General features: G+C 28.7%; 1 protein-coding gene and 2 long non-coding RNA genes across 3 annotated transcripts; 2 read left to right on the forward strand and 1 right to left on the reverse strand.

The window, feature by feature from the left end:
* Positions 1 to 4,800: 4,800 nt before the first annotated feature.
* LOC139907662 (uncharacterized) lies at positions 4,801 to 7,023 on the forward strand. Its single transcript, XR_011784390.1, has 2 exons — positions 4,801 to 4,908; positions 5,903 to 7,023. It is a non-coding gene; the product is annotated as an uncharacterized lncRNA (long non-coding RNA).
* Positions 7,024 to 19,549: 12,526 nt separating this feature from the next.
* On the forward strand, positions 19,550 to 88,657 carry LOC121113573 (uncharacterized). Its single transcript, XM_040707378.2, has 4 exons — positions 19,550 to 19,823; positions 54,030 to 54,108; positions 85,014 to 85,243; positions 87,112 to 88,657. Exons 3-4 carry the CDS (start codon positions 85,048 to 85,050, stop codon positions 88,296 to 88,298), a joined length of 1,383 nt encoding a protein of 460 aa, XP_040563312.1. The 5' UTR covers positions 19,550 to 19,823; positions 54,030 to 54,108; positions 85,014 to 85,047; the 3' UTR covers positions 88,299 to 88,657.
* A 19,626-nt stretch (positions 88,658 to 108,283) lies between these two features.
* LOC139907663 (uncharacterized) lies at positions 108,284 to 109,468 on the reverse strand. Its single transcript, XR_011784391.1, has 3 exons — positions 109,200 to 109,468; positions 109,009 to 109,148; positions 108,284 to 108,945 (listed from the first exon to the last, which is right to left on the reverse strand). It is a non-coding gene; the product is annotated as an uncharacterized lncRNA (long non-coding RNA).
* Between the last annotated feature and the right edge of the window lie 34,711 nt (positions 109,469 to 144,179).

Here is a 144,179-nt window from a genome sequence, read left to right on the forward strand (position 1 = left end):
GTAAGTGATGTGTACTCGCATTTATCAAGTTTCCCATGTTTATAGTTTAATTAAATTGTATCTACTCAGTTGAAAAGAAAAAAAAATACCTCAAACCCTTATCTAATCATTTGTTATGTTTTATACTTTAATAGAGATATTTTTTTGCAAAAAGTATAACATAGGTATGTTATTTATTGTTGATCTGTCTTTTCTCTTTCATGGTATTCTTTTATAAAAATCATATTTTATGTATTTGACAAAAAAAATTATGAATTTTTTTACAAACATATCTTAACAAACTCCATATTCTTTTTATTATTGAATGAACAACATCTAACCAAGACAAATAAATTGTCTACATGATATAAAGAAAAAAAATAAGGAAAGAGTTATGTCACATACTTGCATGAATAATTCAATAGGAATAGAAGACATTTTATTGGGTAGAAATCAATAAAATATTTAATCAAATAATGATAACTGTTGTGTAATCTTTAAATCTACAAATAAGTCACGTAGACATACAAAATAAGTCATATGACGATTTCAATCTAAATTTGTGTTTATTTCCAATTTTCTATAATTATTATTATAATGCTTAATTTTTACAAATTAAGCTAATCTATATATTCAAAAGAAACATTTGACCATTTATTATTTTACATGTTTCTCAAACATTTTTATGTTGAAACAATGAGATACATTTTTGAACCAATATTTGGATAATATTTAATTATGGAGGACACTCTCTTACCAATCTTTTAAAAACCTATCTTTGATGAATTCTTTGTATTTTTGCTATTTACAGTGGATATTTCACAGAGATAAAAAATAGTTTTTGTGATATTATTACAGATCTGCTTTTCTTTTGTTAAAATAATGAGATAATTTGTAGTTTGAATATAAAGTTTTGTATCTGTAGACGTCGTAACGGACTTACTTTTACAATTAAATACATTGCTTTATTGTTGAGAATGTAAATCAAGAAAGAAAATAATAGCATTGTAGCTGTGTTTGATACCTTAATTACATAAAATCTACTGAAATTGTAAATTTGATTTACTATCTATGTATAGCTATTAGGATACATTGATCTCAACTTTATATTTTCCAACATTTTCGTATCATAAAAAGATAAGCCAATTATTAACGAAATATACCAAATTTGTAATTATTCACAAGGTTTTGATTAGTTTCAATAAAAAGTGACGAAGCTCAGTGAACAATGTGCTTGGAAGAAATTATTCCCTTAAAATAAAGGTGTGAAGGTTGAATTCATGGTTACTCCTAGAGAAAGAAATATACATTCAGCATATGAACTTCAAAGATAATTCATAGGTCAGATGGAGTAATTGTAATACTATCATGTTTACTTATAACTAATTGTTACAATTTCATCCTACAAGATGAAGAAAAATTTATGAATAAATTAGTATTATTAATATTGTACTGTACATATTTTAGAACATCTCAGATGTACTATAATGTTCCCAACGCTATACAATACAATTTCTAAGGACATATATCGTTTTAAAAGTATTTTGTTTTTTGTTTTTGTCTCTTCAGCCGTTGGACTAATCTTGTCTTGAAAACCCCTTAAATACCTAGAAGACGTTGGACTATAAGATCTGCATTTAAATGTATCTACGTTTATTCACTTTTCACCTCTTGAGTGAGGTTGGCAAAAATTTTTACACAATTAGTTTCGGACGTATAATTGCTGTGATATTTTTTATTTATTATATTAATATCATTCTAGGTGGAATAGTAGTGATACACATTGATTATGAATGAGATTACTACTGACGGACCTCTTGACAACAACTTGACTTTAATTAAGACTTAAATGTCTTATGCAATGGCTTTATCAATAAATGCGAAGAATATTAACGATGCCGTTAATATAATTTATCTATGCTCAATGTTGAAGTGGGAAACATTTTTTATTTTTTAACTGAAGAAGATAACGATCGTGTATTTAATGATGTAAACATGTACCCTCTTGAAGTATACAATACCACTCTTCATTGAAATAGTCGGTTTTCAGGCACGCCATGTCTATGCCTACGATGTTTCAATTTTGGTCATTCCAGGATTAACTGCCCTGGCGACAGCTTCAAATTTTTGAATATAGATCTGTTCTGATGTAAAAATCTGTTCTTCTTCGAGAAAGAGAAAAATCGAGATATAATCAAGAAAATGAATCAACCGCCAATAAGCATATGGCTACACCATCAAATAACAATGCTAACGATCATTTTCAAAGTGTTCCTATGTCTTTAGAAACACACTAATAGGTTAGCAGTAACTGTATATGTGATATTTATGAAGAAGCTGATGCCTAAGTACCTTACGTTTCAGATGTTCCCAATGAATCGCCTGAAAAAGCAGTTCAAGTTTATAATCAAGAAAATGTGACTCACGATGAGCATGAAGGGGAATTGTTATATCAAGGTGAAGGAAAAACTTATTCCATGTAATAAGGGAATAAGTCCTAAAGCAAGAATTTGGTTTATACACTTGTAGAGGAATTCAGTACGAGTTTTCCTGAGGAGCTAGAAAATAATAAGCAAATGGAAGTTGTATTATTGAAAAACAAACTAAAAGACAAGATTGAAAGTCATATTTAATCAATAAACCTAATGACCATATTTCTTAAGAAAATATTATTCTGTGTAGATCAAGATCTGAATCAATTACAAAAAGACTTGCATCATAATCTCAATGGGCGACAGAAGGTAATATGTAACCCCAAAAGTTATTAAAGAGACCATGATCTCCTTTTTATCCTTAAACTGCAATTCCTTTCAGAGTTTGGGGAGAACATATGAATTGATTAGATTATTGTTTTTATAGACACTCCTGACAAAGTTACATTATATGACACGAGGTCAGTTTAGAGAGTCACTTTTACTAAACAAGAATGCTACTCTTCATTTTGTGCATTTGATAAGTTCCTCTTGCATCACAGAGATGTTTCACTATTGAAAAAAAAATTACAACCTAAAATCTAATACCGTTGTCGAGATAGAAATCTGATGAAGGTATACTCGATATAGGGCATCAAACTTTCTGTTTGATTTAATTGGGGTGTATGGGCCAAATTTTTTACGATCCTGTTTTCTTTCACGAAAAACTTTGAGCCGTTTTATCACATGTACTAATCACAATGATTGGAGGTTTTAATATAAAAATTTAATGTGGTCGAGATTCTGTTTAGGTTACAAGGAATAATCGTCTTCGAGATACTGCATTCCTTTCTTTTATTTTAAAGATACAAGGGCTCTATGACTCTGATGACTCAGTATAATATTATAGTCATACTTTTTTTTCGAGGGATATATTTTCTAGATCTGTGTCTTCGAGAATATATCTTTTTATATTTAAAGGTTATGAAACGGACACATTAAAGTCGTAAAAAGTAATATACACTAAAATATCTAAAAATCTTGCTTTATTTATTCAAATGAGCCCCAATTCTAAGGAAGCAATCACTAAAGGTTTTGGGAAGTTTAATTCTTTATTTTTGAAAGAGAATGACATGAATGATGGAAAAATTGAAAATATAATATTAAATATTAAAAATGGAAGTGACGTTTTCTCCAAATTGCAAAAAATGTTTAACGAAATAAAAGGCGCTTGTCGACAATAAGGCGTAAGCCTGCTGGGAGTAGAAGCAGACAAACGAATGCAATAGAAAATTTAAATAAAAATTAATATGTGAAAAAGTAAAAAAATATATGCTGCCCAACTTTATTGAGAAGCAGACCATTTTCATAGAGCTAAATTAAAAAATAATGAGCATGGATGATTTATCGAAATCACGATTATAATGTTTGCCCTTCGAAAAAAAACTAAAACATATCCAATAACTTGTCGATCATGCTTAAAACTGTTATTGAATCAAATGATCCTGAATTAATTTGCAAGGAGATGTGGTCTTTTGACTCCAATATGTATAATTGTATCGACTGGAAAATACATCAAAATGTGTAAGATGCATTTTCAGAAATGCTTCTTTCCGTGAAGACCTCAGATGCAGGTCTGATAAAGAGCTTTAACTATCAAATGAGGTTAACGACAGGGTTGTGTGAAACTTTCCATAGAATAAATCATATATTCCCATAATAAAAATGCAAAATTTAATAAAAGTCCCGGTCCTTCGGGGTTTCCACTGAATTTTATAACAAAATATTTCTCCTATCTTGCTCCTATTTGAATCTTCTTTCATCAAAAGGTTCTCAATAATGGTTTTTTCCCCGTCTCCGCTTCCGAGGGATACATAGACTTGCCTCTGAAACAAACAAAAGGATACTACATATCTTCAAATTTAAGATATTTTACATGGATCACAATATAGTTTTGTAAAAAATAAGACGATTGACATTATCCCTTTTACACTAAAGTCTCTTGTCGAGTCTTATAGTAGTAACTTCACAGTTATGATAGTAGATTTTACGAGGCATTTAATACTTTGAGTATGTCATAAAAACTCTGTAGCAAAAAGGACTTGAAGATTTTATCATTAGTATAATTTTCATTAAAAGCCTCATTTTAAATTTAAGTCAAACTTGTTACTCTTGGTATCCTGGATAGGGAAGGCAGTTGTGAAATGAATGGGAAAGAGATTCGTAAGAAAATTAAGAGAACAACTTCATATTTCTCTTCTTTCAATTTAAAAGTATGGGATGGTATCAGCGCATAGGATATTTATATTATTACTAAAGTTACGTTAACACATTTTAAAAATAGTATTCTAAAGAAATATAATTTTTAGAAAATTGTCAATTGAGAATAGTTAAAAAAAATATAGACCACCAAAAAGTGAGTTTCGTGTATCAATGGAAATATCTTAATTCCTTTCAGATAAAAAATTTATGGGAGTACAACAAATTTTGGAAAGTTCATTTGATTGGATTTTGAAAGGTAATACAAGTGGAATTTCAGCTAAGCCCCTATTAAATAACTTTCAAGTATTTTCATTGTGTATACTCCAAGTGTATCAAAAACTTTTGTGATGGTCCAAATGAAATAGTGAGAATATTTGAGGTGTCTTTTTAATGGGAGATGCCAACTAGAAGTTACATTCACAAAAATGTTGTATGTAGCCTAAACTCAGATATTGATGTAGATGTTAACTTGATAGATTGTTTCATTAATAACAGGGCTTTTATTTATTCGGTTATTTTTGGAGCAAATAGTTCAGTAAAGAGTCCATTTGTCCTTTTACACAGCAATTATATTATACAACTACTTTTTACTTTAGAAAATTTATTTATACACCCACTTTAACACATTTCAATGCATATTTGTAACGACACATCGATAAAAAACATACCCCAGAATGCCTTAAGGAAATTACAAATATGTAGGTTTTTTATGTCGAGCGAAAGATATTTTAAATAAAATATACAATCTTTTACTCTCGAGGTTACTGTCAAGTATTTCAATCAGAAACGGGGAATTTCATTCCTGTGTCAATGTATAAAAGAAACAACCGCAATGTTTTTCTAAAACTTATGGGAATGTTATTAAATTGATTAGAAGTTTATTCAATCAACAACTATTATAAAAATCAATATATTATTTATAAATTACGTACAATAAAATAAACCAACTATGATGGAAATTTATATATTTTATCGTTACGCGAATGTTTTATTGAAAATTTAGAATATTTTTTTCATTTCACTTTCTCACTAGATACTTATTTTAAATATTCCTGAATGTGCTACATTTTATAATTGTCTTTTTAATTTTCGTTTGTCTACAGGGTAGTGCAGCAAAACGTGGGCTGTTAATTAATGTTTATTTTATCATTACCGTTAAAATTTTTATTGATTTTTTTAGTATTCTGTTTACACCGTTCTTTTTACATAAATAAATTGTTCTAATAATTTTTTCATTTCATTATCATGAGCGAGCAACAAGCAAAAAGGCAGCTCATCTCAGATCTTCTAGATGCTGGAGTTGATGTGATGAAGGTTATAGACAATGTTAAATGTTCTAGGAGCCTGGTTTTTAAATTGGCAAAGATGAAAAAAAAAAAAAAAAAAAAAAAATGGAGAAGACCTCTCCCGGATGTCAGAAAGTGGAAGACATAATTTAAGAAAGTACGCGAAGTTCTTGTTAAGTTTGGAGAAGAATATAAAGGGGGATCCTACTAAGTCGATGAATCCACCTCATTAACAACCTCTCTGTCGTTCCTAGGATCATCAGGAGCGATATAAAGCACAACTTGGGATGATTTTCTTTCATAAGGATTCCGCGCCACATTCTGACAGACGGTACAAAACCCAGGAGACTCGAAAGTTGCAAGAAAAATCCTCACATGGATAAAGGCAAATGGATCAATCGGGAAAAGTTTCTCAGAAAAGAAGATTTTCACAGTTGATGAAGTCAACAATCGCCGGAACGACTGCTGGCTTGCAGAAACAAACAAAGAGGTTCAAGGGGTATGTCAGACCAAATATCCGTCCCACACAATGGTCCTCGGTGTTGTGGGCTCTGATGGAAAGAAGATCCCTCTGTTCTTTTTCAAGGTTGGACAGAAAATCGGCCAGGAGGCTTACTATAATGTGTTTAGGTACACCATCTTGCCATGGCTGAAGACCAACTACCCGGAGGGTAACTACGCACGGAGTCAGGACAGTGACCTCTCTCACATGTCCGCCAAGTGCCAAAAGTTCTGAGCAGGTAATATGGCTTGATGTTGGTCCAAAGAGATATGGCCCCCTTTATCACCAGATTTCATCCCACTGGACTTTTCTATAAGGGGCACTTGGAGAGGGAAACTAACAGGACCTTACACCCAAATGTGGACAAATTGAAGTTCTCCATAGTGGCGACATGGGACAACATGTCAGAGGAGTTTATAATCAACTCCTGCATAACCTTCATGCGACGTGTAAAGGCTGTGATTGGTCATGAAGGTGGTCATATTGAGAGTAAAAAGTTTTGCAAAAACCTTGTCTACATGTTTTGTAAACATTATTTTTTTTCTTATTATTGAAAATATAAAATTATTGATGTATTTCTAAATCCATCTCTCGAGTCCATGTTTTACTGTTCTACCCTGTATATATTTTAACAAATTATTTGTCTAGTATCTAATTTTTCATGATTAACAGATTGTAAATATTTGAATGTATGCCAATAAAAAATTAGGTTTGATTAGAAAAATGAAGAGATTAATTAATTAAATTGATTTTTTATATCAAGCCATCTTTTTTTAAAATTCAAAAGTATTTATTCTTGAAGGAAATTATATCACTTTAATTATATTAAAAGTAAGAGATGTGTAGAAATTAAAGACTTACTTTTAATACCTCTTACTGTTAATATTTTTACATTTTTATAAGTAGAAAATTTTCAAGTCCGAATATTAACCTACTAAATCTTTTGAATTTAGAAATGAAATGTGATCCAAAGTGAAGAATCGATCGAGTTTGTGTAATATTATAATAGATTATTGATTAAGATTAGGTAGTGTAATATGTTCGTCATTCTTAAAAATTCTTGTATAATTTACAATAAAATTGGTCTTATTTTTGGAAAATCCATGACATAATTAAATATCGATCATATTTGTCTATTAGTGGTTAAATTAAAGAATTAAAAAATGAAACTTATTTTCACAATGTTTCCTAATAAAAAAAAATTATTGATTCAATTTTTTCCTTAACCCTATATGAAAAATCTAACCAAATATACTATATATTATCTTCCAGATTTGTATAAGCATGCTCTTCATTTGAAAAAAATATAAATAGTAAAAACATTCTACACCTCTTAAAGGGAGCGGGGATCCGATTGTCGCCTACTTTAAACTTTGATAACTTGAAGACTACATTATTAAATAAAAAACCAGTTACTAAATAGGAAAGCTATTCTCGTCAGCTGACAATACGTAGTTCAGTTAGCATCATGCCGTCATCATATGAGGAGATAAAGAGCAATAAGTGGAACAAGGAGCTTTAGCGGTCCGCCGTAGTCATGGTATTGGTTAATAATGGAGGTGAAATCTCCAATTCAACGATTGCTTCAACCTTAGGAGTGAATTTTCGGACTGTTCAGCGTATCTGTAAGAAGCTAGAGGACACCTGGGATGTTGATGCTACCATAAAGAGGGCACCCAAGGAGAAGGGCGCCGACAGGAAGGTCAGGAACACCGACTTAGTCGACAAAGTGAAGAAGATGGTTGAAGATGACCCTACCAGGTCCGTGAAGGCCATGGCGAGCGATCTGGGCTGCCCTGGGTGTGGCAACAGGACTCAGCACCCTGCCATGTGTCCAAAATCTCCATGCAGTGGTTAACAGAGAACTGTTATCACGTCGTAACCAAGGATTTGTGGCCTCCTAACTCTCCCAACCTTAACCCTTTGGACTATTTTGTCTGGGGCTATGTCGAGAGACATACCAACAGATATCCCCATAGCACAATGCCAGCCTGATGGACTCCATCAAGGAGGTATTCGGCAACATGGACAATGAGATGGTCAGAAGAGCTTGCGGCCGGTTCACAGGCCGTATTGAGACCGTTATTGATGCCAACGGTGATTATATCAAATGAATGGCTACTCTATACCTATATGCTCGTCATAGTTTTAATTTTCAATAAAAAGTTAAAAAATGTATATTTTGTGTTGTTTTTTGTAGAAAAATATTTTGGCGACAATTTGATCCCAGCTCCCTGTACTTTTGATATAGTTTCATTGATATAACTTCTTTCCTTCTAGAATAAATAATTTTAAATTTAAAAAAGATGTTGTGATACAAAAAATCATCAATTGATATAATATATCCCGTTTTGAATAGGAAGGAGTCATTTTTGGAGGACAATATAATTATATTATAGATTATGTGTAGTTCTATAAAGCTTATTGTTTCAAAAACTTTATTCAACTTCTTTGTACTTTATAAAAGTAACTAATTTCACCTCTAAAATACAAACAAAAACCTCACTAAAATTTACATTTACAATATTATTTATAAATACATTACAATTTGTTAGTAACAGTGCTGTACTACACTTTTAATTTGCAAGAACCATTCTCGAACTTTGAATTATTGAGGACTTATTGAAGTTCAAACTTCTTTTTGTAAGCCAACAAACAAATGGAAAATTAGACATAAGATATTGATTTTCACAAAAACAGCCCCATAATTTTTATTGATTTTTCAAAATCAATTAATATAAACATCAAAGAATATTAAAAGGTCGTCAAAAGTTTTCGGAAAGATACTGACGAAAAAAGCATGTTTTTACAACCGTGAATACATATAGGAATAAAATTTAAGATACACTCAAGTAAAGTGTAAACTTCTAAGTTTTTTTGACAACAATAAGAACTGTCACTGACCTAGGTGCCATGGATGACATGCATTTTTCTTTGATGACTCTATTGTGTATTTTTTCATACTCCAGTATGAGAAAGTAGCCCCTTTGACCATCAACATTGCCCATTTAATAATCTTATACGTATGATATGTTAGTAAAAGTAATGAAATATTCGTTATACTTTTTTATAACCAAATGATGGATAGAAAGACGAAATTACTTCTTCAATATATCAATAGTAAAAGTATCAAAAATAAAGAAAATTTATTAATCAGATAAATTATTAACGAGTAAAAAATAACATTGAAAAAATTCAAAAATCTAGTGGTATAATAATTTCTTGCAGTTTCTTGTTAATTTATGATTTTTTATCTTGTTTTGTTGGTTTATTTTTAACTAATCACTCATGTTTTGAACTTCAAAAAAAAAAAAGTTAAAGTTTGGAATTTTGTAAACTTCTTGTTATGCAAAAAGTTAATCAAGACATGAGGTCACCTTTTTTATGGTTATAAAATTTTTCAATTGATTACTTTGAAGTTGGATTAATTTTTTTTTAGTTTTTTTGGTTTCTCCAAACCTTGGCATAGAGTCTCCTAAAAAAACTTTGCCATATTGATAGAAATTGTTAAGATCTACAAGTTTTATTTTATGAATGGCTGTCCAAAAAAGACATACCTATACAATACATGTATTACAAAATATTACTTTTGAAAAGAAATACTCTTTATCGTTGAATCTTTTATAATTTAAGAATACTATTAATTTGACTCTTTAGGAAGACCTTCTACTTAAATTAGATAGAACACATTGCCCAAACCGTCAAAACTAAATACAAAAATCAATAAATAATACATCAATTTATGCATATTAAATACTACGACAAGGATTCTCAAACTTGCTAATTTTATCATCCATTGCAATAGAAAACGTTATATCTATACTAAATACAAAAATCAATAAATAATACATCAATTTATGCATATTAAATACTACGACAAGGATTCTTAAACTTGCTAATTTTATAATCCATTGCAATAGAAAACGTTATATCTATACTAAATACAATCACCAAAAGAACAGAACAAATAAAAGAATCTAAATGATGTGCTTCTTAATAGCGTCATCTTTTCCGACAAATTATGCACCTAGTTGGTTAGAAAAAACTCGAACTTTGCATAGTGTAGGTTATTGTAAATAAAAGAAGAAATTTTTTCTATATTCTAAGAGATAATTTGAAAATTCTTATTTTTCTTTCGTTGTGTTAAGACGTGTGTAACTCCCTGTTATAAATATTTAATTTTTATTTGGTGTTTATTACTCCAATACAGATTAGATCTTCTCATCTTATTTACTGTGAAGACTCATACTTTTACGTAAGCATTTTAATATTCTGGTGCGTGCCATCGTTAACGAGAAATTAGTGGAAATCCTCCTCAGATTCTAATAATTGTCGGGCTTCTCTCTCTCTCTCTATCTTCCCTTTACCCTGACTTCAAAGGTAAATTCTGTTTATCCCTCTTCACTGAAATCAATACTCTGCTCGTTGTCTTTTTCTTTGTATTATCTTATCCTGGCTCGTTCGTTATGGGCAAGCGCGGGAGGAAAAATAGTGTTGATAACAACACTGAGAATAATCTTCATGATGATCTGTCTTCTCTATCTCCAAATAAACGTGATTTCTTTCTGTCTCACATAAAACATATAATATGGGATGCTATCATGGAGAGCACTTCTCTAGTTATCAGGGATCTCTCTCAACTACGAGCTAAAATTGAAACACTCACTGACAAATTTTCTGCGTTCGAATCGTCTATTTCATCTTCAACTGAGAGACAAAATAAAATAGAAAATCAAATGATTAAACACTCTCCTGATCTCAATGATCTAAAAATTTGGTCTATGGACGAAATGAACGAGAGGGAGAATAATAGATGAAAAGTCATCATATGGTCTTTCTATCTAAGGATTCTGAGATTAAAAAACTTATGTTTGACAAATTTCAAATTCAGACAAATGATATTCAATTTGCTTTCAGAATCAAAAATAATAACTCTAATGTTACTAATCCACAAGTCATCGCCGGTTTTTATGATGAAAGTATTAAACATATTTTGTTGAAGCATAAGTCGAATGAGATTCGTGTTTTCCCCCTCCTCACAAAAGCTCAAAGAGAGTTGAACAACACCATAAAACAAGACTTTCTTTAAAAAACAAAGAGTCTCCTGGCCTTTTTCAATTAATGAGAAGGTTAAGAATTTTCCATATTGTCCCCCAAAAAAATTAACCATATTTTATATAAACATACGAAGTATTTTTAATAAATTAGAACTTTTAAGATGTATTAATGACGACTTCAAGCCTGCGATTATCGCTTAGTGGGTTCCAAGAAAAGAGGAGGTGGTGTGGCGGTCTTTTGCTCTGAAGATCTTAGCTGTTCTTCAGTTAGAGAGATCTCTGAAGTAAACTTCCAAATATGCCAAGTCCAATGTGATAATCATAGGACCCTTTCTATGTATCGCTCTCCTAGTACCAAGCACAATGAACACCAATTAATTTTTACTTATCTAAGATCAAATCGTTCTGACACAATAATCTGTGGGGACTTAAATCTTCTTAATATAAATAGGGTATCATGGATCCCCTCCTCGTCTACTAGTAGACTGTATATAGAAGTATTTCAAGATCTATTCCTGGAACAAAAAGTCAGTGAAGCTATTCACTCTCGAGGGAATATTTTGGATCTGGTGCTCCCCTCCTCCAACTCTACTGTTAACACTAAAGTGTTAATGATATTAATTTATCCAATCATTATCCAATCTTAATTTCAACCACTTATTAACTTATTTGTGTTTTTGTCTTTTATATTTTAATATTTGTATTATAGATGCATCACTTTTATTAAAAACGATAATGTTTATATTTTATAAAATAACTCGACCTTAATAGGCTTTGTTTATCGCCGCTGGTCGAAATAAATAAATACAATTTCTAAAATAAGGTAATTTAAAAAAATGGAAATTAAGTTCAAACACTCAAAGATAAATAAAAGAGTCTCGAATATATTTATCGAACGCTTATTCAGAGTAAAATCTGGCCTACCTATTGAGAACCAAAAAATTTAATGACTAAATCAAGTTGACGCCCTTGTTCTGTTAATGGTAAATAATGCTTAGTATAAATACATGTACCCATTTGTAGGAATGGTGCAAAAAATATGACAGTATTTGGAGGAAAATAAATAAGTAAAAAAATCATATTTGTCCAAATATTTTGCAGCAAATAAAAAAGAAAAATAATTGGAATTAACATTTATATGTCAAAAACTGCGTAAAAAACATTGCCAAAATAATAAATATATGCATTTATATATTTTGGATGATATTTCTTGCACTCTAAAAATATTTTAATATGGATATTCATACTTATTAATTTTATGTATTTTTTTAAAGAATGAAAATAATTTAATTTAATTTATGTGACACAAAAAAGAAAAAAAGTTTTACTAAAAGAGTCCATTTTGACCTTGTTTTTGGTGGTATGTTTATTTTTCTAAACCTTTTTTCTTTATAAGGAAAAACTATATTGAAATATACATTAATCACGTAACAGTTATAAGACAACATATATTCTAACATCTTTTTTTAAATTGTAAAATGAACACCTACTGCATATGAATGATATGTAATAAAGTTTAATAATATGTACTTTACACCGACTTTTGGGATCTGTTTAAAAACTATTGGTGCTTTATAAAGGGTCATGCACTACAATTGGAACAAACTTTGACCTCATCCTTGATATCCTTTACAAATGTATGTGGACAATTTTTGGTTTTATTTAATAGAAAAGTTAGTAATAGTATATTATTTTTTAAATATGACCTCCATTGGCCTCAATTCTTCCTCGCAATGCTTGGCAGGTTTTGATGATGTCTGCAGAGGGGAGCTTTGCAGCTACGAAATTAATGATCGCATTGAGGAACTTAACGTTGTCGTGTTAAAGGACAAAGGCGTGTCTCTTCATCTTCCGTTAGACATAAAAGTTCAATAGGTTCAGGTCTGGGGACACTTGATGGATTTCTTCAGCTCTGTATTGAAGTTAAAAGTTTTTGTTTTTTGCATAAGACATCTCCTGGACTTTCTTGGTAATCTTGCCGTAGGTCTTCAGCTTCTGAACAACCCTCCAAACTATGTTTTTGGTGGAGCTGGTGAGTTTTGCGATGGCTTTTGCTTTGTTTCCTGCTTGGAGCCATTCGATGATATATTCTTGTATCCGGCTCCCTTTCGACAAGTCAATCAAAGGAAAAACGAATGTTATTAGTTACCTAACCTCTTATATGAGCAGGATCTATTGAGATCTAGATGAAGGCAATGACTGGTTCATTCTTAGTACATAATTTTTTAATACAAAATGAACACATGGTCATATATCAAATGTCCGTTGTATTAATGCTTTGTTAGGGATATAGATACTATATAAATTTATAGAGTTTTACTTAAGAGCGTTCTTATCGCATGACATTATGTAAGCTATTGTTAGGGGGAATTTATGATATTTTATTATATTACCTTTCAAAAAAAATAATAATCTATAGTTATCTAATTTTAAGATAAATCCAATTTTTGAATGTTGTTAGTGAAAGGGATAAAATGTTAGCTCAAAACTAAACAAATTTTATGAAGTGATACTCTTTAGTTAAACTTTTTATATAATTTCCTAGCTTTTTAATTCAAGTTGCATTTGTAAATAATATATAAAATACTACAACTACTTTTATGACTTCAAAACATATAAAAAAACCAATTTTTTTTCAAACATTTATAATAAAGTTATTTGATATTATTAGTTATTTTTATAGCTAACACATAATGATATTGGTATTGATAAAAAATTTATAAACAGATAGTACAATTTGCAATTTTTTCGTCTAATAATGTCGTATTTAATTACAACATCAGTAATTCCAATTCAGTTCAAATTACTAAAATGCCTTCCATCAATATTGGTAATAGTTTTTTTTCTTGGCCTTTACGTGGCATTCATATATTTTCAGAATTTATACAAAAGTACAGAGAAACAAACAAAATAAAGCATACAAATGGAATAATAAACAGATAAATTATCCCTTATGTCATGATGACAACAATAAAAAAAATACTAGATATTATAAAGATTTTATAACATTTGTGAGCAGTTTTACAATGTTTAAAACCCCTCCAGTGACTGTCTCTATCCTTGTCCCTTGGTTAAAAAAAATATGATGTGCTATTGTATGGACAGCATTAACTTTTTGACTATTTGTCCAGCTAAAAAAGGTTCAAAAGTCATCACTCTGGAGCTTGAACCCTAAATAGTTGTCCAAACCGAAAGAACATTTCTATATAGTATATTTAAAAGAGGATATTCCCACAACATATGATTGGTAGTCTTCCTTAAGCAGCAAAAAGGGCATTCTCCACATTTGTCTTTATGCAATTTGATTCCAACTTTCAAGGTACCGGATAATTTACGATAAGTAAACCTGTTTTCTGCCAGAGTCAGAAGTTTACTACTAAAAGCTCCGATAAGCAATGATACTGAAATCGTAGCTAAGCTCAATCTAAATGGCACAATTGGTCTTTGGACTTTAATTTTCTCGGGAAATATAGAATTATGGTGTCATAATGCTACTTTGCCTACAAAAGATTTGTAGATAGCAGTGTCAGCAACAATACTCATATTACTGGTTCTAACTTCTATTGGATATAAGCATTCCTTCACCTGCATCTCCCATTCCAATGATAGCTCATAACACTTCATAATTTCTTTTGAGCCTTTGCAGAATCCGTCTATTCTTGAAGAGTAAGTGGAGAGTGGTTTTAAATTTTTGAACACTCAATTGCAGGGATTACTTTTATAATTTTGACTTTGTTTCATATGAAACCTCTTGAAATAAATGCTCAATAAATGATCATTATTCCAAAGTTAATCGTTGATGAGGTAGATTCAGGAGAAAACAACCCTGATGTAGACCTTGATATCAATTTGTAGGCTCTTTTTGAAGATGAAGAGTGGCATAACGTGACCCTCACTGCTGACAAAGGCAACAGACAAAAATTGTTGTGTATACTTGGTGTTCATGATCCTAGGAACGTTTATAAGAACTTTTTGTCAACCATCTATTGTATTGTGGGTAAAGTTTCAGGGTTTTACATAAAAAAAAATTATGAGAGAAGATTAAAACAGAACAATACAATATCTTTCATGAGAGGTTTCTCTTTTAGTTAATCAAAGCCTTGGTTCGAGTGCCCCTTTTCTCCCTGTTTGACGGGGTTAGAAGCTGTCCCTAGTAACATGTATCATTGGTAAGATGATGGACAGTTGAAGAGTACGCTAAGTCGATTTTGTCAGCGATTATATTAATCGATTGGCAGGGATTCTTCTAATATGTTTTTTTTTATTTCCTATACAAAGCAGGACTTCGGATGATTTTGGCTGGTTCCAGAAAATCATGGTCAGTGGTTCTTCACAATACTGCTTGACACGTTTTCTGAATTTCTGAACGAATCGAGTAGTGCATCCCACCAATTTATCCAAAAGTGTGTTATCTATTTTACCACTAAAATTGCTCATAAGTTTACAACGTTTTTGTGCCTGATTAAAAGACGACTTTAGTATTCGTACCAAACTTAATCTCTATTAGTGGTCTTTTTTTAAAAATCGGTTTGCAGGGGAATGGGATTAAGTCAGATAAAATTAGAATGTTTAAAAGAACTAAACTTCATAGTATTTAACTTTATCATTTATAGAAGAAAAACATAGTTTGATGAAACCATGAATAATTTTTAGCTGAAAAAAGGATCAAAATTTGTTAGGATATTTGGTGACCAGTGCATTCTTTCAGTGTATTAGTATGATTTCCTTTTTTACTTTTTTTTTAAATGCATCATCTGAGGTATTATGATAAAATACTCACTTTTTTTTCCGCATAACTTTTATTTGAAAGAACCAAAAAGAGGAAAAAATAAAAATAATTTCTATAATATTTAAGAAAAAGTAACTTTAAAAAAATAATATTTCCTTTGAAGGGAGAACAAAAAAATATATTTATAGGAAAATATACACTTTTATCAAAAACTAAGGGTTCCAAAGATTCTAAGAATGTAACAGAAGATTTAGCAAGATGACATAAGTAACACAAATTTAAGAGTAGAAATGTGATATTGGTATATGTTTTGTAACGCATATGTGTATTCATTATAAATGGTATTACTTTGATTAAATTCAAGTTAATAGCATTGATCATACCTACCTTCAAAGATCAAAGAAAATAATAAGAAGCCAAAGTTTGGCTTTCTACATTGATATAAATGCCCATGGAAGAGATCAAATTTCAAAGTAGTACCTATGAGTATTGAGTATATAAACAATGCACTTATTTTGAAGAAGATGAAAACATACAAATACCAAAAACTTAGAAATAAGATCAAATCGTGGTTTTTCGGGCAGCTCCTTAGGTAGATTCTAGTGTTAAGATATAAATATACTTTTATACGTTTATTTATCGATCATTAAAGCTCAACAGTTCTTATCTTAGTATAAAATGTAAAAAAAGGGTTCTAAACTTTGGGCCTCCCTTACCCAAATTGATATTTTCACGTATTGATTGGTTTGTCAAAGTGTTCCTATAAGTTCAAAGAAATATAAGAGGCAAGAACATAAGATATATATCAGTATATATGAGGATAAAATCAAACATTGAACATTTACATAATACTTTTCGAAGATATTTACAACCATGGAATTCCACCACCTTGTTTTAATTTCAACCCAGTATCTGATCCAGCAGGGACTTTTACTCTTTTCCCCCCATCCAAAGGTCAAAAGTTACTTGCTGGACAATATGGAATGCGGGCACATTGTTATCAACCTCTGACTTAGATCGTCATCTTGGGAATAAAATGAAATCCATTGTTTTTGAATGGCACTTCCGGCAGCCTTTTTTTTTGTTTCAATAGCTTCTACATTCATGTTACAGTTTTTGTTTCAATAACTTCTACATTCATGTTACAGTTTTTTGTTTCAATAGCTTCTACATTCATGTTACGGAAAAAGTGCCCCTTAGTTCGTCCAATCATACTAAATAAGTGTTCATCCTTTCACAAAGTGGAAGGATGAACACTGATAATTTCCGAAAAAGTCAGTGAATTCTCGAGAAAATCCCTTTTCAAGTCTTCCTCTCTCTCTCTCTGTATATCTTTCATATCCTCCCTCATCTTCTTCCTCCTCCCTTTTTTTTTTTTTTTTAAAATTGTTCTTTCTTCTTCTTCTAAGAGTACCGACTTGTAAGCCGACCAAAAAATAAAATGTCACCAAGGCAGCATTGAGTAGTGTGCTGGAACTACACCCAAGCACATAACAGGCAAACTAATATGTTAAAGATAGAAAAGGAGTTATATTACCTGGTTACAAATATACGAACGTTGAAATTAATTCCTATAAAAAACCATTCAAATCTTATAATTTATTTAAATATAACAGGAACATCAAAGGCTTTTGACCTTATGTATAAAATTTAACAAAAAGAGAGAATCAACTCAACGTGTAAAAAATATAAAGTAGTTATAACCTTATAACAAATTTGTTATTAATAAAAATCAAGAAACTTTTCCAATAAATCCCTTTAAAGAAAGTACACAACACTTCATTGATCTAAAATATTTCTAAATGAAATTGAAACGTATATTTTGTAATCACTACGTATACTGAATAACAATGAATGAATCAATTGATATTCATATAATATTATAGCATTGCATTAAGGTAATTCATATTACTGTTATTTAACACGTTTTAAACTTTGATTACTGAAGAAAAGAGTTTAAATAATTGCTTTTTTTTCTCTACATAAAATTATACTCAATCCCAACAAATGCTTTCTAAATATATTCGAAAAGATGAAGATAGATGTTTTGTAAAGAGTGTTCGTTCTCTTTATTACTCTTTTAATAGAGATAATTTGTTTATGTACATGCATATAAGACACTCAAAAAGATTTTTATATTTTGTAAGATTAAACAAGATTTTTTTTTAGAGCGTATCTTTTTTTTTTTTTTGCTTGCATCCCTGGATATATTTGCTTTCACCCATTTGTTTTTTAAAAGTGAAAGTCATCAACGTACATACATATATTGTACTTTCCATGTATAGTAGACTGTCCCGTTTTCGAGTTAACATCTCCCCGTGTACAAAGATTTGTTTTATTTGGGACAATATTTATAGAACTATGGAAAAGTTGGCGGTCTTACTGTCTATTTTTGGAATCGTATTTAATGTGAATGTAAAAAATGGGGGTATTGATTCAAATTGGTCCTTTTTGGAATCTCTTGTTTCGGCTTTAAAATGTTTATGGATGAAAATACGGGGTCTTTGTTAGCCCACACGGGTTTTTTTGTGTTTTTTTGAATTAGTAAAATGAAGTATGAATTTTATTTTCTTCAGTTGTTGTCATTAATATTTAACTCCTAAGTAGTAAACTTCCTTGCCTACTATATTCAATTATATTTTAAATCTGATTGAACATTCTTGTGTGCTCATAAAAGACAGAGAGTAACCATGAGGAATTGTTGCAGAGGTATAATCGTAAGTCCTTGTTTGTATTTCATAGTAGAAATGATGACTGACAACTAAGTGATGTAGATTTACAAATGTTGAGACTCGGTCCTACACCGATTTTTTACTGTCTCCCCCAATTCATTTTTTTATGCCAATCTGGATAAAAATATCGCATTTCAAATCGTGAACCTTAATTTTCATTGAGCGAAAAAAATGGGACCGGAACAAGATTTATTTTCTATACATCAATGCTACAATACCGGGGTTGACCAAAGTTGAGCATATTTAGTTAAATAGCAAGAGTTACAGACCAGTCTTTGATTTCCTGACCGAAACCTAGCACTAATATTGCTAATAGGAGAAAAAACAACTTTACTTATTTTGTAAATTCATATGAAATGTTATCATCAAATATAATATTAAAAAAATCCTTTGTTTCCACCTAAACATTCGAATCTCCCTCTTTCATAATACTTTTTCTTCTTTTCCCACAAATTACAAAGATGCTTTCATTCTCATTGTACTAATAATAATACTGATGTAAATTTGTGAAAGGCTCAAAAAGGAAGAAAGAAGCAAAAGAAGACGCGTTTCTTAACCATCGCCGAAATGATGAGGAAGAAAAGAACCGTCGTGGTAGTGGGCGCGTCTATGCACAATGTTTATCCTTAATATTTCGTTACGTCCCTTTTCTTACTGGTAGAATTTGTGTGTTCCTTGCCTTCAAAGGACCATTTTCTCTCTCTGTCTTTCAATATTTATACCTCTTTAAAAAAAATTGTATTTATCATCTATATACAACATATATATTAAGATTTAATAATATTCCTATTTATCAGTGATACAAGGATGCAGTAGGACAGCTTTTGAAGGAAATTGCATGAGAGTAGAAGAACATTGAAAGAAGGTAAGATATATTATTCAAAAAATTAATAAAATGTGTTGGGATTTAACGCAAAAAATATCTTCAAAAAATAAAGACAAGAGAAAAGGTATTATTTACCTTTTATATAATTTATAAATGCAGCTCAATAATTCATAGATATATTTTGGTCCGTGACAAGCTTTGTATTGTAATTTTTTGAAGGATTGAAGATACTTTATAATTTTAACTATAACCTAGAACTTTTAATTGAATTATGATTCTTAATTTAGTCTCAATATGGCCTTTTAAATAACATGTATCAAGTTATTTCATTTTAATTATGAGTTTGTACTCCTTCAAATGCAATTTGTACAGCTTTCAAGGGATTAATAAAAATAATTTGTGAAATATTAATACACGGTAATGGTTAGAAAAATACAAATGAAATCCATATTCATGATAGTTAACTTCGATGTTGACGTGCAAAAATTATACTATAATAGTATTAAGATAAATTAAATGTTTAGTTAGATAATTATTAATATATCAAGTTTGCTTTGTGTTGATAAGCCACATGTCTATGATCTACTTGTATATCATACTGAATTATCTTTATTTTTTAATTCTTGAATATAAAATATTCAAGTATAAAGTATTCACTAGAGCATGTGCTCATAACAGACGAAAATTAACAATGCGTGTTTGCTCGGGAATTATAAGTGTAAGTCCTAGTTGGACTTAAAGTAGAATTAAGAATCGATATTAGAGTCATTCCAGCCTTTATGCCCTTGCTATATAAAAGATTTGATTTGTATTTCTTTCTGCCCTTTCAAGCTCCTCTCCTACCAAACATTCCTCAAAACTTAAATTTTCGGTTTCTTGTGTTTTTATAATCCAACAGGTCATATTTTGTACACTCTAATTATTATACATAATATGTACTTTTAGGCTTTGTATGTAGTTTTTTATATAAAAGGGTGGCATGTTGTTTAAAAAAAAAGTTTATAAAAGATATTATTTCGGTTTATTTTCTGCAAAATTACATATGTACTATAATACAAAATAAAAAAAAGTATAAAAAACATACAATACTATCTGTTATACAATTAAATATATACTTAGTGTTTATGTGTGTGCATAAATAGGTATATAAATACCTATACTTGAATACAAGTATTTTGTGTTGAATACAAAGAATATACGTAAGTTCTATTCTTTTAATTTTCAAATTGATTAGACCCATATGCAATGTAATTTACATTATTAAGCAGGTTAATCAATAATGAGTGCGAATACAATATTTATTCATTTGACTGATTAATTGAAATAAAATACATTTTGTGTATAATTTCATTTAAATTACATCTTTTAAATACCTAAAAATGCAATGGAAGCTATTTTTTTAAATTTATTAATAAGATATACATGGTTAGGCAGTAAAATGTATAATCTGGAGGCTCTGTAGAAGGTGACGTGGTGTCTGGTGTATAAAGATAATCTAAGTCGCCCTTGACAGCGCTCCTGATGGTCCTAACAATCCCGAAGTAGTCGTTGGTGAGGCGATTCATCGATTTGGAGGGGTCCTTCTTGATCTTTTAATCCAATTTCAACAGGAACTCCCGATCACTCTTCAAATTATGCCTTCCACTTACTGCTTTCCTGGAGTTCTATTCTCTATCATGCTTCATTTTGGCCACCTGGTTCATCTGTTTGCTTTCGGACATACACAAATCTTTATTCATAAATCATACTTGATTGCCGATGGGGAATATTTAACATGTGTATCAAATATCCTAATATATATATATTTTAAATTACAACTCATCTAAAAATTTACTACCCATAGAAACTTTCCTTTACTAAAATATAGCTTTAACTTGGTAATTTTCAATCAAAGTAATATTATCAAGAAAATGTCTTAATGTTAGTTATAATTTATTGTTTGATATAAATATTATCAATTGTCATAACATAAAAATTAGGTTACGAATATAACTAAACTAGGTGGATATTACAAATTGTAAATAGCATGTAAGTAAATTAAATACTAACTATAATCATTTTTCCATGAGGCTGAAGATATTTATTCCTTAAATGGCGACATAAAACCATTTAGATAAAGACAAATCTGTCACGGCAATCTAAGTTTAAGGGAGAAATAGTCAAATTTGGTCAAAATACTTATACTTCCCAAGGAAGACATTGAATATCATATTATACAATGACGCAATGTAGATTGTAAGCCCCTTAAATAGAGATCATCCTATTGGGACTTGTTGTATATATTTATACAATTTATGTATAAATATATATAAATGTATATTATATTCTATAAAATTATGTAAGACAAAATACATATATTATACGAAAAATATATTCTCCACCCAAAAATCCTTCATTGAAACTCTTGTATTCAATCCTCATAAAGTCAACTCCTGCTTTAAGTAAACTTTTTCCTAGATAGAAGTCCCTTTGTGTTCTTAATGCCTATAATGCACAAATCACTACTGAATAGTCTTTATCACAAATATTAATTCAATTTATAAGTTTGAACTCGTGCTATACTGCAAATATGAACTATGATTCGTCTTAATCACTTCAAGCATCACTCCCAATTTCCTTTATACTCGTATGACTTAATATAATTAGAGAACATAAGACCCATCCTTCCATCGCGCAGTCAGTAGTGCTTAAATAGAATATTTAAGCATCGTTAAATCTGAGATACAAGTTTAACTTCTAATGGAAAGAATAATAAAGGATGAGGTCTAACAAAGAGATCAAATTTACCGTATTCCAAAAGTATGGGGCAGCAAAGTTAAGATTATTTGATTTTGCAAATAAAATGTGTGAAGGATATTTTAATGGAGTACAGTAGAAACGGCAAAGAATAATCAAAATAGTCTAAAGGATTAAGTATCATGCAGTATTATGCAAATACAAAGTCAAGTGGAGTCAATATATATCCTTTCATTATTGATTATATTGATCATACTAAAGACTCTCTGGGCATCACAATTAAAAATTGGAGTATTTTTGTATACAATGTTTTCACTTGTTGAAAGTTCCTTTAGTTTTGTGTATTCAGGGTTCTTTTGAAGCACTTCTTTTAGCTTGGTCTTGAAGGCCCCTTCCTTCAAATCTTGAGTCAGATTTTCTACAATGGTCAGGCTGGTAAGAAGAGGCCATCTTTCCTCAAGTGCAGTTATTGCCAAAGGTATTTGACGAAAATATTCCTATATAAATATGATTTGTTCTCGTATGGAATCATTATTAACTAATTCTTGAACTCCTATAATTAATACTAAATCTTCATGAAGGCTGTTTAAAAATTCTTTGAAGACATCAAAGTTAGGGTAGTAGTACCTCACTGCTTTTAATCAAGTTGTCTATCTTGTTATAATTGGTGATGGAAGAAGATGAATTTTGTATTGAAGCAGTAAATACTCGCTTTCTTCTTTCAGAATTCAAAAACATCTTCTTTACATTGGAAATAAGTCTGTTTGTTAGAGAACACTTTTGTTGGACCATATCTACAACCCAATATAATCCATGGACAACAGACGTATGCAAATCAATTCCGGGAAAGTTGTTCGAAGGTCTCCTACTTCTTTCAGACAATATCAATGATTTAAACAATAAGTCTACACGGGACAAAAATATTCTCCCAATAATTTATAAACTGAACTTATGACGATGTTCTTTACATTTTTTGTGTTTGCAATCTCAATATCATTCAAGTCAATAAGGTAAGGTCTCCCTCAGAAATGTCCGTCCAAAGAGCCAATCAAAATTGTTGTCATGGACCTCACTTGATGATATCTTGTCTCATCTACTGCAAAGAAAATATTATTTTCTTTCACATTTTCTTTTATTCTATTCAGAACTCCCTTGACTTATTTCCTCAACCAAGTTTTTAACAACCCATTGCCCAGGAGTGGTTTTTCCAGTATATTTTTCAATAACCTTAGATAAATGAGGACTTTACACGAACCAAAATAACTCTGCTTTGTCCAAATTCAATACATTATCGTATAATTCTTATTCGTCTCCTTTAACCCTGTGTTTCTTAAATTCTGTTAAGTTTTTGATGTGTTGGGAGGTTTTGGAGTGGCACATTACTTACCCTAAATAACAAGATGAGCACGATATACGCCAGAAACGGCAAGACATATTTTTATTCTCCAAATCATAATTCCACACATCAGTACCTCCGTTGTTAGATAACTATGAAAAAAGGCACGTTTTCATCGGCATGATACATCTGAGAGAGAAGTAAGAGGATGTTGCATTGTTGATGATTAATAAAATACTGAGGAGAAGTGGTTTATAAGATGCAAGGATACCCACGTTTTTTTATTTCTTTTTTCATATAATCTCTTTTGACCAATCAAATTCACTCTTTTACAACGATTCCAACAACCAAAAGGCAATACAAATATGCTTAATAGTATATTATACATATACATTACTTTTACTAATACAAAAATAATTAATTAAATTGAAGACTTGAAGTATATATGTTGAAGTAATCAAGGACAGCTGTAAGACTTATTACTTTTTGCCTAATTACTTACAGATGTGTCAAAATTTCACACAACATATTAACATAAGTTTACAATATTTAGAATATATTAAGAGATTATATACAATTTACTTGTTTTTCCATAAATTGAATTTGAATGATAGCTGTCAAATGTTAAACGGTTCCCGTAGGCATTGTTAAAACAGTTTATAAATACCGACTTTGATATATAAATTCATAAAATTAGATTTAATAATATTTTTAAGAAATTAAAAGCTGGATCTATCAAACTATTGAATAATTGAATAACCCCGGAAAACTGGTAAAAATGGTGAAGGGCTGGGACAGTTTCTAAAATCTTATACCAGACTCTTGGGGGGTAAAACTATAATTTCCCTCCTACAGCACACAACAAAGGACGAGCCACATGAATTCATGTTTGCTGTGGAGTGTAAACATAAATAAACTATCAAAAAATAATAAAAATTATGTGGATAGTTATATTTTAATTGGTTATTTATAATTATTATATCATATGTGATACAAATCAAAAAGACTTAATTAAAATTATTTCATATTTGATTATAGTTTTTTCTCGATATATTATAAGGAAGATTTTATGTACCGTAATAAAAATCAAATACTGGATTCAAAAAATAAAATTAATCAAACAATTATAGAGATAATTTTTATGCATATTGAAAAAAATACATAATGTTTTTTAATAATTTGTAATTCTTAGTTTTTCTGTATACGTACGTGTATTTATGTTATTTTATCAATAATAAGAGTCAAATATATTATTTTAAATGGTAACTATAAAAATACGAAATGATAAATCTCCGCTATTGGCTTATTAGAATATACTCTTATATCATATATGAGATCACCTTTTCTTAATGGCAGTTTTGTGCATTTTCATTTTTTTATGACATACGTAACTACAACATGACTCTATTAAATAAAATATTGTTTCTTTATATATAAATACGTTTTTCATGTAGCTTTAATAGTTTCAAATAGGGTATACAATTGTTCCTGAATCAAGGAGTAACAATTACAAGAGTAATTTATATTCAATAAATTTCTAAGTTAAGAAGTATATATACCAGGTATGAGACTGTTTAAACAAAAATTGAACGTTAATTGTGAAAAAATGGTTACAAATTTAATTTTTAAAGTATGCACCCTTGCTAGCCAAACATTTTCCCTATCTTTTAGGCAATTTATGGATGCCTTTCCAAAAAAAAAAAAGTTGTTAGTCTTTGGCTGCAAACCAACCATCGATCCATTTTTTGGCTTCAGCGTGATAATCAAACCGTAAATCATTGAGTACGTGGCCCATCGATGCAAACAAGTGATAATCGAAAGGAACCAGGTCAGGTGAGTAAGCTGCATGAGCAAGAGGTTCCAAGTTGTACGATTAAAAAAGCTGACAGGTACCTATAGATAGTGCATTGTGATCAAGGAAAATTATCTTGTGTTACCCGGCTTCATATTTTAGACGATTTTGGTATCGATCCCATTAACAGTTTGACCGGGTTGTAGAAGGTCATACCATATGACACCACGCTGTTCACAGAATACACACAACATTGCCTTCGTTTCTTTCATCTTCATCAAAATCACCACATTGGTCTTTTTCAAACCACCTGCAGCACTGTGCTCCTCTTAGAGCATGTCTAACGTAAGCTTCCACAAACATTTGATGGGCTTGAAAAGGGGTTTTCTTCAATTGGTTTGAAAAAATCAATGATGTCTGCACATCGTAGTTTGTAGGCACAAAATTAGACCATCTTACGAGCGAAAAAAGTGTGTTCTTGAATGAAACTATACAAACAATGGATTAAATATTGTTGACAAATGTCGAAATAAGCATTTACATTTTTGGACTGGTTATAATGTCTAACTGACAACACCTAGGGACCAATAGCCGAAAGTCTCATTTCATAGGTGCATACCTAGTATACATAATCCAGCGATGAAACTGACACGAAAAAATACAAAAAAGTTTTTATTTTTAAAGGTTTTTATTTTAATAAAAAAACAAGATGTCCTGCATTTACTCTACATAAATAATTTCCTTCAGCCTCAATAACATTCTCAATCCTGATTCTGGTGTTCTAAACAAGACTTCTGTTCATTTTGCTTATATCTTTATGGATAGAGTGCTCCAGAGATACTTTGGTGGCCTTGAAATTTAGGATACCCCTGACGAAATGGTTCATAGGATTAAGATCTGAATTATGAAGTGGTCATATTTCCTTCCAAAGTATGCCATTGGCTCCTTATTGATGCTTGAGGATCAGTTATACCTTGAAAGGGCTTTATCAGCCTCCGTAATACTATCATGGGTACATCTGTGAGTGCAGATACCATATTCTTGGATACTTAGTCTTTCTTGTTTATCAAAATCGTAATCGCGATAGATCTTCGTTCTTCTATATTGAATTGTATTTCCTCTAGCTTTTCAAATACCTAGCCAACCGTTATTATTTACTTGTTTTAACAAACAAAGTATTCAAGTCCATGACTGGATCCTGAGTGAATTAGTAAGCAAGTTTATTAACCATGAATTGAAAACCAAAGAACACATTTTAGTCAATGTATCTATCTTTAGAATTGTTGGGGAGTTCCAGGCGATGGTGGAATCTGCTGCAGACCATCTTTATTTATTTGGTGCACATGGAAGCCTACGCCTTTCTGATGGAGGTCTTCTGGGCATAGTTGCTGTTGTGGCGTCTCCTGCAGAAGTTAGACTACAAGTGCACCTTTATAGAACAATCCAAGAAGTTGAGGTCTGGACTCTGCAGTGGCCCGAATTCCCTTTCTCAGAAGTGCAATTTGGTCTAGAGCCACTTTTGGGTTTTCTTTGTGCCGTGGGCAGGTGCTCCTTCTTGTTGGAACACCAAGAGATAATTGTCAACCATAGAGTTGATCCATAGGGTCACTTTGGTGGTCAGAGTGCTGATGCACTAATCAACCTTCAGCTTGTCTCTTAAAGGTAACCACACGGGATTAATGGTTTTCCCGTTGGATGCAACCAGGCCTAACATAATCACTGAAGCAGATTTTTTCGTGTTGGAGACATATCAGTGATTCTCTGCTACATCCCTTAATGTCATCACTCAATCATTCTTCCTCTTGAAGACAAGGTGAAAAGTAAAGGTCTTGTCATCTGGGCAATGCTGTTCTATCAACAAAGGCCGTGGAATACGCCGCAGAGACTTTCCCCTGTCCTTTTTTTAGAACCTTGGATATTATTGATGGGAACTTTTTCATCTTACTGGCCATGTTAGCAATTGATTAATTCTATTTTTTTCTTGAAGGCAGACTTAAGACGCTTGAGGGACACGGAGTGTTTCCTAACTGCACCTGAAGAGTGTTTGAAGTCCTCCCTGACCGTCATCCGTATGGACACATTGTAAATCGTCTTCCTTGAGGCCCACTTTACTACCAAATGACCTTCTAGGACAATCCCGTGGGGAGGAGCGCTGCAATCACAATTCTTTTCTCGTACTGTGTGCTTATGGTGGCAATTACGGTAATGTTTTTCTTAGTAATCGACAGCTAATTATGTGCTGTACAACATTACTCATTGGAACATTGTAAAAAAAAATTATTAACTTCTCAAAATTTTCATATTAGAAATGAGTAAATAAATAGAGTTGGCGCCTATATGTACCTATAAAGCAAATTACCTACGCTTTTTTATAGCAGCTTTAAGATAGCAGCAATATTAAATAAATAAAAGCTCTTCACATCTCTTTAGCATCTGTTGAATGTTACTCACCAAAGTTTAAGTGATTTTGGACGCGCAGTTGTTATGTTACAGTCGTTTGAGTGAGTTGATATGAGTGTTTTTGCAAAAATGCACAAAATAAGGTCCTTCAGACAGATTCAAAAAAAGAAAAGAAGAAGGAAAAGTACAAAAAGACATAATACAAATTTGCTGGTTTGTACAGGAAATGTGCTCGATAGTAACAATTTAGAAATAACCACATTTTTAGTATTCCATACATTTGAACTGTATCATGAGTAATTCAAAAAGTCCTCAATGGTAAGAGTTAGGTTGAACGGTTGAATTTGAAACGATTCAGTACCTTTTTTCACTTTATCTTTTATGTTTGTTGCATAATATTGTTTATATCAAAACAGAAGTCGAGTCTATTTTTTCTAAGTCAAGTTCGAGGCATCATTATCCGTCCCCGGGGCCTTAAAAAGATACGAGTCCAGACTCCAGTACTCGTTTATACGTATTTTAATTCCTAAGGCAAGCATATAAAACTCAGTTAGGAACGGTAGACGTTCAAGACTGTTTGATCTCATGTGAGCCAAACCAGTAAGATACTAGAAAATAATCTGTGTTGGAATTATATTTATTTTATAACAGTGAGGTAGTTGGAATTAAATCAGAGGCCGAGGTGTGAGGAGACTGATTTTCAATATCTAATAAATTCTCAAATATGAGCCATCCCAAAATTATTATTCTTATTGATTATAATCGTCATTTATTGTAATCCAATATCAATGGTATAAATTAATAAAAAAATGTAACAAAAAGTATAATAAGTATTACAGACAACAAAAAACATTAAAATTAGTTGATAAAAATAGAAACTACATTAGATATAATAACAAATATAAGATGTGCATTGAACGTTGATTTATTTAAAAGATTCGATTTTCCCATAGATTAAAATAAATATTATTTCATATCTATGTATATATTATGTCGTGGGTGTTATTAAAAGAAAAGAAAAAGAAACACATTAATAACAATGCATTTTCCTTGACCCTTTGTCCTCAAACCTCCTCAATAAAGTTATTCTCAGTTGATTAAAAGTTTCGAAGCCTATAGGAATCCTCTTTCTTTACATCGGATAGCATACACTATGTTCAAAACACGTGTTATTAAAAGGTCAATTTTAAAATCCCCATTATGTTGAATTGAGATAGCGATGATTTAGTCCTGTATGGGCACATGTATTCCTCTTTAATTTTTTTCCCAAGGATTGTATACATTCTCAGGATCCTCAAAAAGTTGAAAAGAGGCACCCGCTCCTTTCTTTTCCTTCCTTACAAAGAGAACAACTATGTCTAGCTTCTTCTGGAGAAAATAAGAGGCTTGAAATCACCATCCTATAGCAAAACCATATTTTTTTGCGTTGGAAGAGGGTTCTACATGACGGTATATGGCTTATAGTCATTGACGTCCTGTTTGGAGCCCCTGTACCCTAAGTGTCTTCTCTCAACTATTAATTTTATTGGGATATATATATAAGAAATTATGTCAAATGAACTCTGAAAGTCGATGAGTAAAGTTACGTAGTCCTCTCTACTGTTTGGGATTTGGTCGATCGCATCCTGAATTGATCAGGGGATGCAGCCTTTGATCCACACTGATAAAAGAGGGTGGAATTTTATAATTCTATCGTTTAATATTCAAACCAGCATTTTGTATGACGTATTTAATAATGTAAAAGGCCTGTAGTTGCCTATTTTGCAGGAATTCTTCCCTTTTTCGGTATAAGAGTAACAATGCTTTTGCCCATAAAATTTAGATCATACCTTTTATTAAAAGCTTCCCCATATACTGCTTTTAGTATAGACACCAGTTCCTCACAGAATATTTTATACAATTAAAAAGGCAAACCAAAGGCGCAAGAGACTTAAAATTCTTTGTATAAGACCTGATGTAGTCAATTATTTGTTATTCTGTGATATCATCATCGATTCCTTCAAATTTTTCTCGAACATTTTCGGTAGTATTCAGATGTCCTAAGTTTTGAGTATTGCATTCCTAGACCGATGATTGTTACTTCTGACAAAAACTGCAAATTTTCTCAATGTTACACTCTTTGCATCTATATTTTTAAATGAAGTATCTATTTGCTTCCTTTTTTGTGTCATTCGGAACCAGAAATTAATTAACTCCTGAGCACAGAGAGTAATTAATTTAGAAATTTATTAACATTTAATTATTATTGATTAACTTATGTATTCTCCTCCTATATATAATTAATAAAAAGTTAAACATTACAAAAAGTAAGCAATTTTGTTATTTGTTTATGAAATTCCTTTATGGTATCGGAACTTGAATTGACTAAAAATTTGAATCGGCATATCCCTTATACCGAGTTTACAGGGTACCTACGTGTTGAAAAAAACAATAATAAATTATTAATATAACTAGTATTTACAGATCTACTACATCATAAAAACATTGACCCCTAGATAATTTTACCCCTCAAATTTCTGAGTATCTTCCTTTTTTGCAAACAAAACTGTCCCTTATAAAAAATTTAAGGATGAAAATTGTTTACAATAAAAATTCCTCAATTATCTGAACTAACACAAACAAAAAATCTTGCAGATGCATTTGTCAATTAATGTTAAATTCCTTTTTTTAGTAAAAAAAAGTATCAAAAGTACCAAAATATCTATTTTTACACCCAAACTGGTACAAAAATATTCGTATCATGACAACACCAGCTTGGTTTCAACATAAATAATCTCTTTTTAGGGAAAGGGAGCATTTGAATATAATTTTGTATTTCTACCCTACTATGAAACGATAAAAGAAAGAAAAATCGGATCCCTGTGGTATGAATAATTATCTTTATATTACATCAAAAGATTAAAATAATTTATTCATGTATATATACATACATACTTGACGACTTTTCTTAGAAATGTAAACATTTTATGTAGAAATTTTTTGAACCGTTAAGTAAATTAGTTAATTGTTATAATATATTCATTTCCATTTATTCATAATTAAGTCATTTAACTCTACAAATTTGAGCAAATGATTATATATTGCTAATAAGATATGTGATGCGTTAAAACAAGAACAATCTTGAACAACAAATCTTGGCTGTATGGGGCTTTAATGAACTTCTTAATATTCTAGGCAGTCCAGGTGAAGATGCAAAATTATAAATTCGTAATATAATTCTTATTTGAAGTTATATTTTGAATTTTTATGACAAATGTTTGAAGATCTTTGATTTTTTTAATGTTCATTTTCAAAAATACACTTTAGAAGGACTTATTGGAAAATATTACCTTGTATGTACGTAATATTTGCCAATAGTTGATGAAATATTAGTCAATATTTATAATATATATGAGGTCTGTAACATATCAATAAATTATTTTAAGAAATTTGTTATATGTGCTGCAAATTACACATAAACTACCAAACATTAATTTAGTATGGGGCAACGTAGCTCAATAGACAATGCACTTGGGAGAAACTATTCTTTTGAACTCCATTTGTTTATTTTAGATAGTTGTTTTACTCAAAAGTGGCCAAATTCATGTTTTTTGAAAAAATATTTTTGCACAGTATTTACGCATGGTTTCGCATTATATTTCGCCTCAAAGGATCTAAGAAAAAAAAAAAAGAATTTAAAACCTAGCTTGTAGATATATGCTTTCAAATTCAAAAAATATAGATTTATATTTTCTGAATTGAAGAAAACGTATTGTAAATACAAAAAATGACTAAAAGTTTTTACTTTCTTTCCAAGTGTAATAAATTCTTTATTTTTGATATTAATGACAGAATTGATCGCTTTTTTTAAGGCAAAGAATTAAATTTTAACTTTACATATGAAAAAAAGAGCACCTTAAAAAAGTTAGTAAAAAAGTTATTGAGATTAGTTGCTTGAAAGCATAATGTTACTATATAAAATGTTTCTCCAAGCAGATAAAAAACAACACATAATTGCAATCCAGACAGACAGTCTATTTTAAGTTTCTTAAAACAAATGCAGCGCAATGTATCCATAGAACCTATTCATACAAAAGTCATTACATAAACAGAATGGTCGGATTCTGTTCTGCTAATTTTGAAGTCAAATATGCAACAAGCTCTGGATGGCTAATTGTTGAAAATGCATATAAAATAATAGAAATTGTCGGTCCAAACGTTATTTCAACATATTTTTATTATTACCTAGGAGATAAACATTTCTAATTCATAAGCATCATCTATTAAAAATAATGAATTACTTTGTATTAGACCTAATTTATCAAGAAAAAGTTACCTAAAAATGGTCAAGCTAAGTCAAAATAGAACATATTTCTTATGTAGAAGAAATACTCATTTCAGGGAAAAACTTTTAAAAAATTGTTTATTATTCTAAAATTTATATTGTGTATAAAATTGTCAACTCTATATGGTTTAAACTTTATATATTTTTTGTTTTGTATCAAAAGGAACCTGTTTGGACTATGTTTATTTGACATTTGAAAAAAAGAAAAAAAGAAGAAAGAACCAGTCCAATATATATCTAAATATCAAATAGGAAATTTAACGAATTAAATATTAATGTTTTATAAACTTATTTTTGTCATTATTTTTAAAATAATTTTTTGTATATTTAATGCCTTTTTCTGATATATCATACTAACAATAAATGTAGTAACTACTTACTATTTGTTTCATCCTATATCAGTAATAGGACAGTGGCATTTTATACAAGTATATAAATTATTAACTAGGAGCAAAAACTACAATAAAGTATTTCAGCCATTCACAAATAAAAAATAATACATATAAAAAAGACAATACCGTTTCAACATATATTATTTGAAAAAAATTTGTACATATATAATAACAATGAAAAAACTTGCAGAAACAAATAACTTTTTCTCTTAATATCAAAATGCTAATCAGTTGAAAAAATGCTTTTCAAAACTTTATAAATAAGTAAAATGTTAAAATAAATTTTGTCAATATCAATGTTCTCTGAAAAGAAGGTTACATAAGTTATAATAAATATATTCATCCTGAGTACGTCATTGAAAACTATATATTTGAGCTTGAAATTGTAGCAAGTTATATTTTCGGGAACTAGGGAAGCTTTATAAAGTTAACGTTGCACAGATGTTGGATAATGGGTTGCCCTTTCTAATCGTCATCATAGTCTCCATTGAATTCAATAATGGACTTGATGTGCCGCTACAAGCTCCCACAGGTGGTAATATGTATTTGGGTCTCAAGGAGCTACAATGCTTATCAATGGAAGCCTTCAGTGCTTCAAAATTCGATGGTCTTGTCTGGAAGGCCCTGGCCTCCACATATAGACAAAGGAAAAGTCGAGTGGGTTGGCACCTGGCGAGTATAGTGACCACATTGGTATCGGCCAGAATTGAATGACTGATAATAATTTATGGTTTTCTTGACCTTGTAAATAGAGCAACAATCTCTATTTTGTTGTCCCATTGTGAGACTATTTTTCAATTCATTGTTACATTTTTTTTATTCGAGGGGTGTCAATACATACATCAATTTCTTTTATGTTTTTTTCTTATTTTCTCTTTATAAGTGTCCCGATTTCAACTATACAAGTTGTATATTGTCTTTGTTTTGTGATTTCAGTATAAGTTGTAACTTGTATTTGTAATAGGACATACATATTTCCATTTTGACGTATCCTTCCCCTTGTTTAATTATATTTTAAATACCAAATGTTAAGTGTTGTTATCATTTTCTTTTAATGTATCAAAATAACACCGTTATTATATATTTAGGAACAATATAACTATTAGCATTTAATCTTTATAATATTCCTGAAAATACTTATAAACGAGTAATATTCATTAATAAAGTCAAAAAATACATAATTATCATAAATATATCAACCATCTAATATTCAGTTATTGAATTATATTATTACAAGTGCTATAAGTTAATAATAAAACGTTTCATCTGATTTTTTAGTGTCAACTTGTACCATTTGTAATTAAAAGCATATAAAAACTTATAAAAATCATTAGTAAAAAATGGAAAGATGAATAATGATATTTCAATTTCACAAATATTTTTATAATATAATAAAAATATGAAACCATGTATTTCGATGATAATTCAACAAAATTAGAAATTTTGAAACAATTGTTAATTTTCTTTTTAGTTCAAATACCATATATCTTGAAAAATATAAAATAGAAAGCTTAGGTCATGTTCACTTTTCATAACAAAAGTAAAAAAAAAAAAATATATAAATCAGTTACTGGTTAAGCTATCTGATAGCTTTATAATATTGTATTATAATTGCATTAAATTTTTTGGATTACGATATATTGCTAATCAAATATTCATCAAAATGCTAGTTTTTCTATCTAAAATGATTCAGAACCCTCGGGGTTGGATAGAATTACATTTATTTGAAAAACTTTATTTCTAAGCTTTTCTACTGTCATAAATATTACATACTAAATTATAGTTGAATATGTTTCCTTGAATTTTTTTTATCGAATTACTTAAATGTATTTTTATTTATTAGAGTTTTCTAAATTTCCTGGGAGATTTTCTTGGAGCGGGATCCCGAAAAAAAGGGTTAAATATTATGTAATATACTGGTTATTTTTTGGTGGATTATATATCATTATTTGAAACTTAGTCTGGAAGCCATCATTGCTACTAAGGGGGGTTACATTAAGGATTAAGAGAGCTCAGGCACACATCTATTTAGTGTATTAATTTTGTTGGAATTCTATTGTTAATTTATAAATCATATCTTTTTGAATTTTAAAGTGTTCAGATATTAACGGACCACTTGGTATGTATTTTACATTTTTAAAACAATTTATTAATTCCCCAGGGAATATTACCTCATGTGAATTAGTGTTAAAGAAAATTATAGTTTTTTACTATTATTTTTATTTTACTTCAATCCGTTTAAAGTTCTGTAGGTATGCTATATAGACACTATTCTAGAAACTAAAAGGAAAAGATTGAAATTGTATGTTGATTTGTAACACTGAATTGACTTTCACTAAGTTTATATTTATATATGATATAATACATTCAACTGAATTACAGTCGTATCCCTATTTATGAGCTAAAAAACTAGCATGACTTTGACCATATATCAAGTTTAGTCGCACGTATGGTAAGTCTGAAGCTACTTAGAAGTCAAACTTTAAAACAATCTGGCAATACAGGACTTTTAGCTTAAATATATTCTTTGTCATACTCATATTTTATATCACGTGTAGGATGTCGAATTCTAGGATGCCAAAAATGACGCCGCTTTATCATTTTTCTTCATAACATATGGAAGTGTTTCTGCCCTTTGAAAAGTTCACATTTTTAGTTCAGTTGAAAGGGTGAGTTCATGGAGACCCTAAGTAAAGTTACTTATAGATAAGGATGCCATTTTTGTAAAGAAAAAAGAGAGGGGGAGAAGAGGACATATGTTATTACTAATTTAAAACCCTTGTTAATATCGGCTGACTGTAATATTCTTTTTTTTAAGGGGGGAGATAGATTACTGCTACAAAGAGGAAAGAGGATAACTTTCTACATTGAAAATGAAATTATCGCAGAGAAAATATTATATTTATATTTAATTTCAAATATAATTATTTTATTATGCATATACAAAAAAATACACCAAAGATTAGCAATAGTAATAACAGCTAAAGGAAAAAGTTGACACCACGACGACCTATTAAATATTAAGTCAAATAGAAGAAAGATTTCACGCAACAACCACTTCCGCTTTTCTAATTTCTAAACTTAGTTTTTTCTATACAAATATGTAAAAAAAAAACAAAGCAATTATTATCAACGCCCCCAACGGACAAAAAAGTGTCTTTAAGACCACTATTCTATAACAATATTGATCACAAGATCTTTGTTCGACCTGGAAGCATGATTAGGATAATACCAGGAGTGTCAGTAACTTAATGTTTATATGTTGAATATTTGCTAGTATCTAGGAATAAAGTTAGGCTCATTTTTCTGCTATGAAATAGACTGTACTTCAAAAAAAGTACTTGAAGCGCTTTAAACTTTTAGAAGAAGCTGTGAATATCCAGTTTTATGTAAAACTGATCAAATAAAATATTTTAATTGTGTATCTTAACGTGATATTATTTTTGATGATTATCCAGCAACTCCATTGCCCCTTGTTGCTTGATACTGTTACTTATTTCTGGATGCATTGTATATGCATTCTTTTATGGTGATATTCTACTAATAAAGGAGTGATACATAAAATATAATTGTTATAGGTATTATTTTTACAATCAAATTCATAATTTGAGGATATCATAGAACCTGGAGTATCTTCTTCAAATACATCATGATTTCATGAGCTTCCTAGTGATAATAACAAGATATATTACGAATTACTTTCGAAATTGCTGTATTTGAAAGTTAAAAAAAATCAGAAATGGTTATAATCAATTCTCAGTACAGTCTCAAATTCAAACAAGAATCAAGTTACAGGTCTACCCTTTATAATTACGGGTAGTATTTCTAGAGTCAAAGTTCATATTTTAAAGAAGTATCCCCCCAAACATATTGGATTTAATCATATAATAATATTTCAAAAACAGAAAAACTCTTGATGTGTCTGCATGTAAGAGCAAAAAAAAAAAAAAAAACTCAAAAAAATGTTCATATAGTAAAAGCGTGAAGAAACCCCCAACAGATTTAATATTTATTTTATTATCATAACATGAAAGTATATTGAACTATTATAATTACAAATAAATTATGGAGTAATCAACTTATATAACTATTTCCCAGTCTACTAAGACTGCTTCCAACAGCTTCATTTCTATGAATTATCTTTTACCAGCACAACTTAAAAGAAAGCTCTCTTAATCTCTGTATTGTTGAGTAGAAGACAGATAATAGTTGTCAACTTGAATTGAAATTGTGTGTTCTTGATTGCTTATACCTTGAGAAACATAAAAAGAACAACATTTTATATAATATAAAGAAATCTGGATTGTTATAGAAATATACAAAAATATTATTCTAACAAAAAAAAAGCATTAAATAACTTTTAAAATATTAATTTTTGAAGGTACTTGAATATATATGAAATTGAATATTTTTTCTTTAAGTCAAAGTATGATTGGTGTTATAGTGATAAAAAGTGAGAAGTTAAAAAGATTTTTAAAGAAAGGTCAATTTTTTGTCATTTTTTTGTACTTGAAAGACAGAAGTAGAGAAATAGTTTAAATACTTTTTGAATATGGAAACTTGTACTTACAAACTATATATATTGCTTCAATTTTGTTATGGAGATTTTTCAAGGCAAAAATAACCTTAAATCATATAGGTAGATGTTGGAAAAATATATTTATCAAAAAAAAAAAAAACCTGTAGGGTACAAACACATAAAATTAAGTTATAAAAGTCACTTGTCTGTTCTCGATCAATCAGTAAAACACTATTTCAATCCTAGAGCAAAAAAAAAAGATGAAATTTTATTGACTTTTGTAATCTTTCAAACCTCTTGTGATACACATTTGTGGGGGAAATAATTAAGATTATATTCAATTTTCTCTACTTTAATTATATCATTCTATCATGTAGCTGTATATTAAAATAATAATTTTTTTATTTATAAGTAACATACTGTACGTAGATTAAAATAGTTGGATACATTAACAGAAATATGATAACCCCACCTTGCTTTTTGATTTATACAAGAACACTAAAAGGAATTTTCTATTCATAAGTTTTCATTCATTTTTAGGCATTGACTATTGTATGATTTCGAACAGCTGACACAGAGTATCAAAAAATTGAAAAGGGTATTACATAGTAGTTTGATTTTAATATTATTAGTAAATCATGGACTTCAATTCAAGGAATATTGTAAATGATATTCATAAATAAAGTAATATTCTTTTTCTATGATTATATCTAAATAATTAGTATAACTCACAGTTGGCAATAAGAAAAATACAAAAAGCATTATACATTTTTTTGAAATTTTTCTTTTTCCTTTTCTCAGTCGAGATTATGAATGAAAAAAAAGCTAATTTTGTTTTTTAAAATGGTAAGCTTTTGAACAATTTCTAAAAATTTAATTTCAAATCTACAAGGCACAAATGCATTTCTACATTTTTTGTAAGTATGATAGCACTGTGAATATTTAGTCAATAAAAATATATCTATAGAAAACTTTTAAATTTTGAGAATAAATTCAAATATAAACTTCCTTTGATTCGCTTATTAAAATATGTATTAAAAATTACATTATTAAATTTATTATGTCATAAAATATAATAAAAAATCATAAATTTTTCGTGTCTCCAATGATGTTTTTATTTATTCAGTAGTATTCTTAGTATTACAGTTCCTATAAGTAGATGTCTATTGTATATATTATTGAGATCTAATAAATATTATGACATATATATATAGAACCAATAATTTATTATTCAAGGATGTGTTATCTCCAAACCATATATACATATATAGGAATATAAGTAGTCTTTTAGAAAATTGGAAGACCTAGAATTTATATACAATATTGATAATAAACAGGGATTTTTTTTTGTTATATATATTCTAATTCTGATATTTCTAGAAGTTTTTATTTTTTGTCATATAAAGTATAAACAATACCAGTGTTAGTAGACAAGACACAAATTTTGATTCAATAATTAAGTTTCGAATAATTAAGAAAATAACTCTTGGAAAATGCTTCAACAAATCCTGTGTGTTACACTTTGTTTTTCATGAGCACACTCCCACGTAATTGCTTACATAACAAACAGTCTTGACAGCTAAGGTGCTCTCCTCTCAAACATTCTTTAAATTGTATAATTATTGCTTTATTGATTAAATATATGTTTTCCGACTTTCCCATCACTATAAATGCTAATCTCTAGAGGTTGCATTATACGGATTTTATAATGATCGATGTGAAATAATAGCTAAGAACCTTTGTTTTGTTATTGCTTAACCATGGAGCTAGTGAATCGTGTTAAAGGAAACCCGTGGACAACGGCGAAAAATGTCTGGAAGCTGAAGAACTGCTACACACAAAGCCTGGAGTTGGTTGTCCAATGAAAAAATCATCATTTGCAATCAAAGAGGTCTGTATGGATGCACAAAGGAAGTTCATGAAATCACATCTCACGGACCTCCAGTTAAGTTTCAAGTTGATCCCATGGGTCAAGGCCAGCTTTCTCAACAACAATATGGTTCTTCAATATAATAAAATTACTTTTTTCCTTTATAAAGAAGTATATGGTTTTTTGGGACAAGGCAATGTAGCCGCCCAGAGTATTGCTACTTTGATCATTATTGACAACTTATAATTATATGAATAGGTTTATTATATATATAGCAGCAGAAGGTGTCCGCGTTGTAGGGGTGAATAGAGGGGAATATATACAAAGACTGAAGGTTGAAGAAAAAATACAGAGAGGTGGATGTATAAAGATACAAAAGGAGAAGAGACGAGGGAAGAGGCAGAGATAAAAAGATAGTTTTTATTTCAGTCAAAAACAGGCTTTTGATAACCGCGAAGGCACAAAAAATATTATAGAAACTTATTTGTTTATTTTATAAGTCTATTTGCTAAATTCCTTACGAATATGTTTGCCCCATTTTGAGTTCCCAGTGTGATAACACCAAAAGTAGACTTATAAAAATATATAAGAAATTAAATAAATTCTTTTTAGATTCATGTGGAGAGCAAGGCCTGTGGCAAACGCCACACCAACACTAAGGTCCTTGATTTCTATGTCAATGAGATTTGGGCCAAGATGGACATGAAATTGGTCATATGGTCAACTTCCGCCAATAGGCTCAGGTTTGAGGCTTTCACAAATGCTAAAAGAGGTGATGTTGAGCTAAAATAGAGGTAAACTCTATGTAAAAAACTACCAGAATAAAAAAAGTTAGAACAACATTTGACTCATGAAGAGGATATTTTTTGATTAAATTCGGGTTTCTGAATCGGTTAGTAGTTTTATACAACCGATATGACATGATATTCATAATTTTTAAAATTTATCTATGCCCAAATTCCAAACCAAAATTATCCTTACATATTTTTTATGAAACTTATTCAATATTCATCGTAATTCTCAATTTGCTTCAAGGTATTTATATACATACATAAATATATGCTTTTTCCATCTACATAAACATTTCTAACATAATTCTATTTCTACTCTGTTATGTACTTTGTGTAGACGTCTTTTTGTGTGTTGTATAAATTAAATTCGGATTCCACTTTCTTTTTTACTACATGATAAATTGCTCAAAAACTAGATATATTATAAAAACTACAACTATTTTATCTCCCAACCGTGTGTACAATACTTTACCACCTTTTTTGAAATATCAATGGGAGCTTTATAATTTATTTCACAAGCTGTGGTATGTCAGATCCTTTTCATTTATTAAAAGAAAGTAGTTGCTGAAGTTATTTAAAAATAATTTGATATAGGGCGCTGTAAAGTTTATTGTTCTATATATTTACGGTTCGTAGCATGCGTATTTGTTAGCCAGAGCAGAGCTCCAAAGTATTTTGTGATATTGAATTTATCCAGTCAATGATGTATACCATCACGGAGGACAACAAAACATCTTATCTCTCAGCAGATCAAACTGAGACGGTTGAAAGAGCAAAGAAGATTCTAAATTTACTCAAGGCCTACAGAATTTGGGCTAAGTTTTGCTCTTTTCTAATGAAAATTTTTCATCATGATGTCTTAGAACAAAAAAATCTAGCCAGAACCATGGTTTTGGGCGTTGTGAAGTCGCCCTCCCATTTTCGTGGGGAGGAAAGAGCAGCTCATTGAAGATGCTTACATCAAAAAAATTTTAAAATAAAGTACTACTTAGAGTAAGAGAAAAGTTCAGGGAAGCTTTTTTTTTCTTCTATACAGCGCTCTGCGTCATCGCACCGCTAAGACCAAGGCCATCCTGAACGACAACTTTCCAGACTTTTTGAGAACTGAATATGTGGACGCCCTCCTCTCCAAACGGAAACCCTTTGGATAACTCTACCTAGTTACGTCTGGATGAGAGGTTATGTGCTAATCCTCACAGGATTGTCCCGTCTCAGGATACTTCCATCAAGAAGATGTGAACCAAGCTCGAGTCTGACTACATACTCGAGGTCTACTGATAATTTAGGGCTCTTATTGAGGAAATTATTAGAGCTGAGGGCTCACGTTTTGAATATTAAATGTGCCAAGCACTATTTTAATATAATTTTGTTAAATAAATGTTCTAAAAAAACCTCTCGTTGAAATTTTACTCTTAAAAAATATAAAATGTGTACCACTACATAGATAAAATAAACCAAATAAAGTATGCCTTAGTTTTATTTTCTATAGTACCTATGAACATAAATTGAAAGTATTAAATTTAAAAATCAAAAACGATTTTTAAAACTCTTCGAGCAATACAGTTTGCATTGAAATACAAGTTGCGTAAAAACCAATACCTATTACAGTATATAAATTAATTTAAACAATAGCTATCATATATTGGTATATAGTGTTAAAGTTTGACACATATAATTTAGCAAACAAATTAAGAGGGTGCCAGTTCTGTCCCTGGTATTATGTGCATCAGGAATTTGCCAATAATCATATATTAAATCTAGCTTCAAAATTGAAAAGGAGTTGAATGTTATCAATAGGTTTATATTCTATAAACTATCGGGTATTTAGTTTTATTAAATTCTAATCAACGAAGATATTTTCTTTTTTATATTCATATAAAGTTTTTTCTAAAACTTATTTATTATTAAAAATATTCTTTTATTTTGATAGTAACTCAATTAATTCTATGAAAGGATATATTAAAATATGTTGAGTTTAAAAAAAACATAAAACTTTTTTTTGAATCCAAATATTTTCTACTTTTAGGGATTTAACTATAAACAACCAAAGTATTAATCATAATGATAGGAATATGTGCATGACAAATATTTGAGGTTAGACTGGATAAAGATTAATATTTAGATTTGATGGAAATAATTAACTTTATTAAATATAACTTTTTCTTTTGATTTCAGTGACGCCAATATTTAAAATTTTTATACGATAAGAACGGAGTAATTTTGTTTTTTCGATAAAAAATTTGATTTTCTCTTTTGCACGTCTATAATTCAACATTATTGTTTCTTATTGGCTATGAAGTATGTCTTATGTTCATTTGATTCTTCACGTTGTAAGAAGAAAAGAAAAGTAGAAGAAAAAAATAAAGAAATTGGAGATAAGAAAGAGAAAAATTACAAAATGTTAATTTAGAAATAGATATAAACTACTTGGATTTCGCTGAAACTATTGAGCTTCCATTAACTTATAAATTAGAAAAAGATAATAATCAGTGAGAACTAATTGGGTGTAATCTACCTAAACCCGCTTTGATCAATAATCAAAGTATTGAATTCTTTTTAGATATGAATTTCATTGCCGTTTATTAGTAATAAGGAATGTACATAGTACATCGATTATTCCTTAGTTTATCAACAAGAATTTCATGTATCATCAAATATATATATTTATTTGTGGGAATAGAAATGTAATAATCAGGAATAATGTCTCTCCTGCATATCAGCACATTTTGACTAAGATACAGTCAACAAACTATGTCATTTTTAGGAAATTACCATATATAGACTTTATTTTTCAACATGGAAGTAAAAGTTTCATTTTTTTTTGCAAAAAAAGACAAAAACATTACATACATAAACTACAAAGATATTCAAATAATTATCTATAATTATAAACAAATTATTAAAATTAATTGGAATGACAGAAGTTACTAGTGTTAAGATTGTAAAAATATATACAATTAAGGGGTAAATATCTCAAATATGGTTAGTGCCAGCTTATGAAATTTTGTCAGGTGATACCAAATATCTTAAATATGAGACAATACTTAGCTGTATAGAGATTAAACAACCTTGTAATATTTATACCCGATCATGAAATGGATATACTAACTAATAATTTAAACGATTTAGACCCGTATGAATAAAAAAGTAGATCATTGATTGATAGAAAATAAATAAGTAATATAATAGATAAAACGAAAAGTAAAAACGAGTGTATAAAACCACATAATGCATTCTTCTCCTTTGAAGATTTCATTACAATTAATCTACAACAATACCTTTATATATCTAATAATGTCTCCGTTTAACTTCAGGAATGTCATGTTTTGCCCAATTTTTATTTATGTACTAAAATAAATATAAAGGTTAGTATTCCTCTGTAAATAAATCAGTTACCATTTTCTATAATCAAACCTCTAAAATCAGGGAATACTGTTATATAAAGAAATTGTCATCTTGAGACGTTAGGGGGCGACATACCATAAACACTTTAACGAAAGATACAATGTTTGAACCAACAACATTAGATATTTGGTATATCAACTAAAACTTTGATATACATACATAATTAAATATAAATATGTTCAACAATTGTTTTACCACAAGATTGCTAAGGAAGAACAAATACTAACTTGTTCTCTACATTCTATAATATAAAACTAATGGATGAACCAAAATATCTAATAAATTATATAGCCATGAAAAAAATATTTAGTACGACCTTTCTAAGGTTACTATATTCTTGCATAAAAGACAATCCCTAACATCAATCATCATTGAGAAAAATATATTAAAAAAATTACACTTAAATAAATTAATCTAAATAAAAATCCTTTACAATCTGATTGTAGTTACGATTATCTTCATGAAAGGTCTCCTCCTGGCTGCTTGTTTCATTCACTTACAACGATGGAAATTTAAACAATTTGTCCAATTTTTTTGCTTAAGGAAATTTTCATTCAATAATTCAGTCAATTCATACAGAAATAAATTTATTATATATTACTGTTTTTTATAATTATGTATGTATAATATAATGTCATTACTATAGTAAAATATAACAATGTTCCATTTAAAATTAAGGATTTGATAAGAATTTATTTACTAATTTATTTACAATTTTCATAAATTAATTTTTACTAGTTTGATATGGACGGTTAAATGCATGTAATTAAGGTTATGCCCATGAATTTTTATTGTAGTGCGGCGAACAAATGGTTGATATCATCCACATTAAACTTTGTCATAATAAGGTAGTTGGAACCTTTTGACATTTTTTTATTAGTCTAGAAATACCTTTCCTTTAAAACGTAACAAAAGTTGAAAATGTGTTTGACAAAAGTTGAAGTACAACCATTAAACTACTAAATTATCAAAAATTAGGAACATATTATCTAGCATTCTATCATAAATATTATAGTATATGTGCAATTTAAACGTTACCTTATTTCGGACAATAGTTTTTGGGAACTTTATATCACATTGATTGTTAAAATATGTTTCATGAAATTCTGTTAAAGGATAGCTGAAACATTGGAGTATTTTTTCAAATTTTACAAAATCAAGTAATTCAAAAAATTCTAGAATTTTATATATGTTAATATTTTAACGCTGAAATTTAAAGAAAGAACTTCCCCTTAGCGCACTCTAACATACCTAAAGATTACTTTATGGATGATACAGAATGTCCATCATTCTGTATCATACATAGAGTAATCTATATGTATTAATTAAACATTCTTATTTTATTCTTTAATGTAATCCCTAAATATTGAAATAATCGATCCTCCAAGCAGGGAAGCTACTCCAGCTTTCAAACATATTCTGCCTTCCTAGCTGTAATGCCCAACTGTGGAGGGAAAATGAAGTGGATTTTCCATGTATAGATTATTCTGTGGATACGATACGATACGATTTACAAGTGCTTGTATCAATTTTCAAAATTTAACTTACTTATATCAATTTATTTATAGTTTTTCCTTAATTTCAGTGATTTTATAAAAGAAATAACATAAATACTCTGGAAATAATTAATTTGCAAAAACTAAATGTCGGAAAAAGCTTTTATTTTGGGGAGAGTGTTTTTATTTAATTTTGTAGTGATGGTTACAAAAAAAAAAAACCAGCAAAAACCTAACAGCTTATTTGTTCCTCTCGTATATTTAAAAACGAAAGATTATATCACTAAAAAAACATAGTTAAATTTAAAAAAAAATGCCTGGTTCTCGAAATGCGTATGTTAGAAAAAATAAATGTTTGTATGCTGTCTCTCAAAGTTATAATATTATATGAGATTTTCTCTGAAGTCGTTTTTAATTTCACTAGGATTCCATCAATTGTAACTTATTTTGTCATTTTTGTTTAATACTGTTATTGTTTTTGTTGTAGCAGTCATAATTCGTTCTTGACATTACATGGTTTGAAATTACATATGAGTTAAACGAATGCTTAAATTATTGCTTTTACAGTCGGTTGTGAGATAAAACATCTAATCAGATACAGTTTCTTCATTCCTCTCTTACTTAACCATTAAAATAGATTTCGGGCTTACCATTTAAAAAAAACAACTATTTTCCCAAACCCACATTTCCACTGATTGACTGATAAGTATGAAAATATTGCGATTCCCGGCGAGCGCTGATCACATTTTTTTTCTGTACAATTTTCTTTTATATTATATTTCTGTTCTATCTTGTGTAGATATCTTTTATAATAGTCCATTAGTGGACTATTTCTGGAATTGCTGTAAGAACAACTTATAGAGAGTCACTACTCAAAATAAAAATCGAAAATACTAGTACAATAAATAATTAGAAATAATTTCCAAGAAAACATTTCAATCTATTTCTTCCTTCCTTTTAGATATTGCTCTAGGGAAGAATACGATATTAGGTATGGCATAAATGAAGGGCCATCTAAATCAATTAATCTATTTTCTTTATTTTTCGTAAAAATAGGTATATACTTAGTAGATAAGTAATTTTATCAATTTAGTGCTTATGAATGGTAAAAAAAAAAAATAGTTTTTTAGACCATATATAATATGTTAGCAATGTTACAGTTTCAAACTTAAAAACCATTAATACATATAGTTCTAATGCAAACCGATCTTTGTTACTTCTTTCAAATCCTACCTCGAGTGCCAATTTACATTACTGATTTTTTGATAATATGAAGGGTATATCTTTTTTAGTCAATAAATTAACATCAAACAAGACAAGTTGTATACAAAAATATTAGGACATCAATCACTTCCCTTTCATCTCCCTCTTTCATATTCATCCTTGAGGTAGATCAATAATAAAAACACATTAAATAATTATTTGAAAGCTCAATAGTTAATTCCGGAAGTGGTTAACAGCTCAGAAAGTAATGAAATACCATCCTCCAAAAATGTGTAATATGTAGTATAATACTAAGATATTTAGAAATGTCTGGATGAGATTAAAATGATCCCAATTGTCAATCTTTAAAAATCATCTGCCTTGTGCGTTATGATTTTGTAGGCTAGAATATGAAGTGTTTCTGCTCTAGAAAATGAGAATATTATATATGTCAAATAACAGCCACGGTAGTTATCATTTTACACCTCAGTACTCATACTAAAAAAAGAAGAGTGCATGAAAAGGAAAAACAAAAAACGACTTTTAAGCAAAACAGTTAATTAAGTGCACTATATCACGATTATAAATTGCTAAATATAGGAATAAATTATAAACCAGGCAATATTTAGGTAAATAAAGAATTGCTTATAATTTGATTTAATTTTTTGAAGAATACTGAAATGTATTGGCCAAAAATGTAGATTCAAAGAAATATGAAGCAATCTTATAAATTTTGGGGTATATAATATCCCAGTTCACTAAGAAAGGCTTAAAATTTTATTTTAAATATAAATATTTTACATATCTTTTTTTTTCTTCATGATTTCACATAACGCTCATTTATAGTGAAATAATTTTAGATATAGTTGGCTCCAAGGCCCCTGACTATTACTGCAAGAGAACATGTCAATTTTCAGGACTAATAAAATCCCCCAGGGGAAGTAGTAGTGTACTAAATATGACTTTACTATAATATAATGACAAATAGTATTTAATATGATAAGACTTCTCGTTTGTATTCGGTTTTATCTTAATATTTTTTGCATAATATATTTTCTTACTACGTACTCTTATTTCTTTCGAAACTTGTAAGCTATTTTTTTTAGAATAAATGCATTTAAGGAATATTAATAAGTTACCAAAATTATTGGAAATATAAGTTTATTCTCTGTCTACTCTTATGTACATATGTATGTTGACTTAAAAAATAAGTATAGTTAAGGAAAAAAAAATGAATATAAGGTAAATCTTTTATTTTTATACAAAATAATGAAAAAAAAACTTTACTCAATGTTTGAATGGACTTATATAACTGTTTGTCTATAAGTATATTGATTTTTCTTGGAATCAGTATACTTACTTACATACACTCATATAATAATAATAATATTTTTTTATATTTTTGATATTGATGTAAAAGTTGAACATATATTAATGATCAAACTTTTTAATGCTAAGCAAGGAGGTAAATAATTATAGGTATAGTTTGGTACAGAATTATTGTCCCATTATTTATAATGCAAGTCTACATCTGCTTACAACAGTATTGGGCCCACGCCCATATCGTACTGCAAATAAAGTTCAACAATGTTGCATAGCCAATTCTAAGCCATATAAGGATAAAACCCCTTGGCCTCCTTATAAAATGATCTTAACAAGTGTTGTCCTTGTACTTCAGTTATACAGTATTTTTCTATTATAAATAAATAATATAATAGTTATATGGGATATGTGTTTTTGCAAATATCTTGCAAAAAATACTCATGCTTGCTTTATATTGCAGTATAAAACGGACATGATATATTTTGTGGATGTTATGTAATATATTCTATTAACTAAGAAAAATATTATATAAAAAAAAGCTAAAGTTCCTCAATGACGTCAGGAAATATCTATTTTACCTTATTTAAAGACCGAAAAGGGGGGTTGACTGGACCAAACTGCAGTTCTAAATAAAGACCCACACCACACTAATCTTAACTTCTTTGACAACGCCATGTAGGGTATTGTCGAAGAAAAGGTCAAGGGACTTCCTAATGGCAATTCCGGTAGACTTTTTGAGTGTCTAGATACAAGTATGTAACAAAGTATCTTTGCCAAATTGTTCAAACCGGAACAACCATATAAAATGGGATAATGGTCAATTTTAGGGCAATATCATACCTTAAACTCTAATTATGAACCACTTTGTGCATAAATCAACCCCAGAATGCACCATATATTTTCATTACGTTTCTGCACATTGTAGGTTTGAGATTTATAGATAATAATCTATTGATTCGAAGATAAATATTAACCGATAAATGAAAAAAAGTTAACTTTTATGTTTCTTAACATATGTATAGTTGTATGAAATTTTATAACTTCATTTCAAAATTGGAACAGTTTATAATTTAGAACTAGACATTCTCATGTAATAAAACCTAATTATTATATTTCATATATTAACATAAATATATAAATAGGTAGTTTATATTTTTTTAAATCCACGAGTACCAGAAACTATAGTAAATCATTGATTTGCAGTAGTTTACATACATATTTATAGCTAAGTTACGAGTTAATCAGCTGTTTATTTTAATATTGGAAAAGAACCTGAAAAAAGAAAATCCAATTCCACAGTTTGAAATAATATCAAAATTTTCAATTTTTAATCATATTGTCGATGAAATATCTTCTACTAAATCTGAATACGATTTATTCTAACTCTTTATTGAAGACAGTTTGATTGAAAATGTATTTGAATAAACAAACAAAATGTAATATGGAATGTCACTGAAGATGAAATACAAGGTACCATTGGTGGTCTTTTGTTATAAGGATTTGCTAAATACACGCACACACAAAAAAAAATCTATTAGAACAGAGAATCAGACTCTTTAAAGAATTTTAAAGGATGCAATATCATCATAGAGAATGTTTCAAATTTATATTAGAGAGCGATCATGAGTTTTAAATTTGTTCTAGGGGGTCAAACCATTTTTATATAAATACTAGTTATATAATATGTAGTAAAGGTATATTTAAAAAAAGATAGGAAGATGTAGAACCCTTTCCCTGTAAACTCCACATATGCCTACGGTGTATTATGTTTAAGAACATTTTGTATCCAATTCACTTTAATGAACATTTTTTCCCAATTCAATTTTCAAATTGGTGTAAGTGATTATTGCATGGTGTACAAAAAACGGGACACCTCCTTTTTCAATGTTTATGAATATTTTTGAAGGACACTTTGCACAGTTAATAAGTATTATAAGTAGGCATACGAAAATTGTCCAAATCCTCTAGAGCATACATTTAATAAAGAGTACATGATGATAATCTGCAAGATATTAGTACTCTTTTTAATCATTTCTCCCTTTTTTGTAAATTCATACGTATTAGGGAATTAGAAGCATTATACATTATTTAGTGATCTTTGTTAGTCGATATATTGTCCATCAAAGTGACAAACATATACTTTTCTTTTTGATTTACAATCTTGAGGATTTAAACATTTTTTTCATCTTTGAATATACATGTTGGTTTAAAAAAAACTGAAACTTGCATTTGTATAAATCGTTTACTTATGGATACTTGAGTTTAAGCTACGTATTTGGTAATTCACAAGGGGTCTAATTCATTTGTGCTGGGTCAAAGATAAATTAGCACTCTAAAAACCACATACAGCTATTATAAGCTTACTTTTTCTTTATTGTGAAAGGAAAGGTTGGAAGTGAATATTAAAGCTATGTTTGAAGTTGTGCTTCATAAAAACTCATATTTGTCATAACTTTATTCATTATTTATGCATATATCAATGTTTACTCCTCCAATATTCCCCACAATATAACTTATACGAGTAGTTGAGAAGGACTTTTGTATAATCTGACTACTAACTCAATCTATTTTTCAAACATAAAGTAAAAACTTTTTATGTGGTTTCTAAGGAAATAAATTTTGGGACTTAAATAATTTTATGGATATTTTTACGTTAGCAACTATCTTATACAATAAATATCCATTAGTTAGACAAATAATTGTATATGCTTTGAGGTAATTGCTATTTTGGCGAATATGTGAGCCAATATCAAATTAAAAAATAGTGAAGGAATTTTTAGAATAGATAAATGAATCTCCAAAACATTAAGTTATTGTAGAAGTGTTATCTGAGCTTTTTTTTAAATATAAATTGATATACTTTGAGCATTTTTAGGATTATGACGTATTTTGCAATATTAGATGGTTTATCTAAATAAAGGGTTATTAAACGTCAATATTTGGTACTATATATATGCACGTAATGATAAGGGTTATTAGATTGTAGACCAAAACACAGGTTTTAAGCATAAATAATATCTAGAACTGTGATTCACACACTTTTCCAAACTTTCGAGCCCCATTCATATTTTTGTTAAGAAGCATTTTATTTTTGCCAAATATTTGGGGACTAGGAATTTTTTTTTATCATAGTCTTTTTTAAAATATGATAAACTCTCATAGCCCAAGAGGATGGATTTTTGAGACATAATGGAAATATCTGTTCAAAAATGAAGGATGTTGAATTAATTTAGTTCAGGAATCTATTAACGAAAACTCCCAAAATAATTTCTGCAAAGTTAAGATGTTGTATAGGAAGACTAATGAAAAGATATCTTGCTTCTTTCGTAAGCCATCAAGGGAAAAGGCTAAGAATTTTCTTATTTAATGTGAGCATATTGTTAGTGTATAGGATCACTTAAGGTGTGTCTTAAAAATGAATTTAAAACTTGAATAAAATAGGGAGCACGTTATTATTTTTGTAATTCACAAATCTTTAGATCTAACATGTAGGGATACATAATGAAATCAATCACTCAAACCAACGAGATCTAGCTTCAACCACAACCTCTAACCTCTCCTTAAGCATATCACATGACTTGATGAAGAACTCCTTGTAAATTTTGGCCCATAAAATGGAATTTGTCAAGGAGGCAAAAGAGTTATAAGAACATTATTTAAACTCTTTCCCAAAACACCAACATATAGGTATTCAGATCTGACGAGCCAGGAGGCCCCATTTTCTTCGATCAAAACATGTAACGCAGTCTGGAGTGCGTTTTTGCTCTTCGAATGAACATAACTCTTCCTTGCAGGTGTTTCCGAACTCCTTGAATGCCTGGGCGACATTGTAAAAAGTTGATTTAGGGAGCTTCGTAAAATCAATAATCTCCTTTGGCGTGCACCCAATACGATGGCACAAAATAATAGCTGCACATCATTCGTATTTGAAGGACATCGCAAAGATCTTGTACATGTTATTATACAATTTTATTACCTAAATATGATGTACACACTTTTATAAACTAATATATCCGGTTTCCCGAGATTTTGAAGTCTAAGCTTGTTCAGGATTTAAGATCACCACCCTGTATATATATATTAGATTTTGGAAAAAGTAATTTCGTATTTACTGCTCTTTTTATTTGACTAAGTATATCTTGTTCATTATTGGTCCCATTGGAGCATACCATGAAGTGTTGTAAAGGTATGCTCTCAACGGTTTTTGTACATTATTGCGGTTGGCAGGTTCAGGCATGAATTATCGAGTATGGTGTACTAAAATTTCGCCATATTTACACTTTTAATACTTGAAAGGAAAAAATGTGTCTAAAGTGATCAACAAAATTTGTAATGTATACGGGCCGGATAATCCTTTAGTTTATGTTGAAAAATAATGGTTCAAGGGTGTTTGTTTTGTTTTTTCTGCTCAACTCTCCCTTCTACTATGAACAACTTAAACTTATGAAGCTGTCAATTGTACAAAAACAGCCAACATTGCTGAATAAGATACAATTGGACAACTTCAGGTCACACATCCTTAATGAGGTACACGGCTCAGAGGGGAAGTTCTTATGCATCCACATAACAGTCTGAGCCTGACACCAAGTGACTACTACCTGCTCCTGTCTAAGACCAACGTGCCTTGGGGTACAAATTTGGCCTCAATAGAGGCTTTTTATAATTGGTTGTCCAAGTTTTTTCCAATACGCACAATGGCTTGTACGAGAAGGGCACCTGTTGGATTCTTTTGCCAACAAGTTATCAAACACAACGAGGTATATTTGGCTTAAGTTGCATGAATGTAACACTTTTTACAAAGCATTGAAATAAAGCAAAAAGTACAATATTACTTTTTCCTCAACCTATTATATATATTAATGTTCCTTTAATTGGTCAAATGCAGTTGCACTAATTAAGTTTAAGTAAACATTATAGTATTGCAATTAAACCCCCCAACTTTGTAATAGTTTTTGAAGTCCATCTACATAATGTATATTTTTCTTTTTTAATGAGCGACCGTGAATCAAACCAACTCACATTGAGGTTAATATAATAATTTCTCCCGAATGAGTTGTTTTATATGCTACATCCTTCCATGATACATATTTTTTCTATTTGTAAATATACATAAGTAGATTTTTGTCTATAAATAACGTATTACATTCGGTATGTATCTTTTATATAGCAAAAAAATAAAAGCTGCTCAAAAAGATAACTATAGTGATGCTTGCTTTCTAATACATATGAATTTTTAAAATAGAGATAACTAATTTACAGGAGTCCTAATATTTTGTATGGTTTTAAAACTTAATCTCCTTGAATTTCGACCATTTTCTCATCTTAAGCTCTAGTACCAAGAATTATTTATTTTAGAATATAAAAATAATTTATTCTGGACTTTAAAGATTTACTCTGTATATGCAATATGCATAATGTAAAGTTCCTTGCATTAACTCGATTTTTTCTTTTAAAATGGTACTAAAAAGTTTTAATTAATACAAATTTATTTGAAGGCATTCTTTTATTTTCTTTTTGTATTGTAAAAAAAATTCACACTGTTTATTAAATAATAAATTTTTAAAATAACTATGTGTATGTATATTTTCTTTTAAGATCTATAAAATAATAAACTTTAATTCTCTTTCATTATTTACTGAGTTATAAATATATATATTCATTTTTAATCTTAACTTTACATAAACTTATTCTTTACTGAAATGAAAAAGATTATTCAAGAATATAAAGTTGAAGTACTCTTCGTGGTGATTACTATATTCAAAGTTTAGATTTAGGTCATAATTTCAAACGTAAATACTTATAATTAATAGAAAATATTTCCTGGTTAAAGTGGACAATTTTCAGAAATTATTGTTGCTTGAAAAGCTTTATCAAAAAAACAAAAAACAAAAAATTAAATAAACTCAATATACATAAAAAAAATATATTTTATCGATAACGTTTGTAAACTAAAAATTAAAGAAAATTATTTACTTCCAAATACGTAGTTTCATATTTTTTGATAACGTCAAAAGTAGAAATGATTTAAATTGTATTTAAAAGTAAGATAATTTCATCTTTTAACTGTTAGTCGTCCATGAAGATTGATTCAGTTTTATACTATTTTCTAGATCACAATCTCATAAATTATAATTAATATTTACGAGTATGTAGTTATTGATTATTCTTGAATCGATATAAATTATCACAAACTTAAAATATATTTATTTCCATAGGTATAAGTAAACTAATTTATTTATTTTTTGAACTCATTAGTTTGTTCATTTAGTCCTAAAATTTTCATGTATTAATTTGGATTATGAAACCCTGAGATGTGACTTGATTACTTTAATGTGTAAGGAGCTAACATAAAATATTATCACTTCAACATTACTTAATTTAGGGTACTCAAAAAAATTGACTAGAAACCGGGAACCCCTACATTTATTATTCTTAAATCGTTTATGTTAAATTTTTCTATTATTTTGCTCAAATTAGTATAAATGTCTATTATAATAATTTTTAATATATGACAAATATTTTATGGAAATATTCTTATACTATTTTTATAATTTACATCACACTAGTATAACATAATCATGTATATTTGGATTTTAAAATCATTAATGAGCGATATCTTTTAATAATACTTATTGGACTTTTTCTTCTTTTGTTTCAGACCTATGATATATTCAAACTATATAACTATTTCAAATGACAATAATACTTAGGAGAGACCGAGACTAGTTGATACGCAGGTTAGTTGATATTCTGCAATTTTTCCAAGTTTCTAAGTGTTGTGCTTCATTACTCTCAAGGGATAACTGCCTATTAGTACTATGTTAGCAACGGTTCCTTGATGGTTGTGAGTATATACCATCTTAAGCTGTGACTAATTTGCTTAATTTATAATCTGTGAGTTATTATTTTCATATTTATTAGTTTTTTTTAAATACAAGCATCAGCTTGCATTATAAAATTTATGTTACAATTGATTTTTAATTTAAGAGTTAATCAGTTAAGTATACAGTGGGACTTTTAGAGATGTAAATATTGTCTAAATAGTCGCGAATGAAAACATAAAGCAAAGTTTATCTTGGTAACTTGCAGAATATAAGTACTCCTTCACCCTGTTTTGAAAATTTAAAGGTAATAGCGTGCAAGTAATACTAAAATGATATTTGTCCTTTGATTTTTTGTCTCTCAGAGTTACCATCATTTTGTAACATTTTCATATGTCTTTTTTATTATTCTCACTGTGACTTCGGCAATTTTTACATTCCTAGAGATATTATTATATAAAGTCGAAGATTGGCTTAAGTTGATATACACAAGTTGGGAGAAATGGGTACTTGTTTAGTCAATTGAAAAAACAAAAGTTAAAGAGAGCTGTTTCTATGAGAAGAACGATGGAAGAATATATCCGAATTGAAATTAATTGCTATAACCACAAAGTGGGGGTTAGGATTGGTCAATTTCATGGATTTTGGAAAACCTTGAACATTAACTGGATCAGAAGAAGCCGTACAAGAGGAGATTCAAGGAAAACATACTAATACTTAAAGAAACTTCAGACCTTTTTGAAGCGACACTTAAGCTTTGCTAATATTCTAAAATAATGTTTGAAGAGTAGTATAACACCATTTTACCGATTATCAAGATCCTAGTTCAGAATGAACAAGTTAAATACAATCCAAGACTGTCTACAAGGAATTAATACTAATCTGTCCTCAGTCTCAACCCTGCTGAATAGGTCAGGTCTTGGAAGAGACAAAAAGTAAGGGTACCTAAGATTATACAACACATAAGGACTTTTTTACCTGTAATTAAGCATGAGTTTTGTCCAACCAACTCCTTTCTTTAGAGTTATAAAGTCAATTAAAAACAAACAGATATGGTTTTTCATCGGAAGTAGAGTAATAAGGAGTTGGACGGATTAGATCTCCCTAGGACCGAAATCCATTTAAAAACCCTTTTACAAAATCAATTTATTTCATCTAATCAAAAATGGCTCCGTTACAGAATTGCCGCCTTATCAATTTATGTGAACCAATAAATAAAATAATCCAAACGAGGATGTCAATTGTAGAATCTACAGCGAGGCACTAGAAATGTCTATTTTCATTCTGTGCGAAGGTTTTACGATTATCCTTTAATAAGAATGTCTGAAGAAATAATAAAAGACAATCTAGATGTCGGGACCACAAAATAGATTCGTTAGTGACCACTGAGACAAAACTTTATAAAGCTCTTAACATAGTGACCATCGTCAGAAAATTACAAAAATAATTAATTTAGGCAAATGCAACATAAAACACATATTAATAAATTTAGAATGTATCCTCGTTAATGAAACCTTTGTTTTGGCAAATTTTTTGACAATGGTCGTTAATTGGGACTTTTAAATCTCGTTAAGACCTTTGAATTGTTATTACCTAACAGGTGTTACTGAACAGAAAAATGTGGTAAAATCAACTTTATTTAATTTTGTGTAGCTTTTCAATTAAATATTATTAAATTTTAGAAAGTAGGGGGGTGAAGGAAAAAAAAAATATTGATTGATTATTTTTTCATGCTTTTCTATTCAAATTTTTTATCTTAATGGATTTAATAATTATATTGCATTAACTTAATTTTTTTTTGTTAAATTCAAGTCTTTGACTTTAAAAAAAGAAAAGAAACGGAAGTTAAATTGATTTATTACATCATTGGGATAAGGTTATTAAAAAAAAATTACGGAAACAACTTCTGATCTTAAAGTTACAGTACAATTAACTCTGCTGTAAAATAGACACTTAGAATTGCATATTGTTGTGAGCTATACAGAAAGAGCAAGTCATTGAAATAATGTTTACTCATGGAAATATAACTTACTCACAAATATGGCATTGCCTGCGTGCATACATCAACAAAATGAACCCGAAATAAAAGTTATGTAAATATATAGGACATGCAATGATGAATATCAAGATAATGTTATACAAAATAGTATACATACAAAAAAATCCTACCTTGGGCGTAGTACATTTTAATAATTTATAATGAATATGGTTTATGTTTGTTCATGATCTATAAATTAAAAATTTCCTCTTTTTCTCATAGAGAGATTTTTATTATACATACGAATTCGGAGAAGATCACTTTCTTTCCGGAAAAAATGTTGTTTTTTATTAAATGAATCTGTATTTAAATATTAAATAAAGTGACATTTATGTATTCTTAAAACAAAATACAAAAAATTAAACTAATCTTACCCATATATTTATTGTAGATTATGATATTTTTCATTATTTTCATTGTTACTAATTGGGCAAAAGTAGTTGTTTTGAGCCAGCGGGTCCAGGTCTTTATAGTTACGTAACTCAATCCGATGTGCAGAAAAAATAGTTTAATAATATGTAATGAGCATGCCAATTTTTTGGTGTATTAGACATAATTAAATTGAAGATTTCCCGGGAACCTTAGGTGTAAAATCCCCCAAACAGCCTGGGAAATGGAATCCTTAGATATCAAGAGAGGAACTTTAACATGCAGAATGAAAGAGATAGTTTGCTGTCAATTTTAATATATATATTCATTTCATTATGCACTAATTGTGGGTTGTTTTTTCTTTTTTTTTTTGTGCTGAGAAAGATTGTTCAATGTTCATATTTTTTTAATATTTCCTCATCGTCTAGATTGTCAAGTTCATAGTAATATATGAAAAAGTAAAACTAAACCCATTATTTTTTATGGATTTTTTTTTTTTTAAATAAATCTTTATCTCCTACGCAACTAAAACAGTACGTACACCATTTCCAGCTTACCTTTTCCCCCTCATAACATCAAATTTGAATATTTTAGATTCTAGTTTGATGCTACTTTTTCAAATATAAAACTTAATGTACTAATACTTATTAATTAATGTATATATCCTATAACGATCATTCAATAAATGAAATACTTTTTACTACCATATTTTATTCCTATGGACTCATATTCGAATATTTTAATTAGAAAATATAATGCTACATTTTGTTAGAATATTTTATTTCTACATTAAATAATTATTATCAAACAGAACACGTTTTATACAGAATAATACACCTCCCATTCACCTTCCATCTCCCTTTTTCATAATCATCGTTGATATAAATAAATAATTAAAACGTATTAAAAATAGTATTTGAAACAGCTATAACTAGTTACGAAATTTGTTAGTAATGCTGAGATAATATTAAACATCCAGAAAAGTATTGGATTATTAACTCGTATGATGTTAGTAAAATTGGGAACAAACTTATTACCTATTATTTTCCATAAATTATAAATCTTAATTAAATTTCTCTTATAACAGTACTATCACCATATTTTGACAAGACCCGTAAACTATAAAGAGTTGGCGGAAAAAAAATGCAAAGTATAGGGAGCGGGGATCAAATTGTCTCCTACTTTAAACCTTGATAACTTGAAGACGACATTATCAAATAAAAAACCGGTTACCAAATAGGAAAGCTATTCTTGTCAGCTGACGATACGTAGTTCAATTAGCATCATGCCGTCATCATATGAGGAGATAAAGAGCTATAAGTGGAACGAGGAGCTTTCGAGGTCCGCCGTAGTCATGGCATTGGTTAATAATGGAGGTGAAATCTCCAATTCAACGATTGCTTCAACCTTAGGAGTGAATTTACGGACAGTTCAGCGTATCCGTAAGAAGCTACAGGACACCTAGGATGTTGATGCCACCATAAAGAGGGCACCCGAGGAAGAGGGCGCCGACAGGAAGGTCAGGGACACCAACTTTGTCGACAAGATGAAGAAGTTGTTTCAGGATAACCCTACCAGTTCCATGAAGGCCATGGCGAGGGATCTGGGCTGCCATGAGAAAACAATAAGGGACTGTGTATCTGAGGATTTAAGGTGCAGGAGCTACAAGATGCAGGTGGGCCAGATCTTGACCCAGAAGGCAAATGACAACAGGCTGATGAAGTCAACAAAATTGCTCAACAAGCTCAAGCACCCAAAGCAGTCCGGGATGCTGTGGTTTTTCTCTGATGAAAAGAATTTATGTCAAGATAAGAAGGTCAACAAGCAGAACAACAGGTGGATAGCCACCTGCACCAGCCATGTGAGGAAGGTAATGAAGACCAAGTTCCCTGCAATGTCATGGTGTTTGAGGTGGTCAGCAATGAAGGTCATGTTATGCCTCACCACATGTTTGAAACGGGTCTAAAGGTCCATAGAGAGGTCTACCTGGATGTTATGGAGAAGGTGGTTCTGCCCTGGATCCAAGGGGTGACCGGAGACAGGCCCTGGTTGTGGCAACAGGACTCAGCACCCTGCCATGTGTCCAAAATCTCCATGCAGTGGTTAACCGAGAACTGTTATGACGTCGTAACCAAGGATTTGTGGCCTCCTAACTCTCCCGACCTTAATCCTTTGGACTATTTTGTCTGGGGCTATGTCGAGAGACATACCAATAGACATCCCCATAGCACCAAGGCCAGCCTGATGGACTCCATCAAGGAGGTATTGGCAACATGGACAATGAGATGGTCAGAAGTGCTCGTCATAGTTTTGATTTTCAATAAAAAAGTTAAAAAATGTATATTTTGTGTTGTTTTTTGTAGAAAAATATTTTGGCGACAATTTGATCCCCGCTTCCTGTACTTCTGACTCACATAATTTATTATATATTTTCATGGAAAATAATCGAAATGCAGAATCTTTAAAAAAGGTTATGTAAGGATTTAAATTATGTATTAATTGTATCATTTAAATGAAATATTTATTGGTAGGAGCTTAAAAAACGACGGGTTATGGATATGCTTCACACTAAAATTACGAAAAAATAACAGTTTATTGGGTGCAACTTATTAAAAAAGAAATACTTTACAAAATCATTTTTTGTATTTGTAGATTCTGAGTCATATTTTTAAATTGACCACCAAATAATTTTATATGTTAGTCTTAATATATATTAATAAAATAAAGTGTTTCCTTCTATCTGTTTGGATATATGTCACAGGGTGCACTGTATATAGTGATCCATGATATGTATAATAAACATATTTTTATTTAAGAAATAACAATGTTGTTATATTAATGAACGAGTACTTTTCTCATTGAGTGTTTTAGCACATTTACTTTTAATTGGATATTTTACCAACATAATACTTCATTAACTATTGGTAATTGTTATGTCTGATGCTAAGAGAATCAGTGAGCAAATATAATGTTTTTTAAACATTATATTATATACCTTTAAACTCGTAATCTGAAATATTAGTTCAAAGAAATATTAAAGTATAACGTTTATTTATATTTTTACTAAATGTACTCTCACTTTTTGGACAGTTATCGAATATAGTCTTAATAAATTTTTATAAAAAAAGAAATCATGTTTTATACAAAATAAGACATATCCAACTCTGCTTTCATCTCCTTGCTTATATTCGTCGTTGGACAAGAATATAACTTGAACCAAAGAAATATTACTTGAAACCTCAATAATTAATTACAGAATAAGTTAAATACCCATTAGTGAACATCCTTGTTAGAATGTGGTTGGTAAATTGATTAAAAAATAAAACATCTTATTGCATGTTTTAAAAAAAATCAATCATAATAATTACGTCATTACAATACTTAATTACTTGCATATCAATACCAAAAGTACTAAAACTAGTATATAATACTTTGAGAAAAAATAAAGACTTGTATATAAATAATATTAACAACAAGAGCTTGGTATTTCTTAAAGAAAAAACATTAAATTATTATATTAATAAAAAAAATTATATTAATTTACTTTATGCTGGTTTTAGGAATCGAATTATTACCTGGCAGTTTTTGATGATGTTGCGTTCATTGCATAAAATAATAGCTACAATTTTATAAATATGCAACTATCGTTATATATCTTAGTGTTCACATTGAATAAAATAAGCATCCAAGAAATTGAAAGGAAAAACAATGAACCTTTTTTGATCAATGAGTTTATTTAATTAACTTAATCTCGATTAAATCCTTAACAATGTATTATCCAGATAAATCAAGAATGGCATATAATCAGATGTAATATTTCAAAACATACTGAAAAGTATTGGCAATAGAATGTAGATACAAGGAAATAAGAAGCATTAAAGTAAATCTAGGGGTAAGGAAAGTCCTAGTTCACTAATAGAGGGTTACTAAATCAGAAGCTAATGTAGTGCCATTCCCCCTCAAAATTGGGAATTTAAGTAGGGATATGATAGATTAAATAAGAGCATAGAAGATTAAGCCAAAAATATAAAACACACAAGATACGGCAATCATATTTCAATTACCGGGGAAAATAAACACCCCAGGGAAGTAACGGATTGTAAACATTTATTATAATAACAAACTCGAGAGTAAGTTTTATATGTAGAAATTTACATATTTTTGAAGGTTGTCAAAATAGTTATAAATTTTTTAATAATTTTATTTTTAAAGTGACATATATTAAATCTATATATGTAGGAATGTTGGTTTGTTAAAAAACTGCACTATTTATTTGTCTTTCGTCTTATTTGGTACGTCATGGCTTTTACATCCCAAATTATTTTTCAGAAATAAATGAAGAAATAAACTATATTATTCTTATATTTTGTCATTAAGAGAACAGGAATCCAATTTTTATATATAGTTTTTTTTAATATAGAAAGGAGTTTTGCCTATAATTAATGAATTTAAATTACGCGCATTTACATCTTTTTCTTCTATTTTCAAATATGCATTAGCCTTGGTTTTTAAAGTATTAATAGAATACGTTTTTTTATTGCGTTTGGGTTACATCAAGAGTTTCTAGAACGTGTCTTATCTTATTTTGTTCGAAGCTGTGTTCTTTAGATATTTTGGAGATCTGACAAAAGATTAAACACCAAAATCCTCATGGTTTCTTATTGTACTTCGGTCACATTAAGGTGCATGGCAAGTCTCATCATGTTAATGTGGGATCAATATTGATTTTGGCCTCAAGGATACTGATAAAATTAGTATTTTGCTTCCTTTTTTATGCAATAATTCCTTAAATAATTTCAGTTCCTAATCCTTTATTTTTGGCATATTGCATATACCGAACAGAGCAGATAATCAATCTAACAATCTTTATATAATATTTTTTACCCAAATGTGTGTCAGAGAAGTTTTTAGTTTTTATTCTTGCTCTTCACTCATTTTTCGGCAATTTGCAATCAAAATTTCGAAAATGAAGTTTTTTTGTAAGTAAATATAAAAAAAAAAACATATTCTTTTTATATTTTGATTACCAAATATGAAAAAGTATAACTGGACAAATTAGTCAACGCCGTCTTTTCTTTATTTCAAACTTTAATTTTAATATTCTTCCCTTGGTAACATATTTAAGCATATATTACTAACTTAACTAATAACAGCCTTCATTCATCAATTTATAAACTATTCATTAGTGAGGTTTTGAATGAAAAAGTAAGTTATTTTTACGAAACATTATATGGCAGTGAATTGTTATTTACATTATCTGAGTAGATTAATTTAAAAAAAATAACTCAACTCTTACTGGATCTATTTTGTTCAATGATAAAATATGATACGGATATTGATTATACATGCATTTTTTTAGAATAAGGGATACAAATTCAACATTGGAACCACATTTCCAAACTATTACTAATATTATATTCTTTTTTAAAAGTTAAAAATGTACATTTTATGTTATACTCATAGGTCCTTTCAGAAATGCAATTTGCCTACTCTTAAAAGTGTTTCATCTTTCTTCTCTTCTAAAAAGTCAACACAAGGAATATTTTTCTTTACCCTTGCCTAGAACTTTTGTCTATATTTTGAAAACGTGGGACTGAACTTGATCGCATAATCAAGCAATCAATAATTTTTGGATTCAATAACTAAGTCTTTTTCACTCAACTTGTACTCAATAACAGTTTTTTACTGAATACAAGAAAAACTTCAACACAATGAACCATTTATTATAATTACGAACTTGAAATGAGACCAAAAGAAGACTCCATAAAAATATTATAAGACTTAGACTAGTTAGCAAATACTTGAAACTCACTTTGCAATGTAATAACTTTTTCCACATTTTACTAGAGCTGTTATTTGAAAAAATGTAATTAGTTTTTCCCATCACATCATTTGTGAAAAACGCAAATACATTTTAAACTTTTTAAAATAAAAAGGCTTAGACAATATTTGAGTAAAGAAAATAAAGTGAAAAATATACATAATAGTTGAGTTACTTTCTTTAAATAGGGTATATATCTTATATTTGTATGGGGATCCAAATTATATGACAAATACTGTAATTATAAAATGATCCTTTTTTTAAAATAATTTCGTCAAAAAATTAAAAATATCCTTATTTCTTTTTCATATTTGAAATAACTTAATTGTTAAATGAATCATTGGTGATTTATTTTTAAAAACAAAAAAGGACTTTAAATGTCTAGTTCATTAGCAAAATTGAATGATTTACACATTTTGAAGCAAACAAAAAACCCATAAGAGTTGCTAGTAAAAAAACAAAATGTACATTAATTTAGGGGAAAATTCTATAATAAAATTTGAAAGATTGTTTGGTCATCAAAATTTAACATTTTGTAACAAACCATCTATTTTTAAAAAAAATTTCTGAATTTTCCCAGAAATTAATTTTTTATTTTCACTTGTTTCAATAGAAAAAAATTAAGGATCAAACCAAAAGACGTTGAACCTTCTCATCTAAAAAAAAAAAAAAAAAAAAATTGCAAATGTTTTTAACATGTAATAGAAAATAATTTTAGAATCATATGAAACTTCATTCGAAATGAAAAAAAACAGTTTCTTTTTTATCAGAACAGTAGTTATTTTCATTATTTCAGTAATTCATTTCCCCCCAAAAAAAAGGTATCTCTATATTAAAGGTAGCTGAGGTATGGTCATAATTAAGTAATATATATTTAGTCTTGTTCCAGCTTTCTCTTCGCGCTCTCCAAAGATCTCATTCCTAACTATAACAGGTTAGACAATTAACTTTTTCATTCCCTTTTCAGTACTAATATTTTACTTTATGCATCCGTATATCTACCAAAAATGGATATTCATTTCTCTATGAGCCTATGTAGATCCGTATTGGCACATTATCAGCAATGATCAACACGTTCTTTCTTTCATACTTTTGTAATAACTGTTACTTTTTTTTGTAAATATTTTCCTTTAGAAATACATACATAATAAATTTTTCATCCTTTATTGTTACTTTATCAAATATTTATCATACTTCATGCATTTGCAGCTGCTCCCATAATAAATATAGATATTTTTTTACACAATCGAACATTTCATATAGGAAATATAAATACAAATGTATAACATATTTGTTAAGAAAGAAGAAGAGTCAGTAAAAAGCTCCCTTTATTTTGCTTATTTTTTTATTTTATTTTTGTTTCGTGAAGCCCTGTATTAACAATTTCCTTTCTATTCTTCATGCTACATATATATTTATATATATTAGGTCGGTTTGTTTTTAAAATTTTTTCGATCTTTGATTACGGTTTGTGGGCTGAATTTATTGTCATATGGTAAGGAAAATCCTTTTTGAATTATTCAAATATATACACAAAAAAGCCCTTAACATATTCTTTTTTTTTCTTACATAGGATACATTTAGAGAAAATAACGAATGTAGTTTTAGATAATCCACCTATAATGCCCATTTTTATTTTACATTTCTTGAAGGAAAAGATCAAAATATATGTTCAAAATGTAATTTTTTTATTTTTTATTTTTGTTCTAAAGAATTATTTTAGGAAAAACTTTTAAAATTTATTTTATAGATTAGAAAAATGTAAATCAAAAATATTTTGTTCAAAGTAAATAATGAAGATATTTTTAATCATTATTGTCCCAATAAAAAACCTATGTCTGTTTTCAAAATATTAAAAAAAGTTTTGTTATAAGGTTACCCTTTGGGAAAAAAAAGAGTGAAACACGTCAGGAAGTTTTGGAGAGTCCACCTATAATATGCATTTTTTTCTACATTTATAGAAAGGAAAGCTCACATATATGTTCGAAAATTATCCAAGAATATTTTCATTTTATGTTATAAAGGATTACTTTAAAGAATTATATTTTTTATAGGTTAGAAAAATTTATTATGTAAAGTAAAGAAATAAAGTTTTATTTATATATTTATTGACTCCATAAATATTTTTTGCCTTTCTTTAAAACTTGTGTGGCCTAAAGATGAAATATTAGAGTAATAAAACTTTGCATAGGTCATTTTCTTACAACATGGATTACGTTCTGCTTTAGCCGTAATACAAATTTCATAAAAGATGAATAAATAAACCCCCCTAAAATGTAAATATAATATAGAACATACTAGAACAAATATATACAAAACATATATATATATTTCTATATATTTTGTTATAATAAAAAAAATAAAGAGGGAGAAGAGAACCCAATCTTTTTATTGAACCCATTTTTTTTTTTTACTTCTTCGCCTATGTACTTTAATATTGAAAGAAGCAAGAGAAATATGATAATAATATTTGTATGTATATTTCATTAGAGTGTCTCGTACTGAAGGTCAAGTTTCTATAAAGAAACAATATTATCTTTACGCTGGAAGATATTAAGACAATAGTATTTGTAAAACTTTGGATATTTTATGTCATTTTTGGAAGGTATTAAAATCATTTTAAAGTCAGAAAAAAAGATTTAATTTTGAGCAAAATTTAATAAAAAACTGATACATTATATTTAAAAGGCCGTATGGTGGTCAAATTAAGTCTACAAAATTAAATAAAAGTATTAAATTATAGTAAATATTCTTTATTATCTCAAATCATCCCAAGAATTTAGGGTTGAATTCAAAGGTCCAACTCGTTAGGATTTATTCCGAAATATTGAAATATAGACGTTACATTAGGGATGTTTTCTCATAAAATGTTAAAATTTGGAGTTTTTGTTAATGTAAGAATATTTTATTACTTTTGTATTTTTGAATTTAAAGCGTTAAGAGTGTACAATTAGTTCAGTTGTTCTCAACTCATTCAGAACTCGTTCTTATTTTGTCTATTTAAAGTTCAGATAAACAATATAATAGAAGGAGCTATGGAACTAGCTCGAACTGGCATTTTCCTATAGCTTTAATAATGAAACTTGAACCCCGGAATTTTCGTCAACGATACAAAGGCTTAAAATCCATGAAGAAAATGATTTTATACACTTATTAGCAGATATTACTGAAGGTGAAGAAGAATATGCAATATAACTGATTCAAGATGATCGTCAAATTATATTAATATTTTGTTAACTATTATTATATCCTTGGGATTTCAGTGTTGATTTTTGGAATTTTTAGGAGGGCATGTAGGGATGTTATAAAATTCTGAGTGGTCTCCATGGTTTCATAGCTCCTTAATATGGTACATAAAATCCGTCCAGTTCAGTCCAGATCCGTCTTGTCCCTGTTATCGGTTTTTGAAAAAGTTCCAAATTTTCATTCGTCCTCTACCCTTTTATTAAAAAATATTGAAAAATATCAGTTTGAGTTAGTTAAGAAGAACTGTTATTATCTTTAAAGAACGGGCTTTTTTTCCATTATTACTAATTTAGCACTAATCAAAGTCTAAATAGGATTATAAGAATGATTGATTAATGATGATGTCACACTCAAATTACTATGAGGACGCCATTTATAAAATATTGTTCTATATAACAGATTATGTGTCCAACTTGGAAGTGTCTTTAAAACTTAGAATAAGACCCAATGAAATACCGAAATTTTGGAACCAATTCAACCCTACATAAATTTAAACACAAAGTCTATAACTGACTGAAATAAGAATATATATTGGGAAATATTGGATTGTTGGTGTTTATTATGAAATTGTGACAAATTGTGTATAGTTAAAATAGTTTACCACTTATCTAAATCATTTTGATTTTTTATTAATATATGTTTAATTAATTTTTTATTAATTAAATTTAAAATAAATTAAAGATTTCTTTCATTTTAGGTAATAATACATTCTTAACTATTAAAAAAGTTTAATTTAGCTTTTTTTAATATTACCTATATGGTTGAACTTCTAGACTAAAGACATAAATTAAAATAACAACTTCTTGGTCACAGAAAATTCAGTTGTCTTGACAAAAAACGGTTTTTTTAACCAATATTTTATTTTGATAATTTAATTAATGAGATAATTTAATAAATATAGCATAATTGCATTAATGAAGGATTATTTGTCACTAAAATTTAAATTTTCACTAACAATGTACCTATAGTTTTGTGCTATCAGATATTTGTACTATAAGTAAGATTTACTAATCGTTAGTACGTTTTTGTATTATTTTATATCAACCTCTATTAAATAAGTAATTTACGTTAATGATATTCGCTCTATTCAAAATTAAGAACAAGAAAATTCTATTCTTTAAATGACTGTTTGCTTACCTTTTTAGGTTAATGCATTTTATTGGTATCACTAACTTATAGTTTTAAATAAAACAATAACTGTTGGGGACTGTCTAAAAAAAAAAAAAACTTATTTTCCGGATTAATTTTTTTTTTTTTGTCATAATGAAGTCGATTTTTCATTTTTTTCCTGTCTGTTGAGTTTAATTTAAAAAATCAATTTTCACTTGTTAACGATATACTCGTATATATTGAAATACTGTAATATTAATATTAGAATGAAGTATTTATGTATAAATAATATAGGGACTGCAGAGCCCGAGAGAAGGTTATGAGATTGTACAATGAATGAACTTATTCGAATCTACATAAAATACTGATTAGTGATCTACAATAGAAATATTGTGTCATCTTTGTGTACAAAAATAAATTAAAAGCTAATCATTCAACAATTTTTATAACATTTAACAATCTATTGGTCAAAAATATACTTTACTATAACTCTTTGCACTTAAGGGACATCACTGTCCCATAATGTATAATACTGTTCAATTAGTTACTGCACTTGTTTTTTAAACAATATTTTATATTGCTAAAATATTAACTATATTTTATAACGATTCATCAAAACTGAGTTTTGAATATTTAATAAGCTACAGAATATCATCATTTTTCACAATTAAATAAAAAAAAACACCTTATAACGATTTGTTAATAATATATGTTTGTTTATATATTGATACATTTATTTTTAAAATAATGTTTATAAATAGTTCATGTTTGAATTCTATAGGACAATAGTTATACCTCTGCCTGTATTTTTTTTTTTTAATCACTGAATCACTGATATATTATAACTTTTCTTCTGCGTAATATGCTTTGTAGTACTGAGGATATTGAAATACATTCATTTAAATAAAATATATTTTACGGAGAACAAAGACAGTAAACCATATTTTTGAATACAAAAATGCAAAATATCAAATATGCATCATGAAATATAATATTACATAAGATGACAAAATAAATAATAAAATATTCCAGATTCTAGCCCTCCATATTCTGTCAAAGTTGTTGTGGATCAGCGATATAATAATACATCATATTAATATATTCACTGAAGCAACATAATCCTTGCCTTAAAAGCGTGTTGGCCTAATTTATTCTATGTGCTATTCTGATCAGAATAAACATTATGTTTTTTGTTTTAATTTTTTAACTATATTTTTGTTTTCTAAAAATAATAATGATGGACGAGAAACTTTAATTATCCTACAATTGCATCTGTCATTTAGTTTTTATTAAAAAAGATTGAAGAAATGCATTCATTGAATGTCTATACTACAAGAAAATATTTGGATATATGTTAAAATCTTTTTTTCATGAAATATATGGTTGTCATATCATATGATTGGCCATTTTTGTACCATGCAATTTAATTTGATTCACAATGGGTATTAAAAGATATTAAATACAATATAAGAAACGGCATATTACAAAAACAACATTTAACGTTCAACAAAATTAACGTGATCACACAGATAATTTGAAGAATATGTTTGGGAAAGGAGCAATATATCTGTTATAAAGTTTTGTTAAATTAGCGGTGGGGTAGGAATTTTTCCCATGTCGATCCTCAATTATACTCTGAATCTAAGAACTTAAACATATAAATCCACTAAAAATCCTCAGTTGTAATTTATTCTCCTCCGCACAAGTGATTACTTTATTCTAATTGACCTCTCTTTAAGAATAAGGTAATATTATTAACAAGTTTGGAAAACAGAAGACATCTATTCATCTAGGAATAAATAAAACCTGTAATTTCTTCCATTTTCAAAATCAGCAAATGTTCTATAATTTTTTTTTTAAATTCGTTGCTTTTCCCAAAAAATTAATATATTAGAAAAAAGTTCAAAAATCGATATGTATTGTCAAAAAATTAAGTTTTTTAGAAAGAAAAAAATTCACTGCTCTTCTCAAAAAATTACATTTTCGGGAATTTTTTTTCAAAAATCTTTAAACAGCATTCAAAGATTATATTTTTTGAAGAAAAATTTATAAATTCATTAGCTGTTTACAGAAAATTAAATCAAATTTCAAATATTTTTTGGAAAAAATATTTCAAATATTACATTTTCTAGTAAAAAACAAAAAAAAATCAATTTTTTTAGCCTTGTATTCCAGTAAAGATTTGATTTTAAGAAAAAGACCCTATCCGCAGGATTCGCAAAATTGATCACTTATCTAGAGTAAACTCCATTAGATTTCACTGGATATTCAAAGATATATATTACAGCTAAAATCAAAAACATCTTAGGAAAAAAACCATTGCAAATGATGATTTTTTATAAGGACATTGATTACTGAACATGGGATCAAAGATAACCCCAACATACACTGTAAATCAACTAGTACATATTGATTGTACAAGTTACAAGTAAAAAATGGATAATGTGTAATTTACAGACCTTGTGGTTAGTTAAATACAATGATTAAAATTACATTAAACAGATTGATGGTGTAAATTTGGACTCCTCTGACGAAAATGAATAATTGATGGGTATTACGTTGTACATCACATATAAAACTTAAGTGCACATCGTTACATTTTGCGTAAATAAATAATTAACTTTTATAGATGAAAATGAATTATTAGAATAATTAATAATAGCTAATTTTAACTGCTGGTATCATATTTAAATATAATATTAGTTGACGTAAAATTGCAATATATATTTACATATATACATAATGGATATATAGTCAAAAAAAATTTGGATGTATAATAAACAGGACTAATGCTTTAAAAGCATTAACGTAATATGCATGTCTATGAAGTGATAAATGAAAACCATGGGAAAATGCATTATTTGTTGACAAATATATTAACAATGAATAAACAAAAAGGATAAATCATTTTCATCTTAATGACACAATTCATTGGATAGTATGAAACTGTTTTTTTTTTCACCATATAATATATGGTCGAAATAATATTCGAGCCATCCTAGTACAAAAATAGCTAGCTTTTAAGTTTTTTGTCTTATTTAAATATCATTAATTTTTTTTCAATTAATAGAGAGATAAGAAAATTGAGCACCAATGTAGCTTAAAGAAGTTTATAAATATTAGTAAGACAGTAATATTGTAAAAAATTATCAAAAAAATTTAGTTAGTCGTAAATTGAAGACGTAAAACTGTATCGATGTCGGCTCTTCTTATCATTACGTAGCAGAATTCGCCAAGCGTCGCAGTAAACGACCAGATACCTTATTTTAGAAAAAAAAAAGGTTACACGTTACTTGAATTAGAATTCGGCACTTATGTAGTAAAAAGTTACTAATCGCTTATTTATAAGTGTTTTTGGAAATTCGAAATTTTAAAAATTAAATAAACGCGAATAATGCTTCACTTAAAGATAAAGATAGTCAATTAACAGGAAGCCTTGCTCTTGTGACTCATAGAGAGATGGCGAACTTGAAACTTATAATGGGCATAAGACAGGATATTATCCGCATTCATGGTTTTTCATTAACATCAATAAAAGTAAATATATCCCAAAAATAAAAGTTTGCAAGATATTTGAGATTTGTTGCTTAAAAAATAATATTTATATATTTTTAAGCTATCAAATTTAATATATAGAATATGGAATGTTTCTCTTTATAAAGCACACAAAAATAACTTTTGGGTTTAGAAAGGCCATTTTTATTTTTTTTGAGGTAAACATTTAAAGAACAAATTATTTAAATAAAACAAATGTTAGGTACTTTTTATTATGCATCCAAGAGTTAAAACTTGTACAAAATCATAACTTATACACGACATTTTTAAATTTATGTATACTTTTGTATATTTGAATACATATAATAAAAAGTTTAATATAAAAAAAACATGAATATTTCCATTGCCAAGAAATTACTCAGATTATACTCAAATTTTTTTAGTATTTGCCTTTATTACCAACTTTAAATATTGAAGTGAATTATTGCCGTATACATTCATTGCCAAGAAAAATATGGGATAAAAAATTGGTATTTAGTAGTAGGTAATAAGGATTCTCATTTTCCGGGACATAACAGGATACCATTAGTTAATATTAATACTGTGAAATGCTAGTATTTACTTTTGTACATAAACAAAAAAAATTAATGGAACATTTATTGTCACTAATGCTGATATACATGATATGTAAGGATGTTAAAATTATCTAAATCTTCGTGAGTGTAAATTAAAAAAAACATATTTGACAACTTTGAGAGACGACATATCCACTGACAATGATGACTTTAAGAAATAAAGTGCTCCTTCTTCGTTAATACGTTTGAATTGTCCAAATAGGGAGAAATAATTTTTTTACAAACATTACATCAGTCAAAAATCATAACAGTTTTTAATCCAAAACAGAAAACTTATAATGTCCAAATAATAATTATAAAAATATGAAAACAAATAATTCAATTTGAGAATTTGAAATATTTTAAGTTTAATTACAATAATGAAGGAGGAAAAGAAAAAAGAAAAAACCAGTAGATAACTAATCAGATCAAGAATTGAGGTTCTCGAGCAAGTTCTGACAAGTAAACGTTAGTTAACACTCTATATTAGTATATTCATATTGTGTAGTACTAATATTACTTATTAGTTCTTAGTATTTCCCTTCGATGGAGAGGGAAGCGATAATTAATATCGCTTCTGAGACGTCATCTCAAAGCCAAGAAGGGAGTTCCTGGTTCTTGTGCTACACAGCGTATATTTAATTATATCTTGTACTTTGGAGATTAGCCACTCAATTTTCCACCTATCCTTATACCGTGATGATCCAATCCGAGGGACTCAATCTTACTTGAAAGTTTCTCCAGACTTCTTCCTCCACCATCCTAAGGCTCGGGGTAATTTTATACATTAGTAGAATAAATGAAAAGAGGTCTCCAATTCTTTTTGGCAAAAATAACAAAATTTCTCCTTAGAATCTTACCCGGCACTTATTTGTAAAAATACAGGACGTCCTTAGTCTGTACCTCAGCCGTTTTTGACGTATGCCAGGGAATAGGTACTTCAAAATGACGCTTCGATCTGCATGATCCTTGCCATCGCTAATACCAAGCCGCTCAAACCTTCGCCTTCTGATTGATGAAGGGTTCTTCTCTACACGACCAATAGTAACTGTCAAAGCTTGCATTATCATTTTGTTAGGAATGACTTCTAAGGCAATGAATTGGGTGATTGGAGGACTTAGATAATTACTTTTGTAATCTCCTCTAGAGAACATCCACCGTGTTCTATAGGATAGAAGGAAGTTATTCAGTATGCAGATCCCGTCTGATATATATTGGCCTGCAGAAGTAATCCCTGCAGTACTAAGGAACTCACTCCTACTGTTCAGTCGAGGATTATAATCAAATGGTTTGTTTGAACATAGTAAAAAGAGGACATTCTCAATGATAGAGCTCCATACTGAGCACATCTTCTTCCAATGATGACCCAATCTTTTCACCACTCCCAAACATTTCAGATGGACCCAAACAGACCCATTCAGCAAATTTAAAACCAATCCGTTTATTTTGTACTCTTAAGAAGATAAAAACAATATTGAACTAGTCTCTCACACTCATTTTTTCTCTGATTTTGTAATTATGATTAATTGTACGGAGTTTGGTTTTTTAGAGCCATTGCCTCCCATATTTAAAATTATTAATCTTCGTCTGTCTCGCAATAGAAAAATTGATGTATTCAATGATAAAATATCTAACTTTTTATGAAAATGGCCCTTATATAATTGTTAAATACATTGAATATGAATTGTTAATACTTACTACTCAAGGGAATATATATCACTCACTTTTTTCTTCATTTAAGACTTATTCAAAGTCAAATTTAATTAATCAATTATATAATTTTAATGATGCTTATACTATGAAATAATTAAATGCAGTATTTCCCCCAGAAATATGAATATTTTCAGTTGTGTAAAACTACGAAAATTCCGGGAAAGCGGATACCGGCAGAGGTATAAGTACATATGAGCTTTCCATTATAATTTTTATTATCATTGATGTTGTTTTTTCCAAAATAATTGAAGGAGCTCTTTATGAAAATAATAATATTATTAATATGCATTAATCCTAAAAAATAATTCATAACTTTCTTTATGTTATTTACCTTTATTAATGAGAGGATTTTAATGATAATGTTTATTCATTCTCTTAATTTATCTTCATATTAATACAAACCTTGTTGGTTTGTTATACAGTTTCTTTCTTCGGGGTAATCAAACATACAGGTGAACTAATCTACCTGAAGTTCTGCAAGTGAATAGTGACCTGCGTTCATTGTAACCTTGTTAAATCAAATTTGGCATTTTTTCCTCAATTAACCCTTGGTACACCGATATCATTTGGTTTTTTGACCTTTTCTCTCCTAATTTTTATTAGTTTAAGAATGAAAGATTGGAATAGTTATAAATCTATTGGACTTGATCATACTCCAAATGTAATCCTTTTTTCAGGAAAAATAAAACTGAAGATTTCAGGCAGTTTCTGCTTCTGTCAATATTTGTATTTGGGCCTTTTATGTCTTCAAAGTGGGAAGCAAAGTTAAATCTATAATTAAACTTAAAATAGACCCAATCGAGTATGGGTGGCTCTGCTAGTGTAAAATAAAAACCAACAGTAAAATTAGATGGATATCTTGAATATTGTTGGTTAAGTAGTACATAAATAAAAAATTGTTACTTACTTGAACATATAAAACATTGATCTTTAGCTTTTATTCACTAAGCATTACTTTATAAATTGTTTTGTCTTTTTGTCAATGCTATTATTTTAAAATTTCAGTTTTTGTCATATACTCTTAACATTATAACTAAGAAAATATTTTAAATTAAAAAAGAAACAAAAATTAAACAAAGCATGAATGGAGTTGTCAAGACGTTAGTTCAATTAAATCTTTAGAGTAACTTATTGGTTCTCAAACTGTGGTCCGTCTATTCCCTTTTAGTTTAGCATTGTTTCTAAGAAATTCGTATTTATTCTGTTTAATGACTCATAAGTTAACTAATCACAACGTTATCTATGAAGTTTTTAAGGCAAATAATTTGCAAACTACTCTGATCTATTAATAACTTAAGAAATTTAATACGTATGAGGTTATTGAGTAAATCTATTTTTTGGTCAATTCAATTGTGAATAAAAGAATCAATATATGATTTGATAGTCTTTTCTTTTGTTTGGAATAATTATGTAAATAAAAATATTGTACAATCTTTTATTAAAACTTAAGTCTTGTCTTTCAACCTTTCCATTAAAAAATTAATAACTTCATATTCCAATTTCCAGGATTACTACATTACAATACAGAATTATTTTTTCCATTTTTATTATAAATTATTCACATTTTATTGCATATACAATAGGAATGCAGATATGTGCCTAAAGTATTTTGTAAATTGTATTTGTAAATTGTATGCATTTTTACTATGAAAATAAAATAATTAAAATTTATAAGGTAACCCTGACAATTTGAAGAATATTTTGAAGTGGAGCAGTTTTGCTGTCATAACGTTTTATTATTTTAGTTGTGAGCTGATTTATGAATAAGTAAATAGGTCCCTTATTCTACCTTGAGTCCAACAAGAGCTTTCAGTTCTAATCCCTCAGCCAATTATCCTTATTCCTAACAGTCATTCAAGAGCACATATACCTACTTTGTTCTTAGATGTTATCTCCTTAATAATATTAGATTATGAATATAAGCTTTAGAACAAAAAACACTATTTAGTTTACCAAACACAAGTAAACTTAAATGTCAATAACTTACTTCGGATTTACAACTCCATAACTAAATTATGAGTATAAAGATACAATGTAATTGTAATTTGTTCGTACATGTAAGTAGTACAATTACATCCTTGCACTTTAAAAAATACACACATTTTCACGTCTCTAAATATAACCTAAACACATATTTGTGGTTGTAAATTATAGGCATTTTTAGTCTGCTAGTTTTGCTGTTGTAGTCAACCTAAAGAGTTTTTTATTTCATAAAGCTGGCATGATTAATGTTTCATTCTTTAGGAGATAACATATAAGAATAAAGTGTAAAGACACATTTATTTTATATACTTGCTTGATACGGAGTGGGACTTGTATTTATTGACTTCCTCTTATTGCAGATAGTAGCTATTTTAATGAAACGTCATGACATCTAAATTGCTCCCTCCAAAATATTCTTCAAATTGTCAGGGTTACTCTATTCGTTTCCCATTGGTTTCTTTTATACTTACCGAAATGCTTAAAATTTCCAACCCATTATCTTATCAATATTAATTTATAATCTTAATTTTCTGGTTCCTTTTGAGCTTTTACATTACATTTTTTTTTTAAATCATGATCAAAAAGAAGAAAAAAGGCCTGTAACTTACATACATATAACAATATGTATTTTAGCATAGAGGCTTACACATTTTTTGCTTCTGTGACTATGGGTATGAAAAATGCAGATACTCGTAAAAAAGTTTATTTTATCTCTTTTATTATGCTCACTTTGCTGTACTGCAATGGATACATACTTAATAATAATATGATAAGAAAAATAAGTTTTATTAAGAGAAGAAATAAGCTGGTTTCATACAAATACACCATTTCTTAGAGAGATATATGTACAGTATGAGTCCATTTATATAAGTACTATTTACATAGTATTTGAGTATTCTCCACTGAATAATTTCTATTTTGGGAATAAATATATCTCCTACTTTTTAAGTTTCCTTTGTGGTATCTAATGGTAAGGAATAAAAATAATAATGTTTTTGCTTTTTCTACATATGTAGAGAAAAAAAAAGTACAGAGACGTACAATGTATGATATCCATTAATGTCATGCTAAGTAAATATACATACGATACTCAGAAAATAGATATTTTTGGAATAAGGTGTAAATACTTAGAGAAAAATCAATAGTTCAGTGACCATAATTTACTTGTTATGTTATAAGGAAGCGCATATTTTGAATTGACCGAACAATATAATTATATTTATATACGTATTTGTGAAATTGAACTTAATAATCCGTTGAATGGCTTTACTTATTACTTCAATACATACTGTTGTGTCGGTCCTTATTTAACTGGTACAGTTGAGTCAAGACTTAGGAACAGTTCTGTTGGTCCTTGGGACCTGTCTTTAACTGTGAGAAAAAAAGTTTTTGTAGTTTTGTTTGCAAATTTCGATTGGCCAAAAATTGTACATTTCATATAACATAGAGGCGTTATCTGTAATGTTCGCCCGAACATAAGAATGAAGAATAAATAAAATCGACCATTGTCCTTGTGATTTCTTGATCCCTCCTTACCCCGAGTAACACCGGATCAATCAGTGATTTCAATATCAAACAAACATATTAGTTGGATAAATAATTTATTATATTATTTAGCACAATAATTAAAAAAGGAAAAACAATCTCAATGACGACATGAACGACCGATTTTAACTTCTTTAAGGACTGACAAGTGAGACTGGACTGGACATTGGCCCTCAGTCCTATATCAGGCTGACACAACACTACCTATACCGCTCTTCAAATCACAACACGAATACTAAAGCACCCCGACGTTAAAGTTAAAACTAACTTCTTAGAGCATTCAGAGTTCTTCTAGTTTAAATAACATGAACTTACCAAATTAAAAGAAAATGGTACCTTACTATTATTTTAATTTTTGTATCCCTAGCCCGAGACTTCCCTTCAAACCCTATAGTACTTCCTTCGAATGTGTATCCCACACATCAAAATTGAGATTTAGGCGATATAAACACTTATTGTGCTATTAATATTTCGTACAAATCATACTATAATCATCAGTAAATACAATGAATACTTTTTTGTAATTCATTATCCATTATATTATTTCATAGTTTATATAATTTATTGGATTTTTTCTTAATAAGAAAACTTGGAACAAAACTTTTTATTTATTTAATTATTGTAATTCGATATAATTATCGTATCAAGAAAAATTTGCAAGAGGACAGCCTTAGTATACACATATGTATACTTTTTTATATGACTTAATATTATGGCGGAAATCGAACACTATCTTTATGGAATTATGATCCAAAAAGTTTAGGGTTTAAATTGTTATATTAAGTCGGTTGAAAGTTCGTAAACTGACGCATATATTTTCTAAAAAGAATTGAATCTTAAACAGGGTTCGGAAGGAAAACGTGGACTGTTAATAAATGCTAATTATGTAATTAAAATAGAGAGGTTTTGTGATTTCCCCCTGCATATTCTGAATCTCCTTTCTGCATATGTAAACAATAATAAACATTTCTCAAATCTTTCCTCATGAGTGAGCAAGATGTCAAAATTGAGATGGCAGAGATTATGGACTTTGTGAAGTGCTCTAGGATCCTCATTTTAATAAGGTGGCCAATTTGAAAAAGGATGGATAGACCTCTCAAGGAAAGGAGACTGCAGAGGTGCAAGAAAGTTCGTGCGTGGATCAAGGTAAATAGATCCACAGTAAAAAAATTCTCTCACGAGAAGATTTTCACCGTGGACCAGGTCCACAACCGTCCAACGACCGTTGGCTTGCAAGATCACCAAAAGAGGTTAAAGTGGTGTTCCGTACAAAAAATACGCCCAAAACAATGATGCTGGTTGTCGTGGCGTCCGACAGCAAAAATATGCCTCCCTTCTTTTTTAAGGCTGAGGAGAAAATTGGTCAGGAGGACTACTACAAGGTCCTGAGGTTCCCCATACTGCCATGGCTCAAAGTAACTTACCCAGAGGACAACTATTTGTGGACCCTAGATGGAGCACCCTCGCACACGGCCAAATGCCAGAAGTTCTGCACCGATTTTTGGCCCAAGGACATGTGACCATTATCAAGTGAATATGTTCACAAAGATCATGTCTCAAAGTTTTGTGAAAATTTCTAAATTATTCATCAGAAAATAAAATTATTGACATATTTCTAAAATCAGTCATTCAGTCCATGTTTTGCTTCCAAACTCTGTAGTTTTTTGTTAGCATCAAATTTCAAAAGATAGTACAAGATTGTCAACGATCGGAAAATTTGTTCGTGAGATATAACATTTTAAGTGAAGAAAGTTTTATTGCTATACAAAAATGGATAAAAAATAATATTGTTTGTTAATGAAGAATTACTTTTTCGCTAAAAAATAAATACTTTTGAAGCTAAAGCTTTGTTGGTAAACATTATTTAAACAAAATAATTTTGAAGGATCGTAAAGTAAAGTTGATCTACATAGGTGAGACTCTACAGATATAAAAAAACGTGTCGAATATATTGTGCATGAATATTTGAACAATCGAAAGCGTGTACTAATTAGATGACGCGCAAGATCACATAATTTCGAGCAAATTTTGTGGAATTTAAACTTAATATATGCTATTTTTTTCAAGATGTGTAATTTTAAATCAAATATGTCTCCCTCACTTAACTTCAGAATACAATTCTGAAAAAATACAAAATACCAAAGAATGGAAAGACGCAACAGTCGGCTATAAAGTTATGGCATCCATTTTCTTGGATGTACATTGTGCATGATATAATATTCATTGGTTACCTCAAAAAGGGTCTGGCCGTCAACAGTAAATATAATACATTAATGTTAGGGGGTTTGAAATGCGGAAAAATCTTTTTTTTCTGCTTGAAGAACAAAAAAACTAATATTTTTTACCGAGTCACCAATCTTTGAAAAAGATGAAAAAATTGCATAGATTAGGCTATAAATGGATTTTATAAGCACCGTATTCTCCAAATGTGTCTCGCAGTAACTTTTCCCTATGTACACAGATCCAAAGAATACTTGCTGAAAAAAAGGTCTATTTTGAGACTATAGAGAAATCACCCTATTAAATGACATCGAAAATTTGAACGTCAACTATAGTTGTTTTACGTTCCATAAAAACAACAGCATAAATATGTAAAAATTACGAACGGCCATTGAAGTACAACTATAAAAATAAGTGAAACTATTAGGTGCATTCAAAAAACTAAAAATATGAATTTTTACAATTTTTTGTCACTTTCTCCAAAAATGTTATTATGTTTATGCCAAAGTACATATGAATGTCTTTCAATAAAATTGCAGATATTTTTCATTAGGCTGGGCACTATCTTTACTCTTACATGATTCTTAAATATCTATATTGTAGTTTAATTTTCTATTAATTAAATATAAAAAGGCTTACTCAAATGTAGTCGACGATAAATGTATGTATGTTGTCTATATTTATATTTATACTGAGTTTTATACACAAATAAATATATATGTGTGTACTTATATTTATTGATCAAGATTATAAATTGGTATTTAAGTAGCGGTGCATCGATTCATCGGAAATTATTTGGTAATTGTCCACATTGCTGATTAATCAGTAATATGAAAATGCTGCTAAATACATTTTTGTGGTGTAGCTAAAACAGGTTTCTAACCGACTACATAAGTACACAAATATTTATTTTCTAAAGAGCTATGAAATCTCTAGTGGTTAATTATCTCATGATAGGCAATGCTGGGGTTAGCTCGTGATCAAATAAGTACATTGTTTGAGTTTCAAAGAAAAAATATCTTCGGGTTTTCTTGCTTGAACAGTATTTTTTTCTATAAAACTCCTTTCATAAGCACTCAATGTACCATTATTTACAACTATGTCATATGTTATAAGTGTTATCCTTCATTCAGTAATCCAGATTATACAGAGTTGTTACATACATTGGGCTTGCTTTAATCGTATCTTAAATGTATTCAATAAAAAATTAATTAATAATCACCTCAATTAACTATTATTTGGTCTAATTTGCATAGGGTTGACAATGTTAAGTAAGTAAACCCATATTTTTGCTATCTAATTAACTCTTTATTGTTAAACTGGGATTTTATGTAGCCTTTTTATTCCATTTAAGTCACATTTGATCGTCTGATCATTTTAGTATATTTTTGAAACGAAAAAGTAATTTCGTGTTTTTTGCTTAATTTCAATGCTTTATAAGAAATGTTATAATCATTCGATGTAAGCCAGGTATGCTATGTTCTGTTTGATAACTTGTTAACAGCTAGATCTCAACTTCATAATGCCCTTCCCATAGAAGCACTTGTCCCTATTGGCAAAAACTCGGACAACCAATTTTCACAGGCCTCTGCTGAGGCCAAATTTGTACCCCCAAGTGCAATGACCATAGACAGAAACAGATTGTAGTCACATGGTGCCAGATCCAGACTATAGGATAGATGAATAAGAACTTTCCATGTGAGCACCCTGAGCTTCTGTTAAGTCATCAAAGATGTGTATGGCCTGGCTATGTCTTGATAAAACATGATTTCTTTCCGATTCACTAATGTTGGATCCTTTTGTTCGAATGCTAGCTTCAAGCAGACGAGTTGTTCACAGTCGAGGGAGAATAGAGCGTTTTGCTTTAAGGGTACAGGTGATAGTAAATTATTCCCTGCCAATCCAACCAAGCACACAGCAGCACTTCCTTTTTTGGAGGCCAATCCTGACTTGGACACTCTCTGAGCCACTTTGTTGTATTTCAACCCCAAAGTATGTCGCTTGACGTTGATGTAACTGATCCATCCTTCAACGTTTGTCACAACTTGTTAAAGAAATGACACGTTTTTCCCTTTCAGGTAGAAAAAATGTAAAATACAGCTTTCTTTGATACCTCCATTCTTGATGTACGATAATTCAAACTGAACCAAGAAAGCGTAATACTGTCTAAAAAGGGTTTGTAGTATATACTCACACCTTTACAACACTATCTCGTATGATTTGGTGAGACCAATAATGAACTAGATAACCTTATTTCAAAAAAGGCCGTAAAAAAGAAATACAAAAGTTACTTTTTTTCTCCAAACTAATATCTAGTAAAACTATCGTGTCTTCTTTAATTACTTAAACAAGGCCTATCGACTTGTTTTTGTGAACTATATAACCTATTTGACAATATATTATTTTATTAAATTTATTTAAGTTCTAACATAACTACTTCCCTTTTTATAAACATTTAAAAATGAATGAAGAGCATTAATAATAAATATTTTGGTATATATTGTCAAACATACATATTGCAAAAATATTTTAAATTCTTAACAATGAAGTCATTTTACCTTTGAATTAATATTTTTTTTGGCAAAACTAACATGATCCTTTTATTAACATCATTGGATAATGAATACCATCAAGGTTTAGTCTTCTTGATATTTTATTTCTTAAATAAAAATTATATTTTATAAATAAGAAGAACATATTTTTAACATTCCAATAATGCAAAATAAATGTTATATTTATATAGTTCTTCTTTATAATATGTGAAACCGTATTTTAAATTCTTACAATATGTTTTTTTGTGAATGGTTAAGAGATAAAAAACAACACTTTCTTGCAAAAAAAGAGAATGGCTTTCTTTTGTAATAGTAATAATAGTTTGATTTATGAAATGTTTTGCTGGTATAGTAAAAATATTTGGCAGATATTTAGAGATTGATTACTATATGGGTTGTTTAGTATGATATTATTTGTGAAGGAAATGACAATTTTTTATATGTTGAAAATTCCGTAAAATAATTTGTGTGAGCGTTTTCCCTCTGGGTGACATCAAAATTTACATTTAATTCATTGTTTAGCTATCCATAGTTTTATTTATTCACTTATTTCGACCAGCGGCGATAAACAACATCGTCGACAGAGTTTAAATCAGAGCATATGATTTTAGTATCATCCGCGTATAAGAATGTATCTTCTGAAAAATTATCTACTAAGTTATTAATGTAAATGTCAAAGAGCGTGGGTCCAAGAAAACTACCTTGTGGATCAGATGAAGTAACGTAACTAGGCTCAGAAACAGTGAAATTGATCACTACACTCTGTATCTCATTCGTCAGCCAGGAACTAAGCCACTGTAACAACTGAACCTTTATACCGATGTTGACAATTTAAAGAGAAGTTCGAAGGCCTTGCTGAAATCAAACTATATAACAACACAGTCAAGGTTTACAGTTACAACGACGGACGATAAGATCCCAGAAATAAATTAGATTTCACACACGAAATATTAGGACGGAATCTGTGTTGCCTACTAAAAATAAGTATATTACTCTCAAGGAATGATTGTAGCTTCCGGTTAACGTTCCGCTCCATTATTTTACCGACATGGCTTGTAAGGGATATGGGCCTGTAATTAGAAAGATCAAGAGGATCTCCCTTCTTAAAGATGGGAACTACATTTGGCTATTTTCCAGTCATTTGGTACATATCCACTTTGAAAAAAAGGATTAAAGAGCATAGATAGAGGAAGGCAACAGTATTAACACCTCTTTTCAAGAAGAAGGAGTTCATTCTGTCAGGTCCAGTGGATAAAGAGCAACGGATATTTTCAAATACACTACAAACTTCATATCAATAGAACCCACATGTACTCGATTCAATGTGGGTTGATAGATTGATGCAAAATACGTCTTAAAACAAGAAGATTTAGCCAACCTGATCTAAGATGAATAGACCTTCAATATTTCGTATCGAACCAATTCCGTTGTTACCAGAATCTACTCTCTTCTTTCTTATATATGAGTAAAGAGGTTTCATATTAGAGTGAGGAAGTTTTGACAGTTGCTCAAATCAATTTTTAATCCTATTTTCTCGAATAAGTTGGACAACATTCTACTCATATTTTTTGTAGCAATGTAGATTACCTCGACATGGATACCGTCTGAAAGGATCTCAAGAACGTCGTTCTAAAGAGACAAGTCGTTTAATTTCCTTTTCATTTTAATTGTGATGAATCTCATGCACCTGCCACGGGATATAGATACTAACAAGTAGGTGCACTATTACTATTAGTGTCTAGGCAGTCTCAACATTGTTTTGGTGGTGGAAAGAGGTAAAATGTCCGACCCAGTCATTTGTGCAAAATATTATATTAATTAAGATATAGTCACCCTTGATAAAATGGAAATATCAACTAGAGTTGCTATTTTTTCAATAAATAAAGTGATGGAAATTAAGATTGGAAAAGATCGGACAGATTAATATCATTCAACAATTTAGTGTTAACAGTATAATTGGAGGAAGAGAGCACCAGATCCAGAATATTGCCCCCAGAGTGAGTAGCTTCACTGACTTTGTGTTCCAGGAAAATATCTTGAAATACTTCTATATACAGTCTACTAGTAGACGAGGAGGGGATCCATGATAACCTATTTATACTAAGAAGATTTAAGTCGCCACAGATGATTGTGTCAGAACGAGTTGATCTTAGATAAGAAAATTATTAACTAGTCTTAATTATGCTCGTTACTAGAAGAGCGATTTATAGAAAGGATCCTATGATTATTAGATTCGACGGCGCAAATTTGGAAGTTTATTTCAGAGATCTCCCTAACTGAAGAACAGCTGAGATTACTTTTAAGCTATTAACCTTGATTAGTGAGCAGACATAATGGTAAACCAAAATTATTTAATACTTTTTTGTATATTTGTTACTTTTGTTTTTCCACATCTCTTGCTCATTTTTTAAATTGTTATAGTATGAATATATCACTACTATTAACACTAAAACGGCCAAAGATGTCAAAATGTCGTCCATGTTTTCTTATATATATATATTTTTGATTGAGCAGTAATTTTATGACATTTTTTATTTGCCAATCACTTTGATTTTATCAAATATATATAAAATGTACAGGATTATAAGTAATAATACATTACATATTACTGCCTAGAACAGCCGAAGATGCCATTTTGATATAACTTGTATTATTATTTTTTCAGGACCTATGTCAAAATGACATCAAATAAACTCCCTAAGTTGGATACTACCACACTATTTTTCAAGGAAAAATAGAGTAATTGCTTCAAAGAATTGTTTAATAATATGTAATTCAGGATCTTTTGTATCTTTTTATAGGAAAAACTCAGAAATGTCATCCGTTAAACGTTTATTATTTGAATTCAAGTTAGGTTTAGCTAAGTTGCGTTAAATGCACAATTAATAAATAAAGGAATGTTTATTAATGTGTAAATTTGTTACAAACAGCTGGTTTACCAAAAGTGTATTTACAAATTGATAACCTCTTTTTTTACATTTGATTTCGTTTTTTGAGAACATTATAATATTTATTTAAGTAACATAATATAAAATGTCATTAAAAGTTACGCTCTTTATTTCAATTCTGAATATCGTATATGCAATAGTTGCAAAATATTATGATTAGTGCTGTTTACCAAAACAGATAAATAGTGAGAGAAATTCAACTAATGCTAGAATATTAACCATATAACAGGTACTAAGTTTATCTGTGTTCATAACTTTTTCATTTTTTTTATATTAAAATCCTAGTTCATTTCTAATAACAAAACATATTTATTTTATATTTATTTACATTGAGCTTATTGAGTTGGAAATGGATATTTATATATAGAGTAACTGATTCTTTTAACAATTTTTGATATGTTCGTAAAAAAATTATTTATTTTTTACTGATTATACTTCCAAAAATTAGATTTGTAATTTTCTCAAATGACACTTAAAACCACTTTTTTGATTTTACATTTAAAAAATAAACGAGGTCATAAGTAAGAAATTTGCAGTTTTGTGTTTGATGAACAATTTTTAAATATATTTGCAATTGCATCCATTAAGATTTGAAGTAAAAAAATTGTGAAGCTCCCGATATCCAGGATTCAAAACTTATATATCAAATATGATAAGTTTAGCGTTATAGGATAAAAGTTCTTACTTATTTTTAAACACAACACGTTTGAATACCATCATTTGATTAAACTATACTTAAATATAATATTTGATATGATCATGCGAATTTTTTAATGCATTAAACCAAATCTTCAATGTCACATCTTGTAAATTATCTTTATTCATAATGAATGTCAAGGTTTTAGTAGACAAAACTATTCCAAATAAGTAATCATGTTTATGTATATTACTAAAAAGCACAGTATATACAATAAAAATGACCCTAAAGATATTTTCCATCTTCAAGTAATCAGAATAGATATGAATGTATAATTTTCATATACGTTTAGCAAATGTGGTATTTATTTCAAAAATAATAATGTTTTTTATATTTCGCCATCAAAGCTATAAATAGTTACCCATTGATATTGCTATATCAAGGAAACTGCATTATTTATTATATTCTATGTTAGTATTTCATTGTACTGTTAACATCAATGTTAATTATTTATTTTTATTTATTTTCAGAAGTTACACATCAATTCAATCCTGAGCAACAAAAATGAGGACTATTTTTTTGGGAATTTGCTCTTTATTTCTTCAACTTTCATTTTGTCGTTGTGGTATAATCAATGTAACCAATGTTCCAGAACAAACAACAGAGTTGACGTATGAAACAAAAACAAATAGTAATAGTACAAAAGAGGAGAAAAATTCAACTATAACAAGTACAGAACCATCCACGACAAATAGTACAGGTATGGTTATGGGGTATTATCTTAAAACATATATTTTTACATTTGTAGAGTGTGGTCGAGCAAATTGTTGATAAATAGAAATGTAAGAAACATGTATATTTACAAAGACGGACAATACGCCGAATGGAAGTTTCGCTGAAAGATAATTTGTACATTGGCTTAAACTTTTTAATATTTTGATATAATTTAAAATAATCGTATGATAAATAGATAAATAATTTATGATATATATAAAATATGGGTAAGCTAATTATTGTTATTATGCTGAAAATTATTATTTCATTCATTGTATTCATCAATGATCATTATATAAAAACAACACAATAGTATGTGATTCGAATGTAGCTCCAGTATTTACCGATGTAGTACTTTAAATCAATTAAAAGTGTATTCGAATGGAAAAAGCGGTAATCACTTCTCCGTTATCAATTAATTATCATTCAACTTGATGGATTATTAATATTGGAAAAACACCAGGATTGACGAACAAGCATATCAGGCAAGTATTTATGTTGCGTTTATATGATAACTATTAATGAATATAGCGATATTAAAAAAGTAAAAGAACAATCATTAATTTACCTTATAAGGTATATATTGCATATAAACGATACTTATTATATATTAAAAATCAATATATTTGGCAAAATGTATAAAATGGTAATTCGAAGAATTGAACTTTCGGCAACTTGTCCTTTTGCAAAATGTCATTCAGCATGTTGTCCTCAGCTAAAAAATTTTACCCTATTGCCCTAGAGCCATTCATACTTTAAGGTGTTGACTGGTAAGTGTTTAAATTTTTATCACAAATACGTACGTTATGTTATCATTTAAATTTATAAGTATTCTTTGAAACTAATGTTGGAAGTTGGAACAGATACAGAACTTGAACAATTCCGATAAGTTGGCCCACACCTCATCAACAGAAGCCTTTAGAGCTTCTGAACTGGAATGGGAAGGGTCAGATTCGTAAACGGCTTGTCTTTTCACATTGTATTATATAATATCGTCCGGTAGTCGAGGGTACGCAATATGGACATCAAGTGTTCACATTTACCAAGGCCAGTAGTCAATCAAATTCTCCTTACAGCAAATTTCCCTTTTAACAACTTATGGGTTTGGAGGAGTTAAGTAGACTCACGACAACCTTTTTTAGTGTCAGTTTCGCCAAATTGAACCGAAATTGAGATAATATTAGCATATAAAATGTTATGGGCATGAAATTCATGTATGAGTACTCAACTGTTAGAGTTTTGACTATAAAAAAAAGTAGATCAACTATGGAAAGGTCAGAATATCCCATTATGAAAGCTGATTTAGTTTAAGGTTAAGAACATAACACATGGGCTGGAAAGTACTGGGCTTCACAGATATGTGGAGCTATTTTTAATTCACCTTATTTTTACTTAGTACCAACCGTTAAAAGGCAGCTCTCAAAATTTCGTGAACATATGTTCTTTCGTTTTTTAGTGATTGGGTTAAGTTTGACGCTACTTTTGTTATTTCCAAAACAACGGACAAAAACAATTCTTGTGTTTTTATTTTACACTTATTTTACTTGATGGGAAAAAACACTGTTCAAGCTAAGCAATGGCTTAAAAAGTTGTATGGGAACTCTGCTCTATAATGTGAATACAAAAATATACAATATTTTAAAAAGAGCCAATTTTAAAATGAAAAAAAAGTATTTTCTTTGTGAAGTCCAGGGTTTTTCAGCCCCCGGTTTATCTAAATTATTCTTAGAATACTTTAATACTGTACAAAACACACATGTTTGTGCCATGTACGGTTTGCTCGACTACACTTTAAAGCAAAAATAACGATTATTTGGTTTCATCAATTAAATATTTTTATTTTTTTAAATATAGATAACCATACAAAAATTGCAACCATCAATGAAAATCAACTTCCTTACCGTAATCATGAAGGAGTAACAATTACGGCTCCATCTTCAAGTAGCGAAGTAGCAATAACTTCAAGGAAAGATGACGATCACTACGAGGACAGAGATGATTATCCTCCTGATTGGTCAATATGGGCACCCTCATGGTCAACTCCTCCAATTATAGAAGAGGAGGAAGAGGAAGACTCTGCAAAGTTAGTGATTGAAGAAGAAGAGACAAATGAAGAAGGAATTCCAGATGTGGAAGAATCTTCCTATCGAAAAGATGAACGAAATCACTGGTATGTTCTCTATATGAACGGAAATGAAGAATCAATTGAATCATCCTTAAAACGTCAAGACTTTATTGATGACTTGAAACTAAATCTTGCATCCAGACTAGCAGTAAGGTACGAAGAACTCCATTTGAATCGACTTACATCGTCAGGCGGTCAACTAAAAGCAAACTTTACCATTCAGTCATCACATGAAAAGGATTTAGTGCGACGACTTACGGATCTTGTTAGCAAAGATGTAGTATCCTTTTCAGGAGAAAAGTTCATTTTAAATCGAATTGTGAAAAGTGATGTCAACATTCCTGAGACTCATGGTTTAAGTCATATTCACTCATATAGTCATACAACGTCGCTGAATAGTGAGCACCATAAGAGTAATCAAGACGAACAAGTGGAACTCATGCTCTATTTGACCATTGGCGGTCTATGTATCTTTTTATTTGTTCTGGCACTTTCCTTTTTGGCTCTTCAACTCGTTAAATCTGGAAGCCGTAATGGTGGAGATGAGGACTATGAGGACGAAGATGACGATTGGAAGCTATTGCTTACAGCGGTCAATAATAATGATGGAAGTAGCGGCGGTGGCGTAAGTGGAGGAATTAACACCCCAAACACTCCGAATGATGGAATCAACGAATCCAGCTACTCCCTCAGTTCTTCTCATACACATGCTGTAAGATCTTACACAGAAACAAATCACTGCAATGAATGTGAACTTGAGAGACAACAAACTGCCAAACGACAAAGTGTAATGAACTCCACTTCTTCTCCAAGGCCAGAAGGACGCAAAAATTCAATTGCTGCTCTTGGGAATTGGACATCAAAATTAATCAATTCTTTCAGGTTATCTGGAAAGTATATTGATCTCAATCACTAAAGCACTTTTCATTTATGTACGAACACAGGGTCGTTTGATGATGTTTTATTAAAAATTTATATTTATTAGAAAAGTGTACAATGACTTTTATGTGGATTTTTTTCTTCTTGATAATTATATTAAAAAATAAAATCGAAGGCAACAATATAAATATTATTTAAAACTACAATAATATGACCTTGTTGAGGTTGATAGACCCTTCAATGTAAGAAATATTTAAAGCTCAAATTTAGTCAACATATAACTTTTATTTCATAACAAACAAAAATTATTTCTTTATCTAACAATATATATATTTATCTAGCACAATGTTGTATAACAATATGTAAGTATACGAAATATAGAATAAAAAACTCTTAGGAAAGTTGCATTATTTGTTGTACAAAAGAGCGTCCTACTGATTGTTCTTTATAACAAAAAAATATCCTGAAGCATTTATGTGACTATCCTTTTATGCTTTGTACATAGTACTTGACAAAAAAAATTATTGTTAAAATTGTGATGATTCAACTTTATATCTTGATATATTTGGACATGGTACAAATTGACTTTGAGAGAAATTGAAATAGAGAGAATTACATTATAATTGACATTGTATGTGGATATTTTCGTAAATAAGAAAAGATGGAAGCAGAAAAAAAAAATGTAAATGTATACAAAATAAATAAATATAAACAAAAAGCTTATTGACGATTGAAGTCGGAAAATGGAGATTTCAGACAAATAATATGGATTATTCATGCAATTACTTTAATTTTTCTTTGTTATCTCAGAAAATGTGAAGGCTTTCTAAAAAAGTAAACTAGAATGGGTTCTTGGTATAGCGCAGAACATCCTTCTAAAAATAAAATTGAGTTATATATCTTAATTTGTTATAAAGTTATGTTTGATACTACATTTTAATAGATATTTATAAGTGTAAAATGGATGGAATAGATAGAAAAATGATAAAAAAGTTAAATGACGAAATTATTAGAATAATTTATAATCTAATTAAATCATGTTTCTTTTTGGTGTTTTTTTTTTACTTAGCTGACAAACCCCGTTAAAAAAAGTATGTTTACATAGAGAGGGTTAAATTTGAAGCAATTTCAATATTCTATATATATCCAAGGAAGTAAAAGTAGGTTAATTTCATTTAATTAATTTTTTTACACGAAATAATCTGATTGTATAGAAAAAGAAAACATTTATAAAAATTAAATTTTAATAATTTTTTATGAAATATTCTATATGTACAAAATATTTACAAGGCAAATGTATTGCACATATAAATTGGGTTTATTGTTTGCAAACTTTCATAATGTTTGTATTTGCTTTAAATGCAAATTGATTTATAAGTATGTTCATGCATGCATGTGGAAAGGTTTGTGTACATGATGGCATGTATGCTTGCATATATACATAGAAAAATAATAATAACCATGCTTTTATATCTAAGTAATCCTTCCTCTTTATATACCTACTGATAGTTTATTTTGATAACATACAAATGGGCACTCCTCAAATACCAACATTTTATCCATACTTCACAAAATTAAATTAAATTAAATAAATATATACAAACGTGTATAAATATATTTATTTGGAGCCTTTGGTACAACTATGACCAAGAATATTCAAAAATATATGCATGAATCATACATTATCCTTCTTTCGCCCATTGCTGGTCATTGCAGCTAAGAAGACAAATAAGTCTTGATATTTTGATTGTCCCTTTGCCTTTATAGATATGCCTCCCCATGCAATAAAATTATGACAATAACTTACAGTGTGCATAAGCAAAATGAAACCCTTTTTTATTTTAAATATAAATATACTTTATCATTAACAACATGAATCTAGAATCAGCAGTATTTCAGGCCTTGCTCTCCACTAATCCTTATATTTCAAAATCCAGTGGAGAGTAGTCCGATAATGTGGGTGGCCACAAATTTGGAGGCCACAAATCTGTGAAGTTGCACCAAGCTTGAGTTGTTCAGAAGTTGGCTATGGATATTAGAGTACACTCCCATCTTCTTGACTACATTTCTGTCCCCTTGCTAACTTTGGGGTAATTGGCCAACGCCCTTTTACTGGTGGTTGATGAGGTTTCAATTTCAATGGCTACACTGGCCAAGAAGTCTTCAGTGACAATTATGTTATGTCCTCCACTTTCTATCTTTCTGCAGAGGCTCTCGATCCTGTTAATCATCCTCCTTTCCTTATGGACAAGCTCAACATAGAAATTCACATTGCCTGCAACCTTATTTTCAGAGTGATGTGCGCAGAGAATATTGCAATCCGTTGGTTGTTTGCCTTCATTGTCGTTGTTTGCTGAAGTATTAAAACCGATAATACAGCGTATGAAACCTGATAAATTTTGGAACAGTTTGTTTTAGTGTTTCAATGGACCACCCCGTGGTTAACTAATTTATAGTTTATTTATATCCCAGAGTGGTTATCCAATCTAAAAACATATAATAATAATTTATGGATGATAAAACAATTATTTTTGATATGAATGATTTATCTCACGAGTAATTTTATTATACTTCTAACAAGGTGTTTAGAAATAAGTCGCTTCAACATATTTTCCTTTTCTCTATTTAACATTTTTTTTTCATATAATCAATAGCTTTCTTTAAAAAAAATAGTATTTCAATTTCTCAATCATAAAAATAACATCATTATAACATTTTGGAATCTAAAACGAGGAACTACCTTACAAAAAAAAAAAAAAAATGAATAAGCAGTAAAGAACCAATATAAGGCTTCTTTATTACATTAAGATTGTCTAAAATCCTATTCTTATTCCCAGCCGGATACATCTAAGTTATAAAGTAACGTCGGATATTTTTATGACAGGAAGTAAGTAAAGACACGAAAGTCATATTTGTGCAGAATGCAATAAAACATTAGAGGTCCCAAACGTATTTTGAGACTTCATGGTGATGAATAAAATAATTGAAGCAGTCAGGAATTATATAAGGTAGAGGGATGTGAGGAGTCACTCATCAAAAGAACTCCTATGAAGTTTTGCGTGAACCAGTGACACACTTTGTGTACCCTCTTAAGTAATTATTATAATTAAGTAATTTCTATAGTACTATGTATACATGATATTTTATCTTTGTCATAAAATACTATGTAAATCTTTCTGTGTGTTTTTTAATTTTCCAAGGGATGCTTTTATTGCTTAAGGCATTTAGATTATCAGAATTTATCTCTGTTTTTTGCCTAATGTATATACAAAGGTGTATAAAATATGTCCAAGAAAGCGGGAGTGGCTTTTTGCTTTCTTTATCAACAACCGTCTACTTCGTGAATCGATTCTTGACTAGAAAAGAACAACAAGCACTATTGTTGATTTATAAAATAATGATTTTGTTACCCAATACTACAGATTTGGTTTATTTTTACACCATTTACTTAAGCTAATGAAACTCTCCTCTGTGCAAAATTTTAAGTCAATATCTTTATTAGCAAGAGAGATATGCGTGTTAAAATATTGAAAAATACAATTCAGGGATCAGATGAAAAATCTCCTCCTTAAAACAAACTCTCACTTCAATTCCCTATAAAATATTTTGAGGTAAAATCATCCAATTTAGAATTTTGAATATTATTAATTAAGCAATCTGTGAATGATAAAAACATATAAAAAATAACTCAATCTTGGTAGTGATTTCGATAATTATTTTTGGTGTATGTATATTTAAAAATTCCTGAAGGTATTTTTAAATATGAAATTTGACAATGTCTCCCTATTATTTATCACTACAAAAACACTAACAAAATACAATAATATGAATTTTGTTTTTTTCTATAGGGAGACAATTATAAACTTTCCATATTCTATTAGTTGCTATAAATTTAGAAATTATTTTCTTATTTAAATTCCCAATAAAATAAAACTTAAACGAGTCAAAAGAAATTAAAAATATATATAATTTTCATCAAATTTAGATCAAATATATGTCAAAGTAAAAGTAAAAATTTACCACATGACGACAAAAAGAAAAATTTAGATTGTATCTCCAGAGAGTTGGTTAATTACTTTAACATCCTCTGAAGATATTTTACGTTTTTATTACACTTAAAAAATACTTCTGCTACAAAAATCTACAAATTTATAATTCGCTGTAAAAATGAAACAAATATGGGAAATGAATTTACACAGAATGATCCTTATATCAATAATGTACCTGTTTGGTAGTTTATACTAATTTATCATCGAGATAGTTGTTTTAACTTTATATTTTTTTTACTGAGTTTAAATGGTACTCAGAGGGTAGACTTCTGTTGTTTAATAGACAATACATTTAAAAGAAATGAATTTTATCCTATAGAAAATAATCACTCGATTTGAACAAAAACCCATGTGAAATGCAAGCTGAATAAAAAAAAGTATTATTGTTAAATATAATCGCCTATGTCGTCAATAACATTCCTGACTCTACCTCAGAAACAGAAGCAGGTCTTGATGACAATCTCCTTTGGCAGATTCCAGAATTTCTCTCAGATCCTGGACATCAGCTCATATTTTGTGTTACGTGAGGTTTTGTTTGTGTTTCTAAACTGCGCCCCATACAAATAAGTATATTTGGTTGAATTCTGGTGAGCTTGGAGGCCAAATACTGGGTCCCACACATTAAAAATAATTATGCCATTCAGGTTAACGTTTTCATTAGAATGACACATGAATATGCGTCTTGTTCATAGCCAAACGGGCTTCCAGCGGCATTTTCTTAATACAGACAAAGTACATCTGAAAAATTAAGAAGTTTGCTATTGCAACATTGTCCTGTGAAGTGTAGCTATCATCATGGACACTTTGCCTTTTCAACCATTTTGGAATAAATATTTTGTTGACGTTACCACTTTTCTAACTTACATATAGGATTATGTTTTAAAAGTATGGTACCCCTGAAATGCATTTAATGATCAAACATAACAGGCGAATCTATAAAAAAAGTTATACCATACATTTATTATCAAATATGTACATTATACCTATTTATAAATATACAATTTTGTAAGGCTTTAATATGCTTTTGAAATTTTTCCTATGGTCTAAGATTTGAAAAGTTCAAAAATTATGTTTTTAGGAATCTAAATATATCTAAACAGTGCCTGAAAGACTTTCAAAAATGTCATATTTGGTGATTTTTTGTACAAAAGAATGATAAAACACGTGATTGAATGTGAAAAAAACAAAAAAAAACAAGCTAAGCTAATCTATGATTAGTTTTAAATAATACTCTATATACATATATTTTATTTTATATTTTTAATATCAAAATTGTCAATTTAATAAAGATAAAGTAAACAAGTTATCTGTGCGGACGACAGAACAAAAAAAAAGTATAATCTAATCGATCACATGTAACCTTCTATGTATCCATTTTATGTTAAAATATAAACACTTTTTCAAAAAAAAAATTTCAAATACAAATTTGAAAAATATAATGATGTTCTTTTTATATTATTTAATAAATTTTCTTAAACTTCTATTAGAAAAAACGTAAATATCACAAACAAGTTATTGGTATTTCTAAAAAAATAATGAAATCTAAGGTTTTCACTACTTAAGCATATTTTTTGTAACTGTAATGATTAACCTTCATTTTAATCAAATTTAACAACGTATATGCATTCTATTATTGTGATTCTGAACAATTTAAAAACGTTTTAGCCTTGGCATCCTCATCCACCACGACCGGACTTCTGGCGATCTCAGTTATTATTTTGCTTCCATGCTGACAACTGTTGATTTTTGAAAGTTTGACTTTCGTTGCTTATTAAACTGAACGGCCAGTTTTTTCACTAAAAATTCATAAATTTTCCTCCTTTCAAAAAAAGCTTACATAATATCATAACTGAGTTTGTTTATTTACGTAAATTTACAAATTGGCTAAAATATTATTCATTGGAAAAATTTGTGCAGATCTTTATATGAATGTTTTGTCGAAAAACACCATCAAAATCATCAATAAACCAGAATTACTGAGTCACTCAAAAACAATTTTTCTCTCCCGTTAAAACATATTTTTCACTTAAGATTTATTGGCGATTCACATTAATGGTTGCTGAAATATTATTAGTTAAAGCAATTTTCCTTTTAGAAAAAGAGTAAAGATAAAAAATCCTTATATAGGGATAAGAAAAAGAATTCTTATAATATAATTCTTCTGTATTACAGATTTAATTTCGTAGGAGTCCAGGACTGGTGGTGGTTGAATAACCAATATCTGCCTAATACTGGTATCAAAGAAAAATTCTTAGAAATTTTAATATTTACAGCATCATATTTAATATGATGCTATGAGAAAAAAGGAGGGAATGCAAATAAATAGTTGCTCATTTTTTGTATCCAAAAAAATTCTTTATAATTATAAACAAAGTACTCACACTTAGATAAAGGAATGAATGCATCTGTTAAGAGTAATATATTTTCTTAAAACGAGTGCAATACGAAATTTGCCTCGGGAGTTATCACATTTAAGTAAAAAATCAAAGTTAAAATTAATTTATCATTAAGGATTGAAAATCTGGTCTTCTATAGAAATTGCTCTTTTTTAACATGTATCTTGCTAACATTACAATAATCTGGATCAAATTAATGAATGGGTGCCTAATAACTCAAATATTTAAAAAAAAATATATTGTCTCTCATGAGTGAGCCTTTTCAATAAAGTAAAGTACTGTCAACTAGGGATTGACAAATTAACGACGACTTTTTAAATGAGTACAACTCCAAAATGACCAGTCAGATTCCTGAACCTAATGAAATTCTTTTTACAAAATGAATATATATATATATATGCGTAAATATTGTATCCTTCGGCTCTTTGCAAACAAAATAAACCAGTCGGTATCAAAAACGAACTAATAATTTCAGAGATAAGATTAAGGTTCCATCTTGTAAAAGATGAGATCAGAATATCGGAGAGAAAAATATTTATTTAATTATTTGGGATCGGGAATATTTTGCCGCTGTCTAATACAAGTATGTACACTGATCAACATCATGTAAGTACATATTCGTGTTACAAATTTGATCGGTAACAAGTTTTATTAAGAGAAAAAAAAATTCTTTGGTAGTAATTATGCAATTTAAATTGCATAAATTGCTTTGTTCCAAGATATTTTATTTCCGAGTGAAATTGATGTTTGTTTCTATTTATTTTGGTTAACAATTTGTGGTACTTTATGTGTGTTACATAAAATAACATATTGTGTGTAATATATCATACAAATCCAATTCTGTCAAAGTTATATAAAAAACCATATTTTTTTTTCATATATAATAGGTATGTATTTTAGAGTGGTTATTAAATTGTTAATTTTTCGAAATGTTAGTTATAGACAAAAATATTAATTGAGTAAAAAATGAAGAAAATAAAGTATCAACTATATTGATCAATACTTATTGGTTACACATATTTTGGTCTTTGAAAATAAAAAAAAATCACTCTAGGTCAAATTATATTAATTTCTAATAACTTTTTCAAAAATAATATATTTCAAATAATCAATCAAATAAATAAACATATATGTGTCATTCTACTAGAAATTTCCAAATTCTTGGATTTAGCCTATAGGTGTGATTTATAAAAAAAATATAACTTATTTTACATGATAAAAAAAGAAAATTATATTTCATCCAACATATTATATAGTAGAATAGATTAACTGATTAAAAATACAATATACATTTTAGTTATTATTATTTTATTCACATACTAATTCTTAATTAAATCACTTTACCTTTTTAAACTTAAAAAAAAGATCTATTAGTTTTTATCTTTATATGTTTAAAAAAATATATATCAAAGATTGGATCCATCAAAAAATCTAAGTTCAACAAAAAGGGTTATAATTTACTTTTTTTTCATAATATAAAAAAAAAATAAAAGGATAAGTTTTGTTAAAGTAGCATTTACATGTTCCATGGTGTAATATACTTTCCTATCATTGGTTTTCTGTACAATTTAGCCATGTTCCAATATTTCCTATCCAAGTGGAACTACATACTATTAATGACCCATACTAAATTTCAGTCCCTTCTGTTTCCTTGTGCTAATATACTTATGTATACTATATCAGCAAGGTAAGTTGTACACTTTAAAAATCATACATAAACCTCTCGAAAAGTAACATAAATTAAATAAATAATACAACTTTACAAGTTGAAATGAACAGATAACATAACTTGATTTAAAAGATGGAATAATTATAAATAAAATAAGCGTTTATGATCGTAAAGAGGATCAAAAATTGAAAGAATATTGCAGGAGTCGATATTTTCCATCACGATAATGCACCAGCTCACACATCAGAAGTTGTGGTTGCATAATTAATGAAAATAGGGTTCCAGCTCGATGTGCCCACAATACTAGAAATCTCACGCATCTTCTTCACTCTTCTGTCATCCATCACCATATCATGGATTTTATCCATGATTTCTGGAGTAGTAATCTCAACAGGGCGTCTAGATCTTTTAGCATCACATGTGCCCATATGTCCGATATGAGTATTTTGAAAACTACCGATAAACTGTTCTTATCTAAGTTTTTTTTTATTGTATAAGAAATAATTAAATAAAGTATTGTTGTACTGCGAATAGCACGCTCTCTTTGTTGTGTATCTATAATAAAATATTTAAACTTTTATTGAAAAAGCGTCTTTTTGGTTAAAAAAATTAAGTTTTGAAACTTTAAAGGCTCTGTATAACATTTAAACATAGCTCAAATTATTTACTTTATAAGAAAATAAATATTTTTTGACTTATGTCTCCTAATATTTAAAGAATAAATAAGAATCAGTCTAATAGGTATATAAAGCAGGATATTACATCTTTCTTTAAATATATGTTGAATCATGAACGAGACTTAAAAGACAAATGATGTAAACATATAACAACATAACTCAAATATATATATGTATAATGTATATATAGGAGTTATAAAAATAACCACATATCATTTTTCTACAAAGGATATACATTTACATACATCAGACCTCTCCTCCATCCCCCCCCCTCTCAAAGTAAAAAAGACTACCTTAACGGTATGATAAACATGTTTTACCTACATTAAAAACTACACTGATGAAATATATTTATACTTGAATAAATTCTACCGGAGCAAGCAACAATAAACATTAATTTTTGGTATTTTCAAAAATTATGTGTTTAATACAATCATTATTAATTTGCACTTCATCAAAAATATGTTGTTTTAATTTTAGTTAATAAGAAATACATAGAAATATTGCTTTAATGGATTAAGAGAGCCAAGTAATAAACATAAGTAAGATTTTAAGACGTAACTAAACCTAAAATTTGTTTAAAAGAAAACTAATGATTATTAGAATATTTTAAGTAAAAATAGGTCATTTGTGACTCAAACATAGGATGAAGGATAAATGGTCGAAGAGGGAAAATATCAGGAAGAATCAATCTTATAAATAGTTTAAGGTATTTCTTCAAATTCAAATTTATAAGAATTAAAAGTTAAAGTACAGATTCAGACTTTAAATCATGGAGAATATTGTAGTTTTAATTTCATACAATATACTTACATATAATATTGTTAAACTAATATCCTATTCTGAACAGAATGAAATATTATAATATAATTATAATATTGTATCAGGTAACAAGATACAAATGATTTTTATGTAGCAATAAATACAATTTTTATGACTTGTTATTACTCTTAATAGTAAATATAAATTAATATTTAAGTAAAAAAAAACATTAACTTATTTTTTGAAAAGTAAGTGTACAGTTTCTTAGTGAAGTGGAATTTTCTGTATCCTAGATAACATAAAAACTTATTCTAATTCCTTGTAAAATAAATTTATCCCTAGGGCTTTTAGTTTGCTCCTGAAATGTCTTGTCAAAATATGTATTTTATTTCTTGATTTTGTGATAATTTTTTTTTACATCATTATTGGAAAATTAAGCAATTTTTATTCATTTTATTTGATATATTTAATTTTTACGTTTATAAGTCTTTCTTCTATTTTTTCTTTTTTTTTTTAATTTTTAAAGTGTACGTTTTATAGGGAATTATTTTAAATATACAAATAATTCGTTAATTGAGTCTATTTTTTTCTAACTGGTGCAGGTTTAAAAGAAATATCTATAAAAAAATCAGCTGTTTAAGTCCCCAAGGTTTTTTAATAAATAATAGATAGTTTACAATTCAACATGATCAGTGATAATTCAAAATGGAATAATTAGTTCAGATAATATACATATATAGTAAGGTAGATAATGCATTTATATGTTGTTAATTTTCATCATATGATAAACTCACTCAGACATTTACATAAGACAAATGTTTTTTGTCAGAGCGGAGAAAAGTAATTTTCAATGTTGGTACATGATACGGTATTTATATTTGACAAGTAATACTAGAGTTTCTCTTCCAAAATTCCGTTTCGTCGTAATTCTATACCTCATGGAAATGCACAAGCCAAATTTATTTTCTAAGAAATCCCGACTTTCATTATTTTATAAAATAATCTTTATTAAATTATATACAATTCATTAATTAAAACGTTGATTATATGTTAAACGAAGAATCACGCGGTTTAAAGTACAATATCAATCTTTTTTTTAAAGATTTATATTTTGCAAATAATTAGGGATAACCATTGATTATAATATCTTATTCATCACTTATTATTTCAGCTTTTTATTGAGGGTTAGATTAGTTAAAAATTTAAAAAAACAAACAGCAATTTGAATCCTAAGAAACAATTCGATCACCATAAGTGATAATGATAAATTAAAGAAAATGAGAATTGACATTATATTATGTGTAAGACAAGGTAAAAATTTATTCTTATAATGAAATTATAAAAAGATATAATACAATTTCGTAGTATTTATTATGTACTAACGCGATACCGTTCAGCAACAACTTACTGGGAAAAGAGGAGCCTTAGATTAAAACATTGCGTTCTTGAAAATAATTATGAATAAAGCTCAAGCCAAAGACATAACTCCGGTGAAAAAGACAATAATAAGTAGATCATTGAACGTTATAAGTTTTTGTGGTGGAAAACATACTTTTCTCAAATGTAATTTTAATTCATATCAAACTATTGTTTTCTGAATTAACACGGAGTCCTAACTTTCAAATGATTAATGAAGTAGTTTCTAAAAAGCAAATTTAATGATGTGATTTGGGCAGTGATATTTTAACAAAAAAGTAACATTACATTTGTTTGGTAATTGAGTTAGTTATTTCCCGATTCGCATCAAACACATTGCAATCAGCTACACGAATGTAAAAGTATTCAATATATCCAAGTTGTACGAATAAAATGAGGTTTGTTTATGTTGCCAACAATTTGCTTGAACGCACAGTTTAAGTTCAAGAAAAAGGTTAAAAAAAAGAAGATATTTAGTTGTTTTTTTATTTATATAATTAAATTGACAATGCTAAAAGTACATATGTAGTTGTTTCAAAACATAAATACAACAAAATTTCATTTAATCTACAAGCATTTATAGTTAACCAAACATCTTGCATTTTAAATTTAGAATCTGATACACATGTATAAATAAACATATGTACCAGTTAACAACAACAGTGAAAAGTTATATCATCAAAATAAATATCATAATAGTTAACATGATTACGTAAAAATTCATTGAGGTAATTAATTTTTCATGTTATTTTTATATTTGTAAATATGATTATATAATAAAAACACTTTACAATATACTTAACATTTATACAAAGAAACAAAACTTAAAAAATTGCCTCTAATTGCTATTTATGTTAAATATAATGTTTAATCTCATGAATATTCAAGTGATAAATGCATAAAAATTTGAAAAGAAAGAAATATATATATATTTGTTGAAATTAACAATGGTTTTGTGTTTATTAAAAATTGGTTTTGAACATTCTTTTGGACAAAGTAGAGATGGGCAATTGAACTTTGGAAACGGGTTGAACAGTGTATTTTAATACCCGCTAATGATGTGTTACTATATTTACATATATCCTACATTACAAATAAATTTTTAAAAGTACAAAATAATGTACTAAAACAACAAAGTAATTAAATAAATTTAATGATGAGGACCTAAGAATAGGTGGTGAAGGGGTCAATGGCAAATCCACTTTTTAAAACACCACATCAATCAGTGGTATAGTGAATTGAGATTTTTTAAAGAGATTTAAAAGTACTTAATATTTCTACAAATTTTTCATAAATTTTAAACTATGTAATTATTAATTTAGAAAGACGGGACGAAAATATTATAGCTGAAGTTGAGACTCATCGGACGCTATTAACTTTCCGATGGAACGACGGAGCTTAATGGACAATGTGCTTCAGAGAAATAAATCTCTTTAACTCAATGTGCATTAGACCTGTTTGATTGTCAACTTTTTTTGAATTGTGGTCACAGATAGGGTGTAAAAGTTGCCTTGACGTATGAAAATAAGGCGTACAAAATTTTATCACTCTTCGATATCATCTTCAGTTGGCACATTTTGTTCAAGGTTTTTGAAAAAATGATAACTTTACCTTATTTTGTCTATATTTTTGATAAACAGTTATATCAGATTTTTTTAAATTTAATATTGTTAGATGTTAGTACAGTCTAGATTTAGTATCTACTAAACTTTTTTGGAATAAATTATAGTTTAATCCCCAAAAAGGGAAAATTCATAGCAATTTTTTGATAAACGTATAATGAGCACCTGCTTTAATGCATTTCATGGAATAATTTAAATAGTAATTCATTCAAAAGTTAATTTCCTTACATTCACTTGTGAAATTCGAACAGAAAGATAGCAAAATATATAATATTGGTAAATATCTATTTAGTGACTTGCACCTAATATGTAATAATTTAATATAAATATGAGTTTTTATCATCGTATTTTCAATAACCTGAAAAATTGAAGCTAAACGCACTGATGTTGAAACAGAACAATTGATTTACATACTCATTACTTATATAGGAAACAGTTGTCCCTTGTTGGGGGTTTGGTTGATATCACAAAGAAACTGCGATATATACGTTTATTCTCAATTCTAAACTGAGCTTCAGTTAATTTTAAAAGTGTCAATTGTTACAATGTCGGAAAAAAAGCGTCACCTTACAAGGGGCAAAACTGATTGTCTACTTTTAGGTGAGCCGGAAGATTTGCCATCAAATATGCTTCTTACCATCTGGGGGCTAATCAGAAATTATTTGTGGTATCGAATGCAAATAAAGACAACACTGAAGAATCCGTTACATAAACTCATGTCTAAAACACTTATTTGGAAGTTTATCGGTATATGGGAATCATCGTCGATCCCTATCTTTCTGAAACAAGAATATTTCAAAAGATTGACAACCTCCATGATCAATTTAAAAGCCTATTGAAAGTGAGCAGGGATATAAGAAATTCAGCTATCCATCAAAAAAAGTAATTACTATTTTAAAATGTATTAAACCAATTATTCGATATTGCTTCATTGAAAAATATTAGATAAATAATATAATTTAGTTGAAAAGAACATAGGGCCAACTCATCTTATGTATGAGTCTTGTGAAACCTCAAGTTTTCAAGAATAAGTACAAGCACATCTAATGATGAAGAAACTTTGCTAAACAGATATGTAAGGAATTATATAAATAATAATTTAGCTAAAAAACTCTCTCATATTAAAATCATACAAACTGCTCATAATAATTGATAAATGATCATTGAATTTTGTTACCTAATTACTGTCGTAATACCTCCTAAATGTAACTAAGGTGTTGCTACGTAGAAGATTGTCTGCTTTCTTATCAGCCAAAAAAAAAAAAAAAAAACTATAGTAACAAAATGATTTGAGAAAATAAGTCTTATGATACAATATGTAAAAGAAAAAGAGGAATCATTTCATTCAATCATATAACTACTTTTATATCGGGAGGATAAATAAATTGAAGGGATACCTCTAATAGGAGATAAGAACCCTGTACAATACTGTTTATCATTAAAATGTCCTCATAATGACGTCATACACCATAATAAACATAATACCGGGCCTTGCACAAATTTAAATAAAATAATTATTAATTAAATACTAATGAGGTATATTTTGAATATGAAATTCTCTACTCATCATGAATGGATCTCTTCGTTATATCTATCCTAGAATCCCCTTTAATGCAGGAGTCCACTCTACTCTCTTGTAAAGCCTTGTAGTTTTTATCCGATTAATTTTCATCCTCTTGTCCCTCGTAGAGTACGGAGTTCCGACTAAGACTAAGATCATTTCTTGAGATAGATGATCAAATTAAAAATATCTTCCTTCGGTCCAATTCTTGGAGAACATCTTAGCCTTTAAAAATTGTCAAAGTAAAATTGTATTTAAATTTCAAATGATGAAAATCAATCTAAGTAATTAAAAAAAATTCTAAATTTATAAATTGTTCCTTTATTTACTCAAATATTTTTGCATATTGTTTTTTAATATATTTAAATTTTATAACTGTAGCTTATGTATGAAATTCATGTTCAAATAACAACAAATATTTTACTTAATTATAAATACTTATGTCTCATCAAGTCTTTTAGTTTATTCAATTATAATTATAGTGTCTCGAAGAGGATGTATGATTCGACATAAACCAATTCAGCATACATATTTTATCACTTAATAATAAATATAACTTTTTACATATAATGTTTATTATTTTTTTTAAAGAAAAATTCTTGATTATCACAGGACCTGTAGTTAAATTGTTATTTTTGAAATTTGAAAGGGTAATCTTTAATGACTATTGATTTATTACCAGTTGTATATATCAGAATTTTATATATTGTAATTTTATAAATATAAATCATTAATTTTTTGAATATATGATTCGTGTATTTTTCATAAAAATAAATAATTATTTTTAAACTAAACTGTTTTTAAATTTATTTTTGGGTGTAAAGTACTCCTGAAATAATTAAGAACGTGAGGATGTTTTCCATTAAGTACAAGAGAAATTAAATTATTTCTGCGTCAAAGGGACATCAATAATAATTATGTACTTTTTAGAGAGGTCAATTCGAATTAACATGAACATTTATTTCTGGTTTTCACGCCCTCCGTGAGAAGGTGGTGTGGGATCCTTGAGTAAATTAAATAATCCCAAGTTGGACTTTATAGCCCTGTTGGTGGTCCTAGGAGCCACAAAAAAGTCGTTAGCAAGGTGATTCATTGACTTAGTGGGATCCTACTTTATATTCTTTTCCAAACTTAACGATAACTTCGTATCCCTTTAGAAATTACACCCTCCATTTTCCAATATCCTGGAGAGGTATTTTCCATTTTTTTTTTCATCTTGTCCACCTTAAAAACCAGACTCCTTGAACATGAAACAATGCCCGTTATCTTCATGACATTAACTCAAGCATCTAGGGCATCTGAGATGCGCCGCCTTTTTGCTTGTTGCTCTCTCATGATGATGAAATGACTATAAGATTAGTATAGTTTGTTTATGTAAAAAGGACGTATGCAACAGAATATCCAAAAGTAATTACTAAACCTTTTAATATTAATGAGGAAATAAATATTAATAAATAGTCCACATTTTGCTTCTCAACCCTGTATATAAAAAATAATTCACAAATTATCGAAAAAAGTATAATGGATAGTTATTTAGTTGGACTGCAAACTTTGCTTTTATTCTTTGTTATTGAATTCATATATATTTTTTATATCATACTTTTTTAATAAATGGTTATTTATTTTAACTCTCCGTTAATGGACATCTTTTTATAAAGGTAGTCAATTGGGTTAATATAAGCCAACATGTTAAATTAATTTAGTTACATGGTACAAACCCAACAAGGATTCATAATCAAAAGTGATATAAATATGGTACAATTCTCACTTGTAAAAATTAAAAAAAACTTAAAATATTCATATGAATTCAAGACATTAAAAAAACTATATACTTTTTTAAATAATGAATCTTAAAATAATTTTTTTAGGTTTTAAGAAAGATATTAGTTGTTATTAACGTATTTAAATTTTCTTAAATTCCATTTTTGATAATAATTTGTATGAAAAATTCATTTTTTAATTAATTTTGGGTAACAAATACAAACTTATTTATTTTGGTAGGATATATGTATAAAGGGAGTTACATTATTTGTAAAGCTTACAAAAAAAAAAATAACTAAATTGACCATGCCTTAAATAAAAGTTGTTGCAAAATATAGTAATAAATCCTAAAAAATTTTATTGCTATAATAAAAATGTTAAATTTATTTTAATCGGACGTTGTAAAAGCAAACTAATATGTACTACAAATAAAATATAATCTAAAAAGAATTAAAAGTAGATTTTTTTAAATTTAATCAATTATTAAATTTTATAGACAATCTTGAAAGCTTCTTTTAAAGTATAATACATTCTTTAGTTAATTTCAACATGGTGCTTAATTTATTAATCAGTAAATTGAAACCTTCAGTACACATATGGTTGTAATACTTCATAGTCGAACCCTTATTTATGATTATATACGAGCAATAAATTTCTATATAAGTTCTAAATAAAATTAAGAATACTTTTTCATCATTCATGGTCCTTTTTTTACATTTCGCTTCTTGGCATTCCATCCATACATTTTTTCTTCATAAGTAATTTTAAAATTTTATTCACGAACTATATGTTTCTTGGGTTGGTGGGGAATCCCATTTTTAAAAAAATCCCCGATTACTGATTTATCAACATAAGTCTATATTGAGATTTCCCTTGGTTTTAGAAAAATCAATTTAAAATATTTTTGCTCTTTGATAGGAATAATGTGCTCTACATTAGTATTACTTAGAAAAGCATAAAAATGACATTTGTAATGCAAAATTTCTGCTTTTATGGCTTAGAGAGAGTATAATATCTTATATTATTGATTAATCTTAATAGGTTTGTAAAATTAAAAAAATATTTTTTGATTGGGAATTTTTTTTTTTGGAGGAGAAAAGCTTTTAAAATATTTTTTTTAAAGAAATTCTTGTTTTTTTATTGTTTCATGTTTTCTCTTTACGGCAAACAAAAATATCTATCATTGTGATCAAAAATTAGGAATATATTTGACTTCCAAATAAAAATTAAATTTTCAAGTATTTAACGTAAAAGGCATTTCCCCCTTATTCAGAAAAAAAAAATAAACTTAACACTTGAATGGGCGGAAAATGGATACCCCATTTTTGAACGTAGTGTTAAAGATTGGATGATTTTTTCTAGGAAACATGGGCCTATTCTTTTTTTAGGAATAATAAAGTTAGTAAAACATTTAAAAAAATAATAAAATGATTAATGTAGTATAGACTTTTTATTTACATATATATTTTGAAAATACGGTTTTTTCATATACTGTATATAATAGCTATAAAAATTTTATATAAAAATCCTTATAAATATTTAGGGGATTGGCATTTGATCTAGTAATTTCTATTTAATCCTTTTTGCACTTTCCGCAGGTTGGCTTATGGTAAACTTGACATAATACCACTGTAGTATTTAGCCATTCTTGAGATGGTTTATCTGATTGAAAATTAGCACTTCTCTCATTTTTTCAGATAGTTTCAAAATAAAATATTTACGGGTTATATTTTTTTTTGTCACTTGTCTGTAAAGAATCTTTGCATTTATTGCTGCCATGTTAAGAATGTTATTCCAAAAAGTAACTGGTCATCGTCTTGTTACAGAACACGTGCCGTACAATTTCGTTCATTTGGTCAACTATATCTAAGTACTCCAACTATTTGCATTGTTGTGCATCACAACTTCTAGTTTTTGGTTTTTTGTGTGTGACACAGTTGGAGATGAGTGCCTCGTAGAAAGAAGATAACTGTTTACCTTTGTCATGATAGTCGACAAAGAAACATGTATCAGTTTAGTTTCTGAAGAATGTACTATTGTAAAGTTTTTGCTTCTTCTCTGCAGTCATTTTAGGTTGAAGCTCTTTGCTGTTTCTCCGAATTTTTCTAAATTTGTCTAGTAAAAAGTTTTTGAGCTACTTATAGTGACGTGAAAAAGTTATCGGTGTTCACGTTATAAGCCTTATTGTTTTTTGGTTCCGTTAGATGTAATACACCATCTTTAGATAAGGGACGCCCCTGTCAACTAGCTTTCTTTTGAGCTCCAAGGTAAGAGAGAATATTTACCACATACTTCGTTCAACTTCTGCAAGGACCCAGAACTTAATGCTATAATTTCTTGGCATACAAACAATGAATGGGCAACGATTATTGGGAGTAAGAGTTGTTCATCTATTAGCACTTTGGTGTATATGCTGAAAGAGAATTACCAACAAATTTTTCAAAGATCTCACGTACATGTGTAAATTTATTATTGTCCATCCGACTACTTCTCAACTGTTTTTCATTGAAATAATGCTCGTAAAATACTTTTGAAGGTGCTTCGAGACATTGGTTCTTTGAAACATGGTAGGAACATATTCTTTACTCCAGAAGAAATTTGCTAAATGATTCATTCCATATATACCTCTGGCATGCTCAAGTCTAATATATGATTTTATTTGTTCCATATTGAGTGTCCATGTTGGATGTAAGCTCTGGCCTTCTTTCAGAGTGTATTTATGAATTTTTTGTAGCATTTCTTCGTTGATTATAGTTAACTATACTCGATATGGACTTTTGAGGAAATGACCATTCTTTGTCGTCTGTTAAATCATCTTCAGAATACCAGGAGGACGCAAGAGATCCAATTTCTTCAGGAGTAAGTGTTCCTTGCATGAAGTAAGGAATTGATGAAACTAATTATATAATTTTTTTTTTTCATAGTTCCTAACCACATAATACCCACACAAAATAGAAAATTTAAAAGGCTCTACAAAATCAACGTAGGTGTCGAAATTGACTTCTTGGACAACGATGGGGCACATTTAACTTCTGCAACATTTACGGTCAAACAAAAAGAGAGGCATTGCAAGTTTCAAAGTTTGTCCAAAAAAGAAGAATTTTCAAGTGAAATCAATCCTCAACTCTTACAAATAACGACACCGTATTTCATCAAAAACGTTTGTATGTGGAAAACGACAACTTGGCCATTCTAATGTTAAATCATATTTTTTATTTGAATATGAAAGCATATGCCCATAAACTATTTTTAATGTTTTTATTTTTTACTTTAATCTTTTTATGTGAAAAATGTTTCTAGATTGTGTAAAATTGCAAAAAAAAAAAAACGTTAAAAAGGAGAAAAAAAACTAGGTATAATATAAAATCAAAAACTCTAACAATGTAATACGGTGTTTTTTATATTTCTTGAGGTAAAAGCGACCAGGAATACAAGGTAAATAAACACGAAATTTTGATAACTAGTGTTATTCATTAATTTTGTTCTTACTTTCTGATTGTGGTATTGTAAAAACAATGTATTGTATTATAACTAACATTAAATGACGACTTGTTTTAAAATGCGTAAAAGAGAAACATTTCTCAACAGCCAAACCACATAGATAAGCATCATTTTTAATTTTAATTATAAAATCAACTTTTTTAACGAATGTATCATCTATGGTGAAAAATCATGGCACATAATCAGTTGAATACATGTTGAATCAGTTCAAAGATGCACCTAAAATTGTTTTTGCATTTGCTTTTGATCAGCATTCGGCAAATGTAGAACCCTTGTGCAGAGGTTTTTCATACTTAAAGTTGATAATATTGTAGAGAAAAACGCGTGCAAGGAGAAGGGGAAAAAAGTACATATGGTGTCATTGTTTAAAATACTAATGTGATTATCATCTGCCTGTTTTATTATGATTTTTGAGGGTATAACGAAAGTATTTATTAGCAAAATGTTTAATGAAGATATACTACGTATTTAGACGTTTTTTATCCGTTACAGTAGATTTGAAAACGTCACACTCCATGAAATTGTAATTTATTATGAACCTTATTCTCAAAATAATAGCTAATGAAACGACAAAGTAGAGTATTTCGAATTATATTTGAAGTTCAAAGTTTAAAAAAGAAGGCTTTAATTAAATATAATCTAAATAATAAAAAATATACCATCATACATTTATGTTAAATATACAAAATTAAACAATGGGAATCATATAACTAATAACAAAAATTATATATACAGAATATTGAAATAATAGATTGATCCAAATAATATTTTCTTGTTCTGACATCGGAATCCAGTTAAATATGTCATAACTTTAGAAAACACAAGCGAGACGTGGAGTTTAATCAAAAAGATAATCCCCCTCTTCTTCATGTGGAAGTTGCTATATACAATTGTGCACAGCATAGATATATCTCTACCGATGAAATCTAACTAATTATCAAAAATAAAGTAAATGTCAAAATCATAAAATTAGACAATAAATATACTAGTAAAAAAATGTTAGAAATAAATCCATCTTAAAGATTTAGAGCAAAAGCTAATTATGTAGTAATGTCCGGCGATATTACTCCTTATTAAGAGCATCAAAAAGATATTTTCCCCGTTATTTATGCTTATATAACAACATACTATTATCATGAAGGATATACACAATTGCTAATTATAATGCCAATGTAACTACCCCTGTTGTTGTTACCATTTAAGTAGTTGTTTTTGCCTTTTATGAGTTTTCTGAACACCATTTCTTGGAGCCTATCAACCATAGCTAAGCCTTAAGTGATAAAAAGAGTAATATTTATTGACTATGTAATATTGGAAAACCTAATTATCATACCCAAGTCTTTAAGTGAAGAAACTAGTCTCAGACAATCTAGTTATGAACCATCCAAAGTTATTACCCCCGTTGTTGTGACCGTTTAAGCAGTTGTTTTTGCTATTCAAAGAGTTGTGTATCATAATTCTTGATATGTTTAGCTAAAATATAATTATATTTTATGGTTAGATTTAAAAAAATTTAATGCTTACTGTTAGATAGTACAAAATTCAGAGTTCCATTTCGATATTAGTAAATACTTTTTACTGATAACTTGATCGTCATTTGGTGTGGATGACTCAAAACATTTTATATGTATTTCTATAAATGACATCAGTACCAACATCCTCCATTAATTAAATGATGGTTCCTCGGGAAGGGATAGGCTTACCCGTGTATTTCTCCATAAACTTTTTGAACGTAGTTGATAAGCAATGGATAAGCATCATGCAATAAGCATCTTTGTGAGATCAGAGTTAAAGTCTGACTTGATGTATTGATCATTAACTTGATTTTTTAGATGAATATTCATGCTCTTGATATGAGATGAGGATAATTTGTGTCGGGTAATTCTAGACAGAGGACTAAGGGCACATTTATATCGAATACTCCGACAAACCATTTGTTTCTCATGCGGTAAGTATTTCCCAAATTCCTGGGCCTCCATTTTCAGAAATCCAGACAGAAGGCGACGTTATTTAAGGCATTTTATTCAGTACTCTATTGACTATCACCATCTAATATTATATTAATATTGAATAATAAAGGCGGGAATGATAACATTCTTGATTGATAGAAGAAGATGTATATTATTTAATCAATGATGCCATAAGTATTTCTTCTCTTCTCTTCGCACGCTTTTCTATTCTTACCAAAATTATCACCCTTACTTATACCTAATTCTTCACGTTTTGCACTATTTCTTCAGATATCCTATCTCATACGATATCATTCACTTTTTTTTAGGGTTCCGGCGTGGTTACAGTTTTTGACCATCCTTAACAAGGGTTATCTTCGAGGGATGTGCAATCATGCTTAAAATCAGCTTAAAATGCTCAAAATAAGAGCCAGTCCTAGGAATGACAAAATTCATGAAGGCCGGACTGATCCAACAATAACTCTATTGTGTCATTCTGTATTATCTTGTAGAGATAATTCTTTCAAAATAAGGTGATAATAAGACTTTTTGTCTTGTATTTTTAAAAGAAAACCCTAAAAATATTCAAGTTATGGTATGATAGTAAAATACTGGAAAGTAAAAAAAGACCGGATTTGACGTTCATATCTAATAAAATGTATTTGTATGCCACAGCTACATAAAAAATAATAGTCAACTTCTAAGACTAAAATCAACTTTTTGACATCTACTATATGGCCTGCGATTAAATATTTACAATGCATATACATAAAATATTCTGGAAATTGTATTTTTATTGAAGAACATATTTTATGTCAAGAGATAATAAAGTATCATAGGAAATTAGAAGTTATATTTTTGGGATATGAAAGTTTTTCTATTATACAAAATTTTATTTCTTTATACAAATCATTACTTTTGGATTCGAGTTATAAATGGTAGGTTCTAGTTTTGGAGCGTACAAGTAATACAAGTAAGACATTAGAAAAATATAAATAATGTTTAATTGAATTGTTCAACACTTAAGTTTGACTTCTTCAATAAGGAAGTCAGTTATTATTTATCAAATAGTGTAGATTACTTTAGGAAATATTTATTAACAAAATACGGAATTATTTAAAAAAGTTGTACCTGTATAATTACATCATAGCATTTAGTTAGTTAAGGCAAGAACTTATGAAAGAAAAGCTCAGTTATTCCATATTTCTTTTCATTTCTATTACCTCATGCCTAATGTACATTATTCACTATTACTGTTTTGTGTTTTTGTTTGTAATGTTGTTTGATTGAGTGATTTGATCAGGGGAAAGTTATTATTATGAAGCATGATTATTTTTTACAAAATTGGGAGATAATCCCAATTTGGAAGATCAAATAAGTATTTCTTGCTAGTTCAACATCTTTCATTCTTTCAATTGATGGTCAATTGGACTATAAAGCAGGATTACATATATTAAATTGTATTCCTTGCCCGTTTCTCAGTTTAGCGTCAGACAATGATTCTTACAGAGCATTTTATAATACTTCCAATTTAAATATATCTATCAAATATGCAGTTAAAATTTGTCAAATTTTCCTGAAGGCAAGTGATTAATAAAATAATATATCAAATGTGGTAACATAAATTCAGTACATACAATGTCTGAATTCTTTTTGGGATCTACGTTGTATTAAAAAATTACCATTATAATACAAAATTATAAGAGTTTGCTTTTTGAACCACCATTTATTTATTCTGTCACTCAAATAGTAACAATAAATCAAAAATATATATAATTTTATAAATGAGATAAGTTATTCACGAACAATAAAATCATTTAAAATTTATTATTTAAATTTATAACTAATTTATTATTATGCTTAAAATTGGTGCACTAATTTTTCATTTCATTTGGCTTCATGGTATACAAACAATACCGTAGTTTTACGACTTCTGCATGCTGGTTTAGTTGACTTTTTGATGCCAGGAAAATAAATCTTCCCCTCCCAAGGGTTTTTCAAAAATTATCCTTTGATTTGCTGCCAATGAAACATTTAATGGAAAAATTATTTTACATTCATATGAAAGTTGCCATGTTGTTTTTCTTTCCTTTATTCCAAAGTAGCAAATATTATCATGGCTTAAAAGGCTGACACTTTTAGTCCCTGTAATCATACTGTAAGACAACAATTATTTCGGGAGAAAACTCTTTCATGTGTGCCATTCAATTGATTATATGTTTATCCTCTTTAAAACATTTTTAATCATGGTAAAAGCAAGTTTATAGTTTGACACAAAACTCGTTGAATATTACAGAGTGCAGGAAACAAAAACTTTGGGTCTATAGAATTGCATTTTAATACATTTCTGAAGACGGTGTTGAGTAATTATTTTAATCATGTGATTGCATTATAAATAAGCTTTGTTTTGATGTAGTTTCTGTTTTGAATCGGCCACAAAGTGAGTAAATAGGAGGTAAAAAGGTGTCGTGTATTTTTGTGACGTCCAGAGCTCAGGGACGTAGAGTTCTGTGCTCAAAGCTTCGCTGATTTTTGGCCAATTGAAATATGGTTTCCATTATCTACCAACGCGAAATTATTTTATTACTTTTAGTAGGGTGCCATCTAAGGCATCATCAATACAACTGCACACCTTATTCTGGATTACCTGAAGTCCATCATCTTTAAGGTCCGGGCCAACTACCCTGAGGACAAAATTGCCAAAGCCTGTACCAGCTTCAGGAACCGTATTGAGGCTGGTATTGATTATAATGAAGGCCATATCGAGTAAAGTGCAAAATCTGTGATTTGCCAACAATTTTTGTAAGTTTAATTTTTCAAATATAAAAATAAAAATTTTGAATTTTTGAAGCAACAAAAATATTTTTCAAAATATATATTAAATAGGTGGTTTATTAGTATTTATCATATTTGTAACAAAAAACCTTGAGAATAAACATATCAGGCACGTTATTACCCGATATACTTCATTTTTTCAATATAATTTCTCCAGCAGTAGAAAAGAGACTCTCGATTAATCAATACCCGAATATTTCAAGGTTTTCATTTTAGTTCCAGTTTTTACATGAATAATTTGGGTAAGCTCTACTAACTTTTAGAAAATTCTAGACTTTAGTGAAGAGGAATTTTTTGAGTAGAAGTAATACTTGAATTCAACATTAAAAAAGCATCCAAGATATTATTTATGAAATTTTGCATCGACTGTTTTCCCGCCAAAAATTGTAATATATATACAAAAGAAAACATGGATATCTTATTTACTTGTGACAAAATTATTGATTTAGAAATGATGAAAAATGATAGATTTACCTTTTTGAAAATAAGGTATTGGTTTTATAGTAGTTATATAACTAATCAAATTATTTATTGTTAATACATTTTTATTATTGAAGTTTATCATAAGGTCATGAAATTATTTAGACTGTACATCATTTTGTCAGATTAATAGATAATTAAGTATGAAATTCAAAGTTTTTAAAGATGATAACTACATTTTACTATAAATACATTTTAAAGAAAATATTTTCTATTTTCTTTCCATGAAACTGTTGTGATAAAAATGTCTATTATTACAAATATATTCAAAAAGATTCCTCTTGTATCATTTTTTTGAAATAGAAAACAAATTTAGAGTTAAAAATAAATTCCTATAGTAATTTTATTGCTATTTTTTAGAACAATCTTAGAGACATAAATTTTAAGGAATCTTTATATTTTGATCTAGTAAAATTTATTCATTCAAATACTGTGGATAAAACCTGAAAGACCGTAATACCCCTTTAAGATTAAAATTTCTAGGATAGTATCAAAATATTATGCTTGGATAAATTATACAAAAATTGATAATTTACTCCGATAATTTTCAACTTAAACCCATAAATGCTTGGATTTTATTTCTTTCTCTACAAAAATTGTTGTAAAAATTTTTAGTTGCTTTATTTAATTGATTAAAACATTTAAACTGACAAAAACCAAACTGACTAAGAAAGAACTAGGATGTTCCCCATATATGGGATAACGTGTATACAAATTCGTACAATGACGTAGTTAAAGAAAAAAAAGGCTATTATTAATTGAATATTTTCCCTTATTGATGCATTTTTTCACATCACAGCATCAAAATTAATATATGAAATTATAATTAATCCGATTAAAATTTCCTGTTTGAATATTTTCCATCGTAAATAATTTAAAATTCTATTCAAAATAAAGTTTATTCATATACTGTATTATAAAAATTATTCATATTGATTTGTTATATGAAACAAAAAATCAATATCGGTATGTATTCATCATAAACCGGTGTGTTTCAAAATTTAGATGGTATGTATTTAAAAGTTCCTTTCAATTCAAGTTCAATAAACATTGTTGATTAAGTACTATCTATTTTATTAATAAAGATATATGAGGGCTTAAGTATAAACACAATTTCACCTTATGTTGGTTTTATAACTTTAACAGAATTTGACAATAATTTTTATATATTTAGGTACTTTCAATTATAATTTTGAATTTTTATAAAAGCAGTCATCATTCTTTTTTAAATTATTATAAATTATTCATATTAAAAAATAGATACATATATTTTTACAAGGCTTTAAATTGTAGTAAAAAAATAAGGACTTTTTAATAAGAAAATATTACTTATTTTGGATTGCGTACAATCTAAATATTACTTCGTGCTTAAATAGGTTTCAATTAGTTGTTATGAGATAAAAAAACTAAATTCAAAGCTTTTCCCCCCTTCTTTATCTCATCTATTTATAGATTTAAAAAAGTGGGATTTTCGGCCAGCGCTGATCATTGCTTTATATTTGTTTTTGTTTTTTCATTTATATTATCTGATATTTGAAAGGTTCAAATGCTATTAGTCGATCCACTGTCTCTCAGATTTCCTATCTTTTTTTACAATATAAACATAGCCATAATTTATTAACACACCTGAAGCCCTTCCTTTTCACATCTCTAATTATTTCACTGTCAATATTAATTCAAAACATATAACTTAACCATTTAGTTTGAAGTTTCTTATCTATTTCAAAGACTTTTACTATGCAACATATCATATTTACGTAAAAAATTTCGTATGGCAAAAAAATATAGAAAATTCTTATTAGTTATTTAATTGTTACTAATGTTGTGATATGATTTCTTGTAAAATACAATCTCAAAAAGTTATTATTTGGAAAAGTTATTTCTTCCTATGGTCTCCTTAATTATTTTCCTCGCAACTTTTTGATTGTCATTTTATACTTAACTATAGTTTTTTGTTGTATGATAATATCAAATAATTAAATTTGGACTTTAAGAATTTAAAAATAAGTTCTTAAAGAATTGAGTTTTCACTAGTTATTTAAAAATAAAAATATTTAATTGTTGTTAAAAGATAGGAAGAAGTTCCCTTTATACAATAAAAATATTAGATATAATATAGATTTAAAGTCAAACTTTGTATTTATAACTGACTTCATTTATACCATAATTGATATATGCGCTAGTATTGAATTGTTATTAGTCCAATTCCTACTTGTAAACTTAATGGTAAGTCAAATATAGATTTGAGTTCATGGAAACAAGTATAGTTTCTTTATACTCTTAAACGCAAAATATTGAAATGATTAAGCAAATCAATCATAAAAAGTAAATTTCATGTATTTTTAAAAAGATAATCTAAAACAAAAATCAAGGAAAAAAGTTAATATAAATTAAATAAAATTTTAAGTTTCTTTCAAAATCTACCGCAAATCTCAATAACAAAAGTAAACCACATGATTGAGCTAAAAAAATGTAGCATGGCCTTTGCCCTTGATAACTGCCATTAATCGTATTTACATATATCTTCTATTAACTCCAATCATTCTCAATTGCATTAAGATATAAGGTTGGTTAATTATATCTTATTTCATTTGAGATGTACTGAGGTTATATGACCGTGTTTATTATACGAGTCCTACTGTAATTTCAATTTACGTGCAGTATCTTTTAATTTTGTTCCTTGGCTTCAGATTAGCTTGTTAGGTCGCAATATAATCAGTGTTTTCATGATGGCTTATCTTTGGTATAATGCACCATGATGATGAAATATACACAAAAGTTAAATATTTATTCTACATTATTCGCAGTTTTAACTGTATTTCATTTATTGTATAGCTCATTTTTTCTTCAAAATATCAGCATAAGGTCATTTACAAAAAACAAACTCGATTTACCTCTCATCGGAACACTGATGAGAGTCCTAAAATAAGTCATATGTGTTGAAGTGTTATTGGATAAAATCCAAACGATTATAGATATATTTTCTCCTGTAAAAAGATGCCTTTCTAGGACGTCAGACATGGATCCGAGAACAATCTAATACGCTACTTAAAACCTTCTTTGAAACATGGACATTTACCTTCTCAAAATCGTCATTTAGGTTGTTCTTAGTTCTCCTTGGGTGTATAATAATTTTTCTGCATATGATCAACCATAATTTCAATGAAATTTGTGCTTTTCTCCTGGCTTATAAAGGGCTTTCTACTATTACATATTTGCTGTATTTGGGAAATTAATTTTTGTAAGCTCAAACAGCAAAATTTGCTAGTGGATCTTGTTCAAGAACCTGTCATTCTTGAATAGCTTCAACTGTATTTATTAACTGTAATAAAGTTGTACTGCATGGTGAAAGGATTCTAGAATACTAATGTCAATGTAAAAAATTAGAATATTTTAGAACTGGAGAAAAGTTCCAAATGTTTTAAAATATGACATGACAAACTGACATAGCGTGATTTAGTTAAAGAACCAAATAATTGTTCTAAGAAGCTATATTTATAACTAAAATGCAGTACAGAGATTAATCGTATGTTCCAGTATTAGTCACATACAAAGTTCAAAATTTAAACGCAAATATCGAAAAAACTATAAAATCAATCTTATTTATATTTTAAATAGTGAAAGATTGTACCAAAAGCAAAAAAAAAATATTTTGTCACAAATATTTAGTTTTTAAATTAATACTTTTTTTTCCATATGATTCTTCCTGGACTCATACATATGTAAATAATGACATTAAATATGGAAATTGCAATGGTGAAGAGCTGTACACGAGAGTTAGTATTATAAACATTACATTTAATAATAGATATATTAATCTGTAAGATTACTTGAAGATTATAAATAATCATGAAAATACTTTATTTTCTTCTCACTATGAGAATGAGATGTATGCCTTCTGTACAATGAATCATATTGAGTATATTGTTCTCAAAATTAGAGTTATAGTTCATAAAAACAATTTCACATTTCAGTTTAAATTGCATTTATGTATATTTGTTAAGCTATCACGGATTATTTGCAGTATATGAGATATATTGCTCTCGGTAGGGCACAACCATCAGGGAAACGCGATCCCAATCCAGGAGCAATTGTTATTTATTTTGATTCTACAACAAACCAAATATTTATATTTTAAAAGGACTTAAAAATATACAATTATATTTATCCACTAAATTGAATAAACGAGGAAGACATGAGGCAAAAACAAAAATATTTTAGAATGTTTATGAGTTAAACTTCATTCAAGGAATATTTCAGCCTTAAAGCATTAAAAAAATGAATTTTTGAATGTAATTCAATTTATGATCAAATCTGTTATTTACAATCTTCAACTTTTGTACTCTCCGTAAGCGAGTTATGATAATTTTTGTTACAATGTTTTGACAATAATAATGACAAACTTGATCTTTTAGATATCCCAAATTAACATTTTTAAGATAACTGAATTTAATTTTAAGAATTTACTTTACTTCCAAAGCTACAACTAATATTTTTAGTATTTTATTGGATTTTTACAAATGCAAAAATTGATGAAATAGTTAAAAAATGTCAAAGACATAAAAATTTAGTATATACTTGTAGATTTTTCCTCTGTTGAATGTATGTTATGGCTCAGAGACATCTTTTAAACCAGGTCATGAAATAAAAAATCTACTGGGAATCGTAAATTGTATCCTTGTATGCATAAAAATGTCCTCAATTTCATTTCTGTAGTTATTACTAACAAATCACTAGTGAGGGAAAATGAAGGTATTCAACGTTTAAAAATTGATTCCTCCTTTCAATTTGTCAAATAAAATTATAAATTTGTGTCTGTATTCTCGCACGCTTAACAATGAGCTCATTTTACATATTTTTCGTTATCCCATATCAGAAGAGCTTAATATAAGTATCTTTATCTCATGAGTAACTGGATTTGGCAGTATAAGATTTTGCGACATTATTCTATTGGAATAAAATAACTCTCCACAAAGTAGACAAATTACTATTCCTTATTGAATGTGGTACATAAAAAATAATAATAATAAAGAATCAATTATGGGCTAAATGACGATGGCATATAGAAGAAAAAACGCAATAAAAAGACGACTTAATATAACCAATATAGTTCTACTCTCTATTTGCATAGTTTGCTTTATTGCAATTATTTGATTGGCGGGCTTGTACCAGAAATGCTCAAATTTGCCACATTTAGATATTGTTTGATGAGTTTACATATTAATGAGTATCATACTATATGGCTATTATTTCACTAACGATAATATGTAATCATACTACGAGTTATTTGCTTAAAATGGTAGTATTGCATTTTCTCTTAGGATATTTTTTTTAACTTTAAAAGAAATTACGTTTCTACTTATTTTGCTTTAGCTCTACTTTTTTAAAGTTCTGAATGAGATATGGTTATTCTGATGTATTTTATTTATTATGGTTAAGCAAAAAAAAAATCAATTTTTTTTTGTACTAAGATATGACATGTGCAAAAAAAGTTATTTTGATTCCTGCATCAACCACATTTAAAATTTATTTTGTCGTTGTAATTTAAAAAATGTTTTTTCACATATTTTTAATTATTAAATGCAATAAAAAACATTATAATATATAAACACTAGTGACTTTTCCCGACATACTGTTTTCCAGAATTTCTAGAGGTCATATCTCTATTATATGAAAAATCACTACGCTAAAAGATTTGCAATTTATGTTCTTAATATAATGTAGAATATCAATACATCGACAATAAATTATGCTGAATGAAGCACCAAATTTCTTTCAAATGATTAAATTTAAATTCAACTACAAGTATTATTCGTTCCTACTTCCTTTTTTACCTCATACATAGTTACATTTATTAATATAAACAAATACATCTTGTAATGCAAGTTAGATACATATAAAAAGGAAATCTGGAGTAGAAAACAACTCAAAAAAACTAACTCATTATTTATATTTAGGTAAATGATTGGTAAACTGCTGCATAAAGTTCTGTGGTTTGAATATAATTTGTGTTATGGAAGCAGTAAGATATATGAAGTTTCAAATATCCAATACTTTTTATAAAAAGAGTAACTTATGTTTTTGTGATGCGCAAATAGAGTTTTAGTCACCAGGTTGATTTGTATATTTCACAAATATACAAGCCCCAGCTTAAATAAAAATAAGAACTCTATTTTACCTTTAGGCTCCTGGAGGCCTGAAGAGGATCTTAAAGTCGGAAGTTGTAAAGTTAGAAAAATGGTTGAAATCATGGGTATAAAATGGAATATTAGTGGTAGTCATGAAGGTAACCTAGACGAAATTCGGACATTTGTCAACAAAAGAAAATCTCTTTGGAAAAGATTCAACCTTCAAAAAACAGTTGACTTTTGGTAATACCTTTAATTTTATATAGGGCTACAGCAAGTCCGTAAATAGCTACAAAAGCTATTTTAGAAGAAGATAAATGGCTCAATGGTTTGTTTTATAAAAATTATTAATTTACTTTTTACTCAATTGCTCCGGTTTGTTTATATATGTATGTTCTACATAATATATAAACCAAATAAAGAATGTTGAAAAAAATAAAAAAGAGCAGACAGACTTAAAATAAGGAACATCAACATAAATAAAGGATAAAGAAAGAGGTTTATCATCCACTACATATTGCACTAACTGATTGTTATTGTTCTTTAATGACTCATAACATCAAATTTGTTATTTTTTTAGTAAAATAATCGCTATTATTTCGTTTCATTGGTATTATTTATGAACTCACTTTTAAAAAGTTAATATTAAAAATAAGTTCATTTCAAAAAGAGCAAAAATTATTACATTAAAAGCATTATTTCTTACAATAAATTTAAATAATTGAATGAGATCAATAGTCAAATTGGTTGGAGTACAATTCGCAAGTTTGATGGCGTTCAACTATGTACATCTTCCTTGTATTATTGTCTTTCAGAAAGTTAAACATTTTCATGGACGAAAAGACTGGAGGCTTTTTATCCGAAGCTGATCCCTGTTTACAATAAACTGTAATACAAATATTTATAAAGAAAATTATATTGCTATTGTTGGCTAATTATACTAAATAATTTAATTAAATATACGAACACCTAAATTACAAAACTCCAAGACTTATCAGCTAGGAATATATAACAACTTACATTTTAAAGACCATCAAAAACTGCCAGGAATAAATATACCCTTCATTTTCAGAGTGCCCACACTTTCCTTTTAGTCCTTTATGCAAGTCTAGTTTAAAGTTAGTATTTCTTCTTTTAATATAAAAAGAAATACTTAAACTCTACAGTATTCATTGTTAACTAATGAGAACCCATTTTTTCCGAAATTTAAAAGAATATTTCCCGGGAAACTTATATTACTTATTACTTTCAGACTTTTTTTACAAGACATACATTGAAGTACCCTCCCAAAAAAAATGAATACATGATAATTACGTTCAACATAATTTTTAATTATTTATATAATTGGAATATCTAACTCCTTGAACCCAATAGAGACATTTCGAATCAAAGTTTTTCTTATAGATCGGGGTTTCCTTGGAATTCCATACCTCTATACTCTCATAAGGGACGTGAAGTTGACTTCAAGCTACATACTTTTTATGTATGCCATATTTATGTATATACGAGGCTGGTCTAAAAATTATTGACATTAACGGGGAAGACGGCTACACTCATAAAATAAAAGCTTGATACATCCATCAAGCATCTGTTGATAATTACTCATCAAAATTACAGTCATTTTGGACTCGTAATTGTTATATAACAGTCGTTTAAGTTAGTTGATATAAGTGTTTTTTGTGAGAATGTACAAAATCGAGTGTTGCACTGTTGGCGCAGTCAAGCTCCCATTTAATATATTTTTTTGAAAGTATAATTTTCAAATATAGTAAAAATGTTAAGGATTGTTGTAGAAAAACGCCGAGTATTATTTGGACGGGTTACAGGGATAGGAGCATCGCTGGGAGAAGTGTGGTGAGTTACAAGGGGACAATGTTGACAAATAAAATAAAAAATTCAGAAAAAATGCCTTGTGTTAGTCGGAAACTTTTCAGACCACACAAGTATATATTATAGAATTGTTTTTTACACTTTTCATTCCATTCAAAATATTAATATTCTTACGTAATATGTATTATTTTTATATTTTACTTTTACTAACTATAACTAGACCGTTATAAGCTGTAACTATCCCTGGTGGTCAAATAACTGACAATATGATGCACACAAAATATATAATAAGTACAAGGATTTTGTTATCTCTGGGGTGGATTAATACCTTAAGGAAGTAACACAGGGTTAATTTAAGATTATATTCTATACAATAAATTGTACCATATATCTACAATAAAATGTGATTCTTCTATAACGGAAAATCAGTATTTCTTTTCAAAAAAAACAATGCCAACAAATTTATTATCAAAATTGTATAAATATATCCACTCTTTTTTTTAAATGAGCTTATTTCTACATAATATATTCATACAAACCTAAGTTAAATTCAAATTCTTAAAAAATACATAAAAAACTTCAAAGACATGTTTATTTAACTTATTTAGCTTTTGAATGTATTTCTATATATCTACCTATGTACTAAAGTATTTATGTACATTATTTCAAGAAGACAGGAGCTTCTATGTAATTAAATATTTGTTGCTTTTTATTTCATCAAAAGCTTGAAAACAAGAAGTAAAAAAAAAGTATTTTGAACATGCTCTTCACTTTTTTGAACATTAGTTCGTATATATACATATAATAAAGATATGTATGTATATTTTTTTCCCTGAGGTAATCCAAACGTCATTATTTATTTATGTCAGTAATTTTCAAATTTTTTACATGTTGTCAAGATATATTTGTACCGGATCCAGTGTCAATATAAGTATTAGTATTTAAGTACTTTTTTATTATTAAACTAATATGTGTAGTAAATAAATATCCGTTATTTTTAATGGATTTTTTATTTTATTTCCATTAATTTTTATCCTCTTGGCAACCAAAACAGTGCTGAATTGACGGCTGGACTCAACGATTTCCATAATTTTGTCTATATTTTGACCTTTTGACATTTCAAAGCAATAGCAAATCTTTGAGTATGATATGTAATATTTTCTTATTAATATTTCAGATTAATAAATTAAATGCAGCAAGTGTTTTTTTTTGGACTTACTAACACTCTTTATTTCAAATAAACCCTTTGATACAATTTTTTTTTTATATAATTAAGCTTTAATATTGATTATGGTATAAAACTTTTGTGACTCAAGACTTGGACTCCAGTTGAATGTAAGTCACTACGATTTCAATCTAGATTTGTACATGAATTGAAAAGAAACTCGACTGGACTTGTAAATACGCTCAAATACTTTTATATTCACATTGTTGTCTTTTTTTGTTAATGCAAAAAGTTAAAAATTGAACGACTCATATTATTTGCCCATATTCTTTCCACAAAATTATTTAATTTATTATTTATAAAAATGGATTATTATACAATTATAATTTTAATAACATAGAATATGTATAATATTTTTTTCATTTAACCCAAGTTCTAAAATGAAAAAATATTTTATGTAGATTATACACTATTACAAAATATGTATTCAAGGAAGTTTCTGTCGATAAAGAAGAAAAAATCAATTTTCTATCAAGGTATTATGGCTTCAAAAATTGTTTTGGAATAATGTCTATCTATATAGCACTTTTTTCAATTACAACTTTCTATATCTAAGGATTTTTTAAAGCAAACAGTTAGTTGTATGTAAACAAAACAAGAAAAAATGTTTCAAAATTTGATTGTATCATAAACTAACCCTATTTTATCGTCAGTATTAAAATATAAATTTTACATAATATATTTGTAAAATTATAAAAATTGTACTATATAAAAAAAATCATTATATTTATAATTGTTTTATTGTTATTTTTTTCTAAAAATAAATGTAATTAAAAATTTTAAACGGGCAAGATATTATCTGTTTAAATTTTAATGGACTCCATATCCTTTTTTAAATATGAGAATTTTTGTTTCACTGCAGTAAAAATAAAATAATTATTAAAACAATATAGAAATTATTATCTTCCATTTACTGTCTCCTGAATAAAAAGATGTTACTCGTATATAAATAAAGAAATCGGTGTTTTTTTATTCATCAAAAATACCACTATTTTTCGTTGAAAAAACATTAAAATTTCCCACATTCTGAAAAATTACTTTTTTTAAATATTTTTGAAATTAATAAGAAAAAAATCGCATATTTTGCGATAATTGAAGCTTTTTTATACTTGAAACAAGATCTTTATTCTTTTATTTTAAAATATATAGCTTTTATAATGCACTATGACTGCATTAAGACATTCAAATGGAAATTATGTCTCTGGAGCAACATCTTTTTATTTATGTTTTTTCTATAGGTTTACTTTTAAATTATTTTTTTCACGATACTTTTGTTTGGTTCCCTGGTTTTTTTTCGTTTTTATATAGTTATCATTATATGTAGTGCATGTCTACGATTTTAGTTTTTTTCTCAATTCTATACAAACTTTTAACCTAATAATATTTTATCAGCTGGATTTTCGGCATGGTTAATGCGTTTGTGTTTTTTATGTTATCTATTCATATTACTGATGATCAGTTTAAATTAGAGGTCTGAAAAAGGGAAGTTAACTGTAGGCTATAATACTTGCTTATGTTCTATATCATTGCAAATTGTTTTATTTGTATATTTACTTATTGTGTATGCCTGTATACGTGTAACGTGGATGCACGTGGACCTTGTAGAAAAAAAGTAATTTCCTTCCAAAAAAATTATATTACTGTGTGTAATGGTGTAATTTAAGAGGTATATTTTAATTTAATTTTCAGGAGTGTATTGATCAAATACTTATAGTTAAAAAGTTTCAGTCTTCAAAAATCGTTCTTGTGACTCCATAGTAATTTGGAAAGGATATTTTTTAATTAAATTCTCCATTTGTAAAGGGATTCATATTTTTCTAATTGAAAGTGATTAGACTGAATTTCAAAAGTTTTATTAAAGTTCCCTTCCTTTGGTAATACAAAATAATATAATCTTTGTTTTTTAGATACTGAAACAATCAGAGACACTGAACTGATCTCCAAAGTGAATCAAGTAAGTATCAAAGCTCTATGATAAATTTTATCACAAGTTGCAAGTAATGGACTGCTATATGGAGTGTCAAAATCAAAAGTGCTCATAGTTGAATAACTTATTATAAGAGATACTGTTTATCAAGTAATAGAAGAAATCAAAAAGAAGTTTTGTAGAAAAATGACTCAATATTGCTGAAGGATATCAAACTTGTATGCAAATACCATAACGAGTATTTTTAATATTCGTGATGTATATTTTGGATATTTTTAAATTGGTGTAATTATTAATTGATTAACTTTGAGCAAAAGTGTATAATATAAATGTGGTTAAAAACTATCGTTCATAGAATGGTAAAATTTATTCTGACATATTTAGGAATTACTTATCTTTTAAAAGAAGAAATTGCTATCATGGGAAGTAAATCGTTACATATCAACAATATCATAAAACATAGAACATGATTCCAGATGATTTAAAAACTTCAATTAATTTATATTCAACTTTAATACCTATAAAAAGATAGTTCCAAACAAAATTTGCCATTTTCTTATAATTTGGGCACTAATATGTTTTTTTTCTAGAGTTCTAGAATAAGCTCGTTTATTAGAAAGTTAGGACCTAAATTGAAATTGATTTTTACAGCCTTCCCGAATACTTTTTTGATGTTTAAATCTTCTTTTTGATCAGTTATGTTTCAAAATTAAATCATATTAGATCTTGCATTTAATTTACAAAGTAGTATAAATAAACCAATCTGTTACGTATATTTATAATGCACAAGCACAAAAATGTTTTCATTCTAAATTCATTATTTTTTTAAAAGAAATTCTTTGATCCTTATAGTTATATACACACTTTGATGATAGAAATTACTATTGAAATCTGTTTTTATATGTTTTTGATCTGTCATTTTATTAAAACTATTTAAATATATATTTAATACAATTATTGATATTTTAATGTAAAGTCATTTATAATTATATATATATGTATATTATTATTTTTAATTTTAAAAGCCTATATTTAATTCTATTTTTTAGTAATTTCTCATATACCGGGCCGTGCAGAATTATTTACCAATTTTTTTCAGAAAAAATCAATGACATTTAGCCAATTTATTCCATTTGACTTAATGAAACTGGTCAGGAGACGTCGGAAGCTGCCACATACCTGCTGGATGTAATCGGTGTCTATGGAGGCCCAGGCTTTGTTGACAGTAGCCTTTAAGGCATTTATGTTCTTGTGTCGTTTTTTGCAGGCCTTGGTCTCCACGTGCGCCTAGATAGGGAAGTCTAGTGGGTTCAGATCTGGACCAGTAGTCCTTGGCCAAAAGTTCATGTTGTCCTTGAGCCACTCCTGAGCTTTCTTGGAAGCGTGGGTGGGTGCTCCATCATGTTGAAAAACTCAAGGAGAGTTGCCGACTATGGATTTGATCCACGGAAGGACCTTGGACGCCAGAATCTTCACATAATCATCCGCTGTTAATTTGAGCCAGTGGGGAACCATACTGGTTTCATGGCCTTCCAGTTGGATCTCCAAACATCTCCAAAGTTCATAACACAGTCATTTTGCCTGTTGAAAACAGGATCGACAGTAAAAGTTTTCCCATCTGAAAAAATGATGATGCGTCCAGATGAGCTCTTGATATCAATCAAGATTTTCTTAGCACGCTCAAGTCTGACTTCTCGATGACGTTCAGTTAGCAGAGGAGGTTCAGTACGCCTCAGGGACTTTCCTCCAGCCCTTTTCAATGCCCTTGAAACAGTTGATGTCGACGTTCCCATCTTTCTGGACATGTCGGCATGGACCTGTTGGGAGTCCTCTTGAACACTGCCTTTATTTGCCTTGTTGAGACAGTGGGCTTCCTGCCAGACCCAGGGGAATGCTTGAGATCACCCCCAGCCTCCAAGCACTTGGAAACGTTGTAAATTGTCTTCAACGAGGCCCCAACCTGTTCCTTAATGTTGTTATGAGGCACTCCCGCTCGGAAAAGGGCTGCAATTTTGATCTTCTTTGTTTCCTGATTGGACATGGTCCCACGTGTAGAAGTTGTTACACTGTCACAGGAAGGATTTTTGTTTATTTTAACAGTAAAAATACAAAACAATCTGATTGGTTGCCACAAAACCTCATAAAAAGTATATTTACATCATCGCTAAATAATTTTTTGCACGGCCCGGTATGTATGAAAGTTAAAAGACTTTATGACTTGATCATTCTTGTAGTAACTATACATATGTTATCATATCTTAAAAAATGTTAATTTTTGCTATACTATATTTTTGAAAGCAAATGATAAATTTATTATGCTACCGAAAAAAAAATCTTTATAAAGTATAAAAATGTACATGATTTTTTTGCAAAATTATAAGGACAGTTCGGATAAAAACAATTTCGTATAAAACCATTTCGTATAAATTTATGAGGAAACGGGCCATAGACTTTATAAATTTTCATTTTATACACCGAATGTTGGGGATGTTTTTGGTACCGGCGATACTTAAGTAACTACTAAGAGCACCTCACAACCCCCAATTTTACCCCTAATATTGGGTGTGTTTTCGTTACCGCCAAGTCCCAAAACGGGATGCAACTTACCGCCAATACTTGAAAAACAACCCCCAATTGTACCCTTAACATGTAGGAGGAACTTATAGTAGATTATTATTTTAAGCCAATAATAATTAATAACTACTAAACACCGTAAACACCCCAACATTTGGGTCAAATTGGGGGGGGGGTTATGAGGAGTTCTTAGTAGTTACTCATGTGTTTTCGGTACCCCAAAACACTCCCAACATTCGTGGTACAAAATGTAATTTATAAAGCCCTGTTTCCTCATACACCTTATACAAGTTTGTTTTTATACGAAATGTCCTTATACAAAAATGTTTTAAAGAAGTTACCATTCACCCATAAATAATAGTATATAAATCATAATTGGCAGTTTAAAATAGAAGTGTTTGATTCTAGGTGGATGCAAGGGCAACAATTAAAATTTAGTATATGCAATAATCCTTTTGAGTAAATACTCAGAAAAGATTATCCTCAGCCATTTGGTGGAAGCATAAAATATGATGACTTATGGAGAGAAAACTTCATTGACTTTTTATGTATCAAATGGATATAGATCCTTAGAAATCGATGAAATATAATGGATTCAAAATATTCTGTGATTATAATACACCAAAACAGCTGTAGACAATAGTAAACGTCAGGGTTGAGTCTGTAGAAATGAAAAAAAAAACCCAACAACTATGAAGTGCATTGTTCTACTTTTAGATGTTTTTCGGAACTAATTGAAACTGTCTCGCTTATTATGATTAATCTAAAAATAAATAGTTTTACACTAAATAAACATTTAGTTATTTATTTCTCAGACAATAGAGCTGAATTTCATTTATAATTTACGGATTGCCCCCTATCCATATGTTTTTGTTATTACTTCAAAGGTAGTTCATTATCTTGCGAATTATTTAAGAAATTTCTACATTCAATCATCATGAATTATAAATTGTTATTAAGATGTATGCTCTTTTTTTTACAAAAATAAATTAGTTTTTATATTTAAATTTAAGGCAGGGATGGGAAAAGGTTTCAGCCATAGGGCTACATTTATAATTAGTTAATGTATGAGGACTGCGTTATAGTTTTATTTTACATAACATAATTTATGACAAGATTGTATTTTAAGTATTTATTCAAAAAACTTGTAACTCACTTGTAACAAAAATTACAAGTATTAATGATGTATTCATTTTTAAGGTGTTGCAGTGAGTGTGTTCTTATTGAATTCACTGCATTTATCACTGGATCCAGAACATGTTTGATTTGCAAGAAAGATTTATATAGGTTTTTTTTATGTATGATTCAATGAAATGGTACAACATTGTGTAGTGAAAAATCTCCCCTGAATTTATCGTTCAGACGTCTTACAGGCCAAAAATGCTTACCTGCGAGTACAGAGACAACTTCTGTTTCAATAATTGTCAATTTTTACAACCTTAATTATGGACTAATGAAACAGAGTATGATACTATCGTACACATATTTTACAGTAGTAGGGTCTATGACGGAGTATTCTATAATATGTTAGTTTTCGTCAATTTCTCTCATGTAAATGAGTAACTGAACATTATCCTTGCATAGAAAGTAATATAAAATCAGTACTAGCTTTTTGATTGTTATTCTTGAAAATTTTCTGCAATTCAATCTATACCAAGAATAATTCTTTTCCTAGAAAGCAATAAAGGTTCTATTTTCTATTTAGCTGTAGGAGACACAACCCTGACAGCATTAACTATGCAATCTTTAATAAATTGCACCTCTTCAAATAGCTTGTTATATTTTGTAATTTTATTAGCTTATATCAAAACTTGCCTGTGTCTTTTTTAAGGACAAAATTTGGTAAACACATTTTTCTTGCAGCAATTTCTCAGTTAGGTTGATTTCTTTTGCATTTCATGATTTAAATAATTAAGATGATTAGCTTGAAAGTAATGCATCAAAATTGAGCAAAGTAAACCTTTCATGACAATTAAACTTATAATTATAGCTCCCATATCAGTAAAGTAATACTTTTCTGTTCATTCCTTACTGAATAAACAACCTTCAATTTTTTGCTTTTTATTTGGTTTCGAATTGCTCATTATGAGTAAATTCATCAAATAATAAAAACTAATGGTAATAATACAGAATCACACGTTGTTTGTATTATTAATTATAAAACTATTCTAATAAATATAACAACATAAAATACTTTTAAATACGAACAACCGCTTGTGAGCTGATTTGTCAAATTTACTCATGTAAATATTAAAATGAATTTTATTCTCTTAAACTCAATGTGTGTAAGTTAACGCCCTGACCATTCCTGAAAAAGGGACAATACTTCACGCATATGGACTTTAAAGGATATTCCCAGGTCAGATGGAGTAAATGTATATGAATATACGATATGTGTACGATAGCATCATACTCTGTTTCATTAGTCCATAATTAAGTTTGTAAAAATTGACAATAATATGATGTTCACTTATACTTAATTAGTGCAACTCCATCTAATGTGAATGTGACTTAAGATGAGGTTTCAAAATGTAATAAAACAACATAAAAATTATTTAAAGGATAGTTTTTTCCAAGGTAGGCTCTTTTTGCCCATGTGAGTCCCCTAATTTAAAATTAAATGTGATCAATGCTGCTGAGGTTGAAGTATTGTACCCACTAGCTACATTTCGTCCATGGAAAAATCATATATATGTACATCACGTTGAAGATGTGGTCTGGAATAGGTGGGATAGGATGTCACAACACATGGTGACTTTCCCTGAGATATCAGATAGAAGCAGAGAGAAATGCACTTATCGAGATGAGGAAGCTAACGAAAGATTCCGTGATAAAAATCGAGGTTCAATCTCTATCAGAGGAGGTAGGGGTCATTCGGCTACACTATTTGGTTCAGTGGTATGATTTAACACCTATTGTACCAGTTATGGCTAGCAAAATCAGTCTCTGAACATCGATGTTGATGTTACAGTCAATTTCTTCAACAACAAAAAAAAAAACAAGGAAGGTATCTCCAATTACTGGGTAACAGGCATTGTGGTCGCACAAATGGCAACTACAGATATTTTTGACCCACTAAAATGACTGAATTTCACAGCACTAGTATTAATATATTTTGGATTTTACAAAAGGATAATTATTAAAAATAATTATAAAATGTTTCAAACATTTAATATATATCTCTGCTTCAACTTTGTCCTAAAAATAATCCAAATTATATTGTAATTCCTTTATATATCTTCTTTTAATAAATTTTTTGAATAATATAAAAGGGGCAGTATAATAGAAATCGTTCTATGGTTTTATAATGCTTTGAAGGTTCTCTGATTGATAGATATCTTAAAAATCTTCTGCAATGGAAGTTTTATATATATTTATTTATGTTCTTAGGATACCAACATTTTCGTTCTAGTTTCGGTTTCGTTTTATGACACCTACTACAAATTTAGGATTTTTAGGCAGAAGTATAAATGTATGACCCCTAAGGGCACTTAAAAACCTATTTAAATGATTTTTGTTTGGTGTAGGAGCAGTGTTTACTATATTAATATTAGTCTGACCAAGATTCTGTTCAAGCTGGCAGCTCCGTTTCGACAACGTGTGTTGTGTCGATTCTTATCTAAGATCGCCGTCCAGTTCCACTAGTCAGTCCTTAAAATAAGATTAAATGGATCCCTCGTGACGTCATTGAAAGAGTTTTCTTTTTATAAGTATTACGTTATATAATAGTATCTTACTACGAGGGTGAACTGAAAAGTTTCTGACCTCAACGTGAAGGTGACAGCACTTGTAAATTAAAGCTAGTCACATATATTTAGCATCTGTTGACAGTTAGTCAACAAAGTTTCAGACATTTTTGATATTATGTTGCTATGTAACAATCGTTTGAGCGAGTTGATGAGAGTGTTTTTGTGAAAATGGACAATATTGTGTATCGAGCTTTCATAATTTTTTTTTTTAAATTGTCACCTGTGAATAGATTCAAACAATAGAAAACATATTAAGATTTGTTAGTTTATAATTTGAAGCTTCTAAGTCAATTCAACTCAGAGTAATTGAGCCAAAAAAAAAAGTTACTTTTGAACAATTATTTTGCAGAGAAAAACGGCGAGTACTATTTGAAAAGGCTACAGAGATTAGAGTATCGCTGGTAGAAGTATGTGGAGTTACAAGAAGACTATGTTGAAAAATAAAATAAGACATTTAAAAAAAAATGTATTGTATCTTTGTTAGATCGGAAACTTTTCAGTCCACCTTACTAAGTAAAATAATAATATGTTCGTTTTATATTCAAAACATATTTCTGCTGTAGCAGCACATATATCCCTTTCTGTGGTCGTATTCTTTGCCGTATGTATGTATAGTTTTGTAATCAATACACATCTGTATTATTTTATAATGGATGTATATACTATAGTAAACAGCAATAAATTCTTGACTAATTATATTAAAAACCTGAATATTTTTTGCAAGATATGTGAAATGCTTTCAATACCTATTTCACATATCTTATAATTATATGACAAACTATCCTTCTTTTTAGGAAAAATTCCAATGACCGGTCCTAAGGACTGACAGCCTTAATAACTTATTGAACAGGTTTTAAGACTAGACTGAATAAATAAAGACCTACAAAACACTTGTTATTGAATCATATTTCATTTATTACATATGAAAATTCATTTTAAAATAGCTGGATTTATTCAAGAGTATAATCAATAATATATTTATTCATTAATAACAAAGAAAAATAAATAATGAATGGTATATAGGGATTTTCAATTTTACAACCTAAATGTTTAAGTCAATGCAAAGATAAATTATATTTTAATTGAACAAAAAAGCTTTTCAAATAACGCTTAACATTTAAATGTAACGATTCCAAATTATATTAAATATACTATTTAATTTTGTTTTGTTCTGATTTGTTAAATTTATACACCCTAGTACAAATGTTTTTTTTTATAGAATAGAGCGGGTTTTTTCTCGTTTTTTACATTTCGATCACGACTAGTGCGAAAAAGTTGTCAAGTGGTAAGCAAATAACTTATCCAAAAATAACGTTGTTGTAACACCCTAATGTAGAAGTATAATGACTCAACTATCATAATAAAATAAACAATTTATTATAAAAGAAATGTATGAAATTACTATTTTTCAATATAATACAGGTTGGGTTTCATTATATTAAGCTATAATGGGGTCAAATTTCATTTTTTTATATCTGATAAAAAGTTTTTTTATGACCATTTGCTATTTTATGTATCTCCAAGGACATAAAATACTTGTTATTCCATTTCCATAGTGTATTTTTTTTTTTTTTTTTTCCATTGCTAAAGTTTCTTCTATCAGTAATTTTATTTTTGATAAAAAATTATAACAAATATACATTATTTTAAACGAATTAGTACTCATCTCATTTAATCAGGTTCTGTGTGATCTATAAAATAACATGTTAAATCATATTTTTAACAACATGTAAGCTTCTAATTCAAAAAGGGTAAATAAGTATATATATAGTGAACAAATGGAAACGCTAAACATATTAAAATTGCAAATAATACAAATCGTTCTTAGAAAACACAATATTACAACAACAAACAAATTTATTTATTTTAACTGGATGTTTTATGATCATAAAAAAAGTACTTGCGATAAATTGAAAATAGATTTAATAGTAGTGTTATTAAATTTGGAGTATAGAAAATCTAAGTTTGCTAACATATGGTTAAAAATGTATAACTAAAGGGCAGTTATCAGTAAGGGCTAATAGGAGAAGTGTCCCAAGCTTCGTTCTTGATTGGAGCCATTATTGGTTATAATTTTTAATATATTTACCCAATAGTAATGCTTATAAAAATGAGCTTTTTTTATATTTTAAAAATGTCATTTTAAGAAAGAAAATAAAAATTGTTTTACTATTTAAACGCCATTTAATGAAGTGTGTATCAAAAAAGGTCATAAAAACATAAACAAATAAAATTGTCGTTTTTCGAAAAAAATATCAATTATAAATAAATAACTTTTTCTAAAAACAAATCAATAGGAAAAAATGTACGTACAATTTAAGAAATGAAAAATTAAACAAGCATAAGACTTGAACTATTCCCCAAACCAGGCTCACGTAAAAACTGACCCTTTGTATATATATATATATAAGAACTTTTGCATTTACTTCAAATATTTTTGCTCACAAATGTTAGCATGACGTTTTTGTTAAAAATTAAGATACGTATTGAACATATTAATGACAAAGATACAATTATTATTCTATAATTACTGATATATTCCTATATAAATATAATTATATCAAAATTAGTATATACATATATACCTTACATACACAGATTAAATTTATTTTCATTCAAATAAAATATCTGTTTATTTTCTTTTCAAAAATAACGAATAATTTAATTGCGTGGAAGGGATTTTTGATTATTTTTTTGCTATTCATATATATAAATACAATTTATTTGGATTAACCCATTTTTAGCAAAAAAAAAAAAATATGTGTCATTTAAATTAAAGACTTTTTTATCTATATATATGTTTCTTATTATTCAGGAAATTGTCTGTCATTGCGCAAGATCCTGGGAAAAATTAAGATCCTTTTTGTAAAAAATAAATACATATTAAATTATGTAGTTATTCATTTAATTGAAAAATTAATAATAAATCATTTGGAAGGTTTTTTATTATTCTTATTTTCTTCATTTTATCATTAAGAATATCAGTGAACAAGTTGGTTTTTAGAGCCCAGAGGTTTGTTTAAAAAAAATCTTAACCTAATCTAAACAGAATAAAAACTTAATAGTAAGTAATGAAATAGCTAATATTAGCCGAATATGAGAGTTGTAAATTATTCAACCCGACCTGTGCGTTAAAAGTAAATTCTTTCGGCATATATAATTTGAAACATTTAAGTGAGTTATTTACTATAAAACAACTTAATGATGGATTTACTAGTTTGTGTATAACTCCTGGAAATACCAAAATCCCGAGGGAGATACCCTTATGTAAATACATGCACAAATATATAAACATTTTATTAAGTTTATTTTACAACATTTGTGCATAAGAACAAATTATGTTTACTAACAAGAAAATATTGCTTTTTTTTTTACTAAAAAATAACCTTGATCTGTTAAAATAATTAGAATTCATATTTCAGCAAGTATACTACGTTAACACAAATAACCTTGTATTTCTCAATTTCCGTAACGCCCATAAAATCAGGACATTCATTAGAAACTAAGCCTCTTTTTTATGTAAATCTGTTTTCTTTATCATCATTTTATCATAATTGGAGCCCCCAATGTTTGCCGCTCGACTTTTGTAATTTAGGCATTACAAGTGGAAGCTATCACGAATTAGAGTTATGACCAAGGACTAGCTGAATGCTGCTTAAGCCAACATAGAGCCAAGCTTTATTAGCAACTGGTGTGCAAAGTTTTGCAATGGGATGAAACAGGTAAAAAGGGGTGAAGGCAGCCATATCAGACCCAGATAGTTTCTGAGAAATCTGGAGTTATAGATATTTAGGACTAATAGTTATTTTTAAAAACTAAAATATTATGATCATTATATACTTTATTTTGTAAACTTATATAAACTGTTTTTTGCAACTGCAAAAATGTTTTTACGTTTTCATTATTTGAGATTGAACACAAGTTATTTATTTTTTGAGGCTTAAAATGAGGAAAACAGAAGTCTTCTTTACACCCTTATAACTTATTTATTGCCACTAAAATAAAACCCAAACTTATTTATATACTTTCATGAAATATAATATATTATCCGATAGTTGGAGGAGAATCATCTATAAATCTATGCTGTGACCAAGTTGGAATTTGTTTAAAACTAAATGTATTTCTCACACCTCTAATCAATATTTTGTATAAATTTCTCTTACAAGATGACTTAATTTTACGCCTGAGTACGCTTCTATCGTTTTATTAAGAATATAATTTGTACTCCTATATAAAAGGAATATAATAATATCGTATGTTGTTAAGAGTCAATTTTTTTTTAGTATGAAGACAAGTAACATATCCTCATCACTGATACAATGGACTCGTAAGCTCATATCGTAATTTTTTTACTTAAATCTTTATTTAGGACTAGAGGGATATTATTAATAAGAATAAGGATAAAATTATCAATTATACAAAAATGTTATGACTTTGTAACCATAATAAATGTATTTACTAGGATAATTTTGAGCAAAATTAATCAATCCCGCAATAAGAAGTATTATTCGATCAGAGTTCGGCTCAGCTTGGTATGTATTTAGGCGACTGGCAAGTCTATAATGTAATTACTACTGCACATTTTTAATGGGCTGACAATCCAATTTATATTTGTTCTCTAATATTGAGGGAGTCGATGAGTGGCTTAGGTAGTTTCTTAGGAATTTGGTTTTATAATTTTAGTTTTTATATTAATAATATTAAGTGGAGGATTAAGATTAGTAAGGAGAACACCTTGAATAGAGTATTATAATATTCATTTTTAAGCCCTTTGATTGTTTATTTATGGTTTATGGTAGACCTTGTTGAATTAAATCGGACTCTTTTAGATTTTTTGGAGGGGATGAAAAAGTTAGTCTACGGGTTAATGACATAGATTAACAAATCTTTTTCATCTCCTAAATGAGTAGCTCTAATAACAACAACTTTAATAACTTATCTTCCGTCAACATCTATATCCAACTCTTCATCTTCCTCGGGATGAGACACCGATGATTCCGATATTGCATCTGGTACTTCATTATATTTCCCCTTTATCCATTTCGTTTCAAATTTGTACATAGATATTTTCAATTTCAATCTAATTAGTCTAGTATTAACTAGCTATTTATGGTGTAATTATTAAAAATAGGAACAAGTGGTTTATGATCAGTAACTACACTAAATGTAGGTAAGCCTGCTAGATAGTACACACTACACCCAAACATTATAATTCTATAATGGAGTATCTTGTTTCATCATTTGATAATATTTCCTACAATGATAAAGAATGATTTTTGGTCCAAAGGTTCTGTACTTTTGACGATAAAAGCTCTACAACTTCACTAATTCTTGGGGAGAACTATCCCAATTAATTGACTAATCCCCCCCCAAAAAAAAAAAATAAAAATAATAATCAATTTCTTTCTAGATGAATGGCTCTGCAAAATCTTTAATAACATTAAATTTACTTGGATCCGCTTCAATACTCTTTTTGGATAAAAAATAATGACAATATTTTAATTTAAGTTGTGCAAATACGAATTTAGATTGATTTAATGTATCTTTTTATTTTGTTTTCCCTACATCTTTGTGGGATTTTACAGACATTCTTAATATGGTATTTGAAATTGTGTGATATAGTGAGAATGTCATTTACAACTTTTTAAGTGTTTGATAATGTCTTCCAATGCCTCATGTTCACGACGACAATATGCATCCCCCCCGTTCCTATGAATCCCATTGGAGTTTTATTTTAAAAAATTCTACCCCACGGAGTCAGAAATGACGTAATTTCTCTTGATTATTCTTCCAGTTCCATCTGCCAATATCCCTGTTTTGCATAAAATTCAAAGTTTGTGAGAATACTTGATAATATGTCCCAAGATTTTCTCATAGGATGGATTGGCCTCTTAACTTGGTCATTCAATTTCTTAAGATCCACATATATTCTCACTTTTTCACTAGGTTTGAATACAACTACTAATGGATAGCACCAAACAACTGCTTTATCACCGACATTCCTTATTATTTTCATTCTTTCCATTTGTCAATTTCTTTCTTCACTTCTTCTCTATAGTTAAATAATATGTTTCTTGCAGTATAAATTGCTTTTGGTTGATAATCTTCTTCAGAACTTATCTTCATTGGTTGCCCCTCCGTAATTTCAATTATTCCTTATCATAAAATGCATCTCTAAATTCTCCCATCAATTCTTTTTTTATTTTATGATTTGCAGTTCTCTACAAACTCATCTGGATAACAATATTTCGACATAGAATTACATTTTTTTCACTTTTTACTGGATTTAAGGCTAAAGTCATTCTTAACTTTCCAATAATTTCTAATTGCAATCCATCAACACCTGATTTTTCTCTTTTTCGACTTTTTAATCATTTTCTTATTTAATCCTATATTCTTAACAAACTCCATTCCTGCTACAGCAACCTCTGCTCCTATATTGGGAACTGCTTTAATTTTACCAATCCTCTTTTTTTCACAAATTACATCCAGTAATACCATTTGATTATTATTATCTTCCTTAATCCCATTTATTTTGATTGCAGTGGATCGTTTATTATCTATTTTGGACTTGCAAACTCTTTGATAATCCAATCCAATTTATAGAAATCTATATATGTTTTTTATCAAAGCCCTCTGATCCCATCTGTGACAGAAATAATTAACTATGTTTTAATATTTTGTTGCAAATTTTATAACAATAGATGGTCAGGAATCATAATTATTAATTTGAATTTTCTATTTTAATGTTTATATTAAATGAATACATGATAATATCCTGATGGTACTTTTACACATATTTTTGTATTCTGAAATCCATTTCAATTTATTGGTTTAGCATTTACGCAATAATTATTTTTATTAAGTTAGGAGTACAGATGAAAATATTTACAGGGTAGGGCAGCAAAACGTGGACTTCCATTACTATAGAAAGATTTAATGATTCTTTTTTTACTTTCTGTTTCAGCAGTTCTATTTACATTCACAAACTAATATAATCATTCAGTAATTTCATCATCATGAGCGAGTAACAAGCAAAAAGCTAGGACATCTCAGATCTCCTAGATGCGTGTGTAGATGTGATGAAGATTACAGACATTGTTAAGTGTTTTAGGAGCCTTGTTTTTAAGTTGCCCAAGATTAAAAATTGAGGAGACCTCTCCAGGATGTCAGAAAGTGGAGTGTATTATTTTAGAAAGGATACAAAGTTCTTGATAAGTTTGGAGAAGAATATAAAGGAGGATCCTACTAAGTCGATGAATCGTCTCGCCAACGACTTCTCTGTGGCTCTTACGACTATCAGGAGGGCTATAAAGCACAACTTGTGATTATTTTCTTTTGCAAATACTCCATGCCACCTTCTGAAAGAGGACTGAAATCCAAGAGGCTCGAGACAAATGGGCAAATGGGTCAATAGTAAAAAATTTCTTGGACAAAAAGATTTCCACAGTTGATCAATTCTACAACCACTGGAACGACTGCAAACAAGTAGAAGTGGTCTAAGGTGTGTATCACACCAAATATCCGTCCTAAACAATGGTCCAGATTTCTACCCACTAGACTTCTCTATGTGGGTTACTTTGGAGAGGGAAACCAACAGGATCACATCCAAATGTGGAATTGCAGAATTCGTCCATAGTGGCTACATGGGAAAACTTGTCAACGGAATTTGTCATCGACTCCTGCGTGGCCTTGAGACGATATATACAGGCTGTGATTTAAAATGAAGGTGGCCATATCGAGTAAAAAAGATTTTGTAAAAACTTTGTCAACATTATTTTTTTTGCCTATGTATTATTGAAAATATAAAATTATTGATGTATTTCTAAATGCATCTCTTGAGTGTACGTTTTGATGCCCTACCCTTTATTTTAGAAGCAATGGGTTGTGACTTATTTCAAATTAGTTGATTTAAGTTCATTTGATCTCATGTTTGAATGTAATAAATATTTTTGAAAATTAGTAACCAATATTGATTTCCACACTATGGATACAATTTTATAATTTAGGAAATGAGGATTCCAACAATTCTTCAAATATTTGAATATAAATGGAAAGGACCATTTTTAAACTTAAGATTTAGAGTAAGATATCAAGATATATTACATGAAAATGGGCGTGAAAATTATTATCAGAAAGTCCCTTTTTTTTAGTACTCTTATAATTGATTCGATGGAGTTACACTGATTAAGTATAAGTAAACATTATAGTACTACATTAACTCCATCTAACCTAGGAATCTTTTGGAGAAATCCATATACCTAAAGTATATTTCTTTCTCTAGGAATTACTCACATTGAATTCAAGAAAATAAATTTTCCCTAGCTCGTTGTTCATGTGCTACAGCGATTCCATTCCCATTTTTGAAACTGGTTAGTGACTACAAAAATCACAAATATTTTTGCTTATTTAATTGTTATTAAAGTAAAAAGCCAAAAAGGATTTTTTGGATCATGAATCATGGATACTAATTATTAAAGCTGGTCTTTATTGCCATTCAGGAGAGAACTCAATAAACGAGGTGCAAGAACATGTGAGAGGAACTCCTATCTAAAAGAGCGTCTTGTTTCACAACAACGAAACGCTGACATCAGAGGCTCAGTTGTCAAGATCTTCAATAAAAATATGGTATGATTATCGTAATTTTAAATCCATTATTGAAGCAGATAGGATTTCTATTCCTCCTATAACAAAGGATCACATTGAGTATTATGTTATATCTTAGCAAGTTAGGGACAATATTCATAAGTTGAATATTACATCTATGTGTAGTAGATAAAAATTAATGAAAGAATCAGTCTTTGCCTTGAGATTCGTGAAAATAAAGGAGCACCAGATCAAAATTCTATGTTCTGGTATAATTGAATCGGCAATGAAAAAAAAATCGAATTTAAAGTTCGTTGTTGCATAAATCAGGAAGGGTCATTGTGAATGTGTGTCAAGAATCCATCAGCATGAGACTTGTAAAAATATGGTTTGCCATCCTAATAGTGGAACATTTTCTTTCCAATGGCAATCTCTCTATTTCTATGTTTGAACTCTGATATTAACTTTTAATTGTCCAACAAAGTTATATGGGTGCAAATGTCTTTACTAAAACATACTAGTATTAATAAGGAGTCATAATAATGCTATTTTCAATAAAAAAATATGTGTTTATCAATTAAAATCTCTTGGGAACATTTGAAGACCTTAAACGTGCTCCATTTTCAATGTTGATCGAACGATGATTTTCTTTAAAGGAATTTTTACTTCCTTACAACCAAAGAAAATGGAATGAGGCTACATTTTGTTTCAAATAACATATCATTTTCCTCACACCAAAGCTATAATTTACCTTGCCTAACTCTTTGGGCTTGAAGTGTTGTTCACATAACACAAGGTATGACGATGGCCTCCAAAGTAAACCATTAACGTTTTCACATATCAAAGCAATCCACTATTTCAGAATTGTACATTAATTTAAAGTGATTCGTAAAGATCCTCCAATCAAGCACCCAGAGACAAAACAAGACGATGGCATATATGTATAAGTTATAGCATTTACGAACTTACTAGTTACAAATATCAAAAAATTGCAATTTCTAAATATTAATATATTTCTTAACTATAAATTTAATAAGTTATAAATTAGTATAACTCAAGCATACAGTGGGAGCACCCAACAGTTGACGTAATCCTACGCAACACTAGCACCCAAAATTTCTCAATACTTATATTAGCCCCAGCTACAGTGAGTCCCACGACTTTGTGAATTTTATACATTTTTTAGTTGTTCGTGCATTATTAGTTTGTCTTTCGCAAAATAAATGCAAACTTTTATTTCGTTTACAAAATTGGATTTGTATTATCTGAATAGTCTATGAATGGTGTAAAGAGCTTCAACTTTTTGCTTCTCCTTTTTTTTTTTAATTTACTAATTCCAGATCTTCCTTCATGTAATAATCATATTTTTGTTCTCAAAACTTTGAGAAAAAAAGGAACCAAAAAGACTAATAATCAAAAAATCATCGATAAAAACCTTAAAGTTTAAATAATAATGGAAGTAAATGTATAATTACGTTGTAATAAAATATGAAATTAATACTGTAGAGTATACTTTTTGATACAAGGTCGTACCCAAGTATTGCGGTATTTGTGAAAGATAAAAATCCGGGTTATTTGTAATTTGTGTTGAACGGAGACTTTTTTACTACTGAAATCCGTAAAATTGGAGAAGTTATTTTTCAAATTCAAATTTTTACTAGTTTTTAATTTTTTTGTAGAATAGTTACGACGATTAAACATATTATTGATCAAAAATAATTTAAAATAATGTATATCATATAAGATGCTGGTAAAATATATTTTTGAATAATAAATCTTATTCGAGTATATACTTGATTTTTAATGTACTCGTTTAAATACTGGAAAAGTTTTAAATAATTAACTTCATAAATATTCATTGAGTAACCTTTTTAATTGCAAGTTTGTGGTAACCAAAAGTTTTTGGTATAGATATGTCTTGTTTATCTCATTATTTAGTTTTTTATAATTAATTATCATAATATAAATAGTAATATGAGGCAAATATACAAAGAGTCAGAATGACTATTCATTTTGTCAAAGTAGAGCAAAAAAACACACTTAAAAAAGATTTTTTTATTTGAACTGGGCATTCAAAGACCCCAGGAAAAGAAAAGAGGTTCTTTTTGTTAGAGTTATTCTTTTTAAGGTTCCATAGATAGTTTTGCATCTTAAATAGTATTTTTTGATATATATGATACGTAAAAGTTGTAATTTGTTTACGCAAATTGGAGAAGTTGCAACCAATAACTAAGATGAAGTAACTAAATATGTATTTTTTGAACCATTCACTCTTTTAAATAATTGTAATTATAAAAACACCTTTATCTTTTCGTATGTTTCCCATAGTTTCAAGTGTCAAGAATGATTCTTTTGATATATTTTTTTTCATAAAACCCTAGTCTCATTAGCTATAAAGAGGTGTTTTATGACTATCATACTAAATGAAACTCATTTGAATAATATCTTAAAATGATTTTTTTCTTTAAATATCAAGTTCAAATACAAAACAAAGCTACTATAGTGGTACAAAAGTTGTCTTTTTCACCTCATATTTTCCTTTTTTTTCTTTTCTTTTTTTAAAGCTATATTTAAAAAAATCTAAATATCTAAATTTTTTCATAATTTAATACATTCAAGACCCAATTAAATAGAATTGCTGTAAATATTATTTTCTTCTTGTGTAAACATACAAGTTCCAACTTAATCATAAATCGAAAATTGTACACAACATATACATATGCATATTTATAATTATACCATTTAAAAACATTTGGGCAATATTTTTTATCAATAAGGGGAATGTGAATTGAATGGCTATGGATGCAAATTAATGAAGGTGTTATAATTTACATTCATACCTTTCAATGAATAATAATCAGTAAGATGTTATGAATGTATACATATATCTATGTCGAACAATCAGGTATTAATGAACTTTTATCCAATTTTATTCTGTATCAATGACCCCTCGATTTTTAATGATAACAGTAACGGTGATACACAAATATAAAATTTCATACAGTGTGAAACTCAACCAAGATGTATATTTGGAGTTTTGAAGACTCGTGAAGATTCGTCAATTACGAGGGTGGTCAGAAAAGTTTTTACCCTTAAGGTGAAAATGGTAGTATTCGTAAGTAAAAGCTAGTCAAAAATATATCTGGCAGCTGTAGACAGTTACTTACCCAAGTTTCAGCTATTTGGAATATGTAGTTGTTATATAACGTTTGTGAGTTGATATGAGTCTTTTTGTGAAATCGACAAAATCGAGTATCGAGTTGTCATTAACATCTTTTTATTTTTGAAAATGTAACCTTAGAATAGATTCAAATAATAGCAGTCATATAAATGTTTGTTGTGTGAAAATTAGACCAGTCTAATTCAATCAAATAATTGAACAAAAAATAAAAATTGTCCTGTGGACAATTATTTTGGAAAGAAATACGCCGAGTACTATTTCGAAAGTTACAGAGATGGAAGCATAGCTAGGAAAAGGAGACTATGTTGAAAAATACAAATTAAAAATTTAAAAATGTTTAATATCTTTGTTAGGATGAAAACTTTAAAGACCACACTCGTAGGACATCTCAAATCAAATTGTCTCACAATAATAGAATAGAACCCTCGTTTAACTGCATGGAGACTCTCTTAACTCTTTGTGTGCATATGAATTTTTACATTTTTGCAACAAAATTTGTTGGCTACCTTTTTTAGTAGATCAGACCATTTTAAATTTTCTATATAATAATTAGGCAAAAAGAAGGGCAATGAAGTTTTCAGAGGCAGTCAGAACGATTTTATGGTACATTTTAACTCATCTTGGGACAAAGTCTCAGAAGGAATTGTAGGAGCCACATGCACAGTGGTAATAGTGCGTTTTATAAGGTTATATATAATAAGAGTTGTCATTTACATAATCTTTGTAAATTTATAGATTAATCTTAAAAATATATTTGAAAACTTTGTCAAACGGAAAATTCCGTTAAAATGTTACCCACTTTTTTTAATTTGTAGAATTTACAGTGAGGCAAAACAATAACCGCAACTATGTAAAAATGATATATATGTTTAATAAATTACAAAATTTGGACCAAATTAGTAATTTACAATATTTAAATTTTAATATTTATTCCTATAAAACCATTATTCATATACAATTTTAGATAAATGAAGATATTATTTCTCGAGTGAACTTTAGACAAAATTTTCCAGTTTCAGTTTTTGAGTGCAACTTACATTACATTCAGAAAATGAAGAAGAAATTTTTTGAAAATAAATTTGATACTAAAATATCAGTAAGAGTGGTCTAAATTAAAATGATAAGGTCCTGAACTTTATAATCCGAAATTTTCTCATAGACGATAATACTGCGTACCATATATTATCTGTTTTATGCGATTAACAAATTATCTTCACAAAAAAATGGGGAAAGCATCAAAATTAATTTAAAAAATAATAATTAGTAGGAATTTACGTTATAGTAGATATTAGTGCTTGTTGGTTAGCTAAATCCACGGTTTCGTAGGAACTGTGGTACGTCCTTCATCGTACGCGGTTATGTACGGTACAATAATAAAATAATTAATGTAGTTTTCCAAGTTTGTTAATAATTTATTCTTTAATCCTTTATTTTCTTTCAAAATAAATTATTCCTCAATGTACTTAACTTCTCTAAAAATCAAAGGTTCATACAAAATAAACATGGATTATTTAATTTTATTATTCATGGCTTATAAATTATATAATTATATTAATAGTGAAAAGGGTTTCATGACAATTATTTGTGTTCTTTGAAAATTATCAACAAGAGAATGTTTAAATACTACATATATTGTAGTTCACTATTTGGGTTATTTTCACTTCTCCTTTTCCCCACAGACTTTTGGAACGATGCCATTGCAAATGAGTAAACGTGTTTGCTGTTCATTGACTGGTATATAAGATGGTGATACTTTTTTCTACAACGTTTCGCTCCTTTCCCCCATCTTTATAAGGAAATCCAGAGTTTTTCTGAAGTAACTAAAAACAAAGAACCGAATAGTTCGTTAAAAGTGCTTAATTCAATATTTAAGGCGCAATAGATATTTATGACACAAAATACATGTTTGACCAAGGGTAAAAAATTACGGACCTATAAGGGTCTTACTGAACCAAACCGCAGTACAACCCTGTGCCGTAGCAGCCTTAGTAAATATGTATACAAATATATTCATTATAAATGTTAAATCAATATAATACG

This window comes from Lepeophtheirus salmonis, chromosome 2 (assembly GCF_016086655.4).
Source record: "Lepeophtheirus salmonis chromosome 2, UVic_Lsal_1.4, whole genome shotgun sequence".
Lineage (NCBI taxonomy): Eukaryota > Metazoa > Arthropoda > Copepoda > Siphonostomatoida > Caligidae > Lepeophtheirus > Lepeophtheirus salmonis.

What these genes read in the sequence shown, in the direction of transcription:
- LOC121113573 (XM_040707378.2), top strand. Translation starts at nt 85,048, where the DNA reads ATGAGGACTATTTTTTTGGGAATTTGCTCTTTATTTCTTCAACTTTCA. An exon ending in ATCCACGACAAATAGTACAG is followed by an intron (nt 85,244 to 87,111) that starts GTATGGTTATGG and finishes TTTTAAATATAG; the next exon opens with ATAACCATACAAAAATTGCA.